Genomic DNA, 144,179 nt, shown 5'->3' with positions numbered 1-144,179 from the left:
ATAAAACATTGTTATGCCATGTAATCCTGTATGTGACACAATGTGACACAAAGATCCTATAACTAAACAGTCCTATAAATAAAAGTCGCTCAGTTATGTCCAATTCTTTGCAACCCCATGGACCATAGCCCGCCAGGCTCCTCTGTCCATGGGATTTTCCAGGAAAGAATACTGGAGTGGATTTCCATTTCCTTCTCCAGGAGATCTTCCCGACCCAGGGATCAAACTTGGGTCTCCTGCATTGCAAGCAGACTCTTTACCATCTGAGCCACCATGGAATCCAAATAAACATACAACAAATATTAATAATATAATTATTATATTAATTATACTAAGCCCATTAAGATGAAATGGCTTGTTTCCAAATTAGATTCTTGTGTTATTGGCATTCTGGATTATCCAATTTAGAATTCTTATCTGTTGTCCTGATTTTGAAGTTGGAAAAAACTAGCTGGTTAAGCCATTCCCAATCCAGTTGCCTCTGTGAGCCATCAGGCATGTACCTGGTAATACAGCCACCCATCTGCCCAAGCAAGAGCAATGGAAGAATTGAAATCAGCAACCTAGAGGGCTCCAGTGGATACCTGGTTTTTCTTAGGCTTTATCAAATTTATCAAGCTGTCTAAGCAATAGGACTGCTCCAGGGAAAGCTAGAATATTATAGAGTTAATACAGACACTTAAATCTTGCTTCCATAGCATCTGCACTTTTGTGTACCCCAGGCACATAAAACTGATCGAGTTCAAACTAAACACAATTCATCATCTCATCAGTAAGCCTGCTCTTCTTACTGTGTTGTCTATCTCTACCATCCAGTGCTCAAGAGTAATATTTTTGAATGACTCCTTTTCCTTTAACACCCACTTATACTCATGCTATTCCCAAATACATTTGATTACATTTTCTAAGTATTTCTTTATCACCCTTTTCTCTCCATCTTACTACCATCACCTTAGCCCAAATCACTATAAGATTCCACTGAGGAACTATAGTACTTTCTATCTTGTCCCCAGCATTAAATCTTGTCTGTTCTTCATTCTGCAGGCTGAGGGAGTCTTGTTCAAAGGTAAATGTGGGTATTTTTCTGCCTGACTTAAAATTTTACAAAGGCTTTCCACTGCTTATAGGATACATACAGTTCAAAATCTTGCATTAAAATTTTGGCTTATTTCACAATATAATTTTGGTGTTATAATGAAACAAAATAGTTTATTAAAGACATTTATAGTGGCATAAATGGCTTTATTGGTCCCCCATCCCCATCAAAAAGCTCACTATCCCAAGTTGTCCACCTTTCCTCAGAGGAAAGAGCTACTTTTTATGGCTATCATCTTTCCAATAGGTGCTGATTGGCAAAAAAAGATTTTGGAGTTCCCCAGGAGGGGAACTATAAGAGGCAGATACTCAAATTCATCTCCCATTACAGAGCCTTACACATAATTAATATCCAATAAATATTTGTTTAGCTAATTGAAAGTGCTGTAACAAAGATAATATTATCCTTACATTATAGAAAAGGAAATTAAAGTTGGTTAACACACTTGCCAAAGACCACAGAGCCTTCAGATAGCTGGGCTAGGTTTGCAACCTGCTCTGTCTGTCTGCAGGTCTCAGAAGCAGAAAGATTCTATACAAATATGAATCCTCAAGCTCCCCTCTCCTTTACAATGCCCCAGAGAAAACTGGAAGGTAAAACTGGCAAGAGTATTATATTCAGACATCATGCAGCTAGTAGCATTTAGAGTTAAGGAATATTGGGAAATTTTAAAAGTAGCTTAAGGGCTTCCCTGGTGGTCCAGTGGTTAAAACTCAGTGCTTCCCCGGCTTCCCCAGTAGGGGGTGTGGGTATGATACCTGGTCTGGAAACTGAGAGCCCACATATCATAGGTACAGCCAAAAAAAAAAAAAAAAAGCGCACATCTCAATTTCTACATCTTTAAAATGAGGTTATGGTAAACCTTCACTATGGGCTTCCATGGTGGCTCAGACAGTGAAGAATCTGTCTGCCATGTGGGAGATGTGGGTTCAGTCCCTGGGTCAGGAAGATCCCCTGGAGAAGCGAATGGCAACCCACTCCACTATTCTTACCTGGAGAATCCCATGGACAGAGGATCCTAGTGGGCTACAGTCCTGGGGGTTGCAAAGAGTTGGACACAACTGAGCGACTAACACTTTCATGGTATAGTTAATACAAATACACAAATAATCTATGTTATAATATTGAATAAAATAGTAATTAAAAAAAAATAACTTCCAAGAAAGCAATTTGATGATATTCTAATAAAATTCAACAAACATCTACTAGAACCTGGGAATATCAACTTGAAGAAGACAGTGGTTTGGGCCCTCAGGAGGTTATACTCTAGTAGAGAAGACAAGCATGTAAACAAATGACTATGATAAAATATCATAAGATATCAAGTAATATAATGAACAAACACACAACCCACACTGCCAGATCCTCCTACTGAGCCACACACCGATATATCCACCTTCATGTCCCGTGGACGAGAAAACTACATTCAAAGTGAAAATTACAATCTTCCCTCCCAATTCTCCTTTTCTTCCTGTGCTTACATAAGGCAGTACATCCACTCTGTGAAGCATTCTTAACGTGACCCATACTAAAACTAAATGATTCTTCCTAAAATTCAAGCTGATCACATTACAAAAGAAAAAAAAAAAATTCAGAGTCACTTTTATTTCAGTGTATATTCCACACTTCTTGGAGTCTGTTGGCTTTTCTTTCACCAGCACCTCTCATGCCCTAGTTGGTTTCCTCCAATTGCTCCCATTGCCTCCTTTGCATAGGTCTATCCAAGCCATACCACCTGGCTTTTATGCTGTATGTCTATTAATCAACTTTTTCAGTTCCAGGAATACTGCAATTGTTAGTTGAATGAACCAATGAATGGGCTTCCCTGGTGGCTCAGACGGTAAAGCATCTGCCTGCAATGCAGGAGACCTGGGCTCGACCCCTGGGTGGGGAAGATTCCCTGAAGAAGGGCAGCCCACTCCAGTACTCTTGCCTGGAAAATCCCATGGATGGAAGAGTTTGGTAGGCTACAGTCCATGGGGTTACAAAGAGTCAGACATGACTGAGTGACTTCACATCAACAATGAAGGGAAGAAGTTGAAGTTTTAAGATCATTGTTTACTGACCATAAAGTCTTGAACAAGGTAGTCACTTAACCACTATTTGTTTTATCTTTTATCTCTAAATCCTTTATCTCTAAAATGACAATTATACTCATGCTTCTAAGCCATTGTGAAGACTGAAGTAGTCTTATGTGTGCAAATAAATTACAGTATGAATGCTTGCATGCTGTCACTTCAGTTGTGCCTGACTCTGTGACCCTATGGGCTGTTGCCTGTCAGGCTCCTCTGTCCATGGGATTCTCCAGGCATGAGTACTAAGTGGGTTTCCATGCCCTTCTTCAGGGGATCTTCCCAACCCAGAGATCAAACTCCAATCTCTCACATCTCCTGCATTGTCAAGCAAGTTCTTTACCACTAGGGCCACCTGGGAAGCCCAAAGTACAGTATAGTATCACTTAATTTTAATGCTGGTTATTTATAAGCTTATTCTAACATGGTAAGACTGGTGAAAAGAAATCTTCCCAGAATCTATTCAACTTCCTTGAAAATATGTTATTGAACAAAATTTCATGACATAGAGTTGTAAGTGGCAGCATCAAGAGTATCCTTAATTATGAAGGTGTAAGACATGGATGAATCAAGGTTATAAGAGCCATTTTCTCCCCACTCCACCACTCTATTTACATAGTAGAGCTCTCAAGTACTTGCAGCTTGGTAGGGGGAGAGAAGTGGAAAATGATACAAAGCATTATAACAAAGTCCACTTTTAAATAATTATAATTTAATTACATTGACATTTCTCAGCAAGGATTAAGTAAGTCAGAAGGGGGTAAAAGGCATATGAGAAAATAAAAAGCAAGCGTTGGACTACAAGAGCATCTCTTTTGTCTTTCAGTCAGGAGTGTAATTAAATTAAGTAGGATTGATTGAGTGTCAAACATCTGTGGGAGTCATTTCCTAACTTCATTAATGCTATTGTGCCTGAAGAAGCCTCAGTGGTAATTTCTCTCACAAGTATCTAATGAGAGTCTAGTGATGTGATATGAAAGCATTACACAGAGCCGCTGTGTCCTATGCCGCTGCCTGTCTGTATGTGAGGAATTTATTAGAAATGCTGGCCTGGCAACAGCAAAGCTGTATTATCCACCTCAGCAGTGGGAGTGGGACAGCAGGCAGTAGGGAGCTCGGGTAATGGAGTCATAAAGTTGAGAGTTTAGACAGCAAGCATAACAGAATAAAAGCAGGACTGCTAAGGAGAACTAAATGGTCATAAAATAGATCATATATAATGAGGTACAGCAGATAATGAGGTACATTTATATGGAAAACACTAAATAAAAATTATGACCATTTCCTCTTTAACCCCATAACCATCAGAGCTTCTCCCAGCAGCTGGATTTGCAAGGTAAACTACGGAGAGTGAATTAATTAGAAGGAAAAATTATACATTAGCCAGTTTAGTTCATTATTATAGGCATTGCTGATTGTACTGAGGGCCCCAGTAGAATACAAGGCACTAGGCAAAACACTATGAAAGATCTGTAATTCCTTCCATTTGGAGAATTATGATTTTAAAAAGTTATAACAATTACAGTTATAAAGTAACAAAATGAGGATAAGTGGAAAGTTAGTTCTGTTTTATTCATTTTATCACTGTGATTATAAGCTGCCTGCTCCCTAGCTTTGTTCATTCATTCATTTATCAGTTAATGAGCACTTAACTATGTATTGGGACTTCTGGTCAGCTCTGAAGATGGCAAGTTGTAATATTTCCCTGGTGGTCCAGTGGCTAGAACTCAGAGTTCCCAATGCTTGGGGCCTGAGTTTGATCACTGGTCTGGGAACTGGATCCCACATGCAGCAACTAAGACCCAGTGCGCCAAATAAATAAATAATAATTGTTTTAAAGGTGCCAAATTGCATAAGAATAGTCTCCATCTTTGAGGAGCTTTTAGTCTGATGCAGAAAACTTAAAAGCAACCAAGCCATCAAAATGAACATTTAAGTGGTAAAATAGTTGAGCGATGAGTCCCATGGATATAGAGGACACAGCACATGGCAGGACTCAGAGTATAAAAAATGAATAGGAATCAGGTTGCTTGGAGTGCCAGTGTAGATGAAGGAAAGGAGAAGGGGAGGATGATAAAAGTCTCAGTTTGAGCAGAACGCACATACAAGGATATCCAGGTATGAGATGACAAAACAAATCAGGAAGGACTTGTAAAGAAGGCCAATGTGAGGAAGCCCTGAGTTCTGAAACTGCAGAGCCCAGGCTTTGGGCTATGATAAGGGGCTAAGATTTTTATCCTACATGTGGGATGTGGGAGCCATAGAAGGCAGCTATGTACAGGGGTGTTCATGCATTACAGCCACAAGCACACATTTAAATATAACACTCTGCTACTGAGTTCTGTGTCCCCTATGATTCAGTGCATCTTGTTGACAAAACTAAGTCTGGAAGAGACAATATATAATTTAGGCAGATAATTTCTCATGCATAGGATACCCATCTCTCAAAATATCACTTGCCCCTGTTGAAAGGTATTATATACATGACAGGACTAAGACTGGAAACATCAATTTCACCAAATCCCCAATAATCTATAGTCACTAAATTCCATTTGAAAGCATCTTTGTAATGTAGTCATATATGGTGCTAAAATGAACAGAGCTGGTCTGAAGTATTATGAAGTTATTCTCATATAACCCTTTACCCTCTTTATATATGTACCCAGTCAAGAGGGATACTGTAATTTGAAATTAATTTATCATCAAAAATTAACTGAAAATAATTTAATTATCATTAATATTGTGAAAAGCAGCTTGAGAATTTAGTGGCATTATACTACATATGCTGGGGGCAATGTTTATATCTCTGGAATGGTTATATATCAAGCTTTTACTGTGGACTTCCCTGGTGGCTCCATGTAAAGAATCCTCCTGCCAATGCAGGAGACGTAGGTTCGATCCCTGGTCTAACAAGGCCCCCTTGAGAAGGAAACTGCAATACACTCCAGTATTGTTGCCTGGAGAATTCCATGGACAGAGTAACCTGGTGGACTACAGTCCATGAAGTCACAAAGAGTTAGACGTGACTTAGTCACTGAACAAAAGCAACAAGCTTTCACTGCAAGTAGCTACTAATATCTGGGGACTTGATATGAGCTAGGATATAAACAACCCTGGTGATTAATAATCCATTTTGTAACAGCTTTACTGGGAGAATTTGTCCTGGCATAGTTGCTCAGCAAAATTTACCATCTTAGGAAAATAACATATTGGTCAACTTAACCAGACTATGGGGCTTCCCTAGTGGCTCAGATGGTAAAGAATCTGCCTGCAATGTAGGAGACCTGGGCTCAATCCCTGGATCGGGAAGATCCCCTGGAGAAGAAAATCCCAAGCCACTCCAGTAATTCTTGCCTGGAGGAGCTTGGTGGGCTATATAGTCTTTGGGGTCACAAAGAGTCAGACACAACTGAATGACTTTCACTTCACTTCAACCAGACTGTGAGCATGTTGAGGATAGAAATCACCACATTCAGCTTTGTCTAGCTTGATAGAGGCTCAGCAAATATGTCAGAGTGTTTTCAACTTGATGTCATTGTTCTCTCCATCTATTCTGTCCTCTGTTTTAAGGGGCAGAGATGAGGAGATTGGAACTATGTTTCCCAGAATTCCTTTCCTCATGTTGTTCTCCACTACAATCTTATAGTGAGAAGAATTTGCACATATCTTGGCAAACTAAGAAGGAGAAGCAGAAGAACCTGCTTGAGAATCTTCTACTTTGGTGTAGATTCCAAGAGGCAATGGCTTCCCTGACTCCTATGCCACCAGTCTATCCAGTAACTATAAAAGCCTCTATTTTCCCATATTAAAATCATCCCCACTTGGAAGATTTTAAATGGCTTCTGTTTCCCTCATCTCAGCTTGACTGGAATGAATACTTCAGTGGAAAGAAGAAAAGAACACAGGAAATAAGGAAGGAGGAATGAAGGAAAGAGGAAGAAAGGAGAGAAACAAAATTGCCTTCTTGGTTTTACACAGCTCAACAGACCCAGCGGTATGCCTCATCCTTAATTCTACATGCACTCAACCTCCTCAGGAGAGCAGTGGAAATATTAAAATGTCAGGAACTGTGACTCCAAGCCAGGCTTCCTCAGCATCCACGGGTACCAATAATGCAAATCACTGAAGATGGGCTTCACAAGAAATCGTCACTAATTCTCTAAATTAGAAAATGTGAACATGTTGGCAGATTAATAATCAGAGTGGACAGAGTAACTGAGCCACTCAGAGGAAAGACTGAAAGAGCAATGACAACATCTAGGTAATCACACAAGGACTCGGGGGAAACGGAATGGATCAGTCAAAAGCAAAAAGAAACTGTCTGTGATTTTGAAGATTTTCTATTGAAAAAGAATAGGTGCCACAAGTCAGCAAACTAAAGCAGTAAGGCCTCTGCAAATCAAATCCTTAACTTCTTTGCTTTACAATTCATAAACCAAATGTTAGGCGGATAAGAAATAGAATATGTTTGAGGCATATGTTAAAGGTGTTAAACACATGGATTTTGACATATTTAATTTGGAACTAAAACAATTACTGCTCATAATACACCCAATTTCTGAAACTACTAAATTCAGTGTGACAATTTCTGTGTTTGTATTCATTTTCCTTAATGTCTTGAGTTTTTTTTTTTCAGCTATCCAAACATTTTTACTAATCCACAAAGCATAACCAAAACTTCCCAGACCCACTGTTATGAATGAAATGACAAAGCAACAATACAAGCAACTGTTAATAATTTAAGGCATATAGTAACATTTTTTAAAGTCATCTTCGGGCAGTATTTACTAAAACTCAATTAATTTTCTGCTGAATCTCTTCGAACTTGTTGGCCAGTGCTAATTTACTTGGATGAGTACATGTTTCTCTGCCCAAACATCTTTCCAGAAACCAACTCCTCCTCTTGACTGCCCAATACATCCTTTCAGTCACCCTTGAATTCTCTTTGATTCTTTCCTGTTTTGCTACATTCAGTCTGAAGCAAAAGAGTACAAGACTTTTCTAGCACCTTTCCCTTTTCATCACATTCCTGCAATACTTTACAAACTGGCTTTCCCTTTCATGTCACTAAATGGAGAAATTATTTTACAAACTTCTAGACAGTTTCCCACATATAATAGAAGTCCAATAATGTTAGTTCCCTTACTCTGCTTTTCTTTCATCTTTCTGGTCTAAACTCTAAACCGCCTGAAGCACAATTCTGAACAGATTATTCCATAGCTCAGAAGCCTCTAAAGCACTTCTTTCTTGAAGGATAACCCGCTCAGCTCAGCATTCAGAGATCTCTGCTTCCTATTCACATTTTCAGTTTTCTCTCACTGCTGTCTTATAAACAACGCTTATGCTTTAGACACTAAACCATTACCCAATGGCACACACATATACCTCCGAGCTTCCACTGGAAATAATTAACCAGTTAGTTGACTACAAGACATTGGAGACTAAACATAGTTATTGCAAATTCGAGCATATAGTCTTATATATTTGACTTACCTCTTAGAAGTCAGTCATTGACAATGAATTTGTCACATTCTTGTACCCTCCTGAGAAATCTGTACACAGTTCAAGAAGCAATAGTTAGAAATGGACATAGAACAGCAGACTGGCTCCAAATTGGGAAAGGAGTATGTCAAGGTTGTATATTGTCACCCTGATTGTTTGACTTATATGTGGAGTACATCATGTGAAATGCCAGGCTGGATGAAGCACAAGCTGGAATCAAGATTGCCAGGAGAAATGTCAACAACTTCAGATATGGAGATGACACCACCCTTATGGCAGAAAGCGAAGAAGAACTAAAGAGCCTCTTGATAAAAGTGAAAGAGAAGAGTGAAAAAGTTGGCTTAAAACTCAACATTCAGAAAACTAAGATCATGGCATCTTCTCCCATCACTTCAGGGCAAATAGATGGGGAAAAAATGAAAACAGTGAGAGACTTTATTTTGGGGGTGGGGGCTCCAAAATCACTGCAGATGGTGATTGCAGCCATGAAATTAAAAGACGCTTGTTCCTTGGAAGAAAAGCTATGACAAGCCTAGACAGCATATTAAAAAGCAGAAACATTACTTTGCCAACAAAGGTCCATCTAGTCAAACCTATGGTTTTTCTAGTAGTTGTGTATGGATGTGAGAGTTGGACTATAAAGAAAGCTGAGCACCAAAGAATTGATGCTTTTGAACTGTGGTGTTGGAGAAGACTCTTAAGGATCCCTTGGACTGCAAGAAGATCAAACCAGTCAATCCTAAAGGAAATCAGTCCTGAATATGCATTGGAAGGACCGATGCTTTTTTTTTTTTTTTTAAACTTTACAATATTGTATTAGTTTTGCCAAATATCGAAATGAATCCACCACAGGTATACCTGTGTTCCCCATCCTGAACCCTCCTCCCTCCTCCCTCCCCATACCATCCCTCTGGGTCGTCCCAGTGCACCAGCCCCAAGCATCCAGTATCGTGCATCGAACCTGGACTGGCGACTCGTTTCATACATGATATTATACATGTTTCAGTGCCATTCTCCCAAATCTCCCCACCCTCTCCCTCTCCCACAGAGTCTATAAGACTGATCTATACATCAATGTGTCTCTTTTGCTGTCTCGTACACAGGGTTATTGTTACCATCTTTCTAAATTCCATATGCGTTAGTATACTGTATTGGTGTTTTTCTTTCTGGCTTACTTCACTCTGTATAATAGGAAGGACTGATGCTGAAGCTGAAACTGAATACTTTGGCCACCTGATGCAAAGAACTGACTCATTGGAAAACATCCTGATGCTACAAAAGATTGAAGGCAAGAGGAGAAGGGGCCTACAGAGGATGAGATGGCTGGATGGCATCATCAACTCAATGGACGTGAGTTTGAGCAAGTTTTGGCAGTTGGTGATGGACAGGGAAGCCTGGCATGCTGCATTCCATGGGGTCACAAAGAGTTGGACACAACTGAGAGACTGAACTGACTGACTGTACCCCAGTAAGCCAGAGCACTTATCAACTATACCACGAATCAGCAAATTACAACCCACATACGAAATCTGGCCCATGTGGTTTTGTACAACATGCAAGCCAAGAATAGGTTTTATGTTTTAAATTGTTGAAAAGAATCAAATGAAGATTAGTATGTCACAATACATGAACATTATATGAATTACAAATTCCAGTGTCCACAAATAAAGATTTATTGGAACACATCACACTCATTCATTTACATAGCTGTTCTTATGTTACAACAACAGAGTTAAATAGCTACAACAGAGACCAAATGCCCACAAAGCCTAAAATATTTACTATCTGATGCTTAAAAAAAATTGTTGACTTTATTTTCATTTTTTTAATTGAAGTATAGTTGATTTACAGAGTTGTGCTAATTTCTGCTACACTGCAAAGTGATTCAGTTTACATATGCATACATAGCTAATATTCTTTTCCATTATGGGTTATCCCAGGAGATTGGATATAGTTTCATGTGCTATGCAGTAAGAACCTAGTTGTTTATCCATTATGTTGTTGTTTATCCATTATGTATAACATTTTGTATCTACTAACCCCAGTTTATACTATGAATTAACCCATATTACTTAGTATTAATATTTATGCTTTTAAATATTTCCTATTTCCCCAACTTCTTTTCAAGATCCTCAAGAATAGAAATCTTTGTGACTTTCTAATATTCTGGCCTAGCACATGTATTTTACATGGCTGATTCTCAATAGATGCTTGTTAATGATCCTGATGCAACTTCTACAAATAGGTATGGATTAGCACACAGATTCTCCTGATCCAACTGGGGAAACAAACAGTAGGTTATATTAACTATAGTCTTAACTGTAGCATTGGTTGTTCCCTAATTTTAAAAACTAATTGGCGAGGGAGGAGCCAAGATGGCGGAGGAGTAGGACGGGGAGAACACTTTCTCCCCCACAAATTCATCAAAAGAGCATTTAAACGTCGAGTAAATTCCACAAAACAACTTCTGAATGCCGGCAGAGGACATCAGGCACCCAGAAAAGCAACCCAACTCTTCGAAAGGAGAGAGAAGAAATACAGCTCCACCCACCAGAACACCGACACAAGCTTCCCTAACCAGGAAACCTTGACAAGCCACCTGTACAAACCCACACACAGCGAGGAAACACCACAATAAAGAGAACTCCACAAACTGCCAGAATACAGAAAGGACACCCCAAACTCAGCAATTTAAACAAGATGAAGAGACAGAGGAATACTCAGCAGATAAAGGAACAGGATAAATGCCCACCAAACCAAACAAGAGAGGAAGAGATAGGGAATCTACCTGATAAAGAATTCCGAATAATGATAGTGAAATTGATCCAAAATCTTGAAACTAAAATGGAATCACAGATAAATAGCCTGGAGACAAGGATTGAGAAGATGCAAGAAAGGTTTAACAAGGACCTAGAAGAAATAAAAAAGAGTCAATATATAATGAGTAATGCAATAAGTGAAATTAAAAACACTCTGGAGGCAACAAATAGTAGAATAACAGAGGCAGAAGACAGGATTAGTGAATTAGAAGATAGAATGGTAGAAATAAATGAATCAGAGAGGATAAAAGAAAAACGAATTAAAAGAAATGAGGACAATCTCAGAGACCTCCAGGACAATATTAAACGCTACAACATTCGAATCATAGGGGTTCCAGAAGAAGAAGACCAAAAGAAAGACCATGAGAAAATACTTGAGGAAATAATAGTGGAAAACTTCCCTAAAATGGGGAAGGAAATAATCACCCAAGTCCAAGAAACCCAGAGAGTCCCAAACAGGATAAACCCAAGGCGAAACACCCCAAGACACATATTAATCAAATTAACAAAGATCAAACACAAAGAACAAATATTAAAAGCAGCAAGGGAAAAACAACAAATAACACACAAGGGAATTCCCATAAGGATAACAGCTGATCTTTCAATAGAAACTCTTCAAGCCAGGAGGGAATGGCAAGACATACTTAAAATGATGAAAGAAAATAACCTACAGCCCAGATTATTGTACCCAGCAAGGATCTCATTCAAGTATGAAGGAGAAATCAAAAGCTTTTCAGACAAGCAAAAGCTGAGAGAATTCTGCACCACCAAACCAGCTCTCCAACAAATACTAAAGGATATTCTCTAGACAGGAAACACAAAAACGGTGTATAAACTCGAACCCAAAACAATAAAGTACATGGCAACGGGAACATACTTATCAGTAATTACCTTAAACGTAAATGGGTTGAATGCCCCAACCAAAAGACAAAGACTGGCTGAATGGATACAAAAACAAGACCCCTACATATGTTGTCTACAAGAGACCCACCTCAAAACAGGGGACACATACAGACTGAAAGTGAAGGGCTGGAAAAAGATTTTCCATGCAAATAGGGACCAAAAGAAAGCAGGAGTAGCAATACTCATATCAGATAAAATAGACTTTAAAACAAAGGCTGTGCAAAGAGACAAAGAAGGTCACTACATAATGATCAAAGGATCAATCCAAGAAGAAGATATAACAATTATAAATATATATGCACCCAACACGGGAGCACCACAGTACGTAAGACAAATGCTAACAAGTTTGAAAGGAGAAATTAACAATAACACAATAATAGTGGGAGACTTTAATACCCCACTTACACCTATGGATAGATCAACTAAACAGAAAATTAACAAGGAAACACAAACTTTAAACGATACAATAGACCAGTTAGACCTAATTGATATCTATAGGTCATTTCATCCCAAAACAATGAATTTCACCTTTTTCTCAAGCGCGCATGGAACCTTCTCCAGGATAGATCACATCCTGGGCCATAAAGCTAGCCTTGGTAAATTCAAAAAGATAGAAATCATTCCAAGCATTTTTTCTGACCACAATGCAGTAAGATTAGATCTCAATTACAGGAGAAAAACTATTAAAAATTCCAACATATGGAGGTTGAACAACACGCTGCTGAATAACCAACAAATCACAGAAGAAATCAAAAAAGAAATCAAAATTTGCATAGAAACGAATGAAAATGAAAACACAACAACCCAAAACCTGTGGGACACGGTAAAAGCAGTCCTAAGGGGAAAGTTCATAGCAATACAGGCACACCTCAAGAAACAAGAAAAAAGTCAAATAAATAACCTAACTCTACACCTAAAGCAACTAGAAAAGGAAGAAATGAAGAACCCCAGGGTTAGTAGAAGGAAAGAAATCTTAAAAATTAGAGCAGAAATAAATGCAAAAGAAACAAAAGAGACCATAGCAAAAATCAACAAAACCAAAAGCTGGTTCTTTGAAAGGATAAATAAAATTGACAAACCATTAGCCAGACTCATCAAGAAACAAAGGGAGAAAAATCAAATCAACAAAATTAGAAACGAAAATGGAGAGATCACAACAGACAACACAGAAATACAAAGGATCATAAGAGACTACTATCAACAATTATATGCCAATAAAATGGACAACGTGGAAGAAATGGACAAATTCTTAGAAAAGTACAACTTTCCAAAACTGGACCAGGAAGAAATAGAAAATCTTAACAGACCCATCACAAGCACGGAAATTGAAACTGTAATCAAAAATCTTCCAGCAAACAAAAGCCCCGGTCCAGACGGCTTCACAGCTGAATTCTACCAAAAATTTAGAGAAGAGCTAACACCTCTCCTGCTCAAACTCTTCCAGAAGATTGCAGAGGAAGGTAAACTTCCAAACTCATTCTATGAGGCCACCATCACCCTAATACCAAAACCTGACAAAGATCCCACAAAAAAAGAAAACTACAGGCCAATATCACTGATGAACATAGATGCAAAAATCCTTAACAAAATTCTAGCAATCAGAATCCAACAACACATTAAAAAGATCATACACCATGATCAAGTGGGCTTTATCCCAGGGATGCAAGGATTCTTCAATATCCGCAAATCAATCAATGTAATACACCACATTAACAAATTGAAAAATAAAAACCATATGATTATCTCAATAGATGCAGAGAAAGCCTTTGACAAAATTCAACATCCATTTATGATAAAAACTCTCCAGAAAGCAGGAATAGAAGGAACATACCTCAACATAATAAAAGCTATATATGACAAACCCACTGCAAACATTATCCTCAATGGTGAAAAATTGAAAGCATTTCCTCTAAAGTCAGGAACAAGACAAGGGTGCCCACTTTCACCATTACTATTCAACATAGTTTTGGAAGTTTTGGCCACAGCAATCAGAGCAGAAAAAGAAATAAAAGGAATCCAAATTGGAAAAGAAGAAGTAAAACTCTCACTATTTGCAGATGACATGATCCTCTACATAGAAAACCCTAAAGAGTCCACCAGAAAATTACTAGAAATAATCAATGACTACAGTAAAGTTGCAGGATATAAAATCAACACACAGAAATCCCTTGCATTCCTATACACTAATAATGAGAAAACAGAGAGAGAAATTAAGGAAACAATTCCATTCACCATCGCAACAGAAAGAATAAAATACTTAGGAATATATCTACCTAAAGAAACTAAAGACCTATATATAGAAAACTATAAAACACTTTTGAAAGAAATCAAAGAGGACACTAATAGATGGAGAAATATACCATGTTCATGGATTGGAAGAATCAATATAGTGAAAATGAGTATACTACCCAAAGCAATCTATAGATTCAATGCAATCCCTATCAAGCTACCAACAGTATTCTTCACAGAGCTAGAAAAAATAATTTCACAATTTGTATGGAAATACAAAAAACCTCGAATAGCCAAAGCGATCTTGAGAAAGAAGAATGGAACTGGAGGAATCAACCTACCTGACTTCAGGCTCTACTACAAAGCCACAGTTATCAAGACAGTATGGTACTGGCACAAAGACAGAAATATTGATCAATGGAATAAAATAGAAAGCCCAGAGATAAATCCACGCACATACGGACACCTTATCTTTGACAAAGGAGGCAAGAATATACAATGGATTAAAGACAATCTCTTTAACAAGTGGTGCTGGGAAATCTGGTCAACCACTTGTAAAAGAATGAAACTGGACCACTTTCTAACACCATACACAAAAATAAACTCAAAATGGATTAAAGATCTAAACGTAAGACCAGAAACTATAAAACTCCTAGAGGAGAACATAGGCAAAACACTCTCCGACATACATCACAGCAGGATCCTCTATGACCCACCTCCCAGAATATTGGAAATAAAAGCAAAAATAAACAAATGGGACCTAATTAACCTTAAAAGCTTCTGCACATCAAAGGAAACTATTAGCAAGGTGAAAAGACAGCCTTCAGAATGGGAGAAAATAATAGCAAATGAAGCAACCGACAAACAACTAATCTCAAAAATATACAAGCAACTCCTACAGCTCAACTCCAGAAAAATAAACGACCCAATCAAAAAATGGGCCAAAGAACTAAATAGACATTTCTCCAAAAAAGACATACAGATGGCTAACAAACACATGAAAAGATGCTCAACATCACTCATTATCAGAGAAATGCAAATCAAAACCACTATGAGGTACCATTTCACACCAGTCAGAATGGCTGCGATCCAAAAGTCTACAAATAATAAATGCTGGAGAGGGTGTGGAGAAAAGGGAACCCTCTTACACTGTTGGTGGGAATGCAAACTAGTACAGCCACTATGGAGAACAGTGTGGAGATTCCTTAAAAAACTGGAAATAGAACTGCCTTATGATCCAGCAACCCCACTGCTGGGCATACACACTGAGGAAACCAGAAGGGAAAGAGACACGTGTACCCCAATGTTCATCGCAGCACTGTTTATAATAGCCAAGACATGGAAGCAACCTAGATGTCCATCAGCAGATGAATGGATAAGAAAGCTGTGGTACATATACACAATGGAGTATTACTCAGCCATTAAAAAGAATACATTTGAATCAGTTCTAATGAGGTGGATGAAACTGGAGCCTATTATACAGAGTGAAGTAAGCCAGAAGGAAAAACATAAATACAGTATTCTAACGCATATATATGGAATTTAGAAAGATGGTAACAATAACCCTGTGTATGAGACAGCAAAAGAGACACTGATGTATAGAACAGTCTTATGGACTCTGTGGGAGAGGGAGAGGGTGGGAAGATTTGGGAGAATGACATTGTAACATGTAAAATATCATGTAAGAAACGAGTTGCCAGTCCAGGTTCGATGCACGATACTGGATGCTTGGGGCTGGTGCACTGGGACGACCCAGAGGGATGGTATGGGGAGGGAGGAGGGAGGAGGGTTCAGGATGGGGAACACATGTATACCTGTGGTGGATTCATTTTGATGTTTGGCAAAACTAATACAATTATGTAAAGTTTAAAAATAAAATAAAATTAAAACCAAAAAAAAAAAAGATAAAAAAAAAAAAAAAAAACTAATTGGCCATCTTTGAATACCTATTTGAGTCTTTCCTCGAAGTGCCTTCCCATCTCTCTGGTACTCTTGCACTTAGAGGTGCACAGTGCCATCATGAGATCCTGGTTTCTATGGCCAACACTCTTTACTGCATTTCTATTTTGGCCCAACTACTCTTAACCAAAAACTGTAAACCTGAGACACAGTTCTTTGAATGGTGAGATTATCAGACCCAAATTACTTCCTGGAAAAGAACATGATGTTCTTCAAAAACACCAAAATAACTGGCCAATTATATTGGTTCAGTTCAATAGCACAGGGTTGAAAAGTAAAACTCATCACCTTATTAATTTATTAAAAACTTTACCTGCTAGCACTGTGTAGAAACTATATATCCTGATTATCCCAATATTAAGGCTCCTCCATCAAATACAATATATGTGTACATATGTATCTAATGCATGTGTATCCTACTCAGAATAACTGAACAAAGAGCAACATTTAATCTAAAATATTAACATGAAATATATTGCACATTTTTGGACCAATGCAGATTTTGCCAATGTTTTTCTATTCTTTATTCCCTTTGACTCTCTAAGACCTGTCAGAACTGTCAACAATGCTATGTCAATTGTTTACAAAAGAGATCTCATTCACAGGGGAGATAGAAGCCTACCCAGTACTCAGAGAAGCTGAGAAAAAAAAAAAAAAAGGATGAAACACTGACAGCGGCAGATTTTTATTTGAAGTCATAAAATCGTAAGAATAAATAGGATGTCAGCAGAATCTATGATTTCTTTTTTTGGCCATAGACTTGTACTAATAAATAATGTCACAATAGTCTTTAGACATGAGAAAAAAATTTAATAACAGGATTATTAGGTATAAGACAAAATTGATACATAATGGATTATATAACTTCAGCATCTACTGAAATTTCTCTTTGTTTTCTTCATTAAATTCTCTTATCCTTTCTGTATTTCTCAAAATTTTTCTAGCAATTTTAATGTGTTAAGATTATGTACAGTCATGCAAAATATTTGACAAGTTTCAGTTGATCTCTGTTAGTCTTTTCATGTTAGCTGTAAAAAGAGCTATAAACACACATTTGCAACAGTTATTTGGAGTACATCACATACATAATGTTTGATGATTGCATTGTCATCAGTAAATCTAGTATAGACTTGAGCTGTACAATGAAATATGTTATAATCAGAAAGAAAAAAATTTTTTCAAATGAGGAGTAAGTTGATAGAAACTATTTTTATTATATAACTTCACTACTCAGGTATCTTGGTCCTGTGAAATATGTATTAAGTCTCTCTGTAAACATACTTTCAGGAGAAAGAACTACAGGGTTAGAGTAGATAACTACCGCTTCTGAATCTCCAGAATCCATTTATTTCACTTGGCTAGCAGCATGTCAACCCTCATACAGGAACTCAGCCTTTCTTTATTTGCAGAAAACATGGTTCCTGTAAAGCTAAGTTTACTTTCAGTTTCTAGAATTATATGATCTCAGCCTGGTTAATTTGATTATCTCTTCCCCTCGGTATAAGGCATTGGTTCAGTCATGAGCAATGGTTCAAGTTGAGTCAGTTAGATTCAAACAGAGTTAGTCTCAGAACTTTAACCTCACTGTGGGACACTGGAATTCACACTTGACTCTAGTAAAGTGTAAGGCTAATGTGTACCTGGTCAGTCGTGTCTGACTCTTGTGACCTCATGGACTTTGGCCCCACCAGGCTTTTCTGTCCATGGGATGTCCCAGGCAAGTATACTCGAATTGGTTGCCATTTCCTCCTCTGAGGGATCTTCTCAACCCAGGGATCAAACCTGCATCTTCGGCATCTCCTGCATCACAGGTGGATTCTTTATCATGGAGCTACCTGGGAAGCATACATTAGTGAAAAGAGCCAATACCATAAAGGTTACATGACAAAATTAAGAGAGAGAATCTGGTCATGGTGAAAATAATTTCATTCCTGATTTTCATAAACAACCTTATTCTCAGGTTTTTAAATTTTATAACTTAACAAATATTTTAAATCAGTTTGAATTGGGCATTCTACTACTTCCTATTAAAAAAAAAAGTCCTGATACAAAAATTAGTGACCCTTGCCTGACTCTGTATTCCTAACAAGCACAAAGAGAGTAAAAATCTGTGGTTTGTTACACTTCCATCTAGAAATCTCAAGTCTCCATTCCCATAGTATAGTAAGCTTCCAAAAACAGGTTAAAGTAGAGGCCTCCATTCCTGAAATATCTTTGACCAGTTTTCTTCCACCACCTTCTCTTAGGTTCATCAACCTTTAGAAAAGTATAAGGAACACTGCTGGTTCTCTCAAAAGACATGTTCTTCAAGGTTAGCCATTGCGTGGGAAGAGTAGGAAGACACAAAAATGAAGGACAATTTGGGAATTAATTAGTTCATTTATTCCTCACATATGGATATTTAGCCTTGACTGTCAGTCAAGAACCAACACCTCTGATGCTTGAATCTAAAGGAGATGCTGAATTTCCATGCCTAAGGTGACCAGCAGTGGGATGACCCACTTACTCCAGTAAATGGAACCATAAGAAAGAAACCCTGGACTGGCCTGGGTTTGGTGAGCAGGCTTTGAAAAATACGAAAAAGAAAAGAAACTAGTCTTTTAAAAACAGATCAGGATTTGGATTTCCTCTTGATGAAAAAGTCTAAAATGTTTTAATTTCTACTTTCAAATAAAAAATATCTAAGATCAGATTTGGAGATCATAATTCACAAATGAGGTTCATGGGTTGATTGTGTCAAGTCCCAGCTGTGCAGTTTTCCTAATAATCTTAGGTTCATTCTGTTCCTAAGACTTATTCTTCTCCACCAGCTACCCTTAAACCCAATTCAAGAAAAAATTTAACTCTACCAAAAGGCTTTCTTCCTTTCTGTACTCCTCTAACCCCAGCTTCTAAACAAGAGGTTCTCAAGCCCAACATCTTAATTTTGTATATTCTCCAACATTTTAGGGAAGGGAAAAAAAAGAAAACTTTTTTCTAAAAAGCTTATCCAAAAGATTTTGGAGGTAGGGTTTGGGAATGTGTGTGCCAAAAGCAAACTTCCTGAGCTGAGTAATGAAGGGTTAGTGTCTGACCTCTCATCATTCAGAGGCTCAGCGAAGCTTCCAGAGAACAGAGCAGCCAGTGCTCAGCCAGAGCTGAGGAATGACTGTGACCACCAGCTGGAGTGGAGAGAAGTCTACTACTGTACCTTACATAGGCTGCACTGAAGCCTTGAGACCACTTAAGTGAGAAGCCATCTTCACTGTCCTTTCAACACAAGCATGAAAAGTCTTATAAGGTGAGCTGAAGATGAGACATGTATTTTCAATTCACGCTTAAGAAGTTCTCACCCTGCTTTAACAAAAGGCTGTCTGTCAAAAATCACACTTAATTTCAAAGAGCTACTACATTCAAAGATGCTTCAGAAAACTGTGGAATCCAATTTGAAAAATACTTTCCAACCCACGTGGCCATTAAGTGAAGAAAGGAGATGGAATGTACTTTCTGGTGATTCAGTGTGGCCAAAGATAAAGACTTTCACCCACACACTGGTTCCTGCCTAATCCATAGACAGCTGGTCAAATACTTTATTATTTAAAATCTGACTTCTTCACTTTTAAATGAGTTTTCCCTCGATTGTGTGTATTAATAGTTTTACACTATTGGGTTAATTTTTTTAAAGGAGTATTCTTTACAAATTCAAATTCAAAATAGATTAACTCCTTTTCACACATTATAACTATATAATATTTTTATTAAGCTATGAAATGCAAAAGTTATTTCTAAAGAAAGTAAAATATTTTCACTATCTATAGAAATTGCAAGCATGCAATTAAAAGCCAACATAACATGCACATTTAATTTAAATCTTCAGGCCATCTAAAAGTACTTTTAGAAATGGAGTAAAATAAGCACAATTTACCATATTTGCTGTAAGAATAAGTAAGCACTAAACAACAACAAGTTAGCATATTAAAAGATATTAAAGTCCACTAAATTGGGAGATTAAACTTGGAAAAGATGCAGACATTATGAAGACATACATGTACCTCTATTGTGGGCAAAAGGTATATAAGATTCATAATACATAATAAATTATATAGGAAAATAAGATATGCACATCTATACAAAATCAGTCAGGTGAGATTCTTTAAGAGAGGACTTGGGTTTTACATTCACTACATATTCCTATTTTTTTAAATTTTGTCAGCACTATTAAAAACACAGAATGCTTACAACCCAAACACAAAAACCAGCTGGATGTCAACTGCTAAAACTTCCCCATCTTAGCCAAGAAACCAAACATGTTTTCCTGCTAATTTACACTTTACTTCACAGTTAAAGTTACCTTAAATGTGTTAAAGATAACAGTAATTCTGTGATTTGATCAATCTTAAAAGGGCACAGTCTTTCCTATCCTTATGCACAGGAAAAGTTGAGAAAGACATTTCAAACTAAGATATTCACAGGAGCATAGGAAAAAGATTTTACTTCTAACACAGACTGCATTATTTGCATAGATTGCAAAGAGAGCCATGTGTAACTGATGACTATGAAATACATCCTCAAAGGACCAAGCACAGTGCTTGGCATGCTAAGTGCTCATCCCATGTCAGTCATTAGAGACTTTAGTCCCATAGCATCAGTGGCCTCTAAGACATCTCCTCAACAAATTCCAACTCTCAAACATCTTGCACTCCCAAGCTGCAGAGAGGCTGGTAGAAGTTCCGAGGTATTGCACTATCAAATCTCATGGCAAACTCCCTTTTCATATCCCCAGTCCTGAAATGCCTGTGTTCAAGGGTGACACAGTAGAGAGAAGACCGAGAATTAGAAACATGGATCCAAGGAATACATAACTTAACTCACTATCTTTCTTTTGTTTTCCTTTGTTTAGATCCATAGGCAAAATTAAACAAAAACAGTGTGGCCCAGTTCAGCTCAGTTCAGTTCAGTCGCTCAGTCCTGTCCGACTCTTTGTGACCCCGTGAATCGCACCACCGCCAGGCCTCCCTGTCCATCACCAACTCCCAGAGTTCACCCAGACTCACGTCCATCAAGTCAGTGACGCCATCCAGCCACCTTATCCTCTGTCGTCCCCTTCTTCTCCTGCCCCCAATCCCTCCCAGCATCAGTCTTTTCCAATGAGTCAACTCTTCGCATGAAGTGGCCAAAGCACTGGAGTTTCAGCTTTAGCATCATTCCTTCCAAAGAAATCCCAGGGCAGATCTCCTTCAGAATGGACTTGTTGGATCTCCTTGCAGTCTAAGGGACTCTCAAGAGTCTTCTCCAACACCACAGTGCAAAACCATCAATTCTTCAGCACTCAGCTTTCTTCACAGTCCAACTCTCACATCCAAACATGACCACTGGAAAAACCATAGCCTGGACTAGATGGACCGTTGTTAGCAAAGTAATGTCTCTGCTTTTCAACATGCTATCTAGGTTGGTCATAACTTTTCTTCCAAGGAGTAAACGTCTTTTAATTTCATGGCTGCAGTCACCATCTGCAGTGATTTTGGAGCCCCCAAAAATAAAGTCTGACACTGTTTCCACTGTTTCCCCATCTATTTCCCATGAAGTGATGGGACCAGAGGCCATGATCTTCGTTTTCTGAATGTTGAGTTTTAAGCCAACTTTTTCACTCTCCTCTTTCACTTTCATCAAGAGGCTTTTTCATTCCTCTTCATTTTCTGCCATAAGTGTGGTGTCATCTGCATATCTGAGGTTATTGATATTTCTCCCAGCAATCTTGATTCCAGCTTGTGCTTCTTCCTGCCCAGTGTTTCTCATGATGTACTCTGCATAGAAGTTAAATAAGCAGGGTGACGATATACAGCCTTGACATACTCCTTTTCCTATTTGGAACCAGTCTGTTGTTCCATGGCCAGTTCTAACTGTTGCTTCCTGACCTGCATACAGATTTCTCAAGAGGCAGGTCAGGTGGTCTGGTATTTCCATCTCTTTCAGAATTTTCCACAGTTTCTTGTGATCCACACAGTCAAAGGCTTTGGCATATTCAATAAAGCAGAAATAAATGTTTTTCTGGAACTCTCTTGCTTTTTTGATGAGCCAGCGGATGTTGGCAATTTGGTCTCTGATTCCTCTGCCTTTTCTAAAACCAGCTTGAACATCAGGACATCAGGAAGTTCATGGTTCACATATTTCTGAAGCCTAGTTGGAGAATTTTGAGCGTTACTTTACTAGCGTGTGAGATGAGTGCAATTGTGCGGTAGTTTGAGCATTCTTTGGCATTGCCTTTCTTTGGGATTGGAATGAAAACTGACCTTTTCCAGTTCTGTGGCCACTGCTGAGTTTTCCATAGTCCTAGTTTTTCATCATGTAACTCAAATGTAAATTTTATAGAAATATACATTGATCTTCTTATCCCTCGCTCTATTGAAACACTGGGACTTCCCAGGTGGCCTGGTGGTAAATAATCTGTCTGCCAAGGCAGAAGATGCAGAGATGCAGATTCAATCCATGGGTCAGGAAGATCTCCTGGAGGAGGAAATGGCAACCCACTCCAGTATTCTTGCCTAGGAAATTCCATGAAGAGAGAAACCTGGCGAGCTACAGTCCATGATGTCACAAAGCATCAGACACAACTATGCATTGCTGTTGTTCAGTTGCTATCGTGTTTGACTCTTTGTGACCCCATGGACTGTCAGAGAAGGCAATGGCACCCCACTCCAGTACTCTTGCCTGGAAAATCCCATGGATGGAGGAGCCTGGTAGGCTGCATGCAGTCCATGGTGTTGCTAAGAGTCAGACATGACTGAGAGTCTTTCCTTTCACTTTTCACTTTCATGCATTGGAGAAGGAAATGGCAACCCACTCCGGTGTTCTTGCCTGGAGAATCCCAGGGATGGGGGAGCCTGGTGGGCTGCCGTCTATGGGGTCACACAGAATCGGACATGACTGAAGCAACTTAGCAGCAGCAGCAGACCCCATGGACTGTAGGGGGGTCTTCCTGGCTTCCCTGTCCTTCACTATCTCCTGGAGTCTTCTCAAACTCAGATCCATTGAGTCGATGATGCCATCCAACCATCCTATACTCTGTCACCCTCTTCTCATGCTGCCATCAGTCTTTCCCAGCATCAGGGTCTTTTCCAATTAGTTGGCTCTTCGCATCAGGTGGCCAAAGTATTGGAGCTTCAGCTTCAGCATCTATCCTTCCAATGACTATTCAAGGTTGGTTTCTTTAGGATTGACTGATTTTATCTCCTTGCTGTCCAAGGGACTCTCAAGAGCTTTCTCCAGCACCACAATTTGAAAGCATCAATTCTTCAGCACTCAGCCTTCTTTATGGTCCAACTCTCACATCCGTACAAGACTACTGGAAAAAAAAACATAGCTTTGACTATACAGACCCTTGTCAGCAAAGTGATGTCTCTGCTTTTAATATGCTGTCTAGGTTTGTCATAGATTTTCTTTCAAAGAGCAAGTGTCCTTTAATTTCATGGCTGCAGTCACTGTCCACAGTGATTTTAGAGCCCAAGAAAAGAAAATCTGTCACTGTTTCCACATTTTCCCCATCTATTTGCCATGAAATGATGGAACCAGGTGGCATGATCTTAGCTTTTTGAATGCTGAGTTTTAAATCAGCTTTTTCTCTCTCCTCTTTCACTTTCACTAAAGAGGCTCTTTAGTTACTCTTCACTCTCTGCCTATCTGCTGCTGCTGCTGCTGCTGCTAAGTCACTTCAGTCGTGTCCGACTCTGTGTGACCCCATAGACGGCAGCCCACCAGGCACCACCATCCTTGGGATTCTCCAGGCAAGAACACTGGAGTGGATTGCCATTTCCTTCTCCAATGCATGAAAGTGAAAAGTGAAAGGGAAGTCGCTCAGTCATGTCTGACTTAGCGACCCCAGGGACTCCAGCCCACCAGACTCCTCCACCCATGGGATTTTCCAGGCAAGAGTACTGGAGTGAGTTGCCATTGCCTTCTCTGCTGCCTATCTGAAATTGTTTATATCTCTCCCTGAAATCTTGATTCCAGCTTGTGATTCATCCAGCCTGGCATTTCTCATGATGTACTCTGCACAGAAGTTAAATAAGCAAGGTGACAATACACAGCCTTGATGTACTCCTTTCCCAATTTTGAGTCTGTTGTTCCATGTCCAGTTATAACTGTTGCTTCTTGACTTGCATACAGGTTTCTCAGGAGACAGGTAAGGTGCTCTGGTATTCTCATCTCTAAGAATGTATCAGTTTGTTGTGATGCACACAGTCAAAGATTTTCGAGTAGCCAGTGAAGCAGAAATAGATGTTTTTATGGAATTCCCTTGCTTTCTCTCTAATCCAACAGATGTTGGCAATTTGATATCTGGTTCCTATGCCTTTTCTAAATCCAGCTTATACATCTGGAAGTTCTAGGTTCATGTACTGCTGAAGCCTATCTTGAAGGATTTTGAGTATTGCCTTGCCAGCATGTGAAATAAGTGAAATTGTATAAGCATGTACAACCTCATTAAAACATTCCTTTTTTCTTCTCCCATTGCCTCCACTTCACCTCCCCTCAAAACACTGCCTTTCCAGGCCTTCTCTGGACTCTAGGTTTTCACATTTTTAGTTATTTTCAATTGTTATCTTTCTGTTTTTCACACTCCTTCCCACAAGGACTAGAATCAGGTCATTTTAATCTACCCTTTCCACTCCACTCTCATAGTCACCCAATCCAAGATCCTCATCAGTTCAAGCCTAAGTTGCAGGGATGGCTTAAAAGCAGTTTCTCTGTCTCCAATCTCTTTTTATCAGATCCCATCTACTCATAGACACTCTAATGATTTTCCTCTAACTTCATTTTCTCCATGTCCTTTGCCTGCTCAGCAATCTCTGGTGCTTCTATGTCATTTATTATACACATCCCAAGTACTCTCTGGCCTTCAGGGTTTTCCACTAATATCACACCCCCTAGGATCCCATCCCACCTTCATTTCTCATTACCTCTCACTGCAGTCTCTCTCCTCCCACAAGCAAAATATGCATGCCATCTCCTACATGTGATTTGCTCATTTTCATCTTGATATCTTTTCTCATTCAAACTACCCACCCACTGACCTACAAATTCATTCCTGCTCTCTCCATCAATATCCTGTTAACCTTCAAAATTCTGCTCATCCCTCATCTCTTTGGAAAGTCCTTCTTCCTTAATTGCAAACAAATATAAGATTTCTTTTGTCCTTTATTCCCTCAAAAAAGGGCAATCCTCTGGTTGTTATTGAAGGTGGGGACATGGTAAGATAAAGAGATTCAAGGCAATGCATTAGTTTGGGTATCAAACTGCAAACAGTTTCATCTAAATTAATAACAAATAAAATATCTCACAAATAAAGAAAATGGTTAAAGGTTCACATAAAGCTTTCTTACTCATTTTATAAGGGAAATAACCATGTATAATAAAAATTGTTGTTGTTGTCTAGTCATTAAGTTGTGTCTGACTCTTTTATGACCCCATGGACTGTAATCCTCCTGGTTACTCTGTTTGTGGAATTTCCTAGGCAAGAATACTGTAGTGGGTTGTCATTTCCTTCTTCAGGGAATTTCCTGACCCCAGGTGTCTCCTGCATCGGCAGGTGGATTCTTTACCACTGGGCCATCAGAGAAGCCTCAATAGCTATCATTTATAAGGGATTTATTTTGCTTCCTCAAAGGACTTTATACATACTAACATTTCATTTTTAAGTAAGTTATGTGTCATAGTCATGGTACAGGCAAGAAAGCTGAGGGTCAGAGAAGTAAAAGTAACTTGCCTGAAGTCACAGAGCTAGAAATAAAGGCAGAATTTGAACTCAGATTTGTCCTTACTCCAAAATCTGTGTCCTAACCACCTAAGCTACTGTCACAAATTCCTAACAGCATTCATAACATTCAGTTTTGGCAGTTTCTGAAAAAGAAATTCACAACTTACTTGACAGATTTCATTTTATCAATTGGCACTTGATAGTATCAAATTTTTGTCCCCTTTCTATACAATTCCTCCTCTTTCTGCCACCCTGTCTCCTGGTGAGATTGCCTCTTATTCCAACCAGAAAACTGGAGCCATTATATACAAATTTCTCATCCTATTCCCACAAATAATCCTAAAAACCGATTGAACTTGAACCTTCTATTCTCTCCAATTACAGAGTCCCTCTTCAATTCACTCCATGTGCTTGAGCACCAGTTCCTTCTTTTCTTCACAAAGCCTTTACCCATGGTTTAATCTCCAATCTCCTACATTGTAAATCTTTTTATTTCTACTGTTGCATTTCCATTGTTTTCAAATATGCTGTGGTAGCTGCCACTATTTTTTGAATAAATAATCCATAATACATAACTTTAATCCCCATATTTAATAATATATAATTAAATAACTTAAAAATAATTTTTAAGCCCCATATATTGGTTTAGATATGGCCTCACTTTGCTCACATCCATGGTCAGACTTCCTCAACGGTCTCTCTTTAAAGAGTTCCCAAACTTCCTCACTTCCTATTCACCTTGAGGTCCTCTACAAACTGGTTTCTGCTTCTCATTTCATGGGAAATCTTTCAGGCAAGTTTCCAAGGACCTCCATGGAGGGTAAATCCATGTTGCCAAATTCAATGGGAATTTTTTTTTCTCTTATCTCACTTGATTTCTCAGAAGCTTTCAACAAGGTTGACCACTCCATGCTGAAAATACTATTTTCTTGTCTAAACTTCAGTGACACACTGGTTAATCACCCATCTCCACTGCTTCCCCTCAGTTTCCTTGGCTCATTTATGCTCTTCCTCTGATTTCTAAGTTCTGAGATACCTCAGTAGTGGTTTTTGTGCTTATTTTGTTCTCTCTTCACTTTCTCTAAATGATATGCCATTAAATGCCAAATGTATAAATTAGAATTATCATGTGTATGATTCCCAAACTTATGTCATCTTTCCAGACCACTCCTCTAAGTTCTGGATTCCTCTATTTGACTTCTTTCTTGACATCTCAAACTCTTACAATAAACAGAAAACTCTTTATTTTTTTCTTCCAAAATTTGTTTCCGTACACCCCAACCAAACCCATTTTCCCCCATATCAGTAGAAAGCCAAACCAACTTTCAGTTATTTAAACCAAGACCTTAGGAACCACCCTTGGCTCTACTCTTTCCTTCAGGCCTTCATATCTAAATTAAAAGTAAGTCTTGTATATTCCACTTTGGACTGACTAGCCACAATCATCTCTTATCAGGGCTACAATTAATGTGTCCTAAAACAGCTCTAATTCCATACTTATCCTCTCTGATCCATTCTTCACTCATTTATCAGAGGGATATTCTTAAGATATAAACCAGAATAGTCATATTTTTCTGCTTAAAACCTACTAATAGCTTATAATTTTTCTTAGGTTAAATTCAGAATGTCTCCATGTTCTATATCAGAGATAGACAAACTTTTTTCTGTAAAGATCCAGTGATTAAATATTATGGGTTTCATGGGCTATACAGTTTCCTTCACAACTATTCAACTCTGCCTTGTAGCATGAAAGCAACTATAAAAAAAAAAAGGAATGAGCATGGCTATGTTTCAGTTAAACTGTACTTATAATGAACTAGCAAAACTTGTCCCAGGGGCAGTAATTTGACAACCTCTGTCTTTGTGGTTCTGCATGATCTTATACCTGTGTGCTCCTGTAACCACATATGTACCATTCTCGCCCTCAGTCATGTAATCTTGGTCACACTGGTCTTAGTCCCAAGAATATGCCTATGTGTAGGACTTCCCTGGTAGCTCAGCAGTAAAGAATCTGCCTGCAATGTGGGAGCCACAGGAGGCACAGGTTCGATCCCTGGGTCGGGAGGATCCCATGGAGAAAGGAATGGCAACCAACTCCAGTATTCTTGCCTGGAGAATCCCCATGGGCAAAGGAGCCTGGTGAGCTACACTCCATAGAGTCACAAAGAGTCAGACACAACTGAAGTGACTCAGCAAGCAAACCTATGCATAACTGCCTGGAATTCTCTTCTGACCCTTATCCTGCACTTGACTATTAGTTTCATCTTAGATAACACCACCTCAAAGATTTTTCCTGATCACCCTGTAAATAAATACACCACCTCACCATCCTTATTCTCTATTCTCAACTTTTTACTTGCTTTCTTTTTTCCCCATAAGACTTATCCACTCACAACTGTCACTATGCTTATATAACTCTTCTTATTCTTGTCTACTTTTCCTTCTAGAATATAGGTTTGGTAAAGACAAGGACTCATATATGTTTGATCATCACCCTATCTTTCTTGCCTGGCACTGTGACTGTCTGGCACTCAGCAATATTCACTCAATAAATATTTCTTGGCAGGAAAATTAATAGGATCAAATACAAATGTGTCTAACTGGTCACAAAAAATACAAGTTGATTAAAACATTGGTTTCCAATTTTTTTATTACATACACTTCAAGGAAAGAAAAATATTTGAGGATACCCTCCCACTCCAGGATATGTACATTTCCTTAAAATTAAAATATATTATGGAATAAAATGTCCACCAAAATACCAAGGAGTACATCAAGGCTGTATATTGTTACCCTGAACCCACACCATTCAATGTTATTGAGTGGCTGAATGAACTTGACACTTTCAACTATGGTTGAACTTCTTCTCACAAATTATTGCTAATAAGAGTGCTATTTTAGCAGTCCTGAAAACAGAAAGGAATGATAACTGTATTTGGGTCAAAGAAGTGACCACATTCTTATTGGAAATGATCTATTTAAAAACTTTGCTTTTTATAAAATGAGATCCTCAGAACCAGGGCATTGTCCAATTCTGTTCTTCCATACATTACAATGAAGTCATTTTTTTTCTACATCTTATGTAAATAGTGCTTCTGCTATGGACTGAAGATTTGTGGCCTGTCAAAATTCATATATTGAAGCCTTAACTCCCAGCATGATGGTATTTGGACGCGAGGGCCTTTGGGAGGTAATAAGGTCATGAGGGTGTAGTGCAATGAGATTAGTGCCCTATTAAGAAAAGACCTGAAAGATGATCTCTCCTTCACATGAGAATATAGCTTAATGATGGTCTTGTAAAAGGGCCCTCAGCAAGAACTGGGGCTTCCTTGGTGGCTAAGATGTTAAAGAATCTTCCTGCAATGCAGGAGACCCAGGTTTGATCCCTGGGTCAGGAAGATCCCCTGGAGAAGGTACTGGTTACCCACTCCAGTATTCTTGCCTGGAGAATTCCATGGACAGAGGAGCCTAGTGAGCTACAGTCCCCTGGCTCCCAGAGTCAGACACTACTGAGTGAGTAACACTTTCACTTTTCACTTTCGACAAGAACTGAATCAGTTGACATCTTGATTTTTGTACTTCCCAGCCTTCAGAACTGTGAGAAATCAATGTCTGTTGTTTAAGCCATTCAATCTATAACATTTGTTATGGTGTGCATGTGTGCATGCTAAGTGGCTTCAGTCATGTCCAACTCTTTGCAACCCTACGGACTGTAGTTCACCAGTCTCTTCTGACCTTGGGATTCTCCAGGCAAGAATACTGGAGTGGGTTGCCATACCCTCCTCCAGGGGATCTTCCTCACCCAGGGATTGAACCCAGGTCTTCTGCAGCTCCTGCATTGCAGGTGGATTCTTTACTGCTGAGCCACTGGGAAAGCCCCTATTTGTTATGGTAGCCAGAGACAACTTAAAAAGCTTCCCTCTTCAATCTCATTCCTGGTTCCTAAAGACTATGAGTCAGACATTTTTCATTACTGTGCTGATAATGCATATGCATGTTCAGTTGCTCAGTCAAGTCTGATTCTTTGCGACCTCATGGACTGTAGTTCACCAGACTCTGTCCATGGGATTCTCTTGGCAGGAATACGGAGTGGGGTGCCATTTCCTCCTCCAAGGAATCTTCCCAATTACCACTGAGTTACCTGGGGATAAGGGCCTATGTGTAATTTCACGTAGCTCAGATTTCAATTCTAGGTCTAGAACCTTTCCTTGGCTTCTATTTTCATGTACACTGAATCTATTTCACTTCATATCAACAGGTGTGGCTAAATTCAGCACTTTCTCACTTCTAGAAATATACTCATAGCAAGCATTTGTGGGGAATTGTATGAATTAACTGCATCATACAACACGCAGCATTCTGATAGCTTACTTGCTGCTATCTTCTGTTTTTCTTCCAGGAAAAACAAAAATTATTCTTTTTCTTTCATTTCCAGAAGATTAGGAACCATTTCTTTATTACCTATACATGCCTTTGGGGTGTCATCATCAACCACAATCATTTTATCAAAGTACTTCTTTTACCCAGGACTCATCTCAAGAGAAATTCTAATAAATTTTCATCAAATAATTGATCACATGCTAATGAAACTTTAATTGAATTTTCATTTCATCCTTACTCTTTAGACTTCTCTATGACTATTGAAGGTGAGAAAACTATTCCCAGGTATATTTATTAATGAAGCAATTTAAAAAAATGCCCACATTTAGACCAGCATGAGTTTGTACATGTATTAACAGTTCTATAAAATAGATGTAAGGGTTAAGAGATTAAAAACAAATTTTTAGGAAATTTTTTAAATGACTACCTAATGACAGTTCAAGAAATAAGTTTTTTAACAATAGAGGTAAATGTAGTATTTCTGAAATAGCTAGTGTGATGTTTGTGGCAGAGAGAGAAAGAGAGATTCAAAATTTCAGAAATGACTCTAGGGAGTTCCCTGGCAGTCCAGAGGTTAGGATGAGGAACTTTCAGTGCCACAGGCCCAGTCTCAATCCCTGGTCAAGGAACTAAGATCCTGCAAGTCATGTGGCATGGCCATTTTATTTTTTTCTTCATGATTCTAAAGTTTACAACTATTTAATTTTTCTAATAAAACACCTTCAATATCCTGGAAATAGGATACACCAATTATTCCAGAAGGCATTGCTTTTCAAATGTCTGGTGGAATATTTTAGCTCACTATTAAAAAAGAGTTACACTGCTTATTTACACTCTGGTGATTATATCTTTAAATATAAAGTACTAATCAATTAGTATTAAAGATTTATGAAGGGACAAGTTAATAATTTTCCACTCAATTCCTTCCCACTAATTAAAGATTTTCACCATTAATCTTTGTCCTATAGCATTTAATTTGAAATAATGTTTGTCCTTTAGCTTTAGAATTAATTTTAAATAACATCTTTAATTTTGATATAAAGAACTATTTTTCAGAATTGCCTTTCAGATTAAATTTTAAAAGCTCTAAAATTCTCCTATCTAATTTTATACATAAAATGTCATTTGCATTAATCTGATGATTTTTAACTACACATTTGGCCCACAGTATCTAATTAATTTGGCAAGAGAATTATGGAAATAATAAAATTACTTCCAAATTTCAAGGAACACTTCATTTTTAAATGTCTAATTAAATATACCTTTGTAATAAAAGAAATCATTCTGAAAAATATAATAGTGTTTTAATTTCCAAGTAATAGGTATGCTGAATGTTAATTTGTCCTATATTTGCCACCCACAAGAGACAAAAGCATTATCTTAATACCCCCAAAGAAGCTGTATATTCATACAACTTAAAAAATAAAATAAAATTAAACTTGTTTGATAAAGAATACAAAGAAACGAATTGAAAAAACTAAGTGCTTCACTTCTTAAAAACCTAACTGGCATAGCATAATAATTTTAAGTTTCTTGTGTTTCTGCCAAGAGGCAAGTAAAGAGCAATGATATTTAAGAAGATCACCATTTCAGTCATTCGTTTCTTCATTTATTCATTTTGGGATGCTCCTTCTTTCTTATGGGTCCCACTTCTGACTTATCTCAAGAACAGCACCACAATGTTCTCTTTTGTGTTAGCAGTGAAGATGGATAAAGGAGGAGTAACTTCACTCCCTTTCAAAAGTCTTTGCAGCTCTCCTGCCTATTCTCCCCTCCCTTACTTCAAACATGAAAATCAATTCATACCCTAATTTCTCCAGTGAATAGTCCATAATCATCCTATTTTCTTCATTCTCCAATCATTAAATTTTTCACTCCTCACTTCTATATTAAAGTCAGTCAAAATTATCTCATTTCTTTTTTCTCTAATTTTTAAACACAAAGTAATTAAAATCTATAACAACAATATATCTCACCATACAAGAACAAGACAAATTTTTTTGTGATTTTTCTAAACATTAAATAAAGCTTTAAAAAAAATAAAAGTGTAATTTCAATACCAGTGGAGTCAAAGATAGATATTGCTACATAAAGACTCTATGACAAATTCACATATTAATAAACATTGCAACAGTTCTAAAGTATATGGAAATTGTTTCAAGAAAAATCAATATACAAGTACACTAAATAAATGCACCCATTAACCCACTAGATATTTGGAAACAATTTATCTAAAAATCATTATTCTTTGCCATACTTTACATTCAAGTATAAAAAGCTTGTAGCTCATGTTTCAAATTTCATCCTTCTTCAGCACAGAAAAGGGGAGCCTTCAAAAACCTAAAGCATAATCAAGCCATGCCATTTAGAAACATCTTCTTCTCTGTGCATTATCAGGGGACTACATTCCCAAGCCTTTCCATGCCAGAGAAGCTCTGAGTATCCTTGGTTAATATTGGGCTTCAGGCTCCTGCAGTTTTCCAAGTAAATGAAAGCTCAATAATGCATGCTACCTGCTGGCTCCAGGCTGGCAGCTTTGCCTACCAATTCAGCATCGCCCAGGGTACCACTGCTGTACTTACAGCGCTATCCCAAAGGTACTTACAGCTCGTTCCCTATTCATTCTAGCATAATCCTCTCACTTGCTGACCATTAGCAGTGTAATTAATGGGCATTTTCTGATCGATGTACCCTTTCAGATAAGTGTTATAATGAAAGGTGATTACAGTGAAGAATAATATAGTTGAAAATCAGTACCTGGTCGTCACCACTCATTGGCAATGCCATAACAGAATCAGACAGTGAGACCAGACTGCATAGAGTTATATCAAATAAAGTAATTCTTTCAATTTATTGCACTTTTAATTATGCCATCTTTAATTTAAAGAACTACCTTGCCCCGTACATTTAGTCTCCAAGCTAAAGGGAATTAATCTAAGGCTAACTAATATTCACTCCCCCAGCACATTTGAAATCAATTTTACCTTAAGTAAAATGTTTTATGAGGCTTCAGTTTACCCTGGGCATTATGCATCTTCATAATTTTTTAATGAATTTAACATATCCATGAGCAAAAGCCATGAATCATATTTTTGGTAGCCCTTAAAAACAATTTTTTTCCAATTTGCTGTAAATTAAAAGAGATGTGAGAAAATGAGAATAAAATCTCATTACCACTGACAACCTCACAGCTCAATAAACCTGTTATTAAATCTTATTAAAGGGTCAGTTATTTGTCATTTTTAGTAACCTTCATCATCACATGCTATCCAATCTTCCTTTGAAATATCAGGGCATAGAGGTCATACAAGGAGTTCGGACTGTGAAAATCAGGCCCAAGAGTGAGTGTAAGTAATTAGAGCTCTTTCCAGGACTTCAATCTAAATATTGACATGCACTGAACTGTGGTATTACACAGAAGGGTCGAGGAAAAAGATCCAATGAAAAAAAATGATACCTTGCCACTCACTGGGGCTTTCCGATGACCAGAATCAAGAGGGGACATGATGGTTATCACAGGTAAACCACAAGGAACATATAACCAAGGTGAGGCTAAATTTTGCTTATTGGATAAAGATAAAAAGGAAAATCAGATCTCCAGTAGCTACAGGTTTTATGTACAATCAAATTTCTACATGCAAATTAAATTCATTCTGGATGAGTTGAGAATTGTAATATTTAACAAAATTTAATGAATTGTATCGAATTTAATAAAATTCATCTTAAGTTGATTTTTAGTAAAATAGGTCAACATATATTATTGGCCTGCAGGTTCTGAAGCTGATCTCTGTCCTGGGTATGTTCACAGGAAAATAAATTTCAATACAATCTAAACAAGCTAGCTGAAAGAGATGTATATGCTAACAAACACAAAGATAGAAAACAAATATTCCAATAATTCAAGCAAAATTCAAGTGACCTTTCAAAATTCTGTGGTTGATTTAGCCACAATTGTCTGTCTGTGGGAATCTCCAGGCCAGAATACTGGAGTGGGTTGCCATTTCCTTCTCCAGGGGATCTTCCCAACCCAGGGATTGAACCCAAGTCTCCCGCTTTGCAGGCAGATTCTTTACCATCTGAGCCACCAGGGAAGCCCCTTTGTAAGTAAAAGAAGTGATCAAAGATAGAGGAGGGTCTCCTGCTTTAAAATCTAGTAGATGTTTCTTGATTCCTATTTATGATAAGATAGGTTGTATGCTGCTGGCAGGGATTGAGTGGAGAAATTTAAATGGAGAGATTTCTGTGCTCTAGAAGGAATGAAGGGGGTGCTCCTTGGTTAGTAACTGGGTAGCCAGAAATCCCCACAAAATCGCTGTACAAGCACCACTTACTCCCACTTTTCTTCAGTTTTGCCCCCTTGTCAGCATAAAATTCACAGGTTCTAAATAAGAGAGAAGAGATTAAGAATAAAATCAATGGCACTGAACACTTAAGATTTCACTTACAGTCCATTAGATCTAATTACCAACTCTTCAGGTAGCTTTCTACTCTGATTTCATTCACCTGGGGAACGCTGATCATAGCTTGAGTTTTATCTTTAATTATCTCAAATAATTGATTCTTGTTGTCATTCAGTACCTAAGGTGGGTCCGACTCTTTGTGACCCCATGAACTGCAGCATGCCAGACTTCCCTGCCCTTTACTCTCTCCCAGAGTTTTCTCAAACTTATGTCCATTGAGTTGACGATGCCATCCAATCATCTCATCCTCTGTCACCCACTTCTCTTCTAGCCCTCAATCATTCCCAGAATCAGGGTCTTTTCCAATGAGTTGGCTCTTTTAATCAGGTGGCCAAATGATTGGAGCTTCAGCTTCAGCATCAATCCTTCCAATGAATATTCAGGGTTGAATTGCTTTAGAATTAACTGGTTGATCTCCTTGCAGTCCAAGGGACTCTCAAGAATCTTGTTCAGCACCACAGTTCAACAGTATGAAGTCTTCAGTGCTCAGCCTTCTTTATCATCCAATTCTCACATCTGTACAGGACTACTGGAAAAACACTAGCTTTAAATAAACAGACCTTTGAGGGCAAAGTGATGTCTATGCTTTTTAATATGCTGTCTAGTTTTGTCATAGCTTTTCTTCCAAGGAGTAAGCGTCTTTTAATTCCACGGCTGTGATCACTGTCCACATTGATTTTGGAGCCCAAGAAAATAAAATCTGTCATTGCTACCACTTTTTCCCCTTCTATTTGCAATGAAGTGCTGGGAATGGATGCCATGATCTTAGTTTTTCAATATTGAGTTTTAAGTCAGCCTTTTCACTTTCCTCTTTCACCTTCATCAAGAAGCTATTTAGTTCCTTTCACTTTCTGCCATTAGAGTTGTTCATCTGCATATCTGAGGTTACTGATATTTCTCCTGGCAATCTAGACTCCAGCTTGTCAGTCATCCAACCCAGAATTTCACATGATGTATTCTACATAAAAGTTAAATAAGCAGCATGACAATGTACAGCCTTGACATACCCCTTTCCCTGTTTTGAACCAGTCTGTTGCTTCTCAACAGAACACATGTTTCTCAGGAGATAGGTAAGTTGGTTTGATATTCCCTTCTCTTTAAGAATTTTCCACAGTTTGTTGTAATCCACATAGTCAAAGGTTTCGAGTAGTCAGTGCAGCAGAATTCCCTTGCTTTTTCTATGATCCAACAGATGCTGGCAATTTGATCTCTGGTTCCTTTACCTTTTCTAAATCCAGCTTGTACATCTGAAAGTTCTTGGCTCACATACTGCTGAAGCCTAGCTTGAAGGGTTTTGAGCATTACCTTGCTAGCATGTGAAAGTAGCTCAGTTGTGCAGTAGTTTGAACATTCTTTGACATTGACTTTCTTTGGGATTGGAATGAAAACTGACCTCTTCCGGTATCTTGCCCCAGCCTACCTCTGAGGACATTCTGATGTCAACAAAGTTCACTATAGATCCATCTGCATTGATTTTCCTAAGGCTTTATTTGTTAGCCTGCTCAGACCACCATGACAAAACACCACAGATTTAACATTTATTTTTTCACAATTCTGGAGGCTGTGAGTTCTAGAAACTAGAGTGCCAGCATTATCCGTTTCTGGTGAGATCTCTCTTCCTGGCTTGCAGATGGCCATCTTCTTGCTGAGTTTTCATATGGCAGAGAGAGGGAGAATTGTGTGGTCAGATTGGTCCCCATGCTATGACCGCACTTAAGCTTTATCACCTCCTCACAAGCTCTATCTCCAAATATGGTCACACTGGGGATTTGACTTGAACATGGAGATTGTGGAGGGACATGATTCAGTCCATAGCATTTTATGTGACAGAAATGTCAAACCTCTTTTCTTATATAATTTAAGACTGTCTTTATAGGACACCAAAACAACCAGCTGATACAAAGAAAAAAACAGTTAAAATGAATGTTTTGAATAATATATACAGTGGATATATAAATATAATATATTAATAATAAATTAATTAAATTAAATATAATTTTATTTTACCTTGTTAGTATTTGCTTTCATTTCTATCCAGTGGCTCAAGGGAAAATACAGTCACTCAGGGATTTCTCACTCCCCTCCATTTTATTTTAGCAGAATCAGAAGATATTAAGAAGAAGTGACAAGAATACACAGAAGAATTCTACAAGAAAAATCTTCATGACCCAGATAACCATGATGGTGTGCCCACTCACTTAGAGCCAGACATCCTGGAGTGTGAAGCTGGGTGGGGCTTAGGAAGCATCATTACAAACAAAGCTAGTGGAGGTGATGGAATTTCAGCTGAATTATTTAAAATCCTAAAACATGATGCTGTGAAAGTGCTGCACTCAATATGTCAGCAAATTTGGAAAACTCAGCAGTGGCCACAGGACTGGAAAAGGTCAGCTTTCATTCCAATCCCAAAGAAAGGCAATGCCAAAGAATATTCAAACTACCACACAATTGCACTCATCTCACACACTAGCAAAGTAATGCTCAAAATTTTCCAAGCTAGGCTTCAACAGTACGTGAACCATGAACTTTCAGATGTTCAAGCTGGATTTAGAAAAGGCAGAGGAACCAGAGATCAAATTGCCAACATCTGTTGGATCATAGAAAAAGCAATAGAAAAACATCTACTTCTGCTTTATTGACTATTCCAAAACCTTTCAGTGCATAGATCACAACAAACCGTGGAAAATTCTTCAAGAGATGGGAATACCAGACCACCTTAACTGCCTCCTGAGAAATCTGTATGCAGGTCAAGAAGCAACAGTGAGAACTGACATGGAACAACAGAGTGGTTCCAAATAGGGAAAGGAGTACATCAAGGCTGTATATTGTCATCCTGCTTATTTAACTTATCTGCAGAGTACATCATGAGAAACACTAGGCTGGATGAAGCACAAGCTGGAATCAAGATTGCTGGGAGAAATATCAATAACCTCAGATATGCAGATGACACCACCCTTACGGCAGAAAGCAAAGAGGAACTAAAGAGCCTCCTGATGAAAGTAAAAGAGGAGAGTGAAAAAGCTGGCTTAAAATTCAACATTGAGAAAACTAAGATCATGGCATCAGGTCCCATCACTTCATGGCAAACATATGGGGAAATAATGGAAACAGTGACAGACTTTATTTTTTCGGACTCCAAACACCACTGCAGATGGTGACTGCAGCCATGAAATTAAAAAAGATGCTTTCTCCTTGGAAGAAAAGCTATTACCAACCTAGACAGCATATGAATAAGCAGAGATGTGACTTCACTGACAAAGGCCCATCTAGTCAAAGCTATGGTTTTTCCAGTAGTCATGTATGGATATGAGAGTTGAACTATAAACAAGGCTGAAGAATTGATGCTTTTGAAGTGTAGTGTTAAAGAAGACTCTTGAGAGTCCGTTGGACTGCAAGGAGAGCCAACCAGTCAATCCTAAAGGAAATCAACCCTGAATATTCATTGGAAGGACTGATGCTGAAGCTGAAGCTCCAAAACTTTGGCCACCTTATGTGAAGACCTGACTCAGAAAAGACCCTGATGCTGGGAAAGATTGATGGCAGGAGAACGGATGAGATACTTGGATAGCTTCATCAACTCAATTGACATGAGTTTGAGCAAGTTCCAGGAGTTGGTAATGGACAGGGAAGCCTGGTATGCTGCAGTCCATGGGGTAGCAAAGAGTCAGACATGACTGAGCGACTGCACTGATGAACATTCTGCCAGATTTAGGCAGGATCAAAACACCAGGGAATCTGGGTATGAACATACAATTCTTGGTCAGCCTTTATCCACACAAGATCCTCATTCTCTCAAGTACTCAGACCTGATACAAACCTCTTTTGACCCAGGCTTGAAAAGAAAATGGGGTAAAAGAGGAAACGTCAGAGAAAACATAGTTTAATATCTCCAATACTAACTTACCACATGTGACGCAGGAATGGTGTTAATCTTTTTTATTCATCAAATACAGAGTTGGAAAGGCTCATGGCACTTTTCTACTTCATTATCATAATTTTGAAGATGAAGACATTGGGGCCCAGAAAGGTGATGTAACTCACGCGAGGTCCCAAGAGCATTTGATGGTGAGTCACAGACTAGACTAGGAATCCCATGGACAGAGGAGCCTGGAATGCTGCAGTTCATGGGGTTGCAAAAGAGTCAGACATGACTTAGTGGCTAAACAACCACACAGACCAGAAAGCAGTTATTTTCAGGACCCCATGCTGTCTCTTAAACACAATTCAATTCAAGCAACTCTACACATGTGCCTACTAAGTGCAAGAAACTATGCTAGGCCCATCAAGTACCCTGCGTAGAGTTGTTGTTTTTCTGTTTTGTTTTTTTAATTGTATCTGAAAGAAAAGAAGCCTCTTAATGTTGCTATAGCTTGTAGCTGCCCTGTTTTCAGAGATGTCTATTAAAAAAAAAAAGATAAAGAAACAGGACTTTGTTAGCCCAAGGATACCCTAAAAGCTTGTTTCAAACATTTTGATTAACAGAAAAATATGCATTTTTTTTTCTTTTTTGTTTCAAGTTACCTAGGGTAAAACAGCACTTCTGGACACTGATGAAATCTTATTAAATTCTGTGTTCTGTCAGCTCTTCTAAGATTAGGCAAGTCTAAGAATCAAGGACACTTTGAAGTGAAAAGAGAGGAATCTTTTAAGTCACTTTAGAGGAAAATTCTTGTCAAACTCTCCAAAGTGAAGATGACGATTTCCTTCCTTTGAATTTTTTTTTAATTAAAGAAAATAACTCAAAAACATAAACATACAATATAGGTTAAGTGCTTTATAATAAAAACCCTATTTATCCTCCCATACAATTCCATTTTGCAAAACAGAGTTATATGACTCTAGTATAGTGAGAAATGTCTTTATTTTTTTCTCTCAACTAGTAGAACAACAATATTCAATTAACGGCTACAGAACAACATTCAATTAACAATTTACATAAGACCCATTTACTGCACTTGTTTGTGTGCCTCTGAAGTTTCTAATTTCTAGGTTCTTCCTCTACGTCTTTTATTTTTAATTCATTTATTGGAAAATCTTGATCATTTATCCTGTAGTTTCCACACTCTGGGCTTTCTGACTTTATGCTAGCAGTTTCCTTTAACATTTTCCTCTGTCTCTGGATGTTCTGTCAATTAGTAGTTAGGTAATAGATTTTTTCGGATAATACTTCATAGGTGATGTTGCCTCAATCAAGAAGTTCATGTTTTAGAGAAGGAAATGACAACTCACTCCAGTATTCTTGCCTAGGAAACCCCAAGGAGAGAGGAGCCTGGCAGGCTAGAGTCCATGGGGTCACAGAGTCCGACATGATTTGGTAACTAAACAACAGTCTGGTATCTGCTCATAGGTAAACAGTATAATATGCTGTGATTATTTTGTCTTTTCCAATGCATTTTGTTTTCCCTGCAGTGAAATGATTTTCCGGTATTTTTATATTGGTTTAATTTTCTATGTACTTAGCAATAATTCAAATCCAAACACGTCCTTGATTATGCAAATCTCTTTTCAAAGTCTTCAAGCACATTAGGTGTTTTGTTAGGTTTGTCTCCTTGAAGAAACCACTCCTAAAGATTCCTCTAACAATGTGGGTTCAGTGTTGTCTTGGCCTGGGTCCCCATTACTCCCACCCTCAGGTTTCCTTCTGATTCTGTCCTGTGTTGGAAATCCTAGACCCTATGGATGTATTTATTTGGTTCAAAACCTCACTCTTTGGTAGAGGACATTCTCCAGTAGAAAAGAAGACTGGGAGATGGAAAAAAAAAAGCAGCACATGTTTGTTTTTCCTTTTTGATATTAGCAGACATCGGTGAATATTGTTTATAACCCTTATATCACTAGGGGTTGTAAAATAAAGTTATTTTAATTCTGTGCTATCCTTTTTCATGTATTAGCTGAAAGTCTATAAAAAAGAGCTTTCCCTCACTGTGTGCTTGTCCTTAAGTACAATGCAAGGAAACCTTTGATGTTCCTGTTGCTCTGTCCTTGAGACTTGTTTCCTATGAGAAGTCTCCGTGAGTGTTTCAGTGATGCACTTGCCCCCCAGGACTACCTGCCGTGCTGCTTATCCCTCAAGCCCCCTCTACCCCACTCTGTTTCTGATTACCCACCTTAAGGCAGCCAAACTCATGAATTCAACGGGTGAAACACAACAAACTGATAGTTTTGAGGTCTACAATTGCCAATAACTTTTCAACTCGGAGACTCCAACTTTCTGAAATAGTTTTTTCATGTGTAACGATAGATATATCACAATACTTGCCTGTGCCAGTTACTTTATTGCTTCAAATCCACCTTTCTTTGCCATGCTTTGTGACACTAAAAATGGGCCATACAAACGGGCCATACAAACATTTCTCCTCTGCCAAGCTGACACAGTGTCAGGCTTCTCAGTAGAGGGCACGAGAGGGTCACTGCAAGAGAAAGGAGCTTCTATTCCTAATTCCAGTCTGGCTGCATCTCCCTCCCACGTCACAGTTACCAGCGGTTTTTAGGAGGCCCCAGAGGCACTCACTCTCCAGCAGTTTCTCCCCCAGAAGCAACTTACTGCAGGTCACCTCTGGCATATTTAAATCCAAACCAACATCTGCAGGCATTTCTTATAGATAAATTCCAGCCTACTCACACCTTTCTCAGGTGTCTTCAGCAGGCTTTTCCTACAGACCAACTCTGGCTCATACTCTCTGCAGAGTTTGTTTCCCTTCAGCAGCTGGCATGTTCCTGAGACAGTCCCACCCATAGTCAAGGGTACCTTCAAGGTTGCACTGATGCTGACATTTTGAAATTCTCAATAATTTTTTAACAAGTGCTCCAAACAACTTTCATTTTGCATCAGTTCAGTTCAATCGCTTAGTCATGTCTGATTCTTTGCATCCCCATGGTCTCCAGCACTCCAGGCATCCCTGTCCATCTCCAGCTCCCAGAATTTACTCAGACTCATGTCAATTGAGTCAGTGATGCCATACAACCTTCTCATCCTCTGTCGTCCTCTTCTCCTCCTGCCTTCAATCTTTCTCAGCATCAGGGTCTTTTCTAATGAGTCAGTTCTTCGCATCAGGTGGCCAGAGTATTAGAGTTTCACCTTCAGTATCAGTCCTTCCAATGAATATTCAGGACTGATTTCCTTTAGGATGGACTGGTTGGATTTCCTTGCAGTCCAAGGGACTCTCAAGAGTCTTCTCCAACACCACAGTTCAAAAGCATCAATTCTTCAGTGCTCAGCTTTCTTTATAGTCCAACTCTCCCATCCATACATGACTACCGGAAAAACCATAGCTTTGACTAGACGGACCTTTGTTGACAAAGTAATATCTCTGCTTTTTAATATGCTATCTAGGTTGGTCATAACTTTTCTTCCAAGGAGAAAGTGTCTTTTAATTTTATGGCTGCAGTCTCCATCTGCAGTGATATTGGAGGCCCCCCTCAAAATAAAGTCTCTCGCTGTTTCCATTGTTTCCTCATCTATTTGCCATGAAGTGATAGGACCAGCTGCCATGATCTTAGTTTTCTGAATGTTGAGTTTTAAACCAACTTTTTCACTCTCTTCTTTCACTTTCATCAAGAGGCTCTTTAGTTCTTCTTCGCTTTCTGCCATAAGGGTGGTGTCATCTGCATATCTGAGGTGTTTGATATTTTCCTGGCAATCTTGATTCCAGCTTGTGCTTCATCCAGCCCAGTATTTCTCATAATGTACTCTGCATTTAAGTTAAATAAGCAAGGTAACAATATACAGCCTTGATGTACTCCTTTTCCTATTTGGAACCAGTCTGTTGTTCCATGGCCAGTTCTAACTGTTGCTTCCTGACCTGCATACAGATTTCTTGAGAGGTGGGTCAGGTGGTCTGGCATTCCCAACTCTTTAAGAATTTTCCAGAGTTTCTTGTGGTCCACACAGTCAAAGGTTTTGGCATAGTCAATAAAGCAGAAATAGATGTTCTTCTGGACTCTCTTGCTTTTTCTATGATCCAACAGATGTTGGCACTTTGATCTCTGATTCCTCTGCTTTTTCTAAATCCAACTTGAACAACTGGAAGTTCACGGTTCATGTACTGTTGAAGCCTGACTTGAAGAATTTTGAGCATTACTTTGCTAGCATGTGAAATTAGCTCAGTTGTACAGTAGTTTGAACATGCTTTGGCATTGACTTTCTTTGGGATTGGATGAAAACTGACCTTTTTCAATCCTGTGACCACTGCTGAGTTTTCCAAATTATCTGACATATTGAGTGCAGCACATTCACAGCATCATCTTTCAGGATTTGGAATAGCTCAACTGGAATTCCATCACCTCCACTAGCTTTGTCCATAGTGATGCTTCCTAAGGCCCACTTGACTTCACATTCTAGGATGTCTGGCTCTAGGTGAGTGATCACACTATCGTCATTATCTGAGTTGTGAAGATCTGTTTTTGTATAGTTCTTCTGTGTATTCTTGCCACCTTTTCTTAATATCTTCTGCTTCTGTTAGGTCCATATCATTTCTGGCCTTTATTGTGCCCATATTTGCATGAAAGGATCCTTTGGTATCTCTACTTTTCTTGAAGAGATCTCTAGTTTTTCCCATTCTATTGTTTTCCTCTATTTCTTTGGATGCTTGCTCCTTAGAAGGAAAGTTATGACCAATCTAGAAAGCATATTAAAAAGCAGAGACATTACTTTGCCAACAAAGGTCTGTCTAGTCAAGGCTATGGTTTTTCCAATAGTCATGTATGGATGTGAGAGTTGTACTATAAAGAAAGTTGAGCGCTGAAGAATTGATGCTTTTGAACTGTGGTGTTGGATAAGACTCTTGAGAGTCCTTGGACTGCAAGGAGATCCAACCAGTCCATCCTAAAAGAGATCAGTCCTAGGTGTTCATTGGAAGGACTGATGTTGAAGCTGAAACTCAACAAATACTTTGGCCACCTGATGCAATTAACTAACTCATTGGAAAAGACCCTGATGCTGGGAAAGATTGAGGTCAGGAGGAGAAGGGGACAACAGATGTCTGGATGGCATCACCGACTCAATAGACATGGGGTTGCGTGGACTCTGGGAGTTGGTGATGGACAGGGAGGCCTGGCGTACTGCGATTCATGGGATCGCAAAGAGTTGGACACGACTGAGTGACTGAACTGAACTGAACTGATTTCTTTGCATTGATCACTGAAGAAGGCTTTCTCATCTCTCCTTGCTATCCTTTGGAACTCTGCATTCAAATCAGTATATCTTTCCTTTTCTCCTTTGCCTTTCACTTCTCTTGTATTCACAGCTATTTGTAAGGTCCCCTCAGACAACCATTCTGCCTTTTTGCATTTCCTTTACTTGGGTTTGGTCTTGATTCCTGCCTCCTGTACAATGTCACGAACCTCTGTCCATAGTTCTTCAGGCCTCTGTCTAACAGATCTAATCACTTGAATCTATTTGTCACCCCCACTATATAATCATAAGTGTTTTGATTTAGGTCATACCTGAATGGACATTTTACATGGGGCCTACAAACTGTATGATTCATTCTGGTCTGAGTTCTAAATCTTAGCCTCAGTGAGGAGCCCTCTTCTACATTCTTAGTTTCTTCCTGTTTATACTTCCTCAGCCCTAGTAGCTGCTTTCTATATTTCCTTTCCCTGCATTTTTAGATGTCTCTTACTCTCTCTAGTAGGTAATCACCTCTTACTAGTTTAATAATTCTTTATATTACATTACTGGTGGGATTACTGTCTTCTGATTGGACCTTGGTTGATACATTGCTTCAGAGAGTTTCTATACAACTTACTTGATGTACTTCATATAGTAATGCAAGTAATACTAATGCATGGCAATTGGTGTTAACCAATCCAGTAGTTATTTATTATGATTATTTCTCTACATTTACACAAGTAAAAGCTCCTACTTCGCTCTATGAGGTATGTCACAATAAGAAAAATTAAGAAAAAATATGGATCGCTCTCAATCTATAATCTGTCCTAGAAGTAAACTCAAAAATGGCACTTTTGAACAGGAAGGTGGACAGAATATTATAGTGAAAGGAGAACTGTATTTGGGGCCATAAGACCCAGGTTTGAAAAGAGGTAACCATTTCAGTGGAATAATGACCAAAACTACTTTACCCATCTCATCCCTGTTTTTTTTTTTTTTTTTTTTCCTCTGCAAAGTAGGAATAAACGTACCTATCTCAGGATTTTCTAAGGCTTAAAGGACAAGACATGTGAAAAAGACCTTACAAATCATGAAACAGTTTACAAAGCCTATTTATTATCAAATATATTGCTGTTACCTTTATGACTATAGGGTTTTCAATATCTTATAGAATGCAAGTAAGCATTCATTACTATTTTATAACTAGCATTCAACAGCCTACTATATACCTGGTCTTTATAAATTATTTCATTAATCATAACAGCCCCACCACATAAAAAGTATTATTTTCTTTTGTGTCATCCTTGACTCCCATTAATCTCACACCACACATTGAATCCAACAGTGAATCATCTAGATTTTGCTTCCAAACTATGATCAGACATTGACCACTTCTCAGCATGTCCACTTCACCACCCTGGCCTAAGAGCCATCCCCGCTGCCCTAGATTACAGCAACTGCCTCCTAACTGGTTTTCCAGCTCTGCCATTCCTCTGCCTGCCACTAGCATATATCCCCATCAAGTCTATATTCAGAAAAATAACCATATGATCATTTCAGAATATGTCAGGTCATCTCATTTCTCTGCCTAAAATCTTCCAATGGCTTCCTTTCTAACTGAGAATTAGCCAAAATCATTAAAATGGCCTCAAGATCATTTGTAATCTACCTACTTCACATTATCTTTCTGACCTTATCTTCTACTCTCCATCTGTTCCCCACAGTCCAGTCATGCTGGCCTCCTTACTGTTTTTAGAACATACCAGGCAGAGGCCTGCCTCAGGGCCTTTGCATTTGCTCTTGCTTCTGCCAAAACATGCTTCTCCCAGATGGTCTTATAACTTGCTCCCTTGCCTCCTTTTGGCCTCTGCCTGAGGGTTGCTTTCTATGCCAGTCTGCCTAATTTCAGCTGAGTTACTCAGCACCCCATTGCAAAGTTTTCTCTCCTATTTTCTGTATTTTCTTCCATATCACTTGAAGACTCTGATGCTGGAAAAGATTGAGGGCAAGAGGAGAAGGGGACGGCCGTATATAAGCTAACTAGAATGTGCACCATAAGAATGAGTTTTGTGAAAGGGTGGGAGCAGAATACCGAAGGCAGACGGTAACAAGCACTCCTTGCTGGATTGAACTTCATCTGAATGGACCTCTACAATGGTTGGACAAAGTATTAACTCAGATGGGATCCCCTTCAGTGCGTTGCTCAAGCATGTCATAAAGCTTCATCACCAATCAAGTCCCATCAAAAGACTTAAAGTACCAACTCTTCTGTCATAGTATTTGTGTGTGGTCCCCGCGGACTGTTTACTATCCAAAAATTCAAGAGAAAACAGCACTTGAGGTCTCATCAATTAAAGCACATTGTGGAACTGGTTTCCTATGTTCGAATATTAGATGGGAAAATTAATGTTAGAAATACTCTCCCATAAAGGAGGAAGAGAAGATTTTAAAGGCTTACTGATGTCTTGTTGGACATAAAACTGAGTGTCCCAAAGGTTTATTAATAACAGTAGTAGTTATGTGTACTGGTAATGTATCATGATCCAGTATCACAGTATTATGCTGTTTATATACATCTTTAGTTTGCATAAATTAGGTGTGTGTGTGCTGCTTCTTGATTTAGGCAAGCCTTTATAAAGTTACAGTACCTAATCTGTTATTCCCACTTTTTTGTTATTTTTGTGTGTCTTTTTTAATATATAATATATATCAAGATTTTCAAATTATCATTTAGAAGCAGATTTCCCTTGTAGAAAAACTAATTTTTCTGCCTTTTACCAAAAATAAACTCTTGGGGGAAGAAAAGTGGATTAACTTTTGAAATCCTTGACCTTCATGTGTTCAGTGGGTCTTAAATATTCATTCTTTCTGTGTTTGTTTACTTACTGCTAAATCTCATTATAAGGAAACTTTATGGGAAAAAAAATAAAGAGGACTCTCTTTTAAATGAGTTGATCAAAGTGAATATTCAGGAATGGGATAAATATTAAAGAGATTCATAAGGATGTAGGGGTGGAAATATAAGGTTCCCTCCTTTCTCACACTTTTTTGCCACTTTCTCTCCTACTCAGTGGAAGCTAGTGGATCTTTTGGCACACCAACACTCCAAAGTCATGCTAAGAAAGGGAGTGCGATTTAGTGAAAGAAAAGTTAATTTCTCTCGTATTAATACATGCACTATTCTGATTAAAACAGAAAAATTTAAATCTGCTAGGTGAGATCTACTGCTGCCTTCCCAGGATAATCTTCCACTGAGGCTTTCTGCTTTAATGGAGCCTGTACCTAGAGATGAAATCACAGAGGGAGAAAACAGCAGAGATGACCAAAATAAAGTGAATACCTGGTGCATCCTGAAACTGCTTCTGTGTGAAATGATGGGCAGTTCAATACATCATCCCTGAATTCTACTTGTGTTCCTAACCCACCAGTGGTAATTCTGCTTTCCTTCTGGTACTTGCATTCCCTCCCAGCATCACACAGGCATAATGGGCCAATGTTTGCGGTTCAACCACCTAGAATTCTTTCTGACACAGCATCATAAACAAGGTATATTTGTTCACCTGATTTTTTTTTCTCTTACATCCTTCTTAAGTCAAATAACCAGAACCACAAGCAGTTTACACATGGAAATGCAATCCTTCCAGGTTCATTTTTATAACCTGACTGGTTGTAGGCCCAACAAATTCAGCCAGTTGAGAATTTACTCAAGGTACCTGACAATAAAAATCATTGTTCAAAGGCAAAACTGATATCTCCAAAACTCACTGGGCTATAGCTATATTTTTTCATTTAGTTTTTCTAATAATAGTACCACATTTTGACACAAACACTAAAAGCATCTATTACTTCTATGATGACTCACACAGCCTTAAAAGAACTTTCTTTAGTTTACTCCAATAATCTTAGCATTTGGCGACCTGAGGAACCTAATATAAGACCAACACTTAGATCTTCATCTGCACTCCCTTTCTCAGAACCATATGATTTTCACCTCTGTATTAAGAGGGATTATTTATTATCATTGCTTTTAAGCAGAGTATATATTGAACACAGGATACATTTTGTGTTGATATTTGAAAATACAGTCAAGAGAAATGTGTGTTTACTCAGATGAGTTTGTGGTGGTTGTGCTTTAGTCGCTAAGTAGTGTCCGACTCTTGCGACCCCATGGACTGTAGCCTGCCAGCTTCCTCTGTCCATGGGGATTCTCTACGCAAGAATACTGGAGTGGGTTGCTTAGGTCCAGATTATTTTTCTAGACCAATTCTGCAGTAAAAATTCATAAAGGAAGTGCAATTTTAAATGCTTCTTGAAGAAAATGAAGGAAAACAAAGGTGGCTCAGCAGTAAAGAATCCACCTACCAATGCAAGAGATGCAGGTTCAGTTCCTGGGTCAGGGAGATCCCCTGGAGAAGGAAATGGTAACCCACTCCAGTGTTCTTGCCCAGGAAATCCCATGGGTAGAGGAGCCTGGCAGGCTATAATCCATGGGATCCCCAAAGAGTCAGACACAATTTAGCCACTAAACAACACAACAACAACCAAAACTTATGCCAAGCATTGTGTAATATGCTATAGATGGTTTCACTCATTTATGTATACCTGTGGTGGATTCATTTCAATATTTGGCAAAACCAATATAATATTGTAAAGTTTAAAAATAAAATAAAATTTAAGAGGTAAAAAAAAAAAAATTTTGTGAGAAAAATATTCCCCAAAAGAGGAATCTTTGGCTAGTGAAGGACAAATGTGCTACTCAAATCATAGAGCTAAAATTCTAACCTCAGTTCAACTGAACTTAAAAGCCAATGGGTACTGATAAGTATTATTTCAAAAAACAACAGTGTCACAGTAAGTTGAAAACTAATATTTTTAAACTTGGATAAATAAATTTATAAAATTCTAGTTTAAACCATGTCAGTTATCTTTTAATTGCGAGATGGTTAGAGATGTTCATAAACTAATTATGGTGTGAATCTTTAAGACAAGATATACTTTTACAGGAGACTTCCCTGACAGTCCAATGGTTAAGACTTCACCTTCCACTGCAGGGAGTGCAAGTTCAACCCCTGGTCAGAGAGCTAAGATCCCACATGCCTCAAGGCCAAAAAACAAAAACAAAACAAAACATAAAACAGAAGCAATATTGTAACAAATTCAAATTCAATAAAAATTTTTTTAAAAGATATTTTTACAACAGTTGCATAAATCATTTGACCACAGAAGCCCTTGTACAAGCATCCTTGTGGTCCTGATGTTTATTCCATAGAACACTCTGAGAAACAGTCTGACTCTCTACTCTGGCACCCATAAATAGAACTAATATTAAGATCAGAAGTGAAAATGAGCTATATGTTTACAAATTTTCATTAAGCATTGTGCATGTAGATCAATGAGGTTTAAATGCATCAACAGAAAATACGTTAGGCCATGTTCTCGCTGTCTATCACACAGTACAGTGGACCACTTTAAGCCTAATAGACAAAATGGTTCACTTGCTAAAATAAATGAGAATATGCACCAGAGGTTCACAGTGTAGCAAAGTGAAATAACATTCTTGCCAAGTCAACCTTTGCAAAGTAGAAAAGAAGAAGGAAAATGTGATGATGGTAAATAGCTCTATCGATGAGCTTTTAAGTAAGGAATTTAACAGATTTTCTATTGTAAATAATGTACAATAAAGCAGACTATTTGACCTTCTCCAATGATTTTAACTGAAGAACAGTAATCCTAGGTGACAATGTTCAGGACAAATTGTCCATCAAAATGTTGGCATTCGTTATATTCACCACTCTCTGCTTGGGGCCTGAATAGATGACGACCTACAAAAAGCAAATGCTACTGCACTATTTCCTGAAACAAAACCTAGCTGGTTTTAAAACCAAATTGGCAGAAGACACAACAATAATAACAGTAATTTTGAGATACAAGGATAAGTTTACAATTCTGTCTTCTCAAGAAAGTTGCTATAGCTACAAACTATATCTGTCTTTAAGTACACACACACACATAAACACATACATACAAACACTGTCTCTCTTTCTTTCCCTTCCTTCTTTTGCCCTTAAGTTCTTAAAGACCTCAAGCTGGTGTTTACTGATGGAAGCTGTTCTTTTTAATTGTTCATAAATTTCTCATCTTGAATGAAGTTATTCTGAATGATTCCTCATAGGTTGTGCACAGTAGTAGTTAAAGGCACTTTATAGATTTACAGAACTGGATTTGACTCCATCATAACACAAAATAGTTGCGAAACCTCATTCAAGTTATTTAGCTTTCTAAAATTCAGTTTCCTCTTCTGTAAAATAGACTTGCTGTGAATACCAAATCATGTGTATTGTGTGTAGCAGTCAGTTCAGTTCAGTCGCTCAGTCATGTCTGACTCTTTGCAACCCCATGGACTGCAGCATGCCAGGCTTCCCTGTCTATCACCAACTCCCAGAGCTTACTCAAACTCATGTCCATTGAGTCAAGGATGCCATCCAACCATCTCATCCTCTGTCATTCCCTCCTTCTTCTGTCCTCAATCTTTCCCAGCATCAGGGTCTTTTCCAATGAGTCAGTTCTTCGCATCAAGTGGCCAAAGTATTTGGAGTTTCAGCTTCAGCACCAGTCCTTCCAGTGAATATTTAGGACTGATTTCCTTTAGGATTGACTGGTTGGATCTCCAGCGTGTAGCAGAGTCTTGGGCATATAAGTGTGTTCTAAACTGGTAGCTATTACTAAGTACTGACTCCTGTTGAACATAAACCCCGTCCAACACTGGCCAAGGAAATATGCAGTATGATCATCTTCTCAAATGTTTCCACAGAGATATCTTTAACAAAAAAGAACAGTAACTTATGTCCCACCAACTACACTCTAGAGTATTCATGTCCACAGGCCTAACACCCACAGAAAGGAAGACATTTCTTTAGCAAGTGTTTTGATTTCCTCAAACCATGCGGATTTTTATTTGGAGTTAAAAATATATCACTGTTTACTTTAATATTAAAATCATTTACCACAAAAGAAAATTAATGGTTGAGGAAAACATCAGGCAGCAAATAATCAAGTTTGAAAAGCACAAATCTGACAAGCCTGTATTAGATCATAACGATCAGTGTGTAGTTAACTTCCTTTCACTATGAGTTTAGAATTTTACTGCTTGGGATGTGTTCTGTAATTTATTAACCATAAATATTTATTTAATGGTGCCCTAAACCTGCTCATAAGATTCAGGTAAACCTAGGAAGAGCCCTTCTCAATAAAGGTTTGGTGAGGAAGTAATGGGTTGAAATAGCATGATAAGAAGTAGGATAAAAATTATAGTCAAAGAAGGGGAAATGGACAGGAAGCAAGAGCCTTCAGTAAAGTACAAAGTAATGAGGTCAAGAGAAAAGCTAAGTGCACCAGGAAGCAGATCAAGGCATGCAGACCTCAGGAAGGAGACTGTGAATGACAAGTCTTCATATCGGCAACTGGTGAGGGAACAGGTAAATCAGAGAAGTGTTCACCATAAACAGGAGATTACACTAGATATCATAATCTGTGCGAGCTATGCGAGCTAAGAAGACAAGGTCTTTATCCTTCAAAATCTAACAACTGCACATCAGGCAATAATGATGAACATAAATATTTTGAATTTTTTCTTTTTTAGAAAACAATATAAAATAACTAATATCTACTAAACCATTAACATGTCGCAGGTCCTTTTGCAGATGCTTTATGTGCATTAACACAAAAAGTGGGCACGAGTAATTATCTCATTTTACTGACACAAAAATAAGTTCAGAGAGGTTAAATAACCTGCCCAAGATTATATAGCTAATCATTAGAAGAGCTAAGATTCAAGTTCAGGTAGTTGGATTCATCATCCCTATGCTTAACTAGCAAACATCATGCAATTAGAAAGTAGAATAGGGCCCAGGGAAAAGATGAGACCAGGAGAATGGTGGCCAAAACACCCAAGTGATATCTTTGTCAGAACACTTTCAGATGAAAGAAGGAAAAAGAAAACAACTAAAAACAGTTTAACCAAAAAAAAAAAAGTGATGAATTAATCATGTAACTGAAAAGTTCAGAGGTTGCTAGATTCAGACATAACTGGATCAAGTAATGCAAATTATATTACTAGTGCTCTCTCTCTCTTGCACCTGCCCCATCTCTCAACTTTGATTTTCTCATTCTAAATCTATAATATTACAAAATTACCTATGGACTTCATCAATGCAGAAAGTTAACCAGTGACAACTCAAAAAGCCCACCAAATGTCTATAATGTCCCAACTCAAAAACCAATAGAAAAGAAAAATGTCTCTCTCCAACATGCATACATCAAACCCAAAGAAGGATTAAGAATGGTTCTGCTTGGATCCCCTTAAACAAATTATTCTGACGAGGAGAATGAAGCATGAAGTTTGGCCAGGCCTCAGTTATACTCCTGGCCAAAAATAGAGTTTGCTTAAAACAAAAAGAAAAAAGCAACCCATTCACTAGAAATAATATCTACTAGAGTCCATTATAAAAGGCAAAGAGAATTTTCTCATCTTGAGTCATGGGTCAATGTGAGAGACCTAACAATCTGGCTGAGCTGAGACAGGCAATTAACTTTCACACTGGCCTTACTAACAATCATAGTGATTTCAAGAGTAAACAGTTGTGTAGCATGTCACAGATGAAAAAATATTTTCCACACATTACTTCCTTTATAAAATGATTCACTTTCTTTTCACTCTTGCCAGAAGATGGCCTCTAATTCGCTGTCATCTCTTTAGAGATCTTCTCTAAGAAATAATGGTTAGAATGCCTGATGTTTCACTTCTTCAAAACTAGCATCACAGGATATGGATGATATAAGCACTCCAGAAGCTACAAAGTTTAGCCTTGATCTCAGCAACTGCCCTTTAACAGAGTACTCTGGACTTCCCACATATGAATCTACTCTCACCCAGTCACTGATCAGTGTTTGAGAATCCACTGAGGCAATGCCCTACTGATAAAGCTTAAGCACAATTTTTTAATGTCATAAATGGGACCCATTAGTCTCAGCATATAAGCTCATGCATGCTATAAATGTAAGATTGAGACTATAAAAAAGTGCTGATGTCAAAACTGTTTCAAATTTATGTTTATGTTAAGCATTTCAACACAGAAAATTAAAATAAAATGCAGGCATAGATACCAACAAAATGTTCAGGATGTTTTGAGTAGTTAACACAGATTAACAACACAAGTAAAGTTATATATTTTCTTAGTCTAATAACAAATATTTCTTGAGGGCCATGAACCAGGCACTGTGCTCACTGGGCATAAAAATATAAATGATATAATCTCTGTACTTGGGATGCTTAGTATTTAGAGGAAAAGAAAACCACATGCACATAGTGGGGCTATAACAGGTATTTGCTGAACTAATACTAAGGGAGACTGTGTACTAAGGGAGTACAGAGAAAGGGAAATTGATCCAGTATGAAGGTTAGGCATAGGTTTCCTAGGAATCATAATATCCATGTAAAGGAATGTAGGACAGGCATTCATGGCAGGAGTGAAACACGAACAAATGTAAAGTGGTGAACAGCATGAGGCACACTGGCATAAACACACAGCTTCCAATTTCCTAAGTGTAAGTTATAGAGCATGATAAGGCCTGAAGTTGGGGGACATGAAGCTGAAGAGGCAGTGTCATAAACTAAATACATCACCCCAAAATTCATATGTTGAAGCCCTAACCCTTTATATGAAGCTATTAGGAGGTGAAACCTTTTGAAGGTAATTAGGTTTACATGAGGTCACAAAGGTGAAACCCTCCTGATGGGATCAGAGTCCCTGTAGGAAGAAGTGATGTCAGAGTTTCCTCCTTCCTCCATCTAAGACCACAGCAAGAAAGAGCCATCTGAAAGCCAGGAAGAGGGCTTTCATAGGAACACAGTCTGCACCCTGACCTTAGAATCCCCAGTTTCCAAAACTGTAAGAAATACCTGTTTGTTGTTTAAGCCACTCAGTCTATCTTATTTTGTTAACAGTAACTCGAGCAAACTGAAATGCGTAGATAGGAATGAGTTCATGGAAGGCCCCAAATGCCTGTATTGAGGAGCTTCCACTTTACTTTGTAAGCAAAGGGAAGTCACTGAAAGGTTGAGAGCAGAGGCCAAGGTCAGAGTTACATTTAGATGAATAACTCTGACAAATTTGCTGAGAGTGAACACAAGTCATGTAGCAGAGTCACACAACTAGGCTGTTGTAGTTAGTCAAGGAGATTATTTACACCTTGTAGTGATATAAACAAGAAAAAAATTTTTAATTCAAGAAATTTGTAAGAAAAGATCACAACAAGCAGACTGTGTTGATTATTTTATGTGCAATGAAGAAGCTAGAGAGAAGTCAAGAGTGAAACCTGAGTAATAAACCTAAAACAATGGGTAGATGGCAGTTTTAAAAAAGAGTATCGAGAATATAGAAAGAGGAGCAGAATAGGGAGCAAAGAATACATTCGAAGACATGTATTATTTCACCTGCCTGCAAAACATCTATGTGTGTCCAGCAAAGATAGCTGCCTTTGAGCATGATTCTCAGTGGAGAATCAGGAATGCAAACCTGTACGAGTTCAACAGAGATTTAATAAGTCTCTAGAAAAGAAAGAAGAAAAATAATATGCAAATAATCAGGAATCATAATGGCTTTACAACTCTGAAAAAGAACACGGAAAGTCTGAAGACAATGAACCTTAAGACTCTGGTACCACAAAAGCCTGACATTAAGTACAGTAGCTGCTAATCTAGAGGAAGAGGCAGGTCTTGAAAATAATAGTGGATGTAGTTTTTGTCACACAGACTAAAATGGAATCAAATACGTGAACACCCAACTAAGTATTTGTGAGACCCGAGTTGGCAAGTGAACCACCTGCATGCATGTGCAGTAGCTCGGTCAAGTCCAACTCTTTGCGATCCCCTGGGCTATATAGCTTGCCACACTTTGTCCATGGGGATTCTCCAGGCAAGAATACTGGAGTGGGCTGTCATTTCCTTCTCTAGGGGATCTTTGCAACCCAGGATTCAAACCAAAGTTTCCTGTGTCTCCTGTATTGGCAGATGAGTTCTTTACCACTAAGCCACAAGGGAAGCCCAAGGGAGGCATACGCTAGAGTAAAAAGGAGTGAGACTGTTCAAATGCAAAAACACCTCAGTTTGCAGATAGCAAACTGCTCAGGCGCCAAAAATAAATAAATAAATAAATAACACAGGTACTTCCAATTCTTTCTTTAGAAACAGCCAAGGACAGAGACGGGAAAGGAATAATGACTCAGAAGGCAGATAAACTCTTACAGAACTACTTTTTTAAAAAGAGGAAGAAAATTTTAAGAAGTTAGAGAACAGATATAGTATACTAAGAGTTCCAAAAAAAAGAAATTAGAAAACAACAAAAGTACAGGAGGCAATCACTGACTAAACAGTTCAAGAACGTTTCTCAGACCTCAGGGACATGAGTCTCCAGACATGAAGGGCCTACCACATACACAGACTCACACTGAGGCACATCATCACACAATTTCAGAAGATGAGGTGAAAGAGAAGATTCTATGAGCTTTCTGTGAGGAAAAAAATAGTTTATGTGAAAAAGAAATCAGAATGCCTTCAAATTTCTCAAAGCAAACACTGGAAACTAGAAGATAGTGGGAAAATATCTCCAAGATTATGACAGAAAGTTATTTCCAATCTATAGTTCTATATTTAGGCAAACTATCAATTTTGAGAGTAGAATAAGAGTATTTTTAGATATTCAAGGTATGAAAATTATTCACTTCCCATGCATCATTTCTTAGGAAGCTACTGGAGAGAGAGAGAGAGTAATCCCCATCAAAATGAGAGAGTAACCCAAGAAATAGAAAGTTGTAGGATATAGAAAGCAGAAAACTGAACACATGAGGGAGGCAAAGAGAATCCCAGGATAATGGTGAATGAAGAACCAAGAAGACAGCGGCATACCACTGTACAGAGGGCCACCCACACAGCTTGAGGAATGCACTCCAAAGTTAAACTTGTTGAGTGTTGTGCTGTCATTACCAAGATGTCCTGAATGGGCCATATGGTGAGAACACTCATTACACCTCAAAGAAGTTCTGATTGTACAAACTTCTGAGAACTGGAAGCTGGCTAAAGTGAACACAGAAATAGAAAACAGAGAGCAGCCCACCATCCTTGACGCCTGACCGTATTCCTGCTAAACGACCAGTACCTGGCTCAATACAACCATGCTGATAGGCCACTGCAGTGAGCCTGACATCTCTGAAGATTAACTCATGTCTTGTCCATCCACTTACCCTCCCAGGAGTACCTATAATAAATCCCAAGGAAGCAGAAGCCAGACTATGAGCTGGAAACTCACTTCAGCTTTTCATTTTCTCGAAGTCTGCATTAGTCAGTGGCAGTACTGCCCTATCCTGCACAGTTGGGTTTGTACTCGCTACTCTTTTCCTATATTATCACCTATCACATTCTCTTTAAACAGAAATAATCATTGGTCAGAATTATAAAATATGAAATTGAAGATAAGAAAAACATCTGTATGGGGTATATATGATTGTGATGATATAACTTTCAGAGAAAAACAGAAAACTAGTCAGCAAAATAGAAAACCAACTTACTATATTGCAAACAGAGAAGTTATTTAACACACAAGTTAAAAGAGCAAGAGAATACAGAGGAAACACTAAAAGAAACCAGAGATACTAACTGCAGGGAAGAGCTACCATCATCAGTCTGGGGAAACAAACAAAGCAAAGCAACTGGGTTATAAGAATCCAGGCACACAAAGGCAGAGCCTGGAGATGGAGGCTCAGCCATTTGTGGGGAGACCCATCCGCCTCAGCTGTGCTTCTGGGGAGTCCCTGAGGCTGGTCTCAGAATTGTCAAAAGAACACAGAGACGGAAGGGGCAAATTCCCACTGCTGGGACTAATACTGAATGGTATTGGAAAAAAACTGAGAAGTCTTTTCTGTCTCCTTCTACCCCCTATTGATAAAACCTCCCAGAAAGCCATCTGGTAGAGTAGTCTGGGAAATACCGTTGGCAATGAACAGCCCCAGCAGCAGTGTCACAAACATAAGAAGGTAAGGTGAATTTGTTGCTGAGGAATCTAGATAATAACTAGTTCAGGTGGCTACACCTGGACGTGGGACTGAAGTTTGAGGAGGGCTTTGCTTTTTCTTTGTTGTTTGAATCTTTCATAAGACTATATCCACATTTTACTTGAAATTTAAAATAACATTTCTTAAGGAAAGCTCTAGGCTGATTATCAAATGAGGTGTATTTGTATTTGTCCAATACATTCATGAAAGGAATAAAATTGATTCTTAAGAAAAATACCATTTTTCTTTCACATTGTTCACAGTCTAGCAGAAGGTCATATAGCATGAAGAAATTTATGAATAATTCTAAAACTTTCATGTTCAAATATGTTTTATGGTGAACAACTAAAAATAGAAAATGTGAAGGCCTCCTACGGAGAAATTTGTCTAAGGAGTGGAAATTTGCTATACATTGGTCATGAGGAGACCAAGACATGAAGCCAAGACACTGAGCCAAAAAGACCTGGCCTTGAATCTCTGCCCCATCACGAATAGTGGTGAAGTTCTTGGACAAGTTTCTTTGGCTTTCAAATACTCAGTTTTCTCATATGTAAAATGAGGAAAAGATTTCCAGATGAAAATGTGGAAGCATCTTAAGAGAGAATAGATTAAATGGTTGCTATTCAAGAGAGCACAAAATAGCAAGATTTTAATATTAAGAAATCATTAATTGGAAAAGACTGAAAATTATTCAAACATAAAATGTTCACTTAGGATGTATACTTCTCTAGATCTGGGTTGATGTTACAGCTTTTCCTAAATTGAACATACAAGTAGTGGCAATAGAGGATTTGTTCACTAGAGATTTGGTTCTAGTATTTGAATTTGTCTAATCTATGGAAAGAATAAAATGCCGGATGCTGTGCTGAAGTCTGCCTGAGAAAAGCCCAGCTGGTTGGCTAACAGTCATAAACCCAAAACACCAACCGCACACACATAAGCAAAATGTGTTCTTGACTGTGGGCATGCCATTGATATTTGCAGAGGCCAGTGATTTTGTCTGGTTCCAAGACAATAGGAATTACTTCTGTCTTTGTTGAAATGTCATTTTGGATTGCTGTATATAAAGTATCTTGGTTGCTGACATCGTTTTCCAGCCCTGCATTCTGTTTGAGGCTGGGCTTCCATTTCTCCTTCCATTTTCTCTTCCCTTCTATAGCTACTCACTGCATCCTCCAGTACCTCACTTACCCAGGGTATATAGTCTTAAATATGAGTAGAAATATTGATAAATTATTTTACAGGTGTTGGTCATTCACCTATTCATTCATTAATTTGGACCTTTATTATCTTCTGTACATCAAGTCCCATGCTTGATGCTATAGATACAAAAATACATAAGGCAAGATATTTGCCACCAAAGATGCCTAGAAAAGGAAACAAACAGAAAAACAGAAAGTTAAAATACAATGAAACATATTTTCTTAAAAAGCCATTAAGAGACTAGGATGAGGGCTAGATTCCCAAAGGAATTCAATTTTATATTCAGAACAAATTCAGAAACTTCAGCAGTATAAATGTTACATGCTAGGTACTCCAGAATTCTAAAAACATCCCTAGCCAATTTCACATTCCCTTTAAAAGTGTTATCATGCCCCACTGGCTTTTGTTTGTGTGACTGTATGTTTATGCATGTAGGTGTCTGACTGCAAGTTGTTACTGTTGAGTTTATTGATGTCTTATTTATTAATATTGTTACTTGCCACATAAATATGTAAATGTGGTAACTTCTCTTCACCCTACCCTGCCAAAGAAATCCTGGGTTATATGAAAAGTTTCCTTTGAATCAGATTGATAACCTTGGTCACCAACTTAAAAATCAACATTGTTACCAATTCAGTGAACAGCACCATTCAGGATACTTTTTCGAGACAACTGGTTTTAAGATAAACTGAATTTGAAACATGAAATGGTTTGAATAAACTAATTCAGGGTTTCTCAACCTCAGCACCACTGAAATTGTGAGCCAGGTAAGTCTTTGCTGTGAGAGGCTGTGCAAGATGCTTAGCAGCATCTCTGTCTTCCACCCACAAAAATTCCAGTAGCACCTCACCCCTCAAAAATGTTTTCAGACATTGCTAATGTCCCTTTAGAGGCAAAATTGCTCTCAACAAAGAACACCGTCCTGGTCAAACTATATATGTCAGTGTGTACATATGTCCATGACTAGCAGATTGTAGAAATATTTGAATAGTTCTGACACTATTTGCTAGGACTATTTCAATTCTTGATATGGTTCCCAATCATGAATGGATCTGAGATGAGGATATATACAAATAACCATAATTATAGATTCAAGTGATAAATTATTGAGTATCTGAAATTTGGCAGGAAGTGCAGTAGCTGATTCACATGCTAATAGTGTACACTGAGCAATTACTATGTGTCCAGTAAATAAAAGTTTTATATGCATTATCTCATTTACTCCCCACAACAACCCTACAATGTAGCTGTTATCTTTATTCCAATGTTGCAGATAAACTGAAGTTTAGAAAGGTTAAAGTGGAACTTCTAGTCAAAACGGCAGGCTGAACCGACATAAAAAACGAATACCTCCTACTACTTCCGAAATACAGAAAACTATTCAGAAGAAAATAGTTTTTAATGTAAATAAATAGTAAAGATTCAAAGCAAGGAGTGTAATTCTGCAGGTACCACAAATGAAAAGGGAATACACAGTGGTAACAGGATATTGAAATCAGATGAGTGTAATGGAATCCTTGAAGTTTGAGGATTAGTACTCCTATAGGAAACTGAAATTACAATCTCTGAATAATGTGGGAAGTCAGGAAAATTCCATTCGCAAAGCTCCACCTACTAAGGACATGACATGAATATGAGCTATCTATTCTGAGGCTTGAAAGGGAAAAATTTTATCTCAAGAAATAAGATTCCCTAGCCTATATCTATCAATGTGTGAGATTCAAATTCTTCTACTGCTTCCATGGAGACACTGTGCTAAAAGTCTAACATAAAAACATGTCCAGAATGAGTGAATATATTAGACTATATCAGAGATAACCACTAAACTATCAATGGAGTCACTTACATAAATCAAAGATGAAATACCAACAATAAGTAACTTCATCAAAAGTGAGCTAACATTTTGAAGAATTTTGTTAGATAGATATTTAATTTAATGCATCAATTTGAATTTTGTGATTTGAGGTTATCTCAATAATTAGTTACATGTGAGGTAAATGATATAGTTTTTCCCTTTATTAAATTAATGTAAATTATGACCATAAATTTCTTCATGTCAAGCCATTCGCACATTCACAGGATAAACCCTACTTTATTAAAGTACATTCTTAAAAATACATTGGTACATTTGTTTTCCTAATATTTTATTATGGTTTTAATATATCTATTAATAAATGGGATTGCTTTAGAAAAAAGTGAGCTGACAAAATTATAAAGCATGTAAGAAAATACACGAATACATTGCCAAGAGTGGCCAGCAGAAGCTGAAGAATCATCAGTAACAGAACAGTTGAAAAGGTACTTTTAAATCATAATTACTTTTTAATATCCAATGCAGGGGGAAAAGTAAAACCACAAAAACAATATTACTAAAGGCAGATAAATAAAACATAAAAAATTTGATGGAAATTATAGTCATTATCTCAGTTCAGTCACTCCGTCATGCCCCTCTCTTTGCAACTGCATGGAATGCAGTACACCAGGTTTCCTTATCTATCACCAACTCCCAGAGCTTACTCAAACTCATGTCTATTGAGTCAGTGATGCCATCCGACCATCTCATCCTCTGTCATCCCCTTCTCCTCCAACCTTCAGTCTTTCCCAACATCAGGGTCTTTTCTAGTGAGTCAGTTCTTCACATCAGGTGGCCAAAGTATTGGAGTTTCAGCTTCAACATCAGTCCTTCCAATGAATATTCAGGACTGATTTCCTTTAGGATTCACTGGTTGGATCTCCCTGCAGTCCAAGGGACTCTCAAGAGTCTTCTCCAACACCACAGTTCAAAAGCATCAATTCTTCAGTGCTCAGCTTTCTTTATAGTCCAATTCTCATATCCATACATGACTACTGGAAAAACCATAGCTTTGACTAGATGGACCTTTGCTGGCAAAGTAATGTCTCTGTGTTTTAATATGCTGTCTAGGTTGGCCATAGCTTTTCTTCCAAGGGGCAAGCATCTTTTGATTTCATGGCTGCAATCACCTTCTGCCATGATTTTCAGATCAGATCAGTCACTCAGTCGTGTCCGACTCTTTGCGACCCCATGAATCGCAGCACACCAGGCCTCCCTGTCCATCACCAAATCCCAGAGTTCACTCAGACTCATGTCCATCAAGTCAGTGATGCCATCCAGCCATCTCATCCTCTGTTGTCCCCTTCTCCTCTTGCCCCCAATCCCTCCCAGCATCAGAGTCTTTTCCAATGAGTCAACTCTTCGCATGAGGTGGCCAAAGTACTGGAGTTTCAGCTTTAGCATCATTCCCTCCAAAGAAATCCCAGGGCTGATCTCCTTCAGAATGGACTGGTTGGATCTCCTTGCAGACCAAGGGACTCTCAGAGTCTTCTCCAACACCACAGTTCAAAAGCATCAATTCTTTGGCGCTCAGCCTTCTTCACAGTCCAACTCTCACATCCGTACATGACCACTGGAAAAACCATAGCCTTGACTAGACGAACCTTTGTTGGCAAAGTAATGTCTCTGCTTTTGAATATGCTATCTAGGTTGGTCATAACTTTCCTTCCAAGGAGTAAGCATCTTAATTTCATGGCTGCAGTCACCATCTGTAGTGATTTTGGAGCCCAGAAAAATAAAGTCTGACACTGTTTCCACTGTTTCCCCATCTATTTCCCATGAAGTGGTGAGACTGGATGCCATGATCTTTGTTTTCTGAATGTTGAGCTTTAAGCCAACTTTTTCACTCTCCACTTTCACCTTCATCAAGAGGCTTTTTAGTTCCTCTTCACTTTCTGCCATAAGGGTGGTGTCATCTGCATATCTGAGGTTATTGATATTTCTCCCAGCAATCTTGATTCCAGCTTGTGTTTCTTCCAGTCCAGCATTTCTCATGATGTACTCTGCATATAAGTTAAATAAACAGGGTGACAATATACAGCCTTGATGTACTCCTTTTCCTATTTGGAACCAGTCTGTTGTTACATGTCCAGTTGTGACTGTTGCTTCCTGACCTGCATACAAATTTCTCAAGCCATGATTTTGGAGCCCCAGAAAATAAACTTTCTCACTGTTTCCATTGTTTTCTCATCTATTTGCCATGAAGTGATGAAACCTGATGCCATGATCTTAGTTTTCTGAATGTTGAATTTTAAGCCAACTTTTTCACTTTCATCAAGAGGCTCTTTAGTTCTTCTGCTTTCTGCCATAAGGGTGGTGTCATCTGCATATCTGAGGTTATTGATATTTCTCCCAGCAAACTTAATTCCAGCTTGTGCTTCATCCACCCCAGAATTTCGCATGATGTGCTTTGCATATAAATTAAATAAGCAAGGTGACAATATACAGACTTGACATACTTTTTTCCCAATTTGGAACCAGTCCATTCTTCCATGTCCAGTTCTAACTATTGCTTCTTAACCTACATACAGATTTCTCAGGAGGCAGGCCAGGTAGTCTGGTATTCCCATCTGTTTGTTGTGATCCACATACTCAAAGGCTTCGGCATAGTCAGTAAATCAGAAGTAGATGCTTTTCTGGAATTCTCTTGCTTTTTCAATGATGCAACAGATGTTGGCAATTTGATCTCTGGTTCCTCTGCCTTTTCTAAATCCATCTTGAGCATCTGGAAGTTCACATTTCACATACTGTTGAAGCCTGTCTTGGAGAATTTTGAACATTATTTTGCTAGCATGTGAGATGAGTGCAACTGTAATTCAGGTTGAACATTCTTTGTCATTGCCTTTCTTAGGGATTGGAATGAAAACTGACCTTTTCCAGTCCTGTGGCCACTGCTGAGTTTTCCAAATTTGCTGGCATATTGAGTACAACACTTTCACAGCATCATCTTTCAAGTGGAATTCCATCCCTCCACTAGCTTTGTTCATAGTGATGCTTCCTAAGGCCCTCCTGACTTTGGACTCCAGGATGTCTGGCTCTAGGTCAGTGATCACACCATCGTGATTATCTGGGTCATGAAGATCTTTTTTGTATAGTTCTTCTGAGTATTCTTGCCACCTCTTCTTAATATCTCTTCTTCTGTTAGGTCCATACCATTTCTGTCCTTTATTGTGCCCATCTTTGCATGAAATGTTCTTTGGTATCTCTAATTTTCTTGAAAAGATTTCTAGTCTTTCCCATTCTACTGTTTTCCTCTATTTCTTTGCATTGATCACTGAGGAAGGCTTTCTTATCTCTCCTTGCTATTCTTTGGAACTCTGCATTCAAATGGATATATCTTTCCTTTTCTCCTTTGCCTTTCACGTCTCTTCTTTTTGCAGCTATTTGTAAGGCCTCTGCAGACAACCATTTTGCCTTTTTGCATTTCTTTTTCTTGGGGATGGTCTTGATCCCTGTCTCCTGTACAATGTCATGAACCTCTGTCCATAGTTCCTTAGGCACTCTGTCTATCAGATTTAATCCCTTGAATCTATTTCTCACTTCCACTGTATATTTGTACAGGATTTGATTTAAATCATACCTGAATGGTCTGGTGGTTTTCCCTACTTTCTTCAATTTAAGTCTGAATTTGGCAATAAGGAGTTCATGATCTAAGCCACAGTCAGCTCCCAGTCATATTTTTGCTGACTTTCTAGAGCTTCTCCATCTTTGGCTGCAAAGAATATAATCAATCTGATTTCAGTTCATCTTTCATTGACCATCTGGTGATGTCCACGTGTAGAGTCTTCTCTTGTGCTGTTGGAAGATGGTGTTTACTATGACCAGTGCATTCTCTTGGCAAAACTCTGTTAGCTTTTGCCCTGCTTCATTTTGTACTCCAAGGCCAAATTTGCCTGTCACTCCAGGTATCTCTTGACTTCCTACTTTTGCATTCCAGTCCCCTATAATGAAAAGGACATCTTTTTGGGGTTAGTTCCAGAAGGTCTTGTAGGTCTTCATAGAATTGTTTGACTTCAGCTTCTTCAGCATTACTGGTCGGGGCATAGACTTGGATAACTGTGATATTGATTGGTTTGCCTTGGAAACAAACAGAGATCATTCTGTTGTTTTTGAGATTGCATGCAAGTACTGCATTTTGGACTATTTTGCTGACTATGATGGCCACTCCATTTCTTCTAAGGGATTCTTGCCCACAGTAGTAGATATAATGATCATCTTAGCTAAATTCACCCATTCCAATCCATTTTAGTTCACTGATTCCTAAATTGTCGAAGTTCACTCTTGCCATCTCCTGTTTGACCACTTCCAATTTACCTTGATTCATGGACCTAACATTCCAGGTTCCTGTGCAATATTGCTCTTTACAGCATCGGACTTTTCTTCCAGCGCCTGTCACATACACAGCTGGGTGTTGTTTTTGCTATGGCTCTATCTCTTCATTCTTTCTGGAGTTATTTCTCCACCCATCCAGTAGCATATTGGGCTCCCACTGACCTGGGGAGTTCATTTTTCAGTTCCTATCTTTTTGCCTTTTCATACTGTTTATGGGGTTCTCAAGGCAAGAATACTGAAGTGGCTTGCCATTCCCTTCTCCAGGGCACCATGTTTGGTCAGAACTCTCCACCATGACCCATCCGTCTTGGGTGGCCCTACATAGCATGGCTCATAGTTTCACTGAGTTAGACCAGGCTGTGGTTCATGTGATCAGTTTGGTTAGTTTTCTGTGATTGTGGTTTTCATTCTGTCTGCCCTCTGAGGGAGAAGGATAAGAGGTTTATGGAAGTTTCCTGATTGGAGAAACTGACTGATGGGGAAACTGGGTCTTGTTCTGATGGGCAGAGCCATGCTCAGTAAATCTTTAACCCAGTTTTCTGTTGACTGATGGGGAAACTGGGTCTTGTTCTGATGGGCGGAGCCATGCTCAGTAAATCTTTAATCCAGTTTTCTGTTGATGGATTGGGCTGTGTTCCCTCCCTGTTGTTTGACCTGAGGCCAAAGTATGACAGAGGTAATGAGGATAATGGCAACCTCCTTCAAAAGGTCCAGTGCATGCACTGCCACCCTCAGTGCCTCCAACCCTGCAGCAGGCCACCGCCGACCCACACCACCGCCAGAGACTCCCGGGCACACACAAGTCTGGGTCACTCTCTTGTGGGGTCACTGCTCCTTTCTTCTGGGTCCTGGTGTGCACAAGGTTTAGTCTGTGCCCTCCAAGAGTCTGTTTCCCCAGTCCTGTGTAAGTTCTGGCAGCTCTATTGTGGGGTTAATGGTGACCTCCTCCAAGAGGGCTTATGCCATATACAGGCCTGCTGCACCCAGAGCCCCTGCCCCTGCAGCAGGCCACTGCTGACCCGTACATCTGCAGGAAATACTCAAACACAGTTATGGCGCAGTCCCTGTGGGGTCTCTGGGTCCTGGTGCACACAAGGTTTGTTTGAGTCCTCCAAGCATCTCTGGCAGGTATGAGGTTTGATTCTAAATGTGACTTCACCCCCTCCTACCATCTTGCTGGGGCTTCTTCTTTGCTCTTGGTTGTAGGGTATCTTTTTTTCCTGGGATCCAACATTTTCCTGTTGATGGTTGTTCATCAGTGACTTGTAATTTTGGAGTTCTTGAAGGAGAAGATGAGCACACATCCTTCTACTCTGCCATCTTGAAATGGAAATATAGTCATTATAGCCATTAATTTTTTTTAAAAAACTCAGTAGCCAAGATTAAACAAAAGATTCCTCTGAGGAGAGAATCCTCAAATAGATGATAGCTCCATAATAATCATCTAGAACATAGTCTGGGTGAAAACAGAGAAAACTATCAGAGGTTAAGGGACACAGAATATAGAACAAGAAATTTCAACATAATTCAGTAGGCAAACTAGATGGGAAAATGAAAGAACAGAAGTGAGTGAACATTTGAAAAGATGTTGCCTGAGAAATTTTCAGAACTGTACAAAGGCATAGGAAAGTATGGGTCATGAGAGAAATTAAGTGACTAAGTCTACACCTAACCTCTATACTGTATACTACATCCTCACAAAAACTTATAACATTTAACTACCATGTATCATCCATTATTAGCAGGTCACTTGACATCAGTGCTTCTCAACAGGGGGCAGTTGTGACCACCAGAAGACACTGGGCCATGTCAGAGATCATCATTGATTACCACAGCTGGAGAGTAATGGTAGGGGTAGGGAGGAATTGCTGCTGGCATCTAATGAGAAGAAGCAGGGATATTGCTAATCATCCAGCTACACACGGGACAGCCTTCACAGTGAAGATTATATGGCCCAAAATTTCAATAGGGCTAAGGCTGAGAAACCCTGCTTTACATGTATTGACACTAATAATCATAATCCAACAGTAAATATTATTTCTGATGAAGAAAATGAGGTCAAAGAGTTTCAGAAAGTTTCCCAAGAGCACGCAGCTAGTAAGGAAGAGAGCTGGGATCCAAACTCATGTTGGTCTTCACTCTACAACCCATGGTCTTCAAATGATATTTTTTACACAAGTCCAAATCAACAGGGACTGCTGTTGTGAATGTGCAAAGGCGGGCAGCAGCATAGAATGAACTGACCACTGGCCAAATGACTGCCCTTTGACATGGTAGATGTACAGATCAGCCCACAAGTCTTGTTTCTTTTACCCACATCCTTCACCAGCTTTGCATGTAATCACATCCCATGATGGGAGAGAGGTGGTGGTAGTGTTCTGCTCCCCTAAAATACCACTGCCTACTGTAGATGCACACTACCAAAACAATGCACCTGCAAACAAGCTTCTTGCTAGTGGCCTAAAATTTGGAACATACCGTGCTTCTAAGGACCCTCTGGGCCATCTAGTCTTAAATCAACTTCTCAGCAAGACTAAATTGGATAGTGAATATTTTTTACACATATCCTTACATCAAAAGGGCCCTCCAGATGGTTTATTTCTTGTTGGCTCAGCCCAAACACACATGCATAAATCAGCAGCAAATTTGGTAATAGGGCACAACATTTAGAATCAAAATGATCCGCTGACACAGCCATGCTTTGATCTTTCAAGTCACAGTGAAACTCACTTCAAAATAAAAACATGTCTAAATATGCCATTCCAATCATATTCTAAAACTTAGATTCATGAACACTCTTCAATCAAACAAGTATTTTATTATTCTGTGTAGAAAGCCCATGTGTTATTGTCATTATAGTTAGTTCATGATTCTCACAAGAACTCTAAGTTCATCCAAATGTGATTCTTTTAAAATTAGAAATATTCTTCTTAATTGATGGGACGGCTGTATTCTTTTCAAAATCTTTTTCAAATGTAGTTTATCTTATTCCATAATTTTTCTTATTACTGTTTTTAGACATGGGTTTCCTTGGAAACCAGAGTTCTAATGGATTTTACCCACAAATAGCCTAAAAAATTGCCTTTATTCATTTATCATTTCATTGTAATTAAATCTTCTATATGATGTGGCCTGTTCTCATGTATGGTATCTTGTTTCCATGGTAACTGAGATGTTCAGCTATCCATAATTTGAAATGCCTCCACAGTATTTCTTGATTAACTCATGAGCCTGAGATTACATTTTGTAAACTTACATGTAGTTGAACTAAAAAAGTAAAGGCTACAAAAAATTATTTTGTTTTCTATTTCTTTGAGATTTGCTTTTGTTTTTATGATCCTTTTTCCTGATACGTTGTTCTCCCAGAGCAACATAAATTTTTTTGTGGCTAGGAAAAACAAATCCATGACTAAATTTAGCAAACTAGGTCATTTTTGTGGTTGGATTGCCATCTACAGTTCTTAAGATCCAGTGGCTGAGAGAAAAGAAGATCAGCTATGACATTTCTATAAAATATAGAGGCAAAAAGGATTTAAATAGCAATTTTCATTCTTTCTTTGCTAACATTTTTAATAACTTGTTGATATTACTAATCTACCAAGAAAGGAAATATCATGCCTGCAGTTTTTGTTGTCAACACAGACCTTTGTTTATTCCAAGAATTTCAGAACAATTCAGAAGTTCTGTTGTTACTGATCATATCCAGAATATTGGAGTAAAACTGTGAATCTGTAAATTCCATTGTTGTGTTAACAGCATTATAAAGTTAACAAAGCTCTTATTCTTGCCATCCAGCAACAAATAACAATGAACCATATTTAGAACCATTCAATTGTTCAATAAATATTTATTAGTCACTCACCATATTCAACACTATGTTAATCTAGGCTTGGCTAGTCTTCAATCCTAGTAGCATCCAATCTGACAAGTTCATGGCTTTAAAGTCTTTTAGCCTGGGGTGCCGAAAGAGCCAAGTTCAAGCAATATCCACATGGAAAAGTTATTTCTGACACCACAGACTGCAGTAATTCAAACTAATGATATAAAAAATGAGTGGACAAAAAACTTGTCCAGGATTGGGCTGTCCTACAAAATCCCATTTTATTGGTACTATATTAGAATTTCAAGTCTTAGAAGGATCCTCAGCACATTTGGCATGACTTCCTTTATTCCCTGAATATATGGCTATAACTAATATGTGCTTCAGAGTCATTAATAAACTTAGAAATCCCCTAGGGTTCTAACTGTGGAGCCAGTTTGTAAGGAACCAAACTACTTAAGGAAAACTATTAATCTCTTTAAATTCCAGATTCATAACAGTAAAAAAAAAAAGGGGGAGAGAAAGGATAACAGGCTTATAATATTTACTGTACAAAGCTGTCATTAAAAATAATGAGATAAAATGGAAAGATGGATTTTATAAACTATAAAATTATGATACAAACATTTAGCTATTTCCTACCCTATTCTTCACAGGGAAGATCTGAAAGAGGATTTTTAAAGATATAACAATTCTGCAATGACAAAAAAAATAGGAGGTAAAAATAGATAATAAAAATTATAAACATTCAAATCACTACTCATTTACTAATACTTGTTTTCCTTCTGCAGAGGTGGAGATCTGGCATACTGAGAGAGGGGATAAGAGATTCTTCCAGGAAGTGAAAAATAGTCTATATTTTGATCAGGGTAAGAGGGAAGTTATAAAAATTCATCAAGCTGTATGTCTGAGATTACATTTTACCCAAGTTGCATCTCAATTTCTCAAAAGTGGGGAAAATTTTTCCTCTTCAGAAATACAGAACCAAAAACTGACCATGATGAGCCCATAGTTGATTTTATGATTTGTTCTGAAAAGCAATTAAATGTCTTACATTTCCAAGAAAAAAAAAACAGTGCTAGAAATCTGCAACATAACCTTTGACTTATCACAACACAAGTGAGGGAACTATTCAATTCATTTGATTTAATCCATACAGAGATGCTTCATTATTGAAATGATGTGTTTATCTTTCACTATAACAATCAATAGAAATATTTGGTTCTTTTTCTTCTCAAGAGACAAATTTAAAAATAAATAAATCAGTGCATGCGTGTGTGCTCAGTCATATCCGACTCTTTGCAACACCACAGTCAGTAGCCCATGAGGCTCCTCTGCCCATGGGATTTTTCTGGCAAGAATACTCAAGTGGGTCGCCATTCTCATTTCCAGGGGATCTTCCCGACCTAGAGATCAAACCCACATCTTCTGCATCGCCTGCACTGAAGGCAGATTCTTTACCACTGAACCACTGGTATGAGTGTCTATATCTATAACTGAAGCTGGAAAGCTGCTACAGAGCCCAAAAGACCTAGACTTCGCAGCAATGACAGTAAGGGTTGGAGTAGGAGAAATGGACCTGAATAGGAAGATTTGGAAACTGAAGAACATAGGTGGGAAATAAGGCAGGGGGCAGGAAGGGAGGGGTACTGTGGCAGGTGGGGATGAGTTGACTAAATAGGAAGCATGATTCTAAGGAAAGTCACTAAGTTTAAACATTGTTGATTGTAAGACCAATATGGGTTAAAGAAAGTTTATGGTCTTTTGTGAGCATGGCTTACCCCTAAAATATTTGTATTGGCATAAACTAAATTAATAATGTTAGACTGCTTTTAATAGCAATAATCTCTGCTGCTGCTGCTAAGTCACATCAGTCATGTCCAACTCTGTTGTAGAGCTTAAAACAAAGAAAGAAAAAACATAGCAATGTGTGCAAGAGGAAATATGTGTAAAGGCAAGCAGATTCCCAGAAAATGTCAGCACCTTGTATGATGAGCTCTGGCAGCCATTTGAGTGTTGACAATATGCTAGAGAGGCTCGGAACATAAATCAATCTACATTTGTTCTCACAGGGACTAGGAGCTGGAATTACTGTTTCTGAAACTTGAGCCAATATTGTCACGGCAATATAAATGATGGAAACTTTGCCACTGTAGTTTGCTTCACCCATTGCATGAACCTCCTGGCAAACAGCGCCCTGGAATTTCATTAATTAGTGCTAACTATGATTGGCACTGCCAGAGAGAACAATAAAACCACTACACTGTTTTTATGAACATATGGGTGGCAGAGTTTCTAGCTGGGTAATACAAATTTGGTTTCCAGCTTATTAAAGCTTATTTATACTGCAAATAATTCACCTAATTTGCCTTTTTAAGCTAATTTATTGTCTTTTTTTCAGTTTTTAGAAAGTGAATATGAAATACTTGCTCAGTTGTGTCCAACTCTTTGTGACCCCATGGACTACACATTCCATGGAATTCTCTAGGCCAGAATACAGGAGTGGGTAGCCTTTCCCTTCTCCAGGGCATCATCCCAACCCAGGGATCAAACCCAGGTCTCCCACATTGCAGGTGGATTCTTTACCAGCAAAGCCACAAGGGAAGCCCAAGAATACTGCAGTGAGTAGCCTATACCTTCTCCAGCAGATCTTCCCAACCCAGGAGTTGAACCGGGGTCTCCTGCATTGCAGACAGATTCTTTACCAACTGTTTTCACACATCAATTATTGAAGTATAAACTGCTATTGGAAGTATAAACTTTAAATTATTGATGAATAAAGTGAATTATTGAAGTGTAAATTATAATAACTCGTAGAAGTTATTACAGTCTTGATCTCAATGAAAAACATGAAATTCTAGACTGGGAAGAACATTTGAAATTATCTAATTTGACACCTTTATTTTAAAAATGAAGAAATTCAATTCCTTGGAATGTTAAGTGACTGACCTTTCCAACCTCACAAAATCAGTAGTAGAATTAAGGCTAAAACCTAAGTATTCTAAATCCAGGGTATTTCTCTTTAAATCGCCTTGTCTCTTAATTGTTAACTGTTTTTACTTGATTGACGTTGAGTTGACATGTAACACTTTCTGGGTGACATTTTGCTGTTTCCTCTATGCCTTTTAACTAAGCAAACTACAAGAACTTTTCCATTTCCATACACCATTATTCCAAATAAGTTTTTAATATAGATTCCTCCACAGGTTCAGGGGAAGCATCCATTAGACTTGCTCCAATCTGCCATGTTGGTCACATTTTGCATTCTGGAATTTTTCTTATTTAATTCATCTTTCAACTGGGGAAATCATTACAGGGAAAAGCTGTATTTTTCTTCTCTTCATGTCAGTAAGTAAATGGAGTTTAGTGAACTTTTCTGGACAGGGTCCATAAGAGTTTCCTCCCATTCTATTTGAGAAAAATAAAATAAAGCATAAATTTCCAGACATAAAATCAGAAGTCTAGGAGACGTCTAGGTGGATATTCAAATAATGCCAGTTTCTTTATATATTTCACTAGAAAGCAAAAAAATATTAAAAATTAGAATCACCAGAGCCTGTTTCTCTGGTAATTTCATGTTTTTCTTGCCTTCAAATATTCCTTTATTAGCTGCCACCTCAACTATTTCTATCCTTCTTATTAATAAGAAAAATAAATCCCTTTACTTATTTAAGACTCTGAAGGTCATAGCAGCAAGTATTACAATGAGTCTCACCCCACTGCAGCAAGTATTATGATAAGTCTTACCCCTCTGCCATCCCATGTCCCTTGTACAGGGAAGTACACATAAAGATATGTGAGGTTTAGTATTATTTTTGGACATAGAGTAAATCTATGGGTAAATCTATGGGAGGACATTTCCGGTGTTATTTTAATTTTGGAGAATACTTAAAAGAAAAGTGCTGTTTCTGAGTCACATTTGTTTAGGACACATCTTGACTCCTTTGCATGGAGGATGCCGCGTACCCAAAAGAACCTCCCAAGTGGACCTCTCTCGAAACTGAAACCAAGAACTGAAGGGCCTATGTTGTTGTTTAGTCATTCAGTCATGTCTAAGTCTTTGGGACCCCATGGACTATAGCCCCTCAGGCTCCTTTGTCCATGGGATTTCCAGGCAGGAATACTGGAGTGGGTTGCCATTTTCTTCTCCAGGGGATCTTCCTGACACAGGGATCAAACCTGCATCTCCTGCATTGCCAGGTGCATTCTTTACCAATGAGCCACCCAGGAATCCCTAAGGGCCTGTATTATTCACAGTATTTATATGGTAATACGAAGCAACTGGTAAAATACATGTCCCAGCCATTCAGAGCAATACAGATTCCACAAAGATAACAGAGAACTAGGCATGCAGTTCAAGCAACCAGTAGGAAGTAACAAACTCAGAATACATTGCTTTCATCTTAAAATCATTTCTAATGAGCAATATCTTTATAACCTTGGACCATATTAAGGGATGCTATAGGAATAGTCCTATGACATAGTCACCGTGAGCATGTCCTGTAAGCCATGTCTGTCTTACACAGTATCCTTTATGAAGATTGATCACACACATTTCTACAGGTCTCAGCTCAGGATAATTGGTTGCCCAGAGGCAACAGATTTCGTTTTTCTTGCAGGCCCCATGAAACTATAGAAAGGTATATGGTTAAGCTAGTTTGTTTGTTCATCTATTTAAGGTAGGATGGACTTGCTCCAGATCACATGTTGAAGGAAGAAAAACTAGATACAGGGGGTAAAAAGGGAGATGGTACAAATAATCCATGCTGGGGATGGGATTGGGGGAGTGTTAAACACTGAAGTTGTTTATCTACTTTCTCTACCTAGCCCTTCCACTCTTGAGAGGCAATTTAGCCTACAGTTTGGGGCTTAGGCTTTAAAGCAAGACCATCTAAACCAGATCAGAACTATTACTTATTAGATAAATGGCATTAGGCAGGTTAATTAGCCTCATATTCCCCATCTGTAAAATGGAGGAAATAGTAACCTATCTTATAGGACTGTTGCTCAAATAAGTCAGTATGTATACACTTGAAACATTACCTATAGCATAGCAAACACTCAATGGTTTATTATCATCATCTCTGCCTCAGCTCCATCTTCTCAAGGAAGATGAAATTAAATTTAATTCAGCAAAATTACTAAACATCTTTTGGTCCCAAGCACTATTGTAGGTGGTAAAAGACAAAGATAAACTAATGTCTGCTCTCAGGATCTTCTCCATCTAGAAAATAAATAATCACGCTGTATGGGTTAATATCAAAAACAATCATACACACATCCAGGTCTCCAGGTTAGGCAGGAAAAGCAGCAGAAAGGGGGATGAAGAACATTTGGAAAATGCCTTGTATGTGTTTAGAACCTCAGGGTCTCTCCCCAGAGGCTCAAAGAGTCAGATCTGAAGGCAACTTCCTCTCATGACAGTCTGACCGTACAAAATGATTGCTCCTCCCTGATGCTGAGGAGCTGTGGTATGTGAGACTGGGAAGAAAGTTGGTGGGGCAGGAGGAGAGAGGATGTGTTTAATCTGCTTATGTGGAAAATCAGCAGCCAAAAGAATGGTGGTAGCAGAACCAGCATGTGCATTCACCATATCTAGGAACCACGTAAGAGCCTTCACCAATGTAAGAACTCTGAGTTTCTATGGCTGTCTCTTCACTCTCCAAATGCTAATGAAGGTCAAGTCCATAGACAGAGGCTGTGAACCTCACTCTGACTAGAGTCTCTTATGAGATCTACTTCATTGTGATGGCCAAAGCAACCACAAGGTAAGTAATAGACAACTGCAAAACAGCCATTGAGACAGATGGCATCTTACTCTTAAGCTCTCTTAATCCCAAGAAATACATAACTGTATATACATGTACAGTGTGTGCATGAACAGGAAGGTTTGGCTCAGCTAGATTTGATAGTAGAAATCATAAAACTTTTCACTATATTAAGTAGTTATATAGTAAATATAAGTAGTTTAGAAAGGCTACCTCTAATCCATTTTTAACTAGTAAGTCAAAGCCAATAAAATGAAGGCAAGGCAGTTCAGAGTAGGTCTTAGGATGCTTCCTGATCAGTTCAGCTTTGAAAGAGATTGTGTCCATAGAAAGACTTTTGTCTAGCTCTCTCTCAACTCCAGGTGCTGTTCAAAGTTCTGGCTTTCGACCACTCAACTTACTTAGTCAAATGCCAGTATCTCCTGCACCCCAATGAGAAAAGAGTTGTTGTTCAGTCATTCAGTTGTGTCCAGCTCTTTGCAATCCCATGGACTGCAGCACGCCAGGCTTCCCTGTCTTTCACGATCTTCTGGAGTTTGGTCAAACTCATGTCCATTGTGTCAGTGATGTCATCCAACCAACTCATCTTCTATCATCCCCTTCTCCTCCTGCCTTCAATTTTGCCCAGCACCAGGGTCTTTCCTAATGATTTGGCTCTTTGCATCAGGTGGCCAAAGCATTGGAGCCTCAGCTTCAGCATCAGTCCTTCCAATGAGTATTCAGGATGGATTTCCTTTAGGACTGACTGATTTGATCTCCTTCCAGTCCAAGGGGCTCTCAAGAGTCTCTTCCAATACCACAGTTCAAAAGCATCACTTCTTTGGCACTCAACATTATTTATAGTTCAACACTTACATCCATACATGACTAGTGGAAAAACTGTAGCTTTGATTAGACAGACATTTGTTGGCAAAGTAATGTCTCTGCTTTTTAAAAACACTGTCTAGGTTTGTCATAACTTTTCTTCTAAGGAGTAAGCATCTTTTTATTTCATGGCTGCAGTCACCATCTGCAGTGATTTTGAAGCCCAAGAAAATAAAATTTGTCATTGTTTCCATTATGTCCTCATCTATTTGCCATGAAGTGATGGGACCAGATGATCTTAGTTTTTTGAATGTTGAGTTTGAAGCTAGCTTTTTCACTGTCCTCTTTCACCTTCATCAAGAGGCTCTTTAGTTCCTCTCCACTTTCTGCCATTAGGGTGGTGTCATCTGCACATGTGAGGCTATTGATATTTCTCCCGGCAATCTTGATTCCAGCTTGTGCTTCATCCAGCCCAGCATTTCACATGATGTACTCTACGTAAAAGTTAAATAAGCAGCGTGACAATATATAGCCTTAACGTACTTCATTCCCAATTTGGAACCAATCCCTTGTTCCATGTCTGGTTCTAACTGTTGCCTCTTGACCTGTGTACAGGTTTTTCAGGGGGCAGGTAAGGTGGTCTGGTATTCCCATCTCTTTAAGAATGTTCCACACCTTTGCTGTGATCCACACAGTCAAAGGCTTTAGAATAGTCGATGAAGCAAAAGTAGAGGTTTTTCTGGAATTCTTTTGCTTTTTTGATGATCCAGTGAATGTTGGCAATTTGATCTCTGGTTCCTCTGCCTTTTATAAATCCAGCTTGAACATCTGGGAGTTCTCAGTTCATGTACTGTTGAAGCCTAGCTTGGAGAATTTTGAGCATTACTTTGCTAGCATGTGAAATGAGTGCAAGAGTGCTGTAGTTTGAAGGGAAGTTTGACACTGCCCTTCTTTGGGATTGGAATGAAAACTGACCTTTTCCAGTCCTGTGGCCACCGCTGAGTTTTCCAAATTTGCTGGCATATTGAGTGCAGCACTTTCACAGCATCATATTTTAGCATTTGAAATAACTCAACTGGAATTCCATCACCTCCACTAGCTTTGTTCATAGTGATGCTTCCTAAGGCCCACTTGGCTTCACACTCCAAGATGTCCAGCTCTAGGTGAGTGATCACACCATTGTGGTTATCCAGATCATTAAGATCTTTTTTGTATAGGTTCTTCTATGTATTCTTGCCACTTCTTCTTTCTTAATATCTCTGCTTCTGGTAGGTCTATACCATTTATGTCCTTTTATTGTGCCCATCTTTCAACAATATGTTCCCTTGGTACCTATAATTTTCTTGAAGAGATCTCTAGTCTTTCACATTCTCTTGTTTTCCTCTATTACTTTGCATTGTTCACTTAGGCTTTCTTATGTCTCCTTGGTATTCTTTGGAACTCTGCATTCAGATTGGCACATCTTTCCTTTTCTCTTTTGCCTTTCACTTCTCTTCTTTTTTCAGGTACTCGCAAGGCCTGAGAAAACCATTTTGCCTTTCTTTTTCTTGGGGATGGTTTGATCACTGCTGTACAGTCAACAAAAAGAAGACCAGGAGCTGACTGTGGCTCAGATCATGAACTCTTTATTGCCAAATTCAGACTTCAATTGAAGAAAGTAGGGAAAATCACTAGGCCATTCAGGTATGACTTAAATCAAAACCCTTATGATTATACAGTGAAAGGGACAAATCGATTCAAAGAATTAGATTTGACAGAGTGCCTGAAGAACTATGAACAGAGGTGCATGACAGGGTACAGGAGAAAAGAGCTCTTTATTCTGAACAGAGGTATGCAGTAATGGTGGAGAAGGCGATTGCACCCCACTCCAGTACTCTTGCCTGGAAAATCCCATGGATGGAGGAGCCCGGTAGGCTGCAGTCCATGGGGTCCCTATGAGTCAGACACAACCGAGCAAATTCACTTTCACTTTTCACTTTCATGCATTGGAGAAGGAAATGGCAACCCACTCCAGTGTTCTTGCCTGGAGAATCCCAGGGACGGGGGAGCCTGGTGGGCTGCCATCTATGGGGTTGCACAGAGTCAGACATGACTGAAGCGACTTAGCAGCAGCAGAAGCATACAGTAATGGAGAACCACATCAAGTTTTTAATCAGAATCATTTTTACTAGTTATGCCGCTGAGTATCAGAGAACACAAATAAGGGACTAACTGAGGTCTTTGACACTTTTTCTGTTGTTTTGTCATTGTCCCTTTAACTCTTAAGACCTTAGAAGCAGAGAGCAAATATTTGATTTTAAAAGTATGTTTATATTCTTTCTTTTCTTCTCATATCAACACATTGTTCAAGTGTGTGCCTTCTTGAAAGACAAGGTTAAGCCCAAGGCTTTCAGCTCTCCCAAATAAACTAAAGATCCATATTAAAGATCTTAATCAAGAAGAAATTGAAAACTGTGATCCAAAGTTCTTAAGCATTGAGTCAATGAATGAGATCAAAATATTGATGACATACCAAATTTGCCCAGCAACAAACTTCGGAATTATTCCAGGTTTTCTAACAGTTGGGACATTTGGGTCAAAAAGCCTAGAAGAGCTGAAATATCTTCCCAGGTGAAATGCACAGAATTCTCACTCTAAATTTTGCCACCTAAAGAAATTCTATTAAAAGGTATGTAACTTTGGACTGGTTATTTTCTATTAGAGCAATAAAAATTGTAATATCTCCAGAAACCACCCACTTTTCTGGTTGTAATTTTTAAACCCATGATTTCTTCTGCTATTGCCTTTCTCGTCGATTGGATTTTGCTCATCACAACCAAACAAAACAGCCAGAGCAAGAATTTTTATTTACCCAAAGAGTTGTTAAGTTATAAACTGAACTAGTCTTATAGAAAAAACTACTTTTGTCCCTTTTCCCACTAGCTGAATTTTAGCCACCAGCTGAATTCTGTGACATCGTTACACTACTCTTTTTCCAACCTCATGATAATTTTCCAACTACCACCCCCCCCCATCATTCCCTCCCATTTCTTAAGGATCACATTTGTCTTTTCTACTTAACTGCCTTCTGTCACCCCAAGTGATTTCAATATATATTCTGATGAAACCACCCAACACCTTTGGCCTCATCATTTCATGACACCCTTCGCTTTCAAACCTTACTTGTCCTCCAGAATCCATTCCCATTGATTTTGTAATAAATTCTTTCACCCCTACCAATCTTTAGAAACTCTGCTCTTAGGTCTCATCAAATCTCTATTGACTTCTTAACTCATTCCCTCAAGCTGGTCAGGCTCTTCTCTTCACATCATCCCCTTGGGCCCAAGGAGTATAGGGACTGTTCAGGCAGGGAAGCAAGAAAAGTGCTGCCTGTCAGGCTAAACGCTACCTTCAACTGGAAGGAGGGTTTCATTTGTCTAGTATGTACATAGGTCACCTTGGCTCCTCAAACCCTTTTTCTGTTTCATAGACATGAATAGTATGAGCTATCCACAGCCCACTGGGTAGCAAAGCACAGTTGAAAAAAAAAATAGAAGATTTTTATCCAACATGATTTCTTTGTAGTATCTGTCATTTCTGACCACTCTCTGTTGTTTCTTTTTTTATTTTAATTCTTTTCTATATTACTCTCCAAATCACTACTTTTTTCTGGTTCTCTTATTGCCTTTCTGTCCTCTTTTAAATCTTCTTCCTTGGCCGCCCTTCCTCAGACTGCCTAGAAAACATCAGATGGCCATCGGGGTGCCTCACTGATCCACTTTTGTTTCCTCTCTACACCTCTCTGGTGATTTCATTACCTCTCACTGTCTCACCTGTCTATTAGTAACATACAAATCTATATCTCCACTTCTTATTTCCTCTGGCTTCTAAATTCACCTATGAATCACTTACTGAACATTTTCACCTAACCATCCCGTAAGCATCAAAAATTCATTATGTCCAAAACTGAATTCAGTATTCCCCTCAATCCCTGTTTTCCTCCATGTATGTTCCCTATGTTTGCTAATGACATGTCCACCCAGCCAATCCCCCAAATAGAAAACTCAAGGTCATTATGGATTCATCCCTTTAACTTACTTTCCACATCCAGCAAACTACTGAGCCCAACTGATTATCCTAATAAAATATTGTTCAAATCCATCTCTTCTTCCTACTTCATTATGCTTTCATATTCTCTTATCTAGGCTATAGCAATAGCCACTTAAGCCATTCCCTTTTCTCCAGATTTCTACATCATGGATGTATCCTTTACTATGCAGAGACTAAACAAAGCACTGGCCTGCTTTAAAACTCTTTGAGTGTTTAATGAGATTCAAAACCAAGAGCATGACTGACTTATAAACACCTTTTATAATATAATTCCAACTTGCCTTCCAACTAGATATCCCTAGCCCCTTCTCCTACTCATGAAGTCTATTCTAGCCACACTGACCTACTTGATTTTCCCTGACTGCACCATGAACATTCACAACGTATTGTCCTTATTTATCTCATCTTCTCCTAGAATGTCTACCACTTCTTGTCTAAGAAATAGAATCACATTCATTCTTAATTTTCCAGCTCTAATGTCCTCTTCTCTGTAGAGTTTTCCCTGTTGTCCTTCCTACAGCTAAAAATTAACTACCCTATACTTTTTTCTTCTATAGCAATCTAGGCTTTTTCTAACATTTATTGTCTCGGTTATAAATTGCATGCTCCATAAGATGTGAGACTGAATTATTCAGGGCTTCAGAATCAATTTTACTTCGTCTATAGTGAACAAATTAGCCATTTACACCTCCATTCTATGGTTTTCAGAATTCCTATAAGTTGTGTGTTATTGTGTTTGTTTACTTAATCGCTAATTTAATGAGGGGGAGATTGTTTTGGTTGGAGAAAAGAAATTTTTAACCACCTTAATTGTTAACTTTGATTTTTAGCTTTTGTTTTATGAATAATGCACAGATTGGCCCAGCTCTCTGGACAATAAAAAGAGTCCATAGGGAAAGCACAGTCACACAATACGAGAAAACTCAGTGTAGAATAGAACCCTAAAGTGCCAATATCAATTACCTGAGATGAGAACAGGAGCCCCCATCTCTGCAGGCAGGAAAACAGACTCTTTCAAACTCAGTGTTTTACTTCAAAGGCCCTCTTTCCCACTTGGATCAACCTCTTGGGCCTTTTCAGACATCGCCATTCTAAATCAAACCCTTCTTCCATGCATTGCTGCTGCTAAGTCACTTCAGTAGTGTCCAACTCTGTGTGACCCCATAGACGGCAGCCCACCAGGCTCCCCCGTCCCTGGGATTCTCCAGGCAAGAACACTGGAGTGGGTTGCCATTTCCTTCTCCAATGCATGAAAGTGAAAAGCCAAAGTGAAGTCGCTCAGTCGTATCCATGCATTGGGATATACCGTATTTCTTACTTACAATTCATCCCAGTCTCAGTTGATCTAAGTGCAGAGGAGAACACCTCTCTATACTTTTACTTATGTTGTATCCACTTCCTTTTCCCTCCATCTTTATAATGCAACATTGTAACTGCCATTTCATCTTTTAAATTCCACACCCGTGGCTCTGCTCTTCCCCCTTGCACCTTTAACAGTTCAGTTCAGTGGCTCAGTCTTGTCCAACTCTTTGCAATCCCATGAATCGCAGCACGCCAGGCCTCCCTGTTCATCACCAACTCCCGGAGTTCACTCAGACTCATGTCCATTGAGTCGGTGATGCCATCCAGCCATCTCATCCTCTGTCATCCCCTTCTCCTCCTGCCCCCAATCCCTCCCAGCATCAGAGTCTTTTCCAATGAGTCAACTCTTCGCATGAGGTGGCCAAAATATTGGAGTTTCAGCTTCAGCATCAGTCCTTCCAATGAACACCCAGGACTGATGTCCTTTAGCATGGACTGGTTGGATTTCTTTGCAGTCCAAGGGACTCTTAAGAGTCTTCTCCAACACCACAGTTCAAAAGCATCAATTCTTCAGTGCTCAGCTTTCTTCACAGTCCAACTCTCATATCCGTACATGACCACTGGAAAAACCATAGCCTTGACTAGACGGACCTTTGTTGGCAAAGTAATATCCCTGCTTTTTAATATGCTGTCTACGTTGGTCATAACTTTCCTTCCAAGGAGTAAGTGTCTTTTAATTTCATGGCTGCAGTCACCATCTGCAGTGATTTTGGAGCCTTGACTAGACAGACAAATCAGCCATCTAAGAGACACTGGCTTGCGCGTTCTGTGAACACAAGTGATTTTTCCCTCTAGTTAAGACTTCATATATAAAATGATCACATGACCCCAGGAACATGTCAGCAGGTTTCCTAATAAAAGCTTTGATTCCCCTCCAGGTTAAGTTCTCCTTCTTGAGAGCTCAAGGAATCAGAGTCACCTGCAGGTAACCATAGCTAGCTACAAAGACTACAAGGGTTTGTGTTGAGCAAATAATTATACTCTTCCTTCCCAGAGAAATTTTTACTACAGGTAACTGCATATCAGAAGTTACTCATCACTTTTCAGGCAGCATTTCTAAAGTTACCTCTTTTTATTTCAAGTGAGCTTTGAGTTGGGAGTGGCATCTGAACTATACCTATTCCCAGGTCCTTCTACAAAGAGTGAACTCCTACTTTCCCACTTCTTTCTTCCACCAGGGAGCCAGAACTGTGGAGTGCAGTGCAACTCACTCCACTACTGCCAGAGAAATTGCTAGCTTTGTCATGTTATGGCATTCCCCAGACTTATGCAAATGAGGGGGCTCTAATCTTCACAATGTTAATTCAATCTTTTCAGAAATCATATCTCTGAGCTCGTAATTTTATGTTATGACTATGTTGCATACAAATGAGAGCTATGTTTTGCTTCTTGCCATTCCTGCAAATATTCGGCATTTCTTCAACAAATAGAAACATTACAAAATTACACTGCAGCTACCCAGTTTAGCTACACAAGCTGTTTTGTTCACTCAAAAAAGAATGCATAGAAATTTTGTTTTAAATTGTATTCCTTGGTCCTTGGGTGGCTGATTTTGGAAAGAATAACTCAACATGATAAATTCTGTGACTGCACTTGTTCTTTGTTGGGTAGAAAACACTGCTTTGTGCTTATATTTCATTAAACTTTTGCATAACTAGAAGGTAGCTTTTATATTAGCAAAGATTCTGTTATGTGGAAAATTACAGTTGCCACTCAACCATCAACCTCATGCTGGTTCTTCTTCCTCTTCCTGATGTTCTTAAACCATAATAAGCTGAAACTAAAAGATATATTTAAGAACTTAGGTGCAATATAACATTATAACCATGAAGAAAATTGCTGCTGCTACAATTTCCACAATTATATTGGCTCTATCATTGAGGAAATAATGTGGCATTTTTTTTCAAGGGCTTACAAAGATTCTGCTGATAAACGAACTAGATAAACTTCCCTAAATTAACAAACTTGATGAAAACATGTGAATCTCTGCAACCACTGAATATGGCACCTAATATTTCTGGATGACAATAATACGCCAAATGCTTCATATATGCTGCCTCTTTTAATCCTCACAACATCTCTGCCAGGGTGGGGGCATTTTTACAGTCCCTATTTTATGGATAAGTAAACTGAAGCTAAGAGAAGTGAAGTTATTGTCTTGAGACGATGCAACTAGAAAGTGATGGAGCTGGAAAATGAAGTTCTGATTATTTGTACCATCATGCCAAAGAATCCCCTGAGAGTAAGTTTTTGTGGGGGTGTTTCTGCTCCTTCCCACTTTCAGATTACGATAACAAGTGACTAATCTTTCTTGACCAATTTAATATACTGACCTTCCATAAGGCCAGATTCATAATCACCAGCAAGCCAGCCCTGCAATGAATGAAAAGCACTTTCGGAAAGGAAAGGGGACTCTGGGTCAGCTAAAGATCTGTATTTTGTCTTTAACAAAGAGGGAGAAGACATTTGGTGAAATGTCTGTCAAGAATTTCAATTTCAGTCACTAGCAGTTATATTTTTCACTAAAAGCTAGAAAAATGCACCAGCTGAAAATTCCATAAAAGAGGCCAGCTTACCCCATTAAGTCTCTTTTCAGTGCTTACTAGAACCATTAAAAATTCTTATATGAGAAAAAGACCCAGTTCAGTGTTTCTGCACAAGATATTTTTTCTGCCACTTTTATTTTTCCTAATAGAGTTCATTCGTACTACAGAGTATCTCATTTCTGAAAGTCTTAGGTAACCTGTCATATTACAGTAGCACTTTGTCAAATTGCCCATTTGCTCAAATCCTCAGGAAGACATGTTTTTACCTAACAAGGCTAATTTCTTACTTCCTGACTGTGGGTAAAACTTGGGGATAATAAGTCATATAAGTTCAATTTCACCACCCTAAAAAGAACTCCTCTACCAATTCCAATTTTTTATTTCTTGATGGTGGGAAGAAATTGGATAAGGTTCTCAGTTTCTCAGAACTTGTATTATAAGTGGCTTCAGTGTGTTTGCTTTAAAAGCAAAGCAATGTACCCTTTGTGGTCTTGAACTGTGGCTGTACAAACAGAATCAGTTAAGTCCTCCCCATATGTGTTTTCACAAATACAGAACAGGAAGCTCACACATGTCAGCACTGACAGAATTTAAGGATAAACCTCTAAACTACTCCACAAAAAGGAAGGGAAAAAGAAAGAAAGATCTAGGGGAAAAGTAAGAAAACTGTTGTGCTAGAGGCAGATCTTTGCAGAAAACCCCTTGAATGGTGAAACAAATACTGTAAACACTACTTTCTATTACCAACACCAATACTTCAGGGATGTTACAATGTACACACATTTGCAAGTAAAACTGTAATTCAGTTAACCTTAACAGAAAATTATTATCATTAAATCTTCTAATAAGTCATGGGTAAAGCAGGTTCTACTTTAGCTTGATAGGGAACATAAGTTACACATGCCAGAAAGCCAGTTGGAAGAGCCTTGAACTGTAAATTTGACACTGCTGGGCTATATGTTTGTCTACAAAAAATACAAAGGATACCTTCCACCCACAGTATTACATTCTATGCAGGTAGGTCAAACTCTCAGTTTGATGTCAACATCAGAGATCAATACAAATAAGTAAAACTGGCAAACATACATAGATGCATGATTGATGTTTACAATTACAGGAATTTTGAATTTGAAGGAGACATTAAAGATTGTATGGTTCAGAGTTCCTGAAAATAATTTCATAAACCACTAGTTCTCCAGTCCCTTTCCATTCTTCTCCAAAAGGGCATCTTTTAGTCAAAAGTTTAAGAAGAACTCAGTCAAACAAAGTTAAATAGGCATCTTCACTACAAGGCTTTTTGGAACACTGCAACTTTCCCGGAGATGGACTGCAGCATTTCTTAAGCTTATTTAACTACTAAGCCCTTTTTTATAGAACATGTCTAAGAATATACTTTATGGAATATCAATATAACTCAATTCCTCAATTTAGTCATGTAAACCTAGGCAAAAGGCATGTTGATAGAGTTGGCATGAGAACTCAGGTCATTCCACTTTACAAATGTCCTCTTTTCTCAATACCAGGAACCTGTTCCATGTTCTACAGGAGTGAAGGAGAACAGAAAACAATGTTTACAAACATGTACCCCAGAGCCTGGTTTGAATCTCCCAGTTCAGTCACTTGCTAGCTATGGAGCTCAGTAACCTCATCTATGTAATGAAGCTAATGTAAAGTTGCTGTGAGGGTTAACGAGGTCGTACATGTAAAACATTTATAATTTAGGACTATGGGAATATTAGCTATTTATCAGTATTTCTACTATTATTATTAACCACCATCATCCCTGCTTAGGTATAAGTAATCAACAAATTCTGGAAACCCATTCACACTCTGATACAGTCACTAGCCTCCCACTTCTCTAGTGGTCATGATGGGAGGGAGTACAAAGAATGTCCCTCAAATCTGTATATCAAAAACCCCAGAATCTTAGAGTAACCTAATAAAAACTGTGAGTTACAGAATTTTTTTTTTAAGAAATTCAAGTTTATTACACACAGTACATAAAGCTAACCAGTGTTGCCTAAAAAGACGATACTGTTTTAACTAGTAGTGTCAAAGCAATGATCCAAAGATACTAGCCCATGATTATATCATCTACTTACCATGTTTTAGCTCTTCAGTTCAGTTCAGTTCAGTTACTCAATCATGTCCAACTCTTTGCAACCCCATGGACTGCAGCATACCAGGCTTCCCTGTCCGTTACCAACTCCTGGAGTTTTTTCAAATTCATGTCCATTGAGTCGGTCATGCCATCCAACCATCTCATCCTCTGTCATCCCCTTTTCCTCTTGCCTTCAGTCTTTCCCAGCATCAGGGTCTTTTCAGTTCTTCGTATCAGGTGGCCAAAGTATTGGAGCTTCAGTTTCAGCATCAGTCCTTCCAATGAATATTCAGGACTGATTTCCTTTAGGATGGACTGGTTGGACCTCCTTGCTATCCAAGCGACTCTCAAGAGTCTTCTCCAACACCACAGTTCAAAAGCATCAATTCTTCAGCACTCAGCTTTCTTTATAGTCCAATTCTCATATCCATACATGACTACTGGAAAATGCATAGGCTTGACTAAATGGACCTTTGTTGGCAAAGTAATGTCTCTGCTTTTTAATATACTGTCTAGGTTGGTCATAACTTTTCTTCCAAGGAGGAAGTGTCTTTTAATTTCATGGCTGCAGTCACCATCTGCAGTGATTTTGGAGCCCCCACCCCCAAAATAAAGTCTCTCACTATTTCCATTGTTTCCCCATCTATTTGCCATGAAGTGATGGGACCAGATGCCATGACCTTAGTTCTCTGAATGTTGAATTTTAAGCCAACTTCACTCTTCTCTTTCACTTTCATCAAGAGGCTCTTTAGTTCTTCTTCACTTTCTGCCATAAGGGTGGTGTCATCTGCATATCTGAGGTTGTTGATATTTCTCCCAGCAATCTTGATTCCAGCTATTGTTCATGGATGCTATTAAATACTTACCTAGTCATTTAGAAACTTCATTGGCATTTATAGAAAAAAATGCACTGAGATTCGTATTAATAGAAAAGTAATTATATAATTACTAATGCATTTTCACTAGGAAAAAAAAAATCTATTAGTTCTTGGCATGTGCTTCCATAGTCACCTCCTGTTCTCTTATTTGTCGCCCATTTGAGACCGTAAGCTCCGTGAGGATAAGCAAGGATAAGCACTATGTCTCTAGTGTTCAGAGATATATTCTCAATATCTTGCTCAGAACCTATCACTTAAGTAAGCACTGCATAATGGTTTATGGAAAAAAGGAAGGGAGAGGAAAAGGAAGGAGGGACTGCAAAAAAGAAGGAAGAAGGCAAGCAGTGGGCTAGAATGAAGGAAGAAAGGAGGAAACAGAGAGAGGGGGAGGAAGGGAGGGAGGGAAGGAGGGAGGGAGAAAGGGAGAGAGTGCAAAGTTAAGAAGAAAAAGCAGATGACTAATAAACTAAACAAGGCCACAGTAAGTCTCTCAGTCCTGATTAGACTGGAGACGAAGTCAATGAGTACACACCATACTCAACAGATTTTCAGTTTTGACCCTTTGATGAATTTACTAATGTACACTACACTTTGTTCTCATTATAAAGTTCTCCCATCATACATTTCTCCTGCCATGAGGTTCTTGCACCTTTACCCCCTACCTCATTACTTCCCCTTATATTAATTATCCACCTTCTGATGGCAGCATATTTCTAGGCAGACAAGTGCTGAACTCCCAATGACTGTGTTACAGGAAGGCTCTAATCTCGACACTTATAATCAGATGTTGGCGGGATGTCACCCTGCAGTGGAAGACATACGAGAGTTAAACTAATATACTGCATTACTTTGCAGATTGAGTGAGACCCGTAATGAGTAACCTCAATCTAACTGAAGGAATTTCCACATCCTGTACTCACCTCTATAAAATTTTAAGAAAAATGAAGGAGCAAACTGGAGAGGATAGAGATAGCTAAATAAGAAAAAAAAATACACACATACACACACACACATATATCTCACTATTTCAGCCACATTTTCAAGCCCATTTTCAAAAGAATCCAAATGCCATGATGATACAGAACAAGAAAGTAAAAGAATCCATATAGAAAATGATCAGAAGCAAGAAGACAGCAAGGCAGATAATACAACAATGACAGATTGAATTATCCATGGCCCAAAAAGGACTGGGAGCCAAGTACAAAATATAACCTAATCTACAAATGTTATTTTGATGACTGCTAAATCTATTCTACAAGTTCATAAGGACACTGAACTAGGCTGTAGTGGTTAACCCTCCTTGTATGGACATATCATAGCACATAGGGCTATCCTAAAGAGATCTGAAAGCCCATGTAGATAATGAACAGACTGATTGTTTGCTCTGTCAGACACCCTAGTAAGAGACAGGAATCACCCAGAAAACCAAATCTCAGAGGGCAAATCCTATGCATATTTGTCCCAAAAGGATGGAGAGTTTGCATATCTTAATCTCTACTGTATCCCCAATGCTTTAATAGTGGGTTGGCAAACTTTTCCCATTAAGGCCCATATAATAAATATTCTAGACTTCAAGAACATATCACATCAGTGGTAACTACTCAACTCTGCTGCTGTAGCACAAAAGTAGTCCCAGACAATCTGCTAACAAACAGGTGTGACTATGTTTCAATAAATGTTCATTTACAAAAATAGATGGCAGGTCAGATGTATCCCTGGACTATAATACTACTGGTACATGGTACTTAATAAATATGTGTTAAACAAATTGTTATCCTTACCTAGAACTCCATCTTCCTCGTTAGTCACTGCTCCCTAGGGCAATTTTCCAGGGCCAAACGAATTGAGTCTACTTGTCGGAGATGACACTGATCTTGATGCAGAGGGAGAGTTAACACAGAGCCATTGATAAGCATTTCTCCTGCTCTGTGTCCTGTAGTAGAACAGAATGAAGCCCACTGATAGAGACAAGTGCCATAGACAGAATCTTGACCATGTCCAAGGGTAAGTCCTGTGGTAAAAACGGCAAATTCTTCCTGCTATCCTTTCTCCCATTCTTCCTTTTGGTAATAGAGCCCTCCAATTTGAGTGGGGAACATGGTTTACCAGCTGGGTAATATACTTCTCAGCCTCTCTTGCAGCAACATGACTAAGTTCAGACACAGCCATGTGAGCAGAAGTGACATAAGCAACTTCCGTGTCACCTTCTGATAAGGAAACAGCTTGTTCCCCCATTTTCCTCAATCCCATCAGCTGGAGCTTAGACCTAACAGAAAGTGATCCAGAATAAATCACGCAGAAAATATAACATGCTTAGGTATGATGGAACAATCAGGTAGAACAAACCTTGGACTGTGGATCACATAGATCAGATGACCACCTGCTTCTAGACCGTCTGCTCACTCATGCTTTTACACAAAACATAAATAAAGCTGTCTTGTTTAAGCTATACTATTAAAAATAGCTAAACTGATTTCCTAACTAATAAAACCCTTGAGGAGCTTTCCAAAATTCCTGCCTTCCAAACCTTGATCGTTTTTTAATTCCAATGATTCTCAAAATTTTATCAGGATCTTTCCAATAAGTCATCTTTTTGCTTAAGTGAGTTCCACTTAGGTTTCTGTCATTCACAACCAAAATATTCCTGAATAATACAAAAGGTAATGCTAGTAATATTCAGTTGTTCCTCCCATGAAGATATTTTTTTAATGCTTCATTGTCAGTCTTATAAGTTTAGGTTTGTATTAAATCAATAAATGTGGCAATATCTTCATAAATATATTTAGCAAACTAAGAATAACTGTCCCAATTCCAATGGAAGATCATGTCAAAGCCAATAAACTCTTGAAAATAGAGGAGTAAGATAATTCTAGAAGACTTTTAAACAAGTACATTTCCGAAAACAACAATTTTCAGATTATTCACAGAAATTCTTCTAAGCATTTTCAAGGACTTCCTTCAAATAAAAGAAAATCATGATGGACTTATTTAATTTATAAGTGCCGCATGAACTTTAGGAAACATCTATCAGATTATTTTTGTAAACTGAGGCTGCATGCACATACGCACAAAAAAATTGATCACAGATTACATGGACTCTCATTCAGTTCCAAAAACATTTAACCAATATTTTATCACATAACTTTACAGTTAAAAAAAAAAAAAACATGTAACTGTTTCCTGACATAATCATTCAGTACTGAATGGAAACTAAAATTCTCCACTGAAAACAGAAAAACAAGTAAAATACATAATTTGTGATAGAAAATAAAGTCGAGAACAAGACAATTTGAGCCAAAGATATCAGATTCAGTCAAAGAAAATTAAAAAGTGTGTCCAAAATATAAAAGAGGCAAACTAAGACACTAAAGAGCAAAAGGAATCATAAAAAAAAAAATAAAGTTGGTATCCATATTAGCGATGGGATAGAGTATGGACAAGTCACAGAAATCAAGATATTAACTGGATATTGACCCATTATTTAAATTAAGCAACCTCAACTCTCCTCTCACCAATGAAATAAGAAAATGGACTTGAACAATTAGGTGGTGGTTTAGTGGCTAAGTCGTGTCCAATTTTTGTGACCCAGACTGCCAGGCTCCTCTATCCATAGGATTTTCCAGGCAAGAATACTGGAGTGGGTTGCCATTTCCTTCTCCAGGAATTGAACCAGGGTCTCCTGCACTGCAAGCAGATTCTTTAGGAACAATTAGGAAATTATTAAAATTTAGGAGAACTCACAGAATCAGATGAGGATAATTCTTATAATATTTATAAGTTTATGGTTCAGCAAATCCTAATGAGGTACAGTGAAAGAAAATTGAAAGTCACTCACTTGTGTCTGACTCTTTGTGATCCCATGGCCTACACAGTACATGGAATTCTCTAGGCCAGAATACTGGAGTGGGTAGCCTTTCCCTTCTCCAGGGGATCTTCCCAACCCAGGGATCGAACCCAGGTCTCCTGCACTGCAGGTGGATTCTTTACCAACTGAGCTATCAGGGAAGCCCAATGATGTATATGTTGTCTTAAGATAAGAATTTATATTATTTATCATTGTATCCACATGTAGTACAATGCCCAGCACAGTCTAGGTGCTGAATTCACTTGAATGAATAAATAAGAAATAAATAATATAATTCCAGAAAACAATACTGCATGTAAGACTTTATTATTATCTTATTACAACCTTTAAAGTTCTTTCCTTTCTATTCAATATCCCACATTTTACATACGAGTTGTATCAGTTCAGTTCAGTTCAGTTGCTCAGTCATGTCCAACTCTTTGCGACCCCATGAATTGCAGCACTCCAGGCCTCCCTGTCCATCACCAACTCCCAGAGTTTACTCAAACTCATGTCCATCGACTTGGTGATATCATCCAGCCATCTCATCCTCTGTCATCCCCTTCTCCTCCTGCCCCCAATCCCTCCCAGCATCAGGGTCTTTCCAGTATTGACATGTGAGATGTACAGATAAAATATTATTATTGTCAATAACTTTGCAAAAAGAGAAAAAGCAAGTAACAGGCAGAGCCAAAAATAAAGATCCAATTTTCTGACTCATTAATTAATAAAGTAGTATAAAGAATTCCTTTTGTTTATAGATGCTATCCTCAGTCAGTCAGTTCAGTCACTCAGTCATGTATGACTCTGCAACCCCATGAACCGCAGCACGCCAGGCTTCCCTCTCCATCACCAGCTCCCAGAGCTTGCTCAAACTCATGTCCATCAAGTCGGTGATGCCATCCAACCATCTTTCCCTCTGTCATCCCCTTCTTCTCCTGCCTTCAATCTTCCCCAGCATCAGGGTCTCTTCTAGTGAGTCAGTTCTTCTCATCAGGTGGTCAAAGTATTATAGCTTCAGCTTCAGCATCAGTCTTCCAATGGATATTCAGGACTGATCTCCTTTAGGATTGACTTGTTTGATTTCCTTGCAGTCCAAGGGATTCTCGAGAGTCTTCTCCAACACCACAGTTCAAAAGCAACAATTCTTCGAGGCTCAGCTTTCTTTGTGGTCCAACTCTCACATCCATACATGGCTACTGGAAAAACCGTAGCCTTGACTAGATGGAGCTTTGCCGGCAAAGTAATGTCTTTGCTTTTGTATCCTACCTGTGTCCTTCTACTCACAAAGTTAAGAAAGAGAACAAATCATAGAGCAAATTGTGTTTGAAATATAAATAGATTTCCTTGCTTAAAAAATTTCCCCACAGGACTAAATTAAAAAAGAAATTGAAATATAAAAGAAAAGTAGTCTAAAAAACAATGTCTATGGAAAATATATACTAAGGGAGTTAGGAACAACTAGAGGAGTTTTTCAATGGCAACCATAAGAATTTGCCAGTAAAGTAAAAAGTATTCTTCCAAGTAGCACATAAAGAGAAAATAGTGTAGAACCTTTCTCTTTCTACGTAACTCTACTGAGACTAGATATGAAACAATGTTTTTACCATTGTTGGTTCTTTTCTTTTAAAATGAAATGAACACTAGTTTTTTTTAAAATTTTATGTGTACAAACTACTGCTTCTCTAATTCTGTACTTTCTCTCTCAACTTTTCTATTGAAATTGCAGTACAAATCTTGTATCAGTGAAGGGCACAGTTTATGAAAGAAACAAAGACTGGAAGGAGGGGGAGAGGAGGAAAAGAAAAAGAGACAGAAAAGGAAAAAGAATTTACTGGTTTTTTTAGACCTCAATATTTATTTTCACAGAAATATAAAGCATACTTAATGTAAATATATTTTTGATGGGAGAATTAAATGTCAGCCCATCTTCTCCTTGTGAACTTGCTTTTGCCATCATATAAGACAATTAGGATAGGCAATTTAATTATTTGAGTATTCTTGTCACCATCTCTCTAGAGAAAAATTTTAAAGTGCTGAATTGCAGAACCAGTGAGTACTCCCACCAAAACAGAGACTTTTAACCAGCTGACTGCCAGTAGGATAGAATTGGGTTAGAGAAAGTGCAAAAGATAACAGAATTGATTATAATATTGATTTAAAAGAACAAAGACACAAAACCAACACTTTGTGTATAGATTCCTACAGTAGTTTTCCCTACTACAGCACAAAGAGATTTCAAATAGTAGAATATAAACTTTATTAAGCAATTGCTCCCACAACCATCCAACACTCATAATGTGTTTAGAAAGATCCCCAAGGGAGGGGAAAAAAGAAAGAAGTATACTGCTAGAAGAAAAGGGATTTATTTCCTTTAAGGTTTGGGAGATTTAGCAACAGTGTAAGGGCCATCATTAAGAAGACTATTTACCGATGGCTATGAAACTAAAAGGGGCTTCCCTGGTGGCTCAGACAGTAAAGTGTCTGCCTGCAATGCGGGAGACCCAGGTTCAATTCCTGGGTCAGGAAGATCCCCTAGAGAAGGAAACGGCAACACACTCCAGTATTCTTGCCTGAAAATTCCATGGAGTCGCAGAGTTGGAAACAACTGAGCAACTTCACTTTAATCTTTAAACTATGAAACTAAATGAGTAAAATATAAGACCAAAAAAGCATGAAGTTTTGACTGAGATGCGTGAAAAGACTAGTCCATCAGAAATTTTTATCAGTGGTTTTTCTCATGTCAAGACCAAAACAACAGTGCATAAGACTAGCAATACATGGATGCTTAAAATAGCACTGTTGGCAATAACAATGAAAGCAAAAAATATATAAAAGCTAACCAGTAGGAAAGGGAATTCACAAGATTATGAAGCCATTTGTTAAATCATTTGATTCTATTTCTATTGACCTGAGGGGTATCCATGACTCCCATGGAAGTTTTTAGAAGGCAGTAGGTTATTCATCTTGCTTGGAATCCGTCACATTCCCAGTGCCTAGGACATTGCTTGGCACATAGAGATATGCAATGACTAGTTTTGAATGGATATAGTTTTTTAAAAAAATAACTGTGAAGAACACATATTATTTCAGTTTTGTAAAAATAGAACCACAGCAGTATGAAGAGGAACTAAAAAGCCTCTTGATGAAAGTGAAAGAGGAGAGTGAAAAAGTCGGCGTAAAGTTCAACATTCAGAAAACGAAGATCATGGCATCTGGTCCCATCACTTCATGGGAAATAGACGGGGAAACAGTGGAAACGGTGTCAGATTTTATTTTGGGGGGCTCCAAAATCACTAAAGATGGTGACTGCAGCCATGAAATTAAAAGACGCTTACTCCTTGGAAGGAAAGTTATGACCAACCTAGATAGCATATTCAAAAGCATAGACATTACTTTGCCAACAAAGGTCCGTCAAGTCAAGGCTATGGTTTTTCCAGTGGTCATGTATGGATGTGAGAGTTGGACTGTGAAGAAGGCTGAGCGCTGAAGAATTGATGCTTTTGAACTGTGGTGTTGGAGAAGACTCTTGAGAGTCCCTTGGACTGCGAGGAGATCCAACCAGTCCATTCTGAAGATCAGCCCTGGGATTTCTTTGGAAGGAATGATGCTAAAGCTGAAACTCCAGTACTTTGGCCACCTCATGCGAAGAGTTGACTCATTGGAAAAGACTCTGATGCTGGGAGGGATTGGGGGCAGGAGGAGAAGGGGATGACAGAGGATGAGATGGCTGGATGGCATCACTGACTCGATGGACGTGAGTCTGGGTGAACTCCGGGAGATGGTGATGGACAGGAAGGCCTGGTGTGCTGCAATTCATGGGGTTGCAGAGAGTCGGACACGACTGAGCGACTGAAGTGAACTGAACTGAACTGAGTATTCATACATAGATATATTTGTATCTATATATACACGGGTTTTTTGTGTCTATATATGTACATATATTTGGAGAAAGAAATGACAACCCACTCCAGTGCTCTTGCCTGGAGAATCCCAGGGATGGCAAAGCCTGGTGGGCTGCCATCTATGGGATGGCACAGAGTCGGACACGACTGAAGTGACTTAGCAGCAGCAGCATGTACACATATATACATACATACAGGGATACATATGTATCCATGGAAATAGAGATACAAACATACACCCTTGGCTCTTAGCATTGAAATTCTATTTAAAGAGATGAGAAACAGAGGAAATTACTAGCTTTCTCTTTATAAAGACTATATTTTTACTTGTTATAACAAGAATGCATTTACATTAGTAAGTTTTTAATAATATAATAACAAAAACTTTAAAGGAAAAAGTCTAGAAGGTTTATTAAAGACAATAAATAACAGATAAAATAATAATGTTGTTGTGGTTGCTGTTTAATCCCTAAGTCATGTTCAATTCTGCAGCCCCATTGCCAGGTTCTACTGTCCTCTACTATCTCCAGAGTTTGCTATATATTGATTATATAATTTATTATTATATTTTAATTAATATAGTTGTAGCACAGTTAATTATAATTTATAAAGAGAAATAAAATGGACAATTCCAATTATATTCTTCAAGGATCTTTTTTGCTAGCCCCCATTGGATATTGCAGCCTTGCACAAAATAGTTTAAATGAAGAATGATCTACACTGCAGAGCTGATAAGTAAATGTCTGGTTGCTATTCTACATTTATCAGGACACCTATTAAGGTAGGCAAATGAGCAGGAAAATGAAAATATAGATAATTCATCCTAGATAACACACAGAGAGCCACCAAGGCTGTGCAAATGGATCTTTGTCCTATCAATTCATCTTTGCTGTTAATTACATGGCTGAAAACTGAAAATGAGCTGTTGGTGTCTCACACGCTGGCAGTACCCTAGCCACTGCGGAGAAAGGAAACAACACACCAAGACTGCTTTAGTACAGAGAAAGGGGATAAGGTGGGGGAGACAGTCTTGGCTGGTTACTCGTTGCTCACTGCAGAGATGAAAGACACATGGTTGGAAGAAAGTCAAAGAGAAGGGGAATAAACAGGCAACTCAGACAGTTGGAATCTCTTTAAAAGGAAGGACCTTAGTGATACAGCTGTTGGATAAAATAGCAATTAAATAGGGAAATGTTACTTGTCCCATAGAATATTGGATTGTTTTAAGAAAAACTAAAGGCAATGCAATGTCTCCATCTCAGAAAAAAATGTAAGCAGACTTTCAAACACTTTAAAGACAATATATTTGGGAACCCAATTTTTCATCTTCTTAATGCCAAAGGGATGAAATTAGTCTAATTACAAATCTCCTCAAACTCCTCAAAAAGATCACTGCTGCTTTACTCCAATTAAAAAAAAAAAAGAAAATATGTCATAAAAATAAAAATTAGAAGTAAAAATTGAAGCATATCATTCTTTTATAATGCTTTTTATTTTATCAATAAATTAATATTATTAATGTCATTAATTTTTCCCAGAAGATGACATGAGGATTTATGCTGCACTTTGAAACATTCTGCTTTCATCTTAGGAGGAACCCAGTTTAAGCTTTGAAATATGTATGCTTGATTGTGGGCTTCTAGCCAAGGTGCACCTAATTAATCGGAAGATCAAATGTATGCTCAGTGGGAGACACAACTACAAAACCACAGGTGGTAGCCAACGGCTCCATTTAATAAAGGTTGCACAAACAGAGTGCTGTGTTGGGATTCCTGGCACCTGTGTTTGGCTCTTCTGCCATTTTGTCATTGACATGAGAACAGTTACGGTGTCATAAAGAGATCTCAAGCTTCCTGTTCCACTGCAGTTTAACTCTCTGTGCTTTACAGAGATTTCATAACATGCTGGAGGATGTAAAATCTGTTTGTTTAGCTTTGTGTTGTGGTAGTTGTTGCTGAATTTACTACTGGCTTGTCCCAAGAAGATAAAAACCTATGACTCTGTTAAGTAGACAGGCCCTGTTGGTCATTAAGGGCACACAGATTGTAAAGTGAGATGGAATTGGAGTCAATAACAATAAATTAGCCCCACTAATTATTACTTGTGTGATATTAGAGAAATGAGTCTCTAAACATCTTTTTATTCCTCTATGAAATAGGGTGAGATCTATAGACTGTTGTCCTTTAGGATAGTATAGAGAATAATGTATAGAAAGTAACTGTACAAAGCATTCAACAAATGGTAATGAAAAATTGAAAATGCAGCAGTAGAGAGGAGAAGAGCCAAAATTTTTCTCTAAATGAAGGTTTAAGAAAGCCCAAGTATTGTAAACTCATTTTTACCATGGATTAATTTCCCAAGATGATAATCCCCTAACAGTCTGAAAGGATCTATTTCTCAATCTTAAATCTTAAATTCACGGAAAGGTTTGAGAGGTCTGGAAAAACCAAGCCAATGCTTTTAAGTGATTACTCTTTTAAGTGTTTGACTTGGTGTACAATTATTTTGATATCTATTTTCATTCAATTAGAAAAAAGTATGCATGCATGCGGAATTGCTTCAGTCATGTCCGACTCTGTGTGACTTTATGAACCGCAGCCTGCCAGTACTAAAGCTAAACTTATCCTTAGTTGCCGGACAGAGTGCATGGTACTCTGCTTTGTTGCTCTATGCTTTATGGAATTAGGTTAAGAAATGTCCAGGATTGAATTCTGACACCACTGATGATGACTAGAGCCAAATCATTTAACCTTTTTGTGCCTGGTTTCCACATTGTGGAGGCAAAGCAATAATAATACCTACCTCATTTGAGTGGGCAGTGCAATCTGCATGTTAAGCCATCTCCTTGACATTTGTATGCACAATAAAGTTAAAAAAAAACACTGCTGTAAAGAAATGCTTTTAAAAATAGCAATAAAGCAGCAAATACAATATTTCTAATATCCAAAGTAAGTGAGTTAAGGTGGCTTCACTGAATCATTTTCCTGGGTACACTTAGTAGCTAGATCCTTCATCATAAATAGGACAGCTTAGCATATACAATATGCTTTATGGGGTGTGTGTGTGTGTGTGTGTGTGTGTGTGTGTGTGCATGACCACCAAGATGAAAGAAGGAAATAGGGAAGAAAGAAAGAAAACACCTATGTGGATAGAAAGAAACACCCTCAAAGTAGATTTTTCCATTAAGTGTCTGTTGGCTGTAACTGCATGATAACATTTGTGAATATGATACTAATGATGTAGTTGCCTAATAGGCTCAACACAAATAATGCAGAAAATTACAAATAATGCAGACTCAATTACCACTGAATGCAGCCAAAGGGCAATCAAAGATGTAACATGCTTCATTCTGTGTTATCCCTATTCCTTCTACTCAGTTAACATCAGCCCAGAGCTAGAGAAATTCCCTTTTCCAATTATTTTCTATGTCCTGTCAAAGGCATACTTGCCCAAGTATCAGGGCCAATCATTATTTGTATAATATTTCTATGGCCCAAACCCTATCATGAAGGAGAGGAAGATAGTCATACCAGCTTTAGAGAAGGAAATTTAACCTATCTTGCATGCTTTCTAGAGGTAAGGTTCCATAAGTATTAGGAGTTTTTCATATATAATATCTTTTATTTTCATGATTATCCTATAAGGTAGGATATATTATTATCCTATATTATTATCTCCATTTAAGGAAAGGAAGCTGGAAACTCAAAGAGCTCGAGAAATCTGAACAAGTTACTTAGGCTTGTAAATGACACAATGGGATTCAAATCAGATTTGCCTCATTTCTATAATTCATGTATTTTTTCCTTCCAGGAATAAAGCAAGGTCTATTAAAATAGAGTTCTTAGTTCTAAGCAACAAAACCAGACTTGGCAGACACAATAGATAAGGAATTTACTAAAAGACTATTGGGCATTTCACAGAAACAGTGAGAGGGCCGGAGAAACACAGTGGAATTTTCCAGATGAGCAGTGTTTCATCACATCAGAGAACTCGCCCAGTGAGGAAACAGTCACTCTAGAGACAGCAATGGAATCTAGCTGCTAAGGATGACCTCACTGCCGTGGATGTCCTGGGAACGGGGTTTTCTCTTGCCACCAGTACTCTCAAGAGCATTCCCCACAATCCATGCCTCTCTGCATGACTATGCTTCCAATTATTTAGGTCCTGTTTTATACATTGTTGAGTTTAATGTATTTTGTACACATTCTTGCATTTATTCCTCACAAGGGCTCTATGAAGGTATACTTTCATTACTGTCAATTTCCAGACAAAGAACTGAGGTTCAGAGAAGTTAAGTGACTTGCCCAAGATCTTAAGGCCAATAGATGGCAGTACCACTTAACTCCCATTTGTTAGTGACACTCTTTAGTTAAAAGGTCAACATGATTTTGGAATTACAAAAACCTGAGTTCAAATTCAGCTGTTCAAAGCCCTACTCTGAGTGGAAAAAAAAAAAAAGGTCTGGTACTATGCGTTTAATAGGTGGAGATTAGGTCACTGTTGGAACTAAGTCCCAGGTTTGAAAGAGGCCAAGAGAGCTATTACCGGCATTTTCAGCTTCTCTGTGGGAGACTGTCTCTGCCTGTCAACTATGTTCATGGAAATCACAAACATGGGACATGATTTCAAATGTGGACAACTGGAAGAATGGCAAATGTCTGCCACCATCTATCTGGCACTTGCCAAACACCAATAGACAGTCTTCTTTCCATACTCATATACCCACTTCCTAAATTTTTTCCCATAAATATACAACTGTCATATAACCCAAAAATACACTCATCAGCTATGCAACTAAAATTATCAATTACTGTATCCACTGTCAGGTCCAGAATCACTGGGTACTATCCACTCCTCATCTTGGTTGATTTGGTCTCATTATCAATTAATATAGCCCACGAGCATGACTGTATAGTTAACTACTATCAACATACTGTTAGAAGATTGGGAGAAAAGAAGTGAGAATAATAGGAAATTTTGTTGAAGAAAAATATGCTACATATGCAAGAATAAACTAGGCTATACTACATTAAGAGACAACCCCCAAACCTCAGAGGTTCCAATAATATTTCTTACTTGTACTACTTATCTATCGTGAGTTAGCTACAACTCTCTCCCCTCAGTCTGTACTTTGAAACCCATGTTTGTGGATCTGACTGTAGGTGTGCTGATCTAATGACAAAAGAAAAAGAGTGTACACAGAACTATTCACCCACTTAAATTTCTACTAGTAGCTATTCACATCACTTCTGCTCACTTTTTCCTCACTAGAGATATTAAACAGTTAAGTCTGAAGTTAGTGGCATGGGAAAATATATTTTCTCTCCTTAGAGAAAAGTAGCAAGTAATAGGGAACAGTAATACAATCCACCATACCTACAATTTTAAATCCTAGTCACAGGAAGGAAGATAAGATAGATGTTCCTGCATATGGTCTTAAGGCAATAGATTGTTTCTATAGCTTTTTTTTCTCACTCCACATTCTGCCTTTGCCCTACCTACAACTAGCACTTCAGACTGTTGGGATTATTTAAGTAGCAGACTTTAAGTGACAATAATGAGAGAAATCACAAGGAGAAGTACAGGATCTCTCCATTCTTCCCTTATTCCCATTGGGCGACTTCAACCTGGACGATGAGAATCAATCATCATGGTGAACACTTATGCCCCCTTTCTGTCTATTCATCACCAGTGACTAATGTCTTAGCTTCCAAATTACTGAAACCATAGGAGGAACCTCAAGTGGAAAGATATCCTGTGTGGATAAAACATCTCTAAACCAACTGAGTCCAGAGTCACAGGCACAACTAAGATTTTTTTTTTTAAAGTGGACCAATTAGACATGATAAAGTGATATAACCCCTCCCTCTTTTCCTCCTTGTGTCTAGATCTGGGTATTCTGGCTACTGAAGAAATAACTCCAGGTACTAGTCACAGATTTAGTGGGAAAAATACAATTTAGTCTCTATCAGGGTCCATAAATAAGGCAAGATCTGTTTTTCAAAGAAAGAATTATTACTTACTAAAAAGAGTATAACTTTGCTCCAAAATCTTGTTGGGTATTTTCACTCTGATTTCCCTATCTACCACAGACTCCAGTGAAAATTTTAATTTGTTTCAGACACTTTGACCATTACTGACTGACTGGATCCACCAACTAGTAAGAGTTGAAAGATTGCTTATACGACAGTTTAGATAAGCTAAAGAAGCAACTTTTACTCTAAACACCACAAAAAAGCTAGCAGCTTTTGTAAACGAGTCATATGTGGCATATATTGATCTCAAAATGCAAAGAAGTCCTTCAAGCATCGTCTCTACTGAATTGATGGAGAAGAAAAATCCAACAACTTGTCTTTTTAATTTGAAGACATTTCCATATATTTCACAGACCACCAGAGCTTCAGAAATTTCACCCAAATTGTAGACCCTGTATTTTGAGAGCTTTATTTCCCACCTTGCAGCAATTACGCCTCATTTCAAGGTACCTGCTCTCCATGTCATATCATAATCATGCTATCAATATGGTACACCAACATGATTTCCTGTGGAATGCTGGACTACTGAAAGTCCCTGCAAATGAAATTGTGACACAGAGCTGAGAGGTGATATAATTCTAACACAAAGGCGATGTGGGCACAGTTATCCTTACCAAGTAAAAGCAAACATCTTCTGGGTACTGACTCTGTACTGAGATAGAGAAAACAGTTCAGGTCAAAACTTTCAACCCTCGCCATCCCCTCATGCAAATCAGATACCTGATGTAAGGTAGCTAAAGTGGAACAGAAATGTCTGCTCTCTTGCTCCTGTAACTCAGCATGCCTCAGAGGACAAAGGGAAGTGACTTCTAAAATTCCTCCTCCCTCTCCTATGTCTAATTGCACACATGGCTGTGGACAAAGAAAGGATGAATGTAAAAGACAAGGGCTCCCTCACTGAATTCCCCCAGTTTGTAGTTTTTTCCCTGCTGTCACAGCTCCCCTTAGACAATACCTCAATGTGGTAGGCATCCAGGCACTGGCCTACTTGTGGACATACATACACCTTCTTTGGGATTCCCTGGTGGCTCAGACGGTAAAGCGTCTGCCAGCAATGCGGGAGACCCAGGTTCAATCCCTGGGTCGGGAAGATCCCTTGGAGAAGGAAATGGCAACCTACTCCAGTACTCTTGCCTAGAAAGTTCCATGGATGGAGGAGCCTGGTGGGCTATAGTCCATGGAGTCACAGAGTTAGACATGACTGAGTGAGCACACACACACCAAATTTCCTCAAAGGGCCTAGGTGAACTCTGCCAAGTTCCTTAATGTAGGTGTCCTCAGACGGCGAGCGGTCGCCTTGAAGACTCCCTTCACGTGGCTTTGGGCAGAGGTAAGCACCTTATCCTGTTCCCGCACTGCAAACATTGCTCCAAGGCGGGCCATGAAGACTCTTTCTCCCCTTCCAATCTTTTCACCTGGGCAGACAAAGGGATGACTGGATGGTAGCTCATGCTAATTCTATACCTTTTATCAAGTCCTGTAGACATAAGCCTGGCCCCCAATGTATTGTTTTGTTTTGTTTTTTTAACATGGAATATTTAATACCTGTAATTTTCATCCATGAACCCTAATGCAAATTCCTGGGCAACAGGAAATACCCTTCTATAGAGAAAGACAGACAGACAGACAGAAGAAAGAACTGTACAAGTTTTGTTGCAAACTAGTGGATAGCTCCCACAAAACACCTAGATGAAAGTTAAAATGTACTCATTTAGATTTTTATTGTAATATTTAGCACTACTAATAACCAACATTTAATTTGTTCCAGACAACATTCCAAGCTCTTCAGATACCTCATTTCACTCCATCCAATTAAATGTCATTAATTTTAATATCTCCATTTTACAGATGAGGAAACTGAAACTTAGAGGAATTAATTTGCCAAGGGCAGACAGCTCTTAATACAAAATCACTACACACTGTCCAAAGGGCTCCATTATACTGCCTGTCAACTGTCTCTTTGGCTCATAGTTCTCTTATTTGTCTACTAAAGCATATATTTTTAACTTTAAAATGCCACAGAAGCACTAGGGGGCAGGATTCCCAGCAAATATTTTGCATACATACAACAATGTTCTATAGTTTGGATACGTGGGGTTTTTTTTTTTTTCTGTATTCCTAAACAGAAACAAAAATGTGTGTAATAAGAAAGAATTGCAAAGTTTTGTTTCACAGGCTTATTGTGGACATATTTTCTTCCTCTTCATCTTCACGTGTTAATAAACCTGACTGCACTGATTCAGCTGCCTCTCTCTACTCAGTGGAGAGAAGGGAGAGAAGAGGTATGAAGAGTCTTTGCATCTCAAACTCCTATTATCTTCTTACCCAATAGCCTGAGACGGAATGCTGAATAAACTTGACTTGATTTCCCTAGAGTCATCATCTTCCCCCGCAGCCTTCCTGGGTGAGAGAAGACGATGGCAGCAGCAAGCCCAATGACATGACACTTGGCACACATTCCGGAACTCTTTGATTGCCCAAGGGCATACAGCACGGCCTTGAATAAATGCAGATTGAACTAAGGACTGTACTTTCTTAGCTTCTTGCCAAAATTTGCTGTCTTTTGAAAAAGATTGTAAATGTAGGAACCTGCAGTCCCTATTACCATTAAATCTCCCACAAAGAGCACCTTTAACTGGAAGGCTTGCTGAGGATTTCATTTTAATAGTCTGGTTGCCAATTTTGAGGAAGGAGAGGGGAAAAGTAGAATTGGAAATTATGAAGGAATTTTGATTGGGGAAAGACGGAGGGGGAGGGAGGAGAGCCTTGAAGAGTAATGACATAATTAATACACTTCGGCCTTTGTTTTCTCTAGTGAAGATTCTACAGTCTCCATTGTTTATCTTTGGGTATAATTTTAATTAAATGAAACATAGTCTTTAACTATTTTAAGGGCTATAATGAGCATAATTCTGTCCCTGAAGTTCACACAGTGCAGGCAGCAGGGTACTACTTTGAAAGTCATCAAAAATGTGAAAAATAAAATACTTAAAGCCATCTATTTTGTTGATTCAAGCTTATTCAACCTTTTGCTAGTGGGAGCTTTTACTGTACACTTGAGTTGCTCGCTTGATAGTATTTGCCTCCAGTGAAATCCTGTTTAGGAACTCATATTCTTTTATATGCTGCGATCCAAACTGTTTTGAACAGGACTAGCTTCATTAAAATGATTTCTTACCATCACATGGTGACCTAAATGACAATTGACTTTTGCCTTCCATTAGCAGAATGCATTCGGATTTCATTTTCATGTATGAATGCAATCCGTGCTTCACATCATGTTATTTTAGACAATACCACGACATGGATTCATGAACAGTGCTTTAAAATACATTTCCAATGTTGGTATCTTTTAAAGGATAAACTATAAGGAGTTCTACGCCCTTATACATTCTAATCCTCTGAAAACGCATCACAACATTTAAAGATGATTAGCCTCACACTGTACACTCCCGGTGCACCATACCTTCCATGGGAATGTATTGTATAATCAGAAGCAAAGGTTTTCTCCCCCTCTCTCCTACTACCAGGCATTATACAACACACACAAGCAAGAATTGAACTGGCATAAAAATGGCATTCAAATACTGATTAAACAGCAGCAAATCCCTACAATTATTTCCCACGATTGTTACACATTTTGATTTATCCTATCTCATACACGAATTAATACAAAGTGCTCATATCAGCCAGATAGATGACTAGATGACTCTAAGATTAGTCTGAAGTTTCACCTTGATTATAGAAAGAGAAGATGGATTTTGGAAATAAGAAACATTCCTTGATTCTCCAGGTCTTTCATTTCTCCCCTTATTTTTCAGCTCAGATTTTATTTTTTCACAATTTTGAAACAGAACATGTTACTGCTTCTGAACTCTTGATGAATACAAAAAGCCCACAATGGGTGTTTATTTGATCTAACACATGATTAATGTGGTGAGTTGCATGTAGTCCCAACCTTTTAAATCTCTCTGAAGAATTACATTTCTGTCCACAGGCGTGTCACTGCTAAAAAATGAGCCACCTAATAAAAGAACACACAGTATATTAATATGTAATTTCTTTCCCAGTATGAATGCTAATTACTGACAGTGCAGACCTTATGCTTGCTCCTTGATACGGATCGACTTTCTAGCTCTCTTGGTTTGTGTCATCGCTCTTTCTACTCTCATTCCCACACATTTTCATTTTAAAGGCCCCTGAAGATAGGCAGGGGGGCTCTTCAGTGTTTTTGTAGATCTAACACAAATTAGCTTGAAAACTTGTAAAAGGGGGTGGGGTGAGAGTATTCTAATGTACTTTCAGAAATTAATTTGGTTTGGATGAAAAGAAATGTCATTATGTTAAATAATTCCCCTCTTGAAAGTACTTTCTCTGTTGCTTTCTGGCAACCTTATTAACCTGTAAAAATAATTCAGTTGCCTAACATAGTTTTTCTTGTTAGCTTCCACTGAGCATCATGCTAGGGTTTCTACAAATTATAGGAGCTTCCAATGTTCATTTCAATAGTTTGCTTTTTGTTTTAAATATCAGAGTCTGATAGGAGGGAATGGTTCTTACAAGAAATATACAGTCTTCATCATTTGACTTATCCTTCCATCTCATTCTTCATCAAGCCCCTGTGTTTATTCTACAGTCCATTTTCCACAAATTCTCATACCTCGCTAGAAAGAGTTTTAATAACATAACAAACCTGGAAAGGCAAATTCCTATCCACGCATGAGTCCTCAAACCTGATATAAAAAAATATATCCAAAGCTTTTGAGAATTTACTGTTTTAGAATTGTGATGAAATTCATCTTTATTCCTCCACTGCCTGGCATAGTGTATGAGACATATAGAAAGCTCCAGTTATTTTGGCCTCCATCTCTCCCAGCACTGAACTTTGAACTACTCAGAAATACTTATGATCAACTAGATGACCATCAATTTAATGAATACTCAAGTTAAACCAGTTGTCTATTATAAGTGGTTTAAAAATCAAACTTTATACTGCTTTGACTAATATGTACCTTTGAGGGCAGAGAATGAAGCTGACCTCATCTATTTCTAAGATTGAGAAAAGTGGTGACTCTAACACCTTGACCTCTCGTAAGTAAAATTTCAAGTTAATGGGATCACAGTTCAACAAATTATATCAGGTTTTCTTTAAGGTCAGAAAAAGAAGACCCATTAGGAGTTTAGGAGGATGCCCATGATTTAAAGTGATACCAGTGAAGAATAAAAAGATACAACATGGTGCTTGGTAGCAGAGAAGCCTGTGTCAAGATGCTCAACAGCAGTACTTCACAGCAACACTGAAAGTAGAAGGAAGAAAAACAAAGTGTAGAAACCAAAGAAACTTTCCTTTGACTGCTTTCACCTTCCAATTAACAAATTAAGCCCCAGAAAATGGCCAGAGGAAGAGATAATAGAAGCCAAGAACTAAAAGAAGTACATTTTGTAATCTATTTAGCTCTATCCAAAGTCCTCCACCCAAAATACACAGGCTACATGTCCAGAATGCAGGGCAATGTCTGACACATAGTAAATGTATGTAAAGATTTGTTGTGCAATGAATGTGCCTGTCCTTAGGTAACTAAACTTGTACTTGTTAACTGATAGCTTCAATAATATACAAATTGCAGTCCTTAAAAATATTAGAGGCTTAGCCTTATCTTGGGCTTGCCAGGTGGCGCTAGTGGTAAAGAGTGAAGCAGCCTACCAGGCTCATCTGCCCATGGGATTTTCCAGGCAAGAATACTGGAGTGGGTTGCCATTTCCTTCTCCAGGGGAGCTTCCCAACCCAGGGATCAAACCCGGGTCTTCCACATTGTAGGCAGATGCTTTACCATCTGAGCCACCAGGGAAAGAACCTGCCTGCCAATAGAGGAAATATAAGACCCAGGTTCAATCCCTGGGTCGGGAAGATCCCCTGGAAAAAGGAACAGCAACTCACTCTAGCATTCTTGCCTGGAGAATCCCATGGACAGAGGAGAGGAACCCGGCAGGCTACAATCCATGGGGTCACAAGGAGTCGGACACAACTGAAGCAACTTAGCACACATACCCTTATCTTACCTTGAAAACAAACTGTGACAGGAAAGAATTCAAATGTAAAAATAACCTATAAGAAGTTGATAGGCTGGTTTCAGAGTTAGTTATTTGTTTTTTTTTTTTTTTTTAATATTCTCAGGTTTGGGGCTTCCCATGTAGTAATAGTGGTAATGAACCCACCTTCCAATGCAGGAGACTTAAGAGATGCAGGTTCGATCCCTGGCTTGGAAAGATCCCCTGGAGGAGGGCATGGCAACCCACCCCAGTATTCTTGCCTGGAGAATCCCTTGGACAGAGGAGCCTATGGTCCGTAGGGTCAGAGAGAGTCAGACACAACCGCAGCAACTTAGCAGGCACACACGCAGCAGTAGTTCAACTTCCAAGGGCTTTCTTCGCCGACAAGCTTTCCGGCTCTGTGTTCCTATTTTTCCAGTGAGGACTGGTTGTGAAGATTTACTGGGACCCTGAAAGTTCTTACTACATGCATGAAACCCCCGCCAGCTTGTTTCCAAAGGTTCTGTAATAATCACTCCTTCCCTCCCATTCCCGGAAGTTTCCTGAGTGACTCTTTTCCTTGAAACTCAAACTTTCCAAAGCTTTTTTTTTTAATTCAAGTATACTTTATTTTTTAAAAGGGTGCTTTATATCAATCATTAGTATTCTGCCTTTCCTTATAAAATCTGAACATTGTTTGATAAAGATTGTCATCCAAAAATATTTGATTTCTAAGCTTCAGTAGTTCACCAACAAGCAGTTGCTTGGTTACTTGATCCATTTTACAATATATCACAAGCATAACAAATCCCTCCTCCTAAATTATCTTTGTTTAATGTCCCAGTAGTTAACCTTGTAAACTCCCCTTGAACAGCACATTTTAAAGAGTCAAATCACCTTGCCAGATCCAACTCTGACCTAGTTTGACCTCCCAGTTGGTCCAATTCCCTTAGTCCCCCCATTCATGCTCACAGAACAAAGGAATGTTTTATAAAGCATAGTCTATTGATCTCTAACTCTGCTGCATGAAATCAAGAGAAAGTGCGACAAAAGGGGACAATTTTGAAAATGAAAAGGGGAGAGGAATGCATCTGAGCCAGAAATGGACATTTTGTAATAGCTGGTTCCATTTCATCATTTTGCCATTTTATCTGTTTTCCTCAATACCAGGCTTTACACATTCTCTTACAATCTTTACAAACCATGCAATATTATCTTTGCATCTGGAAAGAAAATATTCTACCTGTAAAGGTGGCGAAGCTGTCCCCAAAGACCTACACAATGTGTTATTCTGTCAGCAGCAAAGGAGATAATGTAGAAGAACATCAATGGGGCATTGGTCTCCTAGTACTACTTTTTTTTTTAATCTTGATTTGTGCCTGAATTATTTGCCTTTACCACAAGGTATAGAGTTAAAAGTATGCGACTTTTATAATAATAGTTTTCTTTTTAATTTAATTTTTGAATATGCTGATTTGTTGCTTAATATCTAGTGGTCCTGACCTAATAGTGCTTCTCATACTTTATTTTTTGACCTTGCTGAATCTAAATGTTTGTGCAGTTTGCCCACTTTGAGAGGCTGACATTCTAGATACATAAATAGAGATACAGATATAGACATAGATCTGATTTCATCTATCTGACTTGTGCTCCTCTCTCTTAAACTCTGCCCATTTTACAGGTTTCTCCATGTAACATCATTTCAAATAAAGTCAAGATTTTTTTTTTAAAAGACAGTACACTCAAGTCTTAGTTATTTAGCAATCAGTTCAGTTCAGTTCAGTCACTCAGTTGTATACGACTCTTTGCAACCCCATGAACCGCAGTACACCAGGCTTCCTTGTCCATCGCCAACTCCCGGAGTTCACCCAAACCCATGTTCATTGTGTCAGTGATGCCATCCAACCATCTCATCCTCTGTCATCCTCTTCTCCTCCTGCCCTCAATCTTTCCCAGAATCAGGGTCTTTTCAAATGAGTCAACTCTTCGCATCAGGTGGCCAAAATATTGGAGTTTCAGCTTCAACATCAGTCCCTCCAATGAACACCCAGGACTGATCTCCTTTAGGATGGACTGGTTGGATCTCCTTGCAGTCCAAGGGATTCTCAAGAGTCTTCTCCAACACCACAGTTCAAAAGCATCAACTCTTCTGCACTCAGCTTTCTTTATAGTCCAACTCTCCCATCCATACATGACTACTGGAAAAATCATAGCCTTGATTAGATGGACCTTTGTTGGCAACATAATGTCTCTGCTTTTGAATATGCTGTCTAGGTTGGTCATAACTTTCCTTCCAAGGAGTAAGAGTCTTTTAATTTCATGGCTGCAATCACCATCCGCAGTGATTTTGGAGCCTAGAAAAATAAAGGAAGCCACTGTTTCCCTATCTATTTCCCATGAAGTGATAGGACCAGATGCTATGATCTTAGATTTCCGAATGTTGAGCTTTAAGCCAACTTTTTCACTCCCTTCTTTTACTTTCATCAAGAGGCTCTTTAGTTCTTCTTCACTTTCTGCCATAAGGGTGGTGTCATCTGCATATCTGAGGTTATTGATATTTCTCCCAGTAATCTTGACTCCAGCTTAGGCTCTGCTTATTTGTTAGGATGTGGTGACGCTAAACATGGGAGGAAATTCAAACATTTAGCCTAAATGTTTTACATTTGAAAGCATTAAAAGATCACTTCATTCCTCCAGCCAAGAGAACAGGTACAATCTCTAAAGAGCAACAGTCATTGGCAGTGCATTTGCAGGCTGGGAGGCATTCCCACTGATGGCATGCTCTGTTTGTGGCCAGACTCTAGGTGCAGAGGGATCTACTGCAGTGACTGTTATCAGCCAAACTGCTGTCCATGGACTATGGCCATCCACCATGAAGCACAGGCCCTCTGACCCTGGGCTCTGCCTGGTGACTGAATGACCACAGCACAACCTATGGCAATGCTTTGCAGGTCATCTGAACACCTTTTAGAAAGGGATGGACATTCAGGTTGCTTGATTCTCTTTGGGTCTCCTAAGTGTTCTCTCTTAACATTATTTAATGACTCAGTTGAGCTCCCTGAATCATCTTGACTCTCTGAAAATAAAAATATCCAGATTTTTATGTTATCTAATCTCTCTAAAACATTAATAGGAAGCTCTCCTTTTAATGGTTTTTACTTCCCTGTTCAGAGGCCCAAGTACACAGCCGATGACAATTTAACATTTCAAAGAAAGAGATAATACTAGTTTTAAATTTGTTCATTTAATTGTTAACACTAGCTACCAACACCCTTCAGCCCTTTATACATAAGGTAACACATTTTTTTTTAAACACAGAATGCCTATACCTGTGAAAAGAAACCTACCTATTGCAGTAGGAAATAATTATTTAAGATTTCATAGTAGAACAGAGCTTTTTGCTGCCTTTCAGCAGTTTCTTTGTTTCTATTATATAGAACTGAGAATCATATCAAATGTTTTTCTTTTCTTTGGCTGCTAGAAATCTCAGAGCCAAATTTTCAGCCCATCTCGAGTGAATAATTTAGATTTTAGACCATTTATAATATATATTCTTTTCCAGGGCTTTAACTTACTGTTCTACCTTTATTTTTCTTTCATTCTGATTTTATTTTTATTCACTCTTTATCTTGTGACCCTATATACTCATACATTTTAAATTTGGGTTTAATGAAATGTTATGCACACAAAATCAAAATATACATATATATATGCATATGCCATAATGAAAATATTTACACAGAATATAATGAGACTCTTCTTTTAATGTTCCTCTAAGATAAATGGCACGCAAGTACAGGCATACTCAGAACTAAGACAAGATTGTGTATTCATGTCTGCTGATGCTTTTATAATGTGAGATAACATCAGAGGCTACAACAGACCTTGCTGCAGCACTAGATCCAACCTCCAGGGACATAAATCACTGCCTACTCTTGGGTTATCTCTGTTCATTTGGTCACTATAATCACAAAGAGAGTTCAGATGTTCCCAAACAGTCAGCACTCCTAATAAAAATAAGAACTGAAAAGGAGGGGAAAATGGGGAGAGGTGCTGAGACTAATAAATGATAAATTACCAAGTACCAATACTCAATTATTGACTTCCTATTGATGAACATTATGATGAGTGAATTTTTCACTTCTTTGGCATTTCTGTATTAGAGTTCCCCAAGGTGTATGTTTACTGTGCTTTCTCTTTTAAAAGGGCTAAACAAGTATTTTGTTTCTTTAGCTTTAAGCTTCATTTTGATTTCTTCCTACTGCCATAATATGGGGATGCTTCTGAATACACTTTCCTCCTCCCTGTACTGACAGTGACTAATTCCTCTGGCCCTCCAACAATTATTAAAACAAATCACCCAGCATCTCTAGTTCAGAAAGCATATTCCAGCCACCTTCCTAGTGGGGTTAATGCAGCTGGAAGCAGGTCTACTATATCGAGGTGACTGTCCCTGGAAGACACTGAAGGACTGAACAGACCAATGCCATTAGTATCACGTCTCTGACAGTAGTAATTTTTACTTTGATTCCACATGTCAGCTAGTGTGCCCAGCAACCACACAACAATGAAATAATGAGACAGCAACTGCTCCTCTGCCCAACCTGTGGCCCAAGCCCCATCTCTGGGAACCCTGCCAGTTTCCTTTACTTGCCAGCTGCCTGCTTCATGCCAAGGAAGAGTGAGAAGTTTTCATCTTTTCACTACAAGATGCATTATTTTGTCTTTGCAGCACTGGTCTGAAAGGCATTTCTGGGAAGTGTGCAATATCCTATGCCCTGTGACCTGACAGAAACTTCAGATGAGGGGTATGCATTCTTCATGGGAAGAAAATCAAAGTTTTCAAGGGTTTCTACTCTCATGTTTTGAATATGCGTTCTGGACAAACCAGGAGAAAAGGTGAATTGTATTGATAAGTCAATAACTTAAAAGCAGTTTACAAACTGGCTAACGTTTCTCCTCCCAGATTTTCATTGACACCAGAATTTGTTGGAAATACTGAAAGAAGTACCTCATTTCTTTTCTACTTTAAATTTTGGTCACTATCCCTTCAGTTAAAGTGTATTTAGAATCACATTTCAGCATTTCAGAGAAAGGTATCCATCAAGAACCTTAACCACCCTTCTGAGAAGTAAACAGAGAGAGAATCGAGTCCTGCACATTTTTTAGATGAAGGTAGGAATCAATGGACTAGGAAAAGTTAGGACTGGCTCTGAAATACTCAAAAGAACATCAGCTCCTGACTGTGAATGTAGAGGAAGGTTTAGCTATCCAGAGTATTGTAATTCCTTGGTAATTATGGCTGACCTGTAGCTTGGCTCACTTGGTACATGTTCCCTCACTTGTCTCTTCTTAGATGCCTGTAGCAGCTAAATATTTGCTTTCCTAGCTGCCTAACAGATAAAAAGGGTCACTTGACACAGCTCTGGCCAAGGCAGCATAAGCAAGTGGAAAAACAAAAGCATAAGCAAAAGAAAAGCAAAACCCTGAGAGGAAGGTGGCTGGTGGGAGGAGGGGTGACTTTCAAAGGGAAATTGTTTCTCTTCTGATAAAAGAAAGCAAATGCTACTGGCCTGGCCCATTTTCCCTCTACCCTCTACTTCTTGTATCAAATGATGTTTCCACGTATGAAGTTATGGCAACCATCTTGCAACCACAAAGCAACAAGCACAAGGATGAAAGCCAGTGCTTGAGGATGATGGAGTGAAAAAACAGAAAAAGGCCTGGGTTTCTTCTGGCATCATTAAGCAGCTGAACCGATGCCAGAAACTGCCCAATTCTAGAGTTTTTGTTATGGTATAAAAATAAATATTTATTTGTTTAAGCCACCCTTAGTTGAGAGTGCTAATACCTGCAGCCAAATATATTCCCAGTTGATCCAATAAGCACAGCCAAAGTTTTCCACATTTCAATGATCAATCTCACTCTAGATGAATTAGTGTAAGTCAATGCTTATGAAATTCTAGAGTCTGGAACTTTAGGAGTAAGCAAGTTCTCTTCTGTCCAGTTCAGTTTGATCTGTTCAGATCAAACACCTTAAACAAGGAGAGCAGAGAAAAATGTGAATAGCTAGCTCCCTACCTCATTCCCATAATTCATTCAGCCTGAAGCATCACTCGTTCTGGAGAGCTCAGATAGAAAGTCAAAATATCCTTGGGAAATAGCCATCTTAGATTGTAAGTTCTCTATAGCCAGATGTCTTTGAGGCTAGAATGTCTTTAACTTGAGATCCTATTCAAGATGTACCTAAAGTTCCACCACATACCCTCAACACTGACGCATTCTTGGAAGGACTATAGACTGTGAGCTATCATGTTGTACGCTGGAAATAAGTTGCTTGCCTTGGAGCTATATAAAATAACTGAAATTTTCTATTTGGTCAAAGGGAAAGAGTATATAGGAGAAAGAGAATATCTGCTACTTAGACGCAAGATTCATTGGTGACATTTTCATATGGTTGTTATGGCAAGAAACTTGACAGCCAGTGAATGTCAAAGCTCAACACACAAGAGTTAACATGCTGCAGCAGTTGACAGATGCACTCATTCTTACCTTCATGAAAGAGAGCAAAACAGGATCAGGGGTATAGAAAGCTTAGTAATGACCAAATCTAATTCCTCTTGACATGCAAGAGTTGTAAAATCTGAGGCAAATATTAGACACGAGAAAATTACAGACTTCAGAAAAATGGGGATAAGTCAAAAAGTACTGACAGGGTCCTAGAACTATACACTCACCCTCTTTTCTCTACACTTCAACTTATGCCTTCCACTTTTCTCAAGTCTTATCAGAAGAGTGCTATAAGGGGTGTAATTTATGTAAATAGAATCCATTATGCAAATGCTTCCAACTTGCTTGCTACTTAGAAATTTTGTTCTTTTATGTTTAAGAAACATAGACTTTATCCCCTAGAATAGACAGATTGGTTATGTTTATGTTCTTAAAGCCTTCTGCTACTGTTCCTGGGCTTTGAGGGAAAGTCATTTTTTATTTTAAAAAATGTTTTGCCTTGCCTCCCATCCCCTTTTGTAAAAAATAGCCTCTTTGTTTAATTTGGTGATTTGCACACCAGCTTAATGATTGCGGTGGTTTAACAGAACCTTAGTGAGAAGGGTATTGCATAGAGATGAATGCACAGATTATACCCTCTACCCCACAGGGGATCTGTTGTTTCCTTGGGTTAGCATGAAACTGAATAATTCAATTAATTCAGAGATCCATGTGAGCTTTATTCCCTGATCTGATTTAGCCACATTTCCAAAGAAACTTGATAAAATTCTTGTTTGGAGCCATAAATAGGGAGAGAAAAAAGTATGCGCTCTTTGTGTTCATATTCACTCCACATTTTAACATTACAAGCCCAATTATAATGAAACATAAGAAAGCATGCTCCACTCTACACATACAAATATTCAAAATGCTTTTTCTACTAACATAAACTGTGTTTTATAATTTCTTATTTATATGTATGTTCATACATGCATAAAGTATGATAAAAAGAGAGAGAAAAGGCAAAATGTCCCAAAAGGAAATAATGCAAGAGAATAGGGCTAGCTTTAACAAATGAACTTCACAGCAAATGAATTATGAACTTAAAATTCTCCTCCCACCCTGAAGAAACACATTTTTCAAGCTGACGAGTCACTGCAATAGAAGTGCAAGCTTCAGGTCATTTAAAAAGACTGCTGTTTTAATAAAAGCAAACACAACATACTAAAACCTCAAATTTGACTGATGTTTATTTTGCCACTTGCTGACCAACCCAATCCAACCAGACATGATTTAAGCCCATTCACTCTCAGACTGTTCGAAATAAATCCCCCTTATTTCATTTGGAGTAATCATTTTATCAAAACATCTAGCTTTCAGACACTGCTCTGTGTCTTGCTCACTGTTTATAAATGGTATCTGATGACTTAATATTTCGTGGCTGGGCCAATGAAGCTGATTGTGCCTCTGGTACTTTTCTTTGAATTCAACAAACATTTATTGAGCACTGACTAAGTGGCACATAATATTCCAGGCTCTGGGATTGCAACAGTAGCCAAGAAAGCCCAGTTTCCCGCTCTTCTGAAGCACATAGTCCAGTGAGAGAAGACAAAAATAAACACATCAACAGATCAACAAGATGACTCCAGGCAGGGACTATGCTCTGAAGAATAAAGTGTATGATGAAATAGACTGAGCAGGAGATGAGGGCAAGTTTGAGTCCGAGGAAATTGGTCTGAGAAGGGGACAGTGAGCTGAAACATAAGTCCTTAGAAGGGGAAGGTCACATGACGATCTGAGAGAAGGTTAATCTAGGCAGGGGCAGACGGTTGGAACAAAGGCCTTGAGCTAGGGACAAATGTTTCCTATTTAAACACAAGAAAGCTAAGCCATCGTTGCCAAAATCCCTTGGATGGGGAGAGGGGACAGAAAAAGGTGTGATCAGCAAGGAAATTTGGGACAGATCCCTTAGAGCTTCCTGGGTGTTAGAAAGGACTTTAGATTCCATCTTAATTGAACTGAGAAGCCGTTGAGGATTTTAAGCAAGGAGTGATGTGATCTGAATTACCCTTTGAGTCGATTGCCCTGGTCGCTGAATGAAGAAACAGAGCTAAGTTCACAAAGGATACAAATGTGGAAGCAGAGGGAATAATTAAGTAGACTTATGTATTAGTCCAGGTGAGAAGTTATGTTGTCTTCAGCTTGTATCTGAAATATGGGTCTGGTAAAGAGTGATGAGATGCAGAATGTATTTTAGAAGTAGAGCTTACAGATTTGATGATTGATAAGATATAGGTTACAAGGGAAACATCTTCCATTGAGACATTTCTTTTCTATAATACTTAGTGGCATTTTCTCTCATCCAACCATATTGGTCCTTACAAATTAACCAGGTCAACCTAAAACTATATAGCCTAACCTCAGTTTCTGTTTTGATTAAAATTATATCAACCCATAAGATCATTAATGGGGAAAGCAACTTAATAAGTTTATTTTGATGAAAAAAAATCTTTAAACTATATGGATGACAACTGGGGAAGTCTTTTATAAGAGCAGTGATTTGTGGTGAGTAGTTTTAGAATCATTAAACAAACACCTGTGAAATTTCTGAAATTAAACACTCCCTGCCTGGCTTGTCTTCAAGCCTATTACAAGCATATCAGAAAGGGGGTGGTCACAGTTCAAAACATATTGGCAACCTTAGAGTTACTGAGTTTATCAAATCTTTTTCTGTGGATATAGATATTTAAAAGAGAGAGAAAGGGAGAGAGAGGATGAAGCCAGGGCTCCTAACGGTAAGATACAAAATTCCAACCATGATGAAAAGTGTAAAAACCAGAGGAGAGCCTGGAATTCCACCAGTGAGACTTGCCTCTTCTCGTTGTCACACTAGGCCTAAGGACAGTACGGGGAAAGGGAAGGGTAGGGTCAATGTCAAGATCAGCCTTTAGTAATAGATGGGATTTCCACTCTCCATTGTTCTTCTACTCACCCAGGAGCCAGGCATGGGGTTTGGAAGGAGCAGCACCACCCAGGATCAAGTTCAGTTTCCAGGGAGAGGTACAAGGGATCTGGTTTTAGCTGTAGATGCTGCTGCAAATGTTCAAAGTCAGCAGCAGGGGCAGCTTGGGAACAGAACTCAGACTGGGTCTCCAGTGCATGGGTCTCCAAAGCGAGCTGTCCACTTCCGTTGGCACTGATGATGGCAGAGAAGAAAAATGGTCTCAAGCTCTCTCATTATGCCAAGACATCCTGGTGGCCTCCTGTGTACCTGAGCTTAAAAGACACCTGGAGAGAATAAGCCTCTGAAACTTTATTCCTTTTAATGTCTTGTGGTAGGATCTGGTCTCTTGGTCTAACTCTTCTGATTTTACATTTAGCAATTGTCTCCACATTGCTCTTCAGTGAGCACTTAGTTTCCAATTTATGACATTCCTATTTGTGTGTCAGGGCATTATGCAGCTTTTTGTTCAGCTAATTTGGCTTCTTCTCACCCTTCCTATTTTTTATATAAAAAGTTACATTCTCTTAGACTAATTTTCAACTATAATATTGTTCTTCCTTTGTGTTAAATTATTAAAAACTTTTCTGGAATTTCCATGCTGTTTGAGAAATACGAACATGGAAAAAAGAATGCAGAAAACAAATCCATGGCGGTTTCTACAACAAAAAACAGAGGCATGAGGAAAGGCTCTGGGGGTCAATTCAGTCTGCAACTGTTGTTTTGAAAGCAAACAACTGCTGATTGTTTTATTTCTTGATCTTTGTCTCTGAATTTTAAATACAAAAGAGTCTAACCACAGTACAGAAGTTATGGGGAAAAAAGGAGACAGATTCGCCTTCAATCTCATGATCTAAATAATCATTACTATTTTTGAGTATTATGCTCTTTTACCTCTTTATGTTTTGGCCCTTGTTCTTATTATTTTGAAAATAATCTGGTTAGGAGTAAATTCAACCATTTGGGTTTTACTGAAGGTGTTTATGTATAAAGTCTCAGAAAATATTTCCTATATAGCAGCGATAAATTATTTAACCATTATTAGATGCCACAATGTGGTGGAGATGACTTAAAGAAAATTAAGGAAGGTGAAACCATCTTTATTCAGTCAGCATCTAGCTTAAATTAAACTAACAAATCAGATAGCAAAAATTATGAGGAAAGGAAGCCCTGTGTGTGTGTGTGTATGTGTGTGTGCACGCGTGCGAGCGCGCATATATATACTGGATAGGAGGAAAGCATACGTCATAGTCAGCCATTCCCAGAGGGTGCAAAAGCAATACAAAAATATTTTTCAGGGTAGAAATGGTTTGGAAATAAACACCAAAGCTGACAAGAGAAAGATAACTTGACAAGTTCACCCAAGAGACGTGCACAAAGATATATTATTCATGCACAATGTAAATACTTCATTTTCTCAATACTTGTACAGTTGTCTGCATGTCTTTTTTTTTATTTAAGTGTCTGTGTCACATGTCATCTATCTTAGATGGTTAGTTCTTAAAGCAGTGATCCCCCACCTTTGAGAATTGAAAATCCCTATGACAGCTGCCCTAACCCCACCTCCCTACAACCAAAAAAAAAGGGGGAGGAGGATTGGAGAACTTGAAATTAAGAGACTTTGATTTTATGTAAATTAAAACTCTTCTGATTTAGAAGAATTTTATAATTCCAGCTGGGATAAGCAAGGATTTCTCCCCATCCTCTTCCCCCGATGTGTTATAAAACCACAGTTGCAAGCCATTGTCTCAGGGGGAAAGTTGTATCTAACAAAATCTTTTCTTTCTGAATTTTACATATAAAAGGAATATAACCATATTTTAGTAGTCGTGGAGGAAAAAACTTGTTCATAATCTTGTGACCTAAAATAACAAGTATTGTTTTTGATTTTACTCTTTTACTTCTTTATGTTTTAGCTTTTATTCTTACATTATTTTTAACATTACACAAGAAATACATTATAAGCTCATGTTTCAAAAAATTAATTATTAAAAATTAATACATTATTCCCCTCTGTAATTCTCACTACTCCCCTTCCCTGAGATTAAAACTGTTTAACATCTCAGCATGTGTTACTCTCAAATTTATTCTTCTGATTTGTATATAGCCATGTATTTGAACTATACATATATAACATGTTTTATTTTAATGAAATTAGTTCCTATTGTATATATTATTCAGCAATGTGATATTTTTAAACTTAACAGTATATAGTGAAATTTTTTTCCATGCTGGTATATCATTCTTTTGATTGATAACATAATATTTCACCACACTAAAATCAAAAATTAATTTAACCATAAACTTATTGTTAGACATTTGGGTCATTTCCCACTTTTTACTTTAAAATCAGTATTTGTACAAACAACAAATATATTGTGCAGACATCTTTGCATACATGCTCTGTAGAACAGATATCTGGAAGTAAAATAGACCAGAGGATATATAAAATTATACTAAATGCTACCACATTACCTTCCAGTGCTAACATTTTTTAATATTATGTTTCTTAAAATTATGTTTCCCACCCTTTTCATAGGTGCAGAAGATTAGGTACACATATGAAGAATATTTTATTTAACCACTTCTTTGCTGGTAAATTTTAATAGGCTTCTAGTGAAAGAATTCTGTGTTAAAATTTGGGGGGAATATGAGTTTTCAATACCTTAGATGATGATTTCTTAGCATGATTTATATCCATGCATACTTTTGAATTTCTTTCTAATTTTACTATAGTATTATCAGTTACATTTTAATTTTTACTACTTAGTAAATTCAGTCAGTGAATCTAAGGAGGTTGAATATTTTTTCTATATGTATGGCTTAAAACTCAACATTCAGAAAACAAAGATCATGGCATCTGGTCCCATCACTTCATGGGAAATAGATGGGGAAACAGTGGAAACAGTGTCAGACTTTATTTTTCTGGGCTCCAAAATCACTACAGATGGTGACTGCAGCCATGAAATTAAAAGACGCTTACTCCTTGGAAGGAAAGTTATGACCAACCCAGATAGCATATTCAAAAGCATAGACATTACTTTGCCAACAAAGGTCCGTCAAGTCAAGGCTATGGTTTTTCCAGTGGTCATGTATGGATGTGAGAGTTGGACTGTGAAGAAGGCTGAGCGCCGAAGAATTGATGCTTTTGAACTGTGGTGTTGGAGAAGACTCTTGAGAGTCCCTTGGACTGCAAGGAGATCCAACCAGTCCATTCTGAAGGAGATCAGCCCTGGGATTTCTTTGGAAGGAATGATGCTAAAGCTGAAATTCCAGGACTTTGGCCACCTCATGCGAAGAGTTGACTCATTGGAAAAGACTGATGCTGGGAGGGATTGGGGGCAGGAGGAGAAGGGGACGACAGAGGATGAGATGGCTGGATGGCATCACTGACTCAATGGACGTGAGTCTGAGTGAACTCTGGGAGTTGGTAATGGACAGGGAGGCCTGTTGTGCTGCGATTCATGGGGTCGCAAAGAGTGGGACACAACTGAGTGACTGAAAAGAACTGATGTTTTCTAGAATTTCTTTTGGATTTATATCTATAGGATCATTTGCCCATTTATTAATAATATGAATTATTTAATAATTAAACTATTAACTTCATACTTTGTTATATTTTCCCCTTAAAAATCATTTCTCTAGGTTGCTCTTTTTATTTTGGCTACATCCTTTTTCATTGCTACAATGCAATAATAAAACAATTATAATTGATATTTTGCAATACTTACTCCATACCAGCCATATTAGATTTGCTGATAAGGAAACTAAGAATGTTATCAAATTAAATCTATAGGTCTGCTTTTTAGTGTTTCTTCTCTCTTCAAATCGGAGAAAGTTAATCTCTTTTTCATAGTTGTAACAAGTATCCAATTCTATTTCCCTTTACCTTTAGATACTTGTCTTTCTAAACTCTGGATTTATCTTGGCCTGTAACATCAAGCATTATGTTGATTTTTTTTTACCCAAAAATCAATAGCTTCTTTTCAAATTACCTATTACAACACTGTGCTAATAGGACCAGGATAAATGCAAAAGCAATGATGATAATAACAAGGAAGAAGAACATATAGCTGTACTCATAATAGAGCCAAAGAAGGGAACATAGCATGATAAAAAAAAATGTAAAACAATAGACTGAAAATTTGCCTACAGATTTGATGATGTAAATTATGCTATTAATGTCTTCTATTACTGGGTATTAATGTTATTCTATTAATACTTGTGATTTTTGAAGGAATGCATGTGCTTAGAAAATCAATATACCTTTTTTTAAACTTTTTATTGTGTACTGCGGTATAGCTGATTAACTATGTTGTGGTAATTTCAGGTGAATAGCAAGGGAACTCAGCCGTACATACACAAGTATCCAATCTCCCCCAAATGCCCCTCTCATCCAGACTGCCACATAAGATAGAAAATCAATATACTTTTAAAAATCACAAGACACCTCTCCTAATGGACTAGTTTTCCCAACCAATTATAAGCTCTTTGGGAACTTAATCCATGCTTCTGCTTCTTTTAAATTCTCTTCTTTAAAATTCCCTTTTAAATGGCCCAGAACTCAACACAGAGCTCACTGTCAAACATTCAGTGTGTGCGTGCTAAGTCACTTCAGCCATGTCCAACTCTGTACAACTTTATGGACTATATCCTGCCAGGCTCCTCTGTCCATGGGATTCTCCAGGCAAGAATAGTGGAGTGGGCTGCCATTCCCTTCTCCATAAGCATTAAGTAAATACTCGTTAATAAGTGCAATGCAGCATTTCATTTTCTCCTTCCATAAAAATTTCTGGAGTCTATCCTGTGGCAGACACTGCTGTAGATGCTGAGTTGTTGGTGGCCACAAAACAGGAGCAGTCTCTCTCTGCTCTCATGGAACTTGCATCTTTATGGGGGAGATTGTATTTCTCAAATAAATGGTATATACTAATCATAAGTACTCTGAAGGGAAAATATGAGGTGAAGTGGAAGAGGTGTCAAAGGAGGCTTCCCTAAAGAATTGATATTTGAAATGAGATCCGAAGCACGAGTAAGAGTTGACCAGTGAAGGGGAGAAGGGGTGAGCAGATTAGAGGGAAGAGTTTATACAAAAGCCTTGGTCACTCTAGAAGCACATCTTTCGGATGGTCATCATAGTGCCTCAAAAAAAGAAAAGGTCAGGAAAAAGCAATGGAGAAAGTGTGGGAGAGTTGGGAAATGAGAAGAATACAGCTTATAATATCAAAGAAATTAGCTAAAAAAAAAAAAAAGCGTTTATAACTAGTTGTTTTATGCAAAAGATACCCAGCATGATCTGAATAACGAGTGGTGCCTCGTCTGTGTTCTTACTCTAAAGAGGCTGCCCCAGCCCCTGTTTCTGGTAGCTTAAGCCATTCTGGAATCACAGACTCCCTGCATGGCTTGCCAATGATTGGCATCCTCCTGTCCCCACGGTGCATGCTAGCAACATGGGTGTGGGCAAAGCAGTGTCTTAAGCTCAGCAGCATCAGATGCATTCTGACATACAGACAACAGAGTACATTCTGAGTTGTAGCAAGTTAAAACTCTTTCCCAAATTTTCTCAATCCCTTGCCTATTCGGCACATCTTACATCCGTCACCATGACAACACATACCCAAAACAAACAGGGAAGGTATGTTTGCTTCTTACACAGGAACAGGAGAGAATTTTTAAACAGTTACCTTCACCCCTTATAGAGGATTCTTATCTTTAGAGGTGATACTGATGTCCCTGTCATTGTCTCACAGGCTCTGGGCATGGTTTGACACAGGATACCTGCCAAGGAGTACCAAAAACAAGTCTCAGTGGATCAGAAGCTCCTGAGAAGCTGATGTCCTTAGATTCCATGTGTTCTTTCCCACATCTGATATCAATCAACAGAAGAATGTAAGTTATTTATTATTTATCACCAGGTGGCTCTCATTATAGATGAGAAAATAGGGGTTTTTAGGGAAAACTCACAGCACTGACCACGGAAGAAAATGGAAAAGGAAATACAGCCCAAGGAAGGCTGAAGCCATATCTCTGCTCCAGTCAGATGTCGTGCTTTTCAGACCTACCCTCAATAATGCTTGGGGCAAAGGGTAGATGTTTCCATTGTAATAAAATAGCAGTTGCTTTGGTTTGTTGAAGTCCCCAGTGAAACGATCTCTCAAAGTTTCTTTTGTATGTAACACTCAGGTTGCATCTCTTGTGAAAATCAAGGCAACTTCCCTGTGCCCTTTTTTCAGCTGTAATATAAGCCTTTTTTCAGTGGGAAGATGGATGGAAATTCCTTCTCACAGAGGCAGCATACCATCAGGCAGGCGCACTCTCATTGGAGTGGCATCTTTAGTTCCCGGCGGGGTGTTCAGTGTCAGAGGCTCCAGGCTTGATCCACACCCTACACATTTTCTTGACAGATGGATGTCTTTGGCACCTCAGCTAGTAAACAACAGCACCAATACCCATGATCACTTCCTTGTCTCTCCTGCCAAGCTATATGAAAGAGGCTTCTTGTGCCTTAAAAAAAAAAAAGTAAACACTATTCCCTGTTTTTAATTTTTGTTGTTCTAAAATAGAGTCTAAAGATACCACATTCAAATTTTGATTCTTAATGCATTTGCTTTGATAAACACTGTATAGAGAACATCCATAAAAGACTTGAAATCCATTAAGAAGAAAACAGTGTTGTTTTGGGTTTGCAGGGTGTTCTAAAGATCACTGAGTAGAGTGGGTGCCTACTCCTGGCGAGGCTGGGAAGTGGAGCCAGCAAAGGGCCAGCATCTCTGTGTCCAAGGCAATCAAGGACCCTGCATCAAAGCTCTCATCTAAAGAAAGGCCTGTCATAAGTACTGGGGGCAGTTTTTCAAGCCACACCCATATGCTCCCCAAGATGATCCAGATGTATTCCTCTTCCCAATTAAGAACCACAGAGGCAGACTGGTGGTTTAATAGTAATAGCCAGCATAGTCTGAATAACAATTGAAGCCATTCATTTTCTGTGTAATTTCAGACAAGTTAACAGGCTTTCTTCACCTCAATCCCTCATCTGTAAAATGGGAACACTGCTTATTTTGTGGGAGTTATTGTTAGATTAAATTAGATGTGCATCATTCCAGGTACATCATAAGTACTCCACAAATGTTCTTCTCTCTACTTATCCCGGTGTAGACTATAAGAAAATATCAGACAATAGTGACTAGTCGTTTTTGCTAGGATGCCAAGTTAATGTTATATTTCTTGTAAAATCTTTTGTCATTTGACACAAAAAAATCTCCATTTTCATATAATCAAGTCAGGCTTTTTTTTTTTTTTAAGGAAAAAAATGAATAGTGAAAAAAAGTGAGAAAGGAAGAGGTCAGGGGAGGAAGAAAAGCAAGAAGACAGAGAACTAAATTATCTTGGGCTAAGCTCCTCCCAGGTGGCACTCGTGGTAAAGAACTTGCCTGCCAATGCAAGAGACTAAAGACTTGGGTTCTATGCCTGGGTGGGGAAAATCCCCTGGAAAAGGAAATGGCAACCCACTCCAGTGTTTTTGCCTGGAGAATCCCATGGATAGAGGGTCCTGGCGGGCTACAGTCCATAGGGTCTCAAAGAGTCAGCCATGGCTGCAGTGACTTAGCACGCATGCAAGCTGTGCTGGGTGCCTTCCACGAATCTGTATCACTTAATTGTTCCCATTCTCTTAAGAGCTAAGTCTTGTTATCCTTGGTTTAGAGATGAAGAAACTGATTCTCAGAGAGATTAAGTGACTGATCAGGTTAAGGACTGGAGAGTATCAGAACTCTTTCACCTTCCCTCTGTATCCTTTTAGGACCTTCAACGCCACCTTTTCCGTCTCCCTCATTTAACTTTTCCCTTCACTGTTGGTTGCTGTTGTTTGTTTCCCACCTGCATTCAACTGCTATCAACATTCTATTTCCAAAAATAATCTGAGAAACATTTGCATTACTTGAGAGAAAAAAATACATCTAAGCCAAAGCAAGGCTTTACCAGTGCCCAATAGATAATGAATATTACAAGTCTGTAATCATAAAATGTTGCTAAGGACTCAAGGGACCTAGGGTACAAAGAGTTAAAGGAAATAAATCAACAAAGAACGTAACAAATGTTGTTTTGCCTGTCATCTATTAATAAGGTATATGGAAATCCATCCTAATAAAGTTGCTTTCCTTGAGCAGATTATTGATGTGATCCAAATATTGAAAATCAATGTTACACATGTCCATACTTTCAAAATATTTGATTCGCTAGCTCATTAGCACATTTAGTACAAGATGTTTGGCAGGATGATTGATCACTTGCAATACACATGAATATATAAAATTATAGTGAAAAAATAAGCCTTGAGACTGAAAAATTTACTCTTTCAGGGAGTTCTTAAAATATTCTTGTCATAGTCTCTAAGAAAAAGCCTATAGCAAAAAACAATCTGATATTTGACTTGTATTAATTTCTTTCTGCTATACAAAGAACTTCAAGAAGTTTCTAGACTAAGGTTACAGCATCAGAGAAGGAGCAAAGAAAATCTCAGGGACAGGGAATATCACAGAAAAAGTCCACATGTCCCCAAGACACCCAGACAATACCTGGGAGCTCAGTCCCCACTCTCTCAACCCTGTTCCTTGGGAATATTATGTTGAAGATGCACCATCCCCAGGGAAAGAGTTCCCCCCACGGCCTCTTTAGAACATCAAATTAACTAGGATACAAACAAAAATGGAGAAATACTTAAAAGAAAAAAGACCAATCCCCAAACGCTGTTGGATTCCCACATTAGGCAGCTCTGAGAATTATTCCCCTGTCAGCACTACAACATATGACATGAGTAATTTACAAGTGTTGCCCTTGCTTATTATTCATTTCTTAATCAAACAAGTGGATGGAGAAAAGACATTACAAAGGGGTATGCCCCACCTCTTCAGCATCATCTCCTTTGAGAAATGCAGGCTTATTCCTAAATGTTCTAATGTATTGGGATAGAATCACCCTGAAAAGCCTGAACACAGTGCATTGAGCTGCAATATTTGAACCATATCAAACCATATTCAAACAAAGTTATGGTATAAAAATAAATTTTCATATTCCAAACCAGTCTATGTAGTTTCATCACAACCTCATTCAAATTGTTCCCCACCTAAAATGTCCTTCACAGGGCTCTCTACATATCGAAATCCCATTCACCCATCAAAGTCCAGCTAAAAATGTCACTTTCTCCACCCTTTCTTTACCACTTAATGAATGTATTCATTTATTAAACAAGTATTGAGTTTCTACTGTGTTTTGGGATGATCAATTACTCCTATAGGCTTCCATTTGCTATTGCTTTAGTCAACACATATTTAATTCAGAAGTATCATGTATAACCACTGCCATAAGCATAGGAGATACAATATATATAAATTATGTCATGACCTAAAGGTTTTTAATTTTAAGAGGTTCAAATAGATTCTTAATTCTTTATACCATAATGAGTTGAATGAATTTACAGAGAGATATATGCATTTCTACATCACACTATATAACTCATAGGTGGGGCACTAATTTGGCCTCAAGGTGTAGGGCCTAGAGAATCTCAGTTAATTGACAGGCTGCCTCACTTTGCATTTCCATGGTAATTTAAACTGCTAGTTCTATTTTCATACATGGTTGCATATTTCTCAACCAGCTGTATATTTAATGTGTTCAAAACATGCCATTAATTTTTACAGGTTCTCCTAAGTATCCTGAATAATATTTCATACACACAAACAAATTACCCCCAAAATTATTGCTGGTGCATTGATCAGCTTTTTATATCTTGTAACTAAAAGTAAATATCCAGAATTTTTGAAGCCAGAATTTTAAAACTAGCAGGACTTCTGGCAGTCTGCAAGAGTGTTTTGCTTGTTTAAATATTTACTGCACAAAGTTTCCAATTTTTAAAGCCATCACCATTAGTAAAGAGTTGATGCATTTCACATAAAAATCGAGCTTTTTGCACTGTCTTGAAGAATCAGACAACCCAGAATTCATAAAATTCTCTCGTGGCAACAAATGACTGGAGTTCAGAAAGAACTACCATGTCAGCTCTTATTCATTCATTGCCTATATCACCAGACTTTACTCATTTGCATTACATTCAAGGCCTGTGTACATATAAAGTTTGCAACTGGTTTTAACCATCAAGATCTTAGTAAAGATTTGTCATCTTCAAATTTCCATGTGCCCCTAGTTGGACAGATAATTTGCTTTCTGCAAGGCCTCCAACATTCACCCTGAATTTGAAGGCACAAGGATGAGCTTGCCAACTTAACAAAAATGAACAAGTTGAGAGGTGCAATTTAAGTTTTATTTGGAGCAAAATGAGGACTATAGCCTGGGAGACAGCATTTTAGATACCTCCGAGAAATTGCTCCAGAGAGGCAGGAGGGAAGGTCAGTATATGTATGATTTTGGTGAAGAGGGAGTACATGCAATCAAGTACTTATTTTTTGCAGATGGTTTCTGCTTGTCTCATGAGGGTTACTGCTAGTCATGAGGAGCAGACATCACCATGAAGGATTTTAGTGTTTTTCTAGATATGAGGAGATACAAGAACTGGGCTCGTAAAAATCAGCTCCCAAAAATATCTTACTATCTGAAGGTCTGTCCTATCAGTTTTTCCCAGAGCACAGAGTGCCTCATTTCTGCTGTCCACCCTGAGCTCCTTTCAGGGGGTGTTGAAAGTCAGCAGCTACAGCAGTATATAATTTGATCCTTGTAGAGGAAGATTGCAAGTGCCCATGACAAGTGCCAATTTGTATTAACAGTTGACAGGCATTACATTTATTTATGCAAGAATAGGAAAAAGAAGGGATGCCATGTAAAGATAGAAGTATGTACTGAGGGTACCCATGACTTTCTTCCTAAAGAAGAAATTGTTTCTTAACTTATTCTCCAACTGAGAACTGATCAGTTGAACCTAGGCTCTCTTCTCAGGAAAGACAAATACATGCCTAATCTAGTTAGCATCTGCTGTTACATTAAATACATATAGCATATTAAAAAGCAAAGACATCACTTTACTGACAAAGGTCCGTATAGTCAAAGCTATGATTTTTCCAGTAGTCATGTATGGATGTGAGATTTGGACCATAAAGAAGGCTGAGCACCAAAGAATTGATGCTTTTAATTGTGTTGCTGGAGAAGACTCTTGAGAGTCCTTTGGACAGAAAAGAGATCAAACCAGTCAATACTAGACGAAGTCATTCTTGAATATTCATTGGAAGGACTGATGCTAAAGCTCCAATCCTTTGGCCACCTGATGTGAAGAGTTGACTCATTGGAAAAGACCCTGATGCTTGGAAGATTGAAGGCAAAGGCATAAGAGAGTGACAAAAGATGAGATGGTTGGATAGTATCACAGTCTCAATGGACATGAACTTGAGCAAACTCTGGGTGATAGTGTAGAACAGGGAAGCCTGGTGTGCTGCAGTCCATGGAGTTGCAAAGAGTCGGACACAACCTAGTGACTGAACAACAACAATTATATTGAATGCATGACCTCATCTTGGGGCTCAAATATTTTAAGGAATTCTGGTATTTCTCATGGACTGGGCTTTGGTTATTTGAAAAAAAAAAGTGTATTAATAAACACCACTCATCCTTTCATCCTCAAAGAATGGTAGTGGTGGTTTAGTTGCTAAGTCATATCTGACTCTTGCAATGCCATGAACTGTAGCCTGCCAGGCTTCTCTGTCCCTAGGATTTTCCAGGCAAGAATACTGGAGTGGGTTGCCATTTCCTTTTCCTGAGGATCTTCCCAACCAGGGTTTGAACCAGGGTCTCCTGCACTGCAGGCAGATTCTTTACTGATTGAGCTACCAGGGAAGCAGAGAATCATCTCACCCATTAAGCTACAGTAACAGGAAGATGTTTCTCTAATAAAGCCATAACTATCTAATCCATCATCAGCAACCACAAAAATACTCATCATGTTGGATAACTGAAAGGATAATAAACTGGCAGTGAGAGACCTATGAAGGCACCCATCTCCCTGGACCTCAAGTTCTTCATCCACCAAATTAAAAGGATGGGATGGCCCCTGATGTGCCTTCCAGCTGAGACCATGATTTTTTCAAGGCACTGTCTTAGATGCTACAGATTTTAAGAAATATGGATATTTCTCTATCCTTTGAGAGTTTTGTAGGGAAAGAAGATTTAAAAGGAAAAGAAATAAATAGAATTATAGGCTGGATGTATTCTATGTCCAACGAGAGAATAGACAGGAAGTGTAGAAATCTAAAGGAAGATGAAATGTCTGGGAATGATGAAGAGAGGATCCACAAAGGAGGTGGGATTTGGGCTGGGCATTAAAACGTGGTTTTACATCAATAGGCACAAATGGGAGGAGGTTCACACACAAGCCTTCCATTGGAGAGAATCAGGTATGGAGCTCTTCCATGCTGTCACTAATGCCACAGAAGACATAATGCTTCTACTGAAAGTCCTGCTCTCTTTTCCATTTCTTCACATCCATTTCCCACATTGCTGATCCTTCTAAAAGATAAGAGCGTTTGATTTACCATTGTAAATCCTTGATGACTTTTGCCTACAGGATATAGGCCAAACTCCCAGAAATGGCACATGAGAGCTTCGGGGATCAGACCCCTGCCAAGCCCTCTAGCCCATGTCTTGCATCTCCCTGAATTGTTCTCACACTCCAGTGACATATAAACACCAAATTCCCCAAAGGGATCACACATATGTTTGCTGAATAAATTTTCAGCGTAAATTCACTTGCTAAAGCTACCTCCACCCCTTCAAATGCCTCCTCCACCCTCTCTCTGCATGGCTAATTTCCACTTCACCTAGCTAATTTCCATTCATTCATTAAGGCTCAACTCACCCCTTCTCGCTTCCCAACCTCTTCATTTACTGTACTTGTAATTGCTTGCTCAGCGTCTGTTACTCCCACTAGACGGTGAAGATAGGGAATAAATCTACCCTATTTGCCCCCATATCTCCAGCACCTATTAAAATGCCTAGCACACAGCTGCATCTCAAGAAATATTTTGGTGAATGAATAAATGAGCTAGGAAATAGCAAAGGAAATAAGGTTAAGAAAAAACAGTACAAAAAGCACAAATGTACTCAGCCTCGGAGGTCAGGATAAACATGAGATTCTTAAATTATTACCTAACTTTAAAGAGAACACTGGCATAAGGCAACTATACATACCTCCCTTAATGGGCCAAGGCCCAGAAGTCAGGCAGAATCAAATGCTGCATAATATCACACAGCATACTCACTCTTCCACCATATTAGAGTTACAGTGCTTGGGCAATGAACATGAATGCCTTTCAGTTCAGATTCCACTGTAAAGCCCAAGCATGTTGCTATGGAAAAGCAAGATTTGCTTTTGCTGCCACCATGTAAAACTTGAGTCTGTTATGATGTTTTTAGCAATAATGTAAAAATCAGGCTTAGACAAAAAACTCATAATTATGGCAGGGGCACTGACAGTGAGCTAACAATTCAGTATTTTAAATGCCAATGCATTCTTTATCCTATCATGAATCATTGTCAGTTCTCCTTTTAAAGGAGAATGAAAGCTCATTCCAGGTGATGGCTACATATAGCGAAGATGCAGATGGCCTTAAATATTTTAAGCTGGTTGGCTGAAAATGTTTTTGACTTTTGTTTGCTCCTTTCCTTGGTGGAATTGGAATATAGGCTTAAAATTCCCTTTAATGCCAAACAGCTGCTACTTTGCTTTGTTTCAATTAAAATTGAATGTAGCTGCCCCAGATGCCCTGCCTGTGTGGATCTGTATAAGATGTCACTGAACATCACCACCAAGCCCTGGAAAAATGTGTTGTGCATGTATATTAATGAGCCAGGGGGTATTTGGGGAAGACGAGGAGAAGAGAGAGGATTCTGACATTTATTATACCGCAGCACCAATGCAAAGCTATCTGCACATTAAATTCTTTCCTGTATGACTTGGAATCAAATATTTAGTTATTTTAGAAATCATCTACTCAGATCTCCTTTTATGACTAGAAAACTGAGGCCCAGAGAATCTTAGTGACTTGCCATACATCACACATCTGATCTGTATCGGGGCCTCATGCCTCTCCCCTGACAATGCGCACAGCCCTCCTTGTCATGAAAACCCTTTTTTAACACTATAATTTTTATTCGGTTGTCACTACCGTAGCATGTAGTCAATATCCAGCGAACTCCCCCTTGTTCTTTCTCTCTCTCTTTCTCTGCATTGCTTTTTACCCTCAGCCAGAGATTCTACTTTGATCTTGGTAACTGTCCTTTATGTCCTAAAAAAAAAAAAAAAAAACAGGCAGAAGCAATCACAATCATGATTTTCACTCATATGAATAATTTGGTTAGTTTCATGCCAAGCACAAAGGGAACAATCTCCATGAACTTGAAAAGAAATTTTAACATTAATATTCACATTCATCTGAGGAAACGTGGCTATGAAATACATTAAATATACTTTCATTGCCTCTTTCTGCCTTTCCTCCATCTTGAAACCCAGTAGAAATCTTGTTACTGGCAAAGGCATAATATTTGGATGGATAAAACTTAGAGGCATTCCTATGAAAATTCCAGTCCATGGTAACAGAATATATGTAATAATTAAAGTAGTCTAGCTGTTATAACAAATAGGCCCCAAAATATATAGCCTCTAATACAACAGACAGAAATGCATTTCTTACTCAATAGTACTGAGAAATTAAATAAATTAGTAAGATGGACTTCTAAATAGTTATTCACAGAGCAGACTGTTGGAGGCAACAGAGGCTTTGCCATCTTCAACGTGTAGCTTCCGAGATGCCCCTAGAGTCACCTGTATTCCAGCCAGCTGGAAGGAGAAAAGGAGGCTGCAGGAACATGTGAGAGGTGTCAGTGAGCCTGGCAGGAAGATGGAGCCTGAGACTCTCATTCACAATCCATGGGCTAGAACTCTGTCCCATGGCCTCAGCTACTGCAAAGCAGGCTGGGAAATGAGTTTGGCTGAGTTTGCAAAAAAAAGAGAATGTGTCACTTGCACAATATAGAATCCCCTGTGATATCTCTTAACTGTGTAAACAATGAGTGCATGCACGCTGTCTCTTCAGTCATGTCCCACTCTTTGTGATACTATGGACCGTAGCCTGCCAGGCTCCTCTGTCCATGGGATTCTCCAGGCAAGAATACTGGAGTGGGTTGCCATGCCGTCCTTCAGGGGATCTTTCCAACCCAGGGATTGAACCTGGGTCTCCTATATCTCCTGCATTGGTAAGTGGCTTCTTTATCACTAGCACCACCTGGGAAGCACCATATCCCAAGGTTAAATAAATAAATAACAATTCTGACTTAGTCTTATTCAAGCTCAAATTCTTACATGGTTACAAGAGTGGACAATCAGAGAGACAATTAAAGCCAACTCAAAACTTCTACAATTAAAAGTACAACTAATGCCATAAATTAATTAACGAGAAGTCCAGGCAACAAGCCAAGTATTTGTGGTACACCTTATAGCCCATGATGGCAAATTACTGTTTTGAGTGATATTTTTTCACTAAAACTGCATATCCATACCTATCCAATCAGGCTTTTAATCAGACCTTCCTAATTAGTTTAGCTTTAACACAAAACAGATTCAATTAGTCATAAAAACAATCCTATTTGGTTGGATTGACCACTTCCTTAGAAGCTTCCATTTACCAAATATCTGTTCATCAGAACTGACCCATGAGACATGATGTGTGTTTGTGTTAGTCTCTCAGTCATGTCCGACTCTTTGCGACCCCATGAACTGTAGCCCGCCAGGCTCGTCTGTCCATGGGATTATCCAGGCAAGAATACTGGAGTGGGTAGCCATTTTCTTCTCCAGGGGATCTTCCCTACCCAAGGTTCAAACTCAGGTTTCCTGCACTGCAAGCAGATTCTTTACCATCTGAGCTACCAGGGAAGCCCATGGGACAAGATACTTCCTTCCTTATTATATCTCTCATTTTCAGATGGGAAAACAGAGGCTGAAAGAGAAAATTGTTCGAGGTAAGTTACAGGGGTGGGAGCAAACCCAGGTCCACCTGGGTCCGGTTTTCCACTGCGGTGCAGCGCTCCACAGGCAGTCCCTTCAAATGTTTAGATGAGCTGCAAGTATCTTCCGCCTGAATATGGAGAGATTCTAAAAATCAGCTTAAAAGTATTTGTCCAGACTTAGAGTATAAAGCATGTATAAATCTGACAGGACACATGACCTCCTTTCGTACCCACCCATTACTTAGCAACTAAAAGAAGGACTAAGGCACAAAGGGAACTCTTTCTTGATGCCTTACTCTCAGCAGTCCACTTTTTCATCCAGTTTTAGTCCTCTCCAGCCTCTGCTTTGGGGAAATGCAGACGAGGAAGGCAGATCAAACCTACTCAGAAATAGAAGCTGAGATATTATCCTAGCAACTCCCTAAAGCAATTGTAAACATTGTTTGCCTAAGCCTTCAGTGCTGCTGCCTGGCAGTGTACAATGCAAAGTTCAAAGGTTTGCTTATTACCATAATGGGCTATAAGCCTTTGCTGTTGGCTGTGGAATAATGAAGATAGTTCTTGTGGATTGTTCCTTCAATCCGCGTGTATTTAGGTTAAAGAAGTTTATTGTGTAGCTGTTTTCTTTTTCTTTCTTTCTTTTGTAATTTCTCTGGAAAACCTCTTCTTTCTGTGATCAGTTCTAAGATCATATTCAACAAGATCCTTCATAAAGGGCAGAAGATTATAAATTCAGTTGTTGTCCCCATGAAACACCTTATCCTTTAACTTTCCATGGTCAATAAATAACACATTACTTGAGTATTTCTGAAGTTGCCAATACTGAGAGACTTGTTAGCCTGACAAAGGCGGATTTAATTAACACACACACACAAATAAATGTGTTCACAATATTGCAAGAAAATTGGCAAGAAACAAATGAGAACATATTGAACAAAATAGAACATCTCTTTCTCCTACATGATAACTTTAGCTACAACCATGATATCAAACACACAAAGCAAAATAATAATAAATTTCTATCAGCACATTTTAGGGTTAATGTTTGAACATAAATTAGCTTCTTTGGCTTTACATGCCCCTATACATTCAGACTCAAAGCCAGACTCAAAACTTACACAGCATTTAATCTTTTTAATTATTCCTGCCACACACTCATCACAGAGACACACATTCCAAAAGTGGGAAGACCTCTCCTTTGGGAAAAATCATATAAAGAGAAATTGAGGAATTACAGTGTTCCTGTGCTTTGGAATAGGTAGCCCACCAGGCTCCTCTGTTCATGGACTGTTTATCTAAGATATGAGCACGTGCCAAGGTAAGCATGGATTTTTTCCCTGAGGACAATCAAGTCAATCATTTGGGAAGAAAAGACATCCTTCCTATCAAAATGACTTGGGATGCTCCCTTTGTGAAGCAAGAACCCTGCTATTTCAGAACTAGATGTTTTTTACTCTTTCGGAGCCAAGCTTCCCTTACAGGAGCCACCACAGTAATTGGGACAAACTCCTTCTTTGCAATCCAGGAGGGGTGGTATCAACTCCAGGAAGATCTTTTTTATTCCAAATCTTCCTCACCAGTACCATAGACCTGAGAGAGGGTTTATCTTTCTGCCCTGATATAAACAGCTTGCTTGATTATGCAGATGAAATACAAACAGGAAAGAGACTTGGTCTTCAAGAAATGTCCAGTCTAGCAGGACCACATTTGTTATAATGATGTATAATAAATTTCTCCAAAACACAGTAGCATGGAACAACAAATATTGATTGGATCACCATTTCCTTGGGTCGGGATCAGGATGCAGCTACCTGGCTACCTCTGCCTCAAAGTCTTTCATCAGGTTGCAGTCCGGCTGTCAGCTGGGGCTGCAGTCTCAACTGAAAGCTCAACTGAAGGGGATCCACTTGCATACACACTCACGTGGACTTGGATCCCCTGCCACATGGACTTCTCTACATGGCAGCTTGTTCTCTCCAGAGCAAGAGATCCACAAGGGACCGAGAGAGTGTTTAGCACAAAAGCCAAAATCCATTTTATCAGCTAGTATCAGAGTGACATCCCAGCACTTCTGCCATATTCTATTCACTGGAGTGCATTCTAAGCTAAATAAAGGCACGAACAAAGATAGAGAAGAGAGTGTGGGATGCTCAGTGGGACAGCCTGGTTTGACTAACACATACATCTAAGGAGATGAGTAATAGACTTGATTTGTTAATTCTATTTTTATGCGTATAAGAGTAGGTCCTTGCAACCAAAAAGCAGCATGATGTAGAAGATGGACTTTGAACCCATGAAATCTGAGTTCAACCCCAGCTCCTCCATTTAACTTCAGCACATTATACAGACTCTCTGAGTTTTCTCATCTGAGGATTTATGAGACTCTGGCCTTGCAAGGTTTATGTGGGAATTAAAGGCGTAGGATCCAACTAGCACAGCCCTGGCACAGAGCGGGCATTCTGTTCTCAGGTTCTCCTTAAAGGAAAGAGTAGTTTTTATTCTTTGTCTCCCTTCTAGCATCTTCTACACCAATAAGGCCTCAAAAACATTTATTAAAATAAGTAATTAATTAATGCAAGCACGCGTTAATTGCTTAGTTGTGTCTGACTCTTTGCGACCCCATGGGCTGTAGCCCAGCCCACCAGGCTCCTCTGTCTATAGGATTCTCCAGGCAAGAATACTGGAGTGGGTTGCCATCCCTTCTCTAGTGGATCTTCTGACCTAGGCATCGAACCCAGCTCTCCTGCATTGCAGGCAAGTTCTTTACTGTCTGAGCTACCAGGGAAGCCCATATTGCAAGCATAAGCTTGCCTTAATGAATAAATCCACCTCTGAGGCAAACGGTGATTACCATCACTATAGTGTTATTCCTTGGACACCCATCTCCTACTGAAATAATGACATATTTTATCTACTTGACCAAAAAAAGAGTGGGGGTTCATTAGATAAATGATGATCTTCAAATAGTAATCTGTACATATCTGTATTATTATTTGCTAAGAATAGCTAATACTGATAAATGGCAAGTAGTAATTAACTAGGTTCCTAGGGCAACTTGATTTTGTTTCTATTTCAATATCCTCACTTCAGACTTCAGGTAGATTACAAAAGTAAAAATACTTCAAGACTGCACAAAAGATAAATAAATCAGAACTAAATACAAATGGGTGTCAATGAAGGCAAGGTGAAAGAGAGTGCAGAGCCACAGGATATATGATCCTATCATTAGGATGGTGTTCCATTACATTAAAATGTGTTGCACTTCTTTATCCTTTCTCATCTCTTGTCACCTTTTCTCTCCATCCATTTTCTGACTTTTCTCCCTCTTTTTCTCACCTACCATTAATTTCTTCTTTCTCGAAGCCCCTCCCCTTCCACATGAAAATCTATTGTGTTATTCTGCTTCTTAGCCTAATTGTATGCTTACCATCATCTTCTCAGGTCAATGCAAGACAGTCAGGATACCAGATAACCTGGATTGAAAGCTTACTGCTTGGCCAGTCTGAATCAGACCTGCTATGCCTACTGCCTCTCAATAAGAGAATAGATAGGCTGGAGTCAATACGTCTGGGACACCATCCTAAAATGTCTTCCACTCTTCTAACTCCTAGAACCACTTTGGATGACAAAATGTGTGAGACCTAATCTTATCCCCAGAAAAAACTCCACTTTGTCAAAGTAGACAGAAACCCTGTAAAAATAAGCAGATGCTAAGAGTCTGAAGCAGAGACACCACTATCCATGATTAGCAAGGTTTTAAAAAGTGTCTCCAGTCTCAGGGAAGAGAGTTAGCTCATCATCATGAGAGCTTCACACCGGCACTACCCCTTGAGGAGCATCACTGCAAGTAGGCTTGGTTATAAACAGAAGACATGTGGCAGGGATTCTATTAATAGCAGCCCACTTAAAGCCTTTTTCTCTTCTACCTGAGTATGACTGGACTACACTTCCAAGCTTCTGTTGGAAACATTATCTTTAAGTTAATGAGCTTAACTGAATGTGAGAGAAGGTAGTATGCACCATTTTTATGTCCAATCCTCAAAAGCCTCTTTCACGCACAGGCACTCTTGCCTCCTGGCTGACTATGATGTCCACCATACAGGTGACACTGAAAGCTTTACAGTGAGGATGGCGGAGACACAGAAGTCCTGGTCCCTCAAAGACTGCCTCTGGCTAGGATTATCATTGCCTTGAATATTTATTTGAATAATAAAGTCTCTATTGTAGATGACATTTATTTGACCCAATATACCTTTTAAAGGTCCATTTGCTACAGCAACTGGTGCTATCCTAACAAAGGAAGTAGTTGTCTGGTGAGGGACCTGAAAATGTTTATGGAGTTTTATCATAGCAATTGAAAAGCTTTAGCCAATGCTTTGGGGGCCAATTACTCTCTTTGAAACATCTGACAAAAGCAAAAAAAATCCCTCTTCCTTAGAAAATTCACATGAGCCCCTAACCCCACAACTCACTCAAAGACACACACAGACACAACTGGAATGTTTTCCATGGACAGTAAGACCCTTGATTGAAAGTGACTGAAACAGCTTTATCAATCACTTGTTATCCGTATCTGTCTAGTTACTAGGCAGCAGGGTCCCAACAGTGAACTAGGCCAGCAGCACTTGCCCTCATGGAGCTCACAGTCTACTGGATTTTGACAATGATGCACCTTTGTCTACCGTCTGTCCAAGGCGGTAGGTCTTAATTTATTTAAGAACTATAAGGAATGTAACCACCTCCCCATCAAGCCCTGTACTGTGCTGTGCTTTGTCCCTCAGTCATGTCCAACTCTTTGCAGCCCCATGGACTGTGGCCCACCAGGCTCCTCTGCCAATGGGGATTCTTCAGGCAACAATACTGGAGTGGGTTGCCATGCCCTTCTCCAGGGGATCTTCCCAACCCAGGGGTCAAACACAGGTCTCCCACATTGCAGGCGAATTCTTTACCAGCTGAGCCACAAGAGAAGCCCAAGAATACTGGAATAGGTAGCCTATCCCTTCTCCAGTGGATCTTCCCAACCTAGGAACCAAACCAGGTCTCCTACATTGCAGGCAAATTCTTTACCAATTGAACTACCAGGGAAGCCCCATCAAGCCCTACTGCCCTCTAAATTACCATGAGGATCCTACTTCTCCTCCAGGTCTCCTCTTTCTACCTTCAACACTGGCATACCCTTCCCACTATGACCACGGCCCTCCCTGTTCCCACTACCATTCCAGGCTTCTTTCCTGAATTACTCTCCCAGGAGGACCTTGAGGAGGAAGACACAGAGGCTAGTCTTCTACTTCCCTCTAGTGGTCATATTTGGTATCAGCCTGAAAAGCACACAGTCCTGGAAGCCCTACAACCTCCATACCTACATCACATGAACATTTCAGAGCCCTGTACTGCCCCAGAAGAAGACTGGGGGCATATGAGCAATGCTGCAGAGTAAATCAGTCCTGAATATTCATTGGAAGGACTGATATTGAAGCTGAAACTCCAATACTTTGGCCACCTGACGAGAAGAACGGACTCATTTGAAAAGACCCTGATGCTGGGAAAGATTGAAGGCAAGAGGAGAAGGGGACAACAGAGGATGAGGTGGGTGGATGGCATCACCAACTCAATGTACATGAGTTTGAGTAAACTCCGGGAGTTGGTGATGGACAGGGAGGCTTGGCGTGCTGCAGTCCATGGGGTCACAAAGATTCGGACTGAGCGGCTGAACTGAACTGATGGACAGCCCAGGAAACACTGTGACATGTTCCTGCTCTGCACAGCTCTGCATCCTTTTCCCATACCCATTCCCACAAACTTTCCTCCCTCTTAACTCCTTCTTTGTCTTTAATTATTTCTGTTCCCTCTTGCCCCTGTCTGTGTCTTGGACCTACCCCTGAGGGTACCAGTATTATTTACAGACACAAATTCAGCTTAATTTGTAATTTAATCTTAATCTGTGTGGTTTTAGGGGTTCTGGGGAACAACACAGCCCTGTTCTGCATTCCTCCACCCCCAAAATTTCTTCCAAACTGTCTTTGCTGTCTGGACAGTGCTTTAATATATTCGGTAAAGATATACTGATTATCTACTATGAAACAGGCACAATTCTAGGCACTGGGAATAGAGCAATGAACAAAACATAAAAATATGAGACAAATAGTTTTATTTCACAATTAGAGCTCCCTTTAAATGCAAATAGTACTGAGAAGTAATGCATAGATTTACATAAACACTGAATTATTCATGCATGCCATCAATTTCTCTGTGAAGGGGCGAGAGTAACTATTTAAGGAGCAAAGGCCCCTTTCTGGTTCTCCTATGATCAAGTCACAAAAGCTATCATGAAAACATAATTTTATAGAAAGAATACATGCTTTAATTTTTTATAGACATGGATTTAAAGCTTGGCTCCATTACTTAGAAACTGTGTGCTCTTTAGACAGATAATTAACCTCTCTGAATCTCTGTGCTTTTATCTACAGAAATAGAGAAATTGATCTTCATTTACCATGGTCATAGTGTAAGATCATACTGTAATCCCCAGAACAAACTCTGGCACAGAATGGACCTCATAAGCATTAGCTTCCTTGCCATTCCCAAAATAGCTTGCTATATAGTCAGAGACCAGGGAGCTAGAGTGACTCTAATGACAAGGACATATAATGACTGAAATTGCTTTAATGAGGGATCAAGATTTTGATTTCATGATTAGAGTTATTTCTGTAATTAGTAAAATTGCTACCCCTAGTTTGCAGCCTGACAGAACCTACTCCTTTTCTGGGCAGGGCCTGCCCTGACGATTCATGATGCCAAACCCAGGAGCTAAGGCTCTCCAGAAGCCCTACAACCTGTTCAAGGAGTTGGTCTCTTCTTGAATGGGCCAGAATGAAGGCCAACCACGGGGAGTGTGTGACAGGGAAGGGCTGTCAGACCTCGGGGGATGCAGGGATGGGGAGAAGAAAAGTACCCAACAAGAGCCATTCCCCCCTTTAATGTCACTTCATGTCATTTTATTTGCTGTCTCTAGGGAATCAATTAAAACAGTGCTAATTTATGGGTCTTAATGAACAAGGTATTATGCAAACTGTTAGTAAGCATGGAAGGTTTCATGAATGGAGGACATTCAAATGCACAATTGCCTGACATGACATTCCCTTGCAGCCATCCCTTCCAGATTCCAAAATGGCATAGGAATAAACAGAATGTGTGTGTGTGGGGGGGGGGGGGGGGATGCATATCACATACAGTCTACATCTCCTATGCCCCTGCTTCTCTCCTAAAAACAGCAAGACGAGAATATTTACCCCCAAATATGAGATTATTTTTGTAATCCACATGGTGATATGCTTTATATAATCACATCATGGACTAACTGATAAACCTACTCCTTAATAGTTAATTCACGTAATAAACATTTTGAAGTCCCTAAGTCCATCCTAAAGGAGATCAGCCCTGGGTGTTCTTTGGAAGGACTGATGCTGAAGCTGAAACTCCAGTACTTTGGCCACCTCATGCGAAGAGTTGACTCATTGGAAAAGACTCTGATGCTGGGAGGGATTGGGGGCAGGAGGAGAAGGGGACGACAGAGGATGAGATGGCTGGATGGCATCGCTGACTCGATAGACATGAGTTTGAGTGAACTCCAGGAGTTGGTGATGGACAGGGAGGCCTGGCATGCTGCGATTCATGGGGTCGCAAAGAGTCGGACACGACTGAGTGACTGAACTGGACTGGATGCTATACAGACACCATCCCAGGCTCCAGAAATGTGAAAGTGAGTAAAACAGTTACCTGCTTTAGAATCCACAGGCTAGCCGAGGAGACAGACACCTAGATGAACAACTACAGGGTCGTCTTGGCCCACAGAGGACATACTGACTCCGGGGAGTTGGGAGGATAATGAGTCGGGATGAGTTTCCTGGATCTCTGGGAGAGCCTCTTCTGTGCTATCAGCTCGCGGTTTCCAGTTTCCTTAGAGCCCCGCTGGCATACAGTAGACACAGTCAGTCTCTGTTTACTTAATTAACCTAAAGGTAAGGACTTGGCTCTTAGAAGCCCTTGAATGGCCCCCAGGGACAGCTGAGGATGGGACTTTTGTTTCTGATGATGAATCAATGTGCGCTGTGACCCACAATACACACTGAGTATCCTAGAAAGTCATATCAGGCCAACCTTGCTGAAGAGGCAGCTGATAATGCTGGTGCTTATCGCCATCTATAGGGCTTCCCAGGTGGTGCTAGTAGCAAAGAACCTGCCTGCCAATGCAGGAGATGAACCTGCAGCCTTTACAGGGTGAAGTAAGAAAGAGAAAGACCAATATTGTATATTAACACATATATATGGAATTTAGAAAGACAGTACCGACAATCCTACATGCAGGGCAGCAAAGGAGACACAGATGTAAAGAACAGACTTTTGGACTCTGCAGGAGAAGGCGAGGGTGGGATGATTTGAGAGAATAGCCTTGAAACATGTATATTACCGTATGTAAAAAAGATGGCCAGTGCAAGTTTGATGCATGAAGCAGGGCACCCAAAGACAGTGCTCTGGGACAACCCAGAGGGATAGGGTGGGGAGGAGGGTGGGAGGGGGTTCAGGATGGGGGACACATGTATATCTGTGGCTGATTCATGCTGATGTATGGCAAAAGCCATCACAATATTGTCATTATCCTTCAATTAAAATAAATAAACATTTTACAAAATGAAAGAATTAGACCCAGGTTCAATTCCTAGGTTGGGAAGGTCCCCTGGTGACGGGAATGGCTACCCACTCCAGTATTCTTGCCTGGAGAATTCTATGGACAGAGGAGCCTAGGGGGCTATAGTACATGGCTCACAAAGAATCAGACACCATGAAGCAACTCAGCACACACGCACGGACTCTATAGCAGCCAATCCATTTTGCCTCCCAAGACATATCACCTTGGAGAAACTGAGACAGCACAACATTTTAATACTTTCTTAAAGGTAAACTTTCCTCTCTGCTCAGAGAAAGTGAGCTCGCTGGAAATAGCATAGCAGGGTGTTGAGAGGCAAGGAGGAGAGCCACCCTGCCTGGATGAACGCTCAGCCTGGCGCTGCCAAGCACCAGGTCTGTGCCTTGGAGCGAGGTATTTAACCTCTCTTGTGTCACCATTTCCTGATCTGAAAAACAGGTTTGTAATAGTACCTCCATCAAAGGAGTGTTGGGAGATGAGTGAATGAAGTAGTATGGCACGGAGGATGTGTTACATGAGTGTTTGTTTGATAATGGTATTGTCCCGGTGTGGTGCTGGATGGGAAAAACACCAGCTGTGAATACCACTCTTGCTGATGAAGAAAATTCTCTGTGCCTCTGGCCATTGTGGGTGAGGCCTGATGGAGAAGCAACAACTGTAGTTAAAAGCAGAGACTGCCGTGGAGCAGAACCACTTGTCAGTTTGTGTCTTGAGAGAAAGCAGTGCCGTTTTAGGCCATGAGACTGCTCTTCCTAAGTAGTCACATGCCTCCAAAGCCTTCCTGGTCCCGGCCACTGCTGGTCATTTGGGAGCCCTTTCACCAGCACCTCTCGGCAGCTGTACCTGTGCCAAGAACAGCTCAGGGGACTGAGAAAGGGATCTAAGTACCAGAGCATAGAACCAGGGCAGAAACGAGGGCAGGGGACAGGGGTGGAGAAGTGGGGGGTGAAGTCAGGGCAGAGCTGAGTGAGATGGAAGAAGGAAAGGCAAATCCGCCCAGGAGTGCACCGATCTTGTTTCAATATCCCTCTGACCCAGGGATAAGAAATAACAGTGGAGAGCTTGTTAATAGCAACAGGACACGAAGCCAGTCCTTTCTTCCCTCTACTTTCTGCAAGACCCAGGTGACACAGAAAGCTGATTTGTGTTCTCTGTGCTCTCTGGTATTTGGCCTACAGGTCTCAGCATTTTCTTTTCAACCTTTTAAAGCATAATAACTGTCCGTGCTCTCCTGCAGCATGTGTTGGAGACAAAGAACACAGGAATATGTCATTTCCTATAAAGGCCAGAAAGGGTGTTGTGACCAGCGAAGTGCTAAAATGACATTTGCACTTAGGTGACAAACAAGCCCATTCCATTCCAGGTAAAGGCCAGGACTTGTTCCAGTAAAGCATGGGAAAGTAAAGGCTGCCCTCTGCAGGCCACTGTGGGCATGACAACCTGTGCTTCAGAAGGCTGCGAGGCACAGTCAGGTTGGAGAAGGGTAAGAGCTGAAAAATCACACCGGCTTTCAGGTAGACACCACCTGAGAGCTTGTCCTTGACCAATATTCTCCCAGGCACCAGCACACTAGGAAATAGGTGGCCAAAGAAGAGGACATCCTTGTGTACCCTGGTCAACTCAGCTGCCTTCTCACATAAATAGGCTTTTTAAAAATAAGATTTGAAACAACTCGAGCTTGATTTGTTTGGCAAGCTTTTTAACACCTAAATGATTTTTTAAATAGATGCAGTAGGCCGATACACAAACTGTGGCTGCTTCCAATGCATTACAGGACTAGGGAGACAAGCAGCTCATCTTTATACTGCTAGAGAAGAAAAATATGAAAGAGATAGTCAAGAAGCATGAACACTCCTGACTCCATCACAGAATCACTGCCTGGAATTCCCCATTCTGGGACTCAGTTTCTTCATCCATAAAATGAGGTGCCTGGGCGAAAGGATGCCTGAGATTCTTCCAGCTGAGACATGTTATGATCCATGACCTTTATTTTGTACTCTCAGCCAGCACTGTAAGTGCTCCAAAAGAAATAAATGGAGCAAAGGAAAAAATAAAATATAATAAGAACGACACGCCAGCCCATCCATTTTCTACAGTCCATGGGCTCACCACACCTGAGGGCCCTGGGAGTTAGGGCAAAAGAGTTTGCAGTCCTGCCTCTCACATCTCCACACCACTGGTTTCAGTTGCTGGCATTATTATCCTTAATCCTTTACCAATATACTTAAGTAATGATACCATTTTGTATTTTCTTAATCAATAGATATCAGAAATGTGGCAGCAGGTAAAGGTTGAAGGGAAGTTTTGGTTTTTAAAAAGTCCTCAACTAAAAAAGTCTGGAAACTCTGTTCTATAGTTCAAGGACTAATCCCAAAATTCCCTACCCATAAAGGTCTCAGATGAAAGCATTACACACACATACCAACTCTTTCTGGAATTCAGTACAAAAGGCAATTAGCAAATAAATGTAGAGCAAAGGACCCCTACAATGGACTACAGTGGCAAGGCAGCTGAATCTTTGGGAGATTTCTAATTGCTGAGGAGGAAAAATCCATAACCATGATAAGCCACTATCCGCGGATAAGCTCCTGAGACAATGAAGTGAGATTTAGAAGCTGTTGTTGTAGAGTCTGCATCTTTGCCTGAACACCACACCACGGCCTTCCCTCCCTCACACACTCCTCTAATGTGGATGAAGTATATACTTTTAAAAAAAGGAACGCTCTCCGACTTTAATCAGCCCATGGTACAGTTCAGTCAACTCCAAAGCTCGTTTCTTGGCTTCTGCTCTGGGAGTGGTGGGGGAAAGAATCATGGCTTCAGACTAATTCTTGTTTCATGAAAATGTTGGGGCAGCAGGCCTCATTCTGGGCAACTAAAATACCAGGTCAAAAAATCGTTAGACGTGAGTTCTGCCAGTTGTGTAAAACTGACTGCAAGCAGGAAAGACCTGCCAAGCAGCTCCTGGGGCCCAGCTCTGCATCAGTCCCTTGGCTTCCCTGCCCACCTGTGCCATGGAGGGTGGGCAGGCACAACCCGCTACTCTGCTCTGGGAGGTGCAAGCAAAAAGAACCCAGAACTGTAGCCTGAAACCCCTCTGAAACCTCTGAAACTGTTGGTCATATGTCTTTGCCAATTCTTTCCTTCACCTTTCCCATGGAGACATGAAGCTATCTTGTCAGTGAGACAGGAACCCCTGCATGCATGCTAAATTGCTTCAGTCATGTCCGACCCTTATGGACTGTAGTCCGCCAGGCTCCTCTGTCCATGGGATTCTCCGGGCAAGAACACTGGAGAGGGTAGCCTTTCCCTTCTCCAGGAGATCTTCCCAACCCAGGGATCAAACCCAAATCTCATATCTCTTGAATTGGCTGGCAGGTTCCTTACCACTAGCGCCACCTGGGAAATCCACAATAACTCCTAAAAGTGTACTAATCTGAAATGTAGGAGTCAGTGTCCCTGTTCTAATCCCATCAGTTCTGGATCTACTCAAATAACTGGGGTGTGTTTGAAGAGTCCTATCTTCTCCCAAAGTCCAATGTGCTCAGTCCCCAGTACTGAAAGTCATGCCAATATCTCCTTGGCTATACTAAAAAAATTCACAATAGAAGAAAAAGCTCCTGTACATGGATTAACAGAAAGCAATTAGAGCCCAAACCAATGCTCTTTCTGTCAGAATCAGTCAGAAGGGGAAGGGTTGAGAAAGAGAGAGAGGCAGAAAAAGAGAGAGAAGCCGGTGAGTATAAGGAAGAGGTGATGACTCGTACTGTCCACAAAAGTTCCTGTTGGAGGCACAGAGGTATTGTCCATCAAGGACCAGCACTACTGAGATGTGAGAGTTATTTATATATTCTAGATATGTCTTCTATTGGATACATACTTTGCAAATATTTTTTCCCTGTCTGTAGTTTGCCTTTTTATTTTTTGAGCAGAGTTCCTATTTTCTTAATAGTGTCTTTTAAAGAACTTAGAAGCTTTTGTTTGTGGAGTCTGACTTAGGAATTTTTTTTTCTTTTCCAGTCCATGCTTTTTGTGACCTATCTAAGAACAT

This window comes from Bos taurus, chromosome 6, assembly GCF_002263795.3.
Source record: "Bos taurus isolate L1 Dominette 01449 registration number 42190680 breed Hereford chromosome 6, ARS-UCD2.0, whole genome shotgun sequence".
In the NCBI taxonomy this organism is placed as follows: Eukaryota; Metazoa; Chordata; class Mammalia; order Artiodactyla; family Bovidae; genus Bos; species Bos taurus.
Note: the sequence above shows the minus strand (reverse complement) of the source record.